Source organism: Erpetoichthys calabaricus, chromosome 2 (assembly GCF_900747795.2).
Source record: "Erpetoichthys calabaricus chromosome 2, fErpCal1.3, whole genome shotgun sequence".
Classification (NCBI taxonomy): Eukaryota; Metazoa; Chordata; class Cladistia; order Polypteriformes; family Polypteridae; genus Erpetoichthys; species Erpetoichthys calabaricus.
Window position 1 is genome coordinate 145,761,548 of NC_041395.2, and position 144,179 is coordinate 145,905,726.

A 144,179-nucleotide genomic window follows, 5' to 3' on the forward strand; every position below is an offset into this window, starting at 1 on the left:
TCTTGGAAATTACTAATAGTGTGTCTCGATGAAATTAAAAATCACTTAATTGCTTCATTGCACAGGTTATCAAGGTCACTGTTAAAATAGCGATCTATATTGTGATGTTACACTTCCCTGCAGAAAAAGTACCAAACCAAACAATCAAAAAGTTTATTAACAACATGAAGGCAGTAGGGAAAGACAGATGAGTGAGGAAAATGTGTAATGTAATGACCTAAAGAGGCAGGAACAAAGCCCCGTCATCTGGGTCTGGTCTGCTTGGTGGGATGGCTGCCTCACTCACAAGCATCAGCTCAGACACCACGCACCTCTAATGCTGCCTGTTTTGGAGGCACTGTGTTTCTTGGGACAAGGGGCGACTTTCTACACTGCGGAGGCACATCTGGACTCAGACTTCCACAGCTGCCCTTGCATCCTAGAGCCCCTCCAAATGAATCAGTGCCCACCAATGGACGGCGCCCCAACACCTTCCAGGTCTGGTAATCCTCTGATTCCGTTTTTTATATATATATATAAAATTTACCATCATGGAAACATAAGGAGTACAACAAACCTCAAATAACTATACAGTAAGCCTGCATTAAAAATAACATACAGTCTATTACTGTGATATCACTTCCTAATTCTTCTCGACTTCCTGCCTCTTCTTACAATGGCACTGCTTTGACATGACAGCTTACTTCCTTACTAGCATGGGGGCACAGATGTTTATTGGCTCCTCACAGTTGTAAGGACCTGTGCTTGGTGCTTGCCATGGTAATTTTCCATGGAAATGATACATATATGATATTAGAAATAAAATAGGATAAACTTTGGTGGGATGTGCTATTGAACCTCGGCAAACCCCGTTTAAGCAAGTTAAATGATCTACCCAACTTACATAGAATAATTTCTCAACTGAAACCCTCCATTTACGACCTTGACCAGTACCAATGGGCTTTTTCAAAGAAATCTCCGATGTGCTAATTGATAGTGTACTTGACATAGTGAACTCATTAGATGCGGAGGTCTTCCCTGACTGTCTAAAGACTGCAGTTCTTAAACTCCTGCTCAAAAAAATCTCAACTTCTCTGTCTTTGACAAATTTAGACCAATTTCTAACCTGCCTTTCTTAAGTAAAAGGCAGTTATTAAGCAGCTAAATGATTATTTGAATAAACATTCTATTCTTGATAGGCTTCAGTCAGGTTTTAGAACAAATCATAGTACAGAAACTGTTCTGGTTAAAGTAGTAAATGATTTGTTGAACAGAGACTATAAATCTGTTCTTGTTCTCTTGACACCACAGTATTCTTAGAAATCATCTTTGGCAATGGGTGGGCAAATAAGACAGCATCTTAAATAGGTTTCAGCCTTACTTTAACAAGTGGAAACTTCTTTTTAGTTATTTATATACTTCTTTTTAGTGGTGATTGTATCTCAGAGACACATATCGTATATGGCGTACTACAAGGATCTATTCTGGGCCTGCTGCTTTTTTTCAATCTACATGTTTCCATTAGGTCAAATTATCTCAAAGCACAATGTGAACTATTACAGCTATGCAGATGACACACTTTTATTTATCGATAGCACCTGATGACCCTGACGCACTTACTATTTTGTTGACATTTGCAAAAAAAAAAAAAAACTGTAATTTGGCCAAATGTCTGTGTAGAACTATATTTTAAACCCCACAAGCCTGAGAAAGAGTCCAGATTACCTTAACCAGTATTTCAGCTCAAGTACCAAAGAGCTGTGCTCACTGAACATTTTGTTCCCCACAAGCCTCACTAGCGGCCAGTTCTTGGCTCTTTAGTTCACTGGTGCCCCTTCCACTACTTAATTGCATCTGATGTTAGCAAGGTCTACAAATGCCTGGTTTGGATTAAGCAGTTAATGAAAATGTCATGTTATACATGTTGGTACTGTTTTGTATCATGTCTAAGGTTATTAGTGATATAGATAAGGCTTTTATTTCATGATCTGTTTAATCTTCATTTTAGTGGACTGTTGAAAAGGTTCTGATAATGTTTTGGAAACAAATTTATTTTTGCAGAATAATTGCCATCAATACAGAGAGGAAGGGGGGGGGGGAGGGGGTTGGGGGGGGGGGGGTGTCAGTTAAGTATGAGAACTGTTGCCACAATGATTCAGAAAAAAATGCTTAGCCTAACTATAATACAGTCATATAGCAAACTGCTTATTCTCTTTCACTTAATTTTCAAGAGACTTTACTACAACACTCCTATAAAAATATGAATTTCCTGCATATGTTTTTGAAGTAAATAGCACTAAAACATCAGTTTAGTTTTTGTTACTTAGAATAATATGCCCAGTATTTATACCTAGTCTGAGATTCTGCAGGGCAAGAACTGTGCATTTCTAAAACTTGGCTAACAGTAACAGTCTGGACTGCAATTATAACATCAGAAGAGAATACCTATAGCAAAAGTAAAAAGATTTTGTTGACTAAAACCCAGGGCAAACAAATTATTCAGCTGAAGCAAACGTGACAAAATGCTTCCAAAGTGCCATTATTTATAAGAAAAAAATGTTCTGAACTCTTGATTAAACTCCCAGCCCACAATGTTCACTTTCTTTCTTTGTCTTACCTACCCCCCCAAAAGTCCTTCATAACCACTCCTCCCACCCAAACAAACAGGCAACAAGGAATTTATTAAATTGTAATGGAAACCTTTTAATATAGATTCATTTGCATAGATACAATAATTAAAACGGAATTTATGTATTGATCCACATTTAACAACAAATATAGGCTTCACAAACAGGACAGAAAACATACATAAATATTTACAAAACAGATCATTACAAAAATGCAAGGCAATCAAAACATCCTAATACAAAAGACAAATAAATATAGAAAAAGTTAATAAAATCCAAATCAGTGATTTTTTTTTTTTTTTTTTTAAATCAGGACTACATCATGCATTAATGTTTCAACATTAACAATAACAGATATTTAACCTTAATGGTTACGTCACCTAAATGATTAAATGTACAACAAAAACAAAATAAACAAAAGAAGCTTTATAAAAGCCAAAAGATGTCAGTTTATTATTAAGTAATCTTTTGGAAGGAGGACCAGTAGCTAAAAATAAGTCTCTTCCAAATAAACATACAATTGATTGGATTTTTAAATTTTTTTTTATTTTCTTCAGTTCCTTACAGCGTTTGCATTGAATCTGAATGCTACACACAGTGACAGTATGAAGTGTTTGTCAACACTTAAGATAATTAATAAAAAAGGAACCAGTAACAGTAAAAAAAAAAAAAAAAAAATAATAATAATCCTTCCATTTGTGACAAGATAAAAAAAAAAAAATTTAGTAATATATTAATAAAATGTTAGAATTTACAAACAGTACCTTAATATTTAGTTTAGTGTTTAGTGTTTACGGGAAGAAAAAATATCTGTATAATTTGTCAGAAATGTTTTTCATTCTTAAATCAGGTGAGTTGTTGATCGACTGAAGGTAGAGTAACGCCTCTCAAACAAGGAAGGCAGGCTGACCAGGGAAGGGGACTGGAATGCCTAAAACAAAGTAACATGACAGAAATTAGAATAAAATATTTATAAAGTGTGGTTTTTTGCATGAGGTTCACATTTTTCCTATGTGTTTAATTAAATTTTCACTTTTAGTGCTACTTTTAATGCTTAATAAAATCAATGTGTGTTATGGTGGATTGCTCATCCTTTCATTACCTCAAAGACATCTGTGGCACTAATCACACTGGAAATGTTTGATTAGTACTACTGATGCAGCACTAATTTCCACATTATCCCTTTACAGTCCGTGCACATATCCTTTAGGAAAAATGTCTGGGTTTCAACATTTTAAAAAGACAGTTGAAAATACACCAGTGAGCCTCTTCATGATCCTGGTGTAACTGTTTTCATAGTTACCTTCAGAAAGAATATGGAGTGACAAACAACTTCATTTGTCTGCAATGGAAACTACAGAAGAATTATTCAAGTTTACAACTTGCTAAACCCCAACACCAATCATAAAATGCACAAATGTACTCTTATCAGTATGTGATGTCAGGACCAACAATATGCTATGAAAACCTGTTGAGCATCTCAAGCCTCAGGAAATTTGTGGGCTGACATGACACTGAGTTTTTTTTTTTTTTTTTTTTTTTTTAGAAATGTACACTTCTACATTGTTTACTTTTTGCATGTTTTACAAGGAAAGTTATTTCTTAAAGGGTAAATTCAGTATTCCTAAAGTTTGCCACATTTTTACGACAATCATGACGACATACATTCACTTTCCCCAGAAACTTGCACTGTCAAGTGGAGCGATATTTATTGTTTTTAGAGTGCAGGTAGAGTTCTCATGTAAACAGCAACATGCATAAAAGATGCTCTAGAGACAAGAACTTTTTTTTAAAATATATTTGATGATGCAATATTTCTAAGCATTTAAATATATAGATATAAATATATACTGTATATACGTTTATAGATATATAGGTACACACATATACATACATATATATATATATATATATATATATATATATATATATATATACACATACATACATACATACACACACTAGCCATGGTAGTTTAATCAATGTGACACAACCCCAGTCTGACAAAGTGATCAAGGTGGCGTGATATTTTCCTCCTCCATTTCACCAAGGGTACCCCATTCCCCCTGCTTTTCTACTCGTGCTCGACTCACAAAGAGGGAAAACATTTTAGTGCAAATGACTGGTGAAAAAGATACCTTTAATTTCAAAATTACCAATTTATTTCTTAAGTACCACCCGAATTTTAAAAATTCATCAACTGCAGAATTCAGAACGTAAAAAGCTACAACCAGGTGTGAAATACAGTATTGTTACTACTTGTAATGTGTAAAGTGTTTAACACATACAGCAAAAATCACAATTTTAAGTATATCCAGATTACAGCACTCATCCAGAGAGCTACCTGTACACCTCCAAGTTTGTGCCCACACTGACACTCTAACAAGCAAGAGCACTTTAGAGAAGCAGCAGAACATGCTCATGCGCAAACTGTGTGGCAAGCTCTTTAAGTGTGCACACTTCATGCTCACAAAAGGTTATGGGAACTTTTAACAGGTGCTGTGCAAAAATTCAAGTACATGACTGGTACAAATATTTTAAAAGTTAGTACTATAGAGAAACAAAATCTTTCATATTTTTGCTAATGCTCACTTACTTAAACCAAACTTTCATTAAAGCATTTGAATTTTGCTATAGACGTCCAAGCATCACTTACTTCTATAACCTCTTTTTCACAATACACATCCAGTACAGGCTCTCTCGCCTCACTCATAATCCTCTCTAGGGAATGCACATGTGGTGTGAAAATCTGCAATTTTCTCTCTATATTTCCATTATATTTTGCTCAAGCCAAACTAGATGAATTTAAATACAGGACACCTGTATGGACACTTTTAACATCAAAGCATCCTGTTTTCCTGAATTGTACAAGTAACAATCACAGTAGCACCTGGTTAAATGAAGCAGAAATCCAGGAGATGCTTCAAACAGTGGGACTAAGCATTACTAAATTGGTTTACAGCCTGGGAAAGGAAGACATGCAGATGATTCAAGTTGTATCCAATTACTTTACAACCTGTGAACAGAAGGAGATGCAGTGGGACTAGAAACTGCCAACCCAGTTTATAGCTTAGGGCGGGAAAACATTTGGGAAATGGATGTACTCATACAGATTAAAGAGTGTGATATATGGCCGGCAGTGTATCCCGGCCAATACACCCACGCCACTAGGTGGAGTCCTCCCTGCAACATGGAGGTGCCCCGAATTCCTGCAGGGCATCATGGACATTGGAGTTTTCCTTCACAGCCCTGCTGGATACCGTGGGGGCCGCTGCAGGGAGGCACAAGGATTTATATTTTCATTATAGCCCGGAAGTACTACCTCGTCACGAGGATGGAAGAAATGAAGTACTTCCGGGCTGAAGAAAAAGAAGAGTTTTTGATCTGACCCGGAAGTGCTAGGAAGTCACGTGGACTGAGGGACAGAGGCATTTCCGGGTCAAGGACTTTAAAAGGACTATGGGAAACCCCAGCAGACTGAGCTGAGTTGGGAGGGTGTGGAACGGAGCTGCTGGGAGTGGAGGATTGATTAGTGTATTGTTTAGTATTGATTTATTATTGAGTATTGTGGAGTGGAGGTGCTTTGTGCACATTATTATAATAAATTTAGTTTTGGGATTTTAACTGGTGTCTGACATGTGGTCTGAGGGTTCAAGGGGTCGATAGCGCCCCCTATCTGTCACAAGAGTATGAGTAAATTCATCCATCATATTGACAGCCAGCCAATCAGGTGTATGTAACAATGATGTGTTGTGAAAGTCATGTGGAATTTCATAATAAATATGCCTAATCTGAGAGTGACATCAAAAGAGGACGAAGCAGTGATGTCAAGAGGAGAAGACAGAATGACATCAAGAGAGGGCACCAGAAACGTGACCATTTTCATCTGATCGTCAGCTAAAGCATATCATGAACACCTTTGATTGCTGGATCAATGTGCCTTGGGACATTCATCTTTGACATCTTATTTTCTGTAAGCTTTTTCTAAAAGATTATATATATCCAGACTTTAATATCAATCTTATTTTCTATTATTCCTTATTCATACTATTCATGTAATAAATACAACACAGCTTTTAACTTTCTATACTTTGTCATCATATGTCAGAAGTTTGCAAAACGCTCTGATCTGCAAGGTTTATTAAGGCTGAGAATGCAAGCTCCATCCAATAGTAGAGAACAGTACATAAAGTAAGCATTCTTGTTTGATAACTGGCCCATAACCAAGGATGTTGAGCCTTTGTATGTTTAAATATACTCCCAGAGACCAAAGTAATATTTAGGTCTGAGATATATTTAAAACATAGTATGCTGTTCATGCCAATAATAAGTAAGTCTCTTGAAGTGCTAAGAGAGTGACCAGTTGTGTGTTATTCATAAGGGACTTGTGTGGTTAAATGTGCTAGAGATTAACCAGCTATGTACATGTCATTCATAGCGCACTGTTGTGATTAGGGTTTGTGTGTATGTAAATACAGTATCTATGTGGGAGTGTTATAGGTGTGACAGTAGACCAACCTGGTAACGAACCTGATGAGTACACTTATCCCTGAAGAAAATAGTTAAAGGGTAAATAGAGCGAAATATCACACACTGCACAACTCTGCAGAGATTTAATTTTGTCTTTGAAACATGAGCAAAGGTTCGAAATGCACATCACTGACCAAATATGTGCAGCATATGACATCACTGACATTGCAGTATTTCCTGTGCACTCAAATTTTTGAAAAGTTTGAGGTGTTTCAAATATTTTAGAGTTTGACTTGACAGATAAGGGATAGGGATTGTGGGCCTATAATTTTAAATTGTTGTATTTTCTTATACAGTATAAGGCACTTTATAAGAATAACCGGAAATGGGGAATCAGAAATTTTATTAATTCATATTTCACCGTAGCATCAGGGTAAACAGACAAAACTAGCCTATGTATGGCAAAAGAATAATGAGTGATATTAATCATATCCACTGAAAAATATATTCATATGTAATACTCTTGCAACTTGCAAAATGTGATAACTTCCATGTAGTTTCTCGAAACACAGCAGAAACACTGCAGAATTTTAATTTCTATTAGAGATGTCTGTTGTACTTGAAAATATTCTATGTAACTCCCAATAAAACAGGGATTAAAATTTTGCCAAGGTATAGGATTACCAATCACAATCAGTAAAAAGTTCCATAAAGTTAGGTTAAAAATATACAGTGGTGTGAAAAACTATTTGCCCCCTTCCTGATTTCTTATTCTTTTGCATGTTTGTCACACAAAATGTTTCTGATCATCAAACACATTTAACCATTAGTCAAATATAACACAAGTAAACACAAAATGCAGTTTTTAAATGATGGTGTTTATTATTTAGGGAGAAAAAAAATCCAAACCTACATGGCCCTGTGTGAAAAAGTAATTGCCCCCTTGTTAAAAAATAACCTAACTGTGGTGTATCACACCTGAGTTCAATTTCCGTAGCCACCCCCAGGCCTGATTACTGCCACACCTGTTTCAATCAAGAAATCACTTAAATAGGAGCTGCCTGACACAGAGAAGTAGACCAAAAGCACCTCAAAAGCTAGACATCATGCCAAGATCCAAAGAAATTCAGGAACAAATGAGAACAGAAGTAATTGAGATCTATCAGTCTGGTAAAGGTTATAAAGCCATTTCTAAAGCTTTGGGACTCCAGCGAACCACAGTGAGAGCCATTATCCACAAATGGCAAAAACATGGAACAGTGGTGAACCTTCCCAGGAGTGGCCGGCCGACCAAAATTACCCCAAGAGCGCAGAGACGACTCATCCGAGAGGTCACAAAAGACCCCAGGACAACGTCTAAAGAACTGCAGGCCTCACTTGCCTCAATTAAGGTCAGTGTTCACGACTCCACCATAAGAAAGAGACTGGGCAAAAACGGCCTGCATGGCAGATTTCCAAGACGCAAACCACTGTTAAGCAAAAAGAACATTAGGGCTCGTCTCAATTTTGCTAAGAAACATCTCAATGATTGCCAAGACTTTTGGGAAAATACCTTGTGGACTGATGAGACAAAAGTTGAACTTTTTGGAAGGCAAATGTCCCGTTACATCTGGCGTAAAAGGAACACAGCATTTCAGAAAAAGAACATCATACCAACAGTAAAATATGGTGGTGGTAGTGTGATGGTCTGGGGTTGTTTTGCTGCTTCAGGACCTGGAAGGCTTGCTGTGATAGATGGAACCATGAATTCTACTGTCTACCAAAAAATCCTGAAGGAGAATGTCCGGCCATCTGTTCGTCAACTCAAGCTGAAGCGATCTTGGGTGCTGCAACAGGACAATGACCCAAAACACACCAGCAAATCCACCTCTGAATGGCTGAAGAAAAACAAAATGAAGACTTTGGAGTGGCCTAGTCAAAGTCCTGACCTGAATCCAATTGAGATGCTATGGCATGACCTTAAAAAGGCGGTTCATGCTAGAAAACCCTCAAATAAAGCTGAATTACAACAATTTTGCAAAGATGAGTGGGCCAAAATTCCTCCAGAGCACTGTAAAAGACTCATTGCAAGTTATCGCAAACGCTTGATTGCAGTTATTGCTGCTAAGGGTGGCCCAACCAGTTATTAGGTTCAGGGGGCAATTACTTTTTCACACAGGGCCATGTAGGTTTGGATTTTTTTTTCTCCCTAAATAATAAAAACCACCATTTACAAACTGCATTTTGTGTTTACTTGTGTTATATTTGACTAATGGTTAAATGTGTTTGATGATCAGAAACATTTTGTGTGACAAACATGCAAAAGAATAAGAAATCAGGAAGGGGGCAAATAGTTTTTCACACCACTGTATATACATCATATTTTGAGCTTTAAAAACTGTTGGTTTCCCAAATTCCTGCTAAAATTCCAATATGAGTCTTGTTGTGATACAACATATCACAACATATGTTCTATACTGGTACAATGCACAAACAGGTATTAGCTTCAAAATTATATATTTTGCCCTTTAAAACATAGTTGCTTTAGCAGTACAAAAATATTCCAACAATTCCAGAAAGATACACCATTAAAAATAAGCACTTTTAGATGAAGGAGAACACTCATCAGCAAAACTAAAACAAATGTATCTTTGTTTCTATCAGTACATGCAATAACATTATAAAGCAATACTCAAAAGTCTTACACTATTTTCAAAAATTTAAAGCAATTAATGTAAAGTCATGTTGTTAAGACTCATCTATTAAAAAAGATTCACAAAACAGTTAACTAACAGAAATAAGAACACTTTACATTTAAAATGTGCACATTAAACCATCACCTGAAATGCACACTCTTCTCCCTTGTGGCATTAAAACAATACATGCAATATAGTGGGCTCAAAATGGAAGCTATTCTTTCTTTCCAAGAATAATTTTTTACATTTTTTTATACATCAGTGAAGTACCACATTTTCAAAAACTGAACTCCTTTTATAAAGTGTAGAAATTATCTTAATGTAGTACCTTATATCTACTTAAATGTTTTATTTTAACTTGTTTTATATGAAAATGTAACAGCTGCAGGAAAACCTAACATTTTCATTTAAGCAGATAGTGCAGTAGCCTTGAATTGTACTATAAGGCCTGCTGAGGACATGAAATGTTTATTTTCAAAAATCCATTTGAAAATGTTGTGTATTTTATTCTTTATTACCTAGTTCAATAAAACAACGAAAATTAAGGTTCTTTAAAATTCTACCTGATAAATATTCACAAAAAGCAGCAATGCACTGTAGATGAAGAATGAGGCTGGTGCACAAGAAACTGCAATAAAAAAGTGTCAATTTTAGCTGTACTCAATGAAAGAAAGTTAATGTGTAATTTTTGCTCTAACAAATTACACAGATTGGATTTAAATAACAAACAATTTATTAAAATTGTGTTTTCACAGATACTGGAAGTTAGAGAGATTCATGATGTAAAATTTGAATATCACCTACAACATGTACAGAGTTATTATGCATGTTTAAAAGGTCACATTTTAAAATTCTCAAAAGTATTTGTAATCTACATGTAGTATATATAAAATAGAATGCTTTTGTCTGTCTATATATATGTTCCCTATGCAATCCTAAACCCTTGGACCAATCTCTAGGACCATACAGACAAGATAAGCTACCATGAAACATGGGCACACCACACCTCCCCCAGATATAATTCCCGTGACACACAAAAAATATTGTTACTATTTCTTTAATAACTGATAATGATCAAAATTGGAACAAGGGAGTTTTCTGCATTGCAGATGACAAATGTGAATTTGTTTTTATCCAAATCCAAAATGACAGATCCAATATGGCAGACCAAAATGTTTCTACATGAAAAATATAGTTACTGTATTTGGGGTCACTATTTATTTTTTGTTAGAAGCGAAAAGCCAAGCAAAATGACACCTTTTTGTTAGAAGCGAGAACTTTAACTGGCAATGCTAAAGGAGAAGATGCGTCTATTCCATGCATTCCTATGATACCCACTGACAAGCCTTTCAAATTTAAGAGACTACAATATCCAGTGCGACAGTCACTCAAGGCAGCATACATTAACTTTGAAAGGCTTTTTCCATGGTTATCTATATATTGCTTGCTCCAGATTGGGCACACCAAAACATTTATACATTTACACATTGATGGGGAAAACCAAAATACTGTATAACACAAAGCATTAGTTTTGTTAGTTAGCCATATTGCAATAATATATGCATGTATTTAGCACAGAAGAACAAAATGTTTAATTTACAAATTCATACAGTGAAACATCACTTAGAGTATGTTACTGTTTAATTTTCTCATTTCCACAAATGCTGATGTTCTAGACATAAGAAGCCTGGGCAATGCCAGATAGTTTAAGCAAATAATGACAAAAACATTCATTACAAACCCCCTCCTGTAGTTATATTAAAAATTAATTATACTGTACAGAACATTAAAAATACTGGGTACTAATAAAGAAGAATTTCTTGGAAAGAAAGAATTTGCTTACAATTAAGTGCATACAAACAAAAGTGCCAAAGTAAATATATGCTCACATCACGCACTCTCACTACACGAGAGTCTCAGTATTGGACACAAAAGAAGAATGCTGACTGGAAGAAAGGATTTGTGGGCTTGGCTCAGTGGTTGTAGTCACTGGTAGAGCACAAGCCTGAGCTACTGCAGAGGCATTTGAAGAGCAAGATGATCTGCTGCTGCCGACATGTTTATTGGGGCTGAAGGTATTTCTAGCACAAACAGGAACCCGGGGTCTGTGATTTGGGGAACTCCCATCTAAAGAATTTGAGCGCTGAACATTTGCTTGCCTTGTTGTACAATTAAGATTGAATGTAGATGAAGAACGAGAAATCTACATAAAGGTAGGATACAAAAAAAAAAAAAAAACCAGTAACATATATCTGCATTTCTAAAATGCACTTACATCATAATAACCATTGCAATAAAACTGATAGTTATAAGATTAATTGATGTTCAAATCTGAAGAAAATTTCAATCTTCAATGACTTAAACCTTTTGTCTAAAAAGAAAAATTACAAATTCAAACAGTTTTGAAAAAACTTACTATTAGATTAACACTCAAATTACTTCTATTTTTAAACAAGTTACTGAAATTTTGGTTTTAAAATTAATCAAGCCTAGACATATGCAAATATAAATCCTTTCTATAACAGCTATATCTGATTAAGTTCTGGGTTCTAAGGCCACAAATATTGAGAACTCATCTAAGATAAACACTGTAATCCAGTGAGAAAATTAAATTTTGATCCCAAAGTGTCTGTCTGGGGGAAGCAGCAGTTGCTACCATTGGTGCATGACATTTTTATCAATGCTCTTATTTAAACTTTGGAAGCAATGATGTAATTATCTGGAGCAGCACCCTGGCTAATGGGAATGGTAGTCCCACTTCGTCATGTGCACAAGGATGCAGATAAGATTAGAGGGATGAGGTTGCTTGAAATTGACTAGGCCTTAACTTCACTTCTACCGATTACCTTAATTTGCATAAACCAGCATGCCACATTTCTCTATGTAACCGCTTTCAGTGCTGAGTCAAAACAGGGAAAGCAGTCCATTAGAATGTCCATTAATGACAAATATCAACGAAAGTGTGTTGGCTAATTTTCTTTTTTGTATGTCAATACTAAATTTTAATGAAATCTGTCAAAGCATTTTTGAGATTTTGTGGTATTTAGTTTTCTATGGGAGAAGGGGTTACTTTATGGATACCTACTGCCCTAAATATATTATCCTGCCAAATTTCAGTTTCTGCTAAATGTAAGACGGTGTTTTTGTTGATGACTGAGTGAGTAAATTTTGCTTTATTTATAAAAAGAATGTGCAAAAGTATTTTAGACCTTTCTGAGAGAAATTTTGTTTATAAGAAAACGGCTTCAACATCAATGAAATGGTCTGACACTCCTAAACTGATGCGTGTACTTACCATTTCTCAAATAACTTCTCTGCAAGTTTGTTTAATTAAATAATGATTAATTATTAAATAATTACAAAAGTAAACTATATTGTGTGATAATCACTAACCCACATAATATTAAGTTCAGATGCCCAGGAAGTTTGTGTAAAATTAAGTAAATAAATAAACAAACCAGCTTGCAGAAAAGGGGGAAAAAACACCACTGGGAATTAAAGACAGGATCTGTAAAGGTAGGTGTTATAGCCCAAGCATTTGTCTGTGTTTTGTCTGTCTAGATCTACAAAATTCTAGACTTTGGCTACTTTCTATATGATCAGAATTAAGAGACACAAAACAACAAATCAAACAAGAATAGTGACTAACACTTATTCATTAAATTGACAATAATTAAGTGAGAATTTGCCTAACATCTGAACTTGGTCTCATTATTAAATTGATTAAAATGAAAAACCCCAGGATCACGATTAGAGAAAAACAAGTCTTGAAGACTCTGCAAGTGCCAAAACAAATTACTTTAGTAAAAGGCAGCAATAAAAAAAACCTTTAGTTTATGGCACATTGATAAAAAAAAAAATTTAAAATTATATAATACAGTTAACAATGAACATTTTCAGTTAATTAAAAGAGGTAACTAAAAATAGTCAGTTCCCTTACATGAGGATTAAAACAGCTGGTATGTTAGTTTTAAAAAAGCATTATTGACTTTTTTCCTTAATGGATCAAATCTTGTACTCCGATGCTGTCAATGTGGAGTCTTTCAATATGTGTGAAGGTTTTTCTTCCACATTCTCAAAGACAAGCTGGTTAACACTAGAATTACCAAAGCCTACGAAAAAACTTGTAAATCCGTCCCACCTCTCTGTCAGCGTCTTTTGTCTTGTAAATTTGTCGATAAGCAGCAAGCAGCCTGCTATCACATCCCCCCACCGCCACACAGTTTTCTCAGCTCAAGTCTGTTTACCTGTGTGTCAGTTGCTTAGAGTTGTATAGAGTGAGAAGTCAAGCGAAATGTCACCTTTTATAAATACTATATTGTAACTTGGAACACATGCATTTTACAACAATCAATGTAAACACATCATTAAAACTGAAACGTTTGTCATGTTTTAGTAATAAATGACAAAATGTAGTCATGAAGTGTATAATGTGTGAAGCCTGAAGTCCAAATATCAAATAAACACTTTCACAAAAGGTACAAATATAACAGAACAAGTGCGCTTCTATTCAAGAATATAACGTTAGAAAAAGAACCTGCATTAGGGTGTGACATTGACACCCCTTTGATATGACTGCTTTGCTGGCGCAATGGTAACAACTGTTGACTGGTAATCAGAACTTCACGGGTTCGACCCCGGACTACTCCGTTTTGGAAAGTGAGCTGCTCTTATTCTTGCTGAGAAAACTGTGCAGCGGTGGGAGGATGTGATAGCAGGCTGCTTGCTGCTTATCGACACATTTACAAGACAAAAGACACTGATGGAGAGGTGCAAAGGGATTTAAGGTGGGACAGATTTACGAGTTTTTTCGTAGGCTTTAGGTAATTCTAGTGTTAAGTTATCTGGCTTAACTATATCTAGTTCAAGTGTTAGTGGGTAAGTGTGCACCGCAATGAAAAGATGTCTTGCCCAGAACTGTCTCCAAACTTGGGTCAGCCTGCTCTGGAAATGCTCTAGCACTCCAAAACACTGTATTTGATGTTTGTGAATGTTAAATTAATTCAGTTGGATCCACTCTGTCAAAGTATTTCAGAATTATGAAGACCTGAATTAGGTCTTAAAATAGCCATCTTTGTTTTATTTGGAAGAGTACATATATTTCAGACCAAGTAACTGTATGCCAAAAAGTTAGCATAAAAATTGATTATTAAAAAGGTGAATATGATGTTATGTATCTGGATTTTCAGAAAGCTTTTATAAGGTACCACATGATAATTTAATGACTAAAGTAAAGAGTGTGAATACCACAGTACATTGTGCAGATGCCTGCAAAGTGGGCTTACACACCAGGAACAAAAAGTTAAGGTATGAGGAACTCTTTTATAATTGGATGATGATAAAAATGGTGTGCATGTGTGTCTGCACGTGCATATGCATCATTTTATATATTAAAAAAAAACAATTATATAAATAATACAATATATGCACACACAATCTGGATAGAAATACAAACAATGAAACAAAACTAGGTAGAACAGCAGATAATCTAGAAATGACCAAATCATTGGGGATATATCTAAATATAATAAAGCTGTCAGAGATTTATAACAGATTAAATTTAATGTAAGCAAATGTAGGAATTACAAGCAGGAAGTTAAAATGTCTCATTACTCTATAAGATAGGTTTGAGAGTTGAAAAAAAAAATTAAATAAAAAATTAGCTTATGAGAGGCACCTAGGAGTTGCAGTGGACTTGTCACTGTCTACATTTACACCATGTACAAAAGTCACTATGAAGGCTAATAGGATGTTATACTCTACACATTGTGCTATTTAAGTCAGGGAGGGTTAAGATTAAGCTATATAATACAATACTGAGGCCTCATCTGGAATACTGAGTGCAGTTTTGGTCTCAATATTAAAAAGGATAATTCAGTGCTAAAGAAAGTCCAGAGAGGAGTGTGTAGGTTGATTTTAGTTCTGCAAGGTTTGAGCTGCTACTGTATATAAAGAAAGAACGAAGAAATTGAACCTTGTCAGTTTAAGCAAACAGAGACTGACAGATAGCAAGACTGAAGTTTTTAAAATTATTCAAAGAATTAGAACAGTGGATGTTAGTTAATACTTTAAATACTTTGACAAAAACGAAGGAACACAGGTGGAAACCTTTGAAGGGCAGACTAAACCCAAGTTTTTCTTCACACAAAGAACCATAGTATAAAATAGCAAACTGTGTGGTAGAAAGTGGTATAGAGACTTTCAAAAATTGATGTTATTTACAGTAGTTTATTACTCAGGTAGATTATTATTTGCTAAATGATAACAAGAAGAAAATATTTATCTACTGAATAACACATTTAACCATGCATGTGTTAATAAAGTTGCATTTGTAAAAGAGGCAGCTGATTACTGAAGTATGTGCCTTGCTCAAAATGCAGTGCATGAGCAGCTTACATAGCATAACTGTATAGCATAGAGAAATGTATATAGCAATATTTGTTGTCATGCAATAAAGCAAACCTGATGGACCCTCATATTTCAGCAGCTTTACGGTCATTTGAATTAAATAACTTGAAATGCTGAAGAGAGTGGAAGAACAAAAACAGATAGCAAAGCCTGTAAAATACATTTTGCTTTTTGTCCAAAATCTCAGTACCAGTAAAATTCAGAATCTTTCAGAATTCAGCATATTCTATTTTTCATTCAATTGTATGAAAAATAGTACTACACAACTAACAAAATGAGTGAGAAGTAAAGAGGAATAGTTTTGCTATATTGTATACTGGCTGAAGTAATTAATATGAAATGTATTGCACATAAGTATAGCATGAAAGAGGATCATGGAGGAATGAAAAAGGGGTTGGTAAAGGAGCAATTAAAAGTTTACACATAAATGCTCTATTTCGAGGGGAAAAATGGATTAAAAATGTGTTAAAAGGTTTTTAACAGCTTTACAAATGTACTGTGTTTCCACTAAAATTAATATAGATCAACCCTTCAGATATGTTTTGCTTAAAAAGTTAGTTCTAAAATATCCGGAAAAACAAATAACACGTTATTTTTCCTTCAACTGAGTTATGCTAGCTATTTAGGAAATATGCCAAATAGTGAAATTTCTTTACCACTTATTTTTACAACATTAACAATATACTTACCAAGTAACTGTTTAAAAATGTAAATTTAATAAAAAAAAAGTTTTACCCACAAATTACTTACAGCAAGTGAAGAAGTGCTTGCTATACGACCACCTAAACTATGTTCAGAGAATGAAGTTGGGCTTTTGCTGTCAGGAGTACTGCTCATCATGAAAGCTCGTTGTATGACTCGTTTTGGGGTTTTAGTGAAAGAAAAAGCTCTAGTGACCTGTACAAATTAAAAGGAGAAATAAGGTTGGTTTAGGTTAAGTTGATAGAGTAATAGTAGCATCTTGCACTTATCTTTGAATGAAGAACTCCATTATAAATAATAAGAAAAAAAAAACAAAAAAAAACAATGCCATGCAAGGTCAAAAAAGCTGTTGAATAGGATTTACCTTTTTGGAAGTCTTTTTAATAGCTCGTGATGCTCTGCTCAGAGTACTGTCCATATCCTTGGTGTTTACTTGCAATGTATCAGAATCAGCAGATTGTAGAAGGTCTTCCTGTTTCACAGTAAAAAAAAAAAAAAAAAAAAAAAAAATATTAAATTATTTGACTGCTCCAAATTTAATAAAGATGATTATGAATGAGCCAGAGTGCAGTGTATGATGCCATCTAGTGGCAAAGTATTTTTATGTTAATGTGCCAATTTATGTTGAGTGTTTATAATAGAAAAATGACAATATTTACAGAATGTATAGACATGCTTCACTTAAAGGAAAATGCAACTAAAATAGAACTTAAATGAACCTCTGAAAAAAGTTTCCAAATAAACCTTATAATAATCCTATAATGCTGAATCCATATGTTTACATTAAACTTTGAAATGGTTAGGCAAGAATCTTGGCTTTTAAATCTGCCCTCTAGCAAAAATTTAATTCAGGGCACAAGAGAAGCTCCAGGAAAGTTTTTCCTTCAAATTAAACTCTGCTTCTCATTATTATAATAAATGTAGGGCACCAAGGTTTTTACATGTGTGTAAAAATGGTTACCGTTCACTTTTGCTCAAACTCACAAATACAGATATTACATTTTTTCCTAGGATGTAGGAATGATTAAATATTTTCATGCTTCTCAAATGGCAGTCCCTTTAAATATGAATACGGCTTTTCTCATAAACAAGTATACAATACAGGATTTAATATTTGACAGTAAATACACAATAGAGAATTTGATAAGCAGATACAGAAAACTGAAGAAAGTAGCAGCTTTGGTCTTTTTAGACTGCTAAAGCATGAAGAAAGTACAATTGCTACACTTTAACAACCTTTAAACAATCACAAAACTTTAGGTTTTAGTTGCGCAGATTAATGGTATAAGTAATGTAAAAAGATCTAATAGACAAAGGGACTATTAATCATTCAATATTTAAGTACTGCACAATGCAAAGTTTCTGTTATACCAATACATTTTCAGGGAACATTTAAATAAAACTGCAGAGGAAAAAGTCAAAAATACATCAAAATATTCTGAATGCTTTCAGTCTGATATATCTCAAGCTTGCTAATACTTTCAAGGCAAAAACAATAGTGTAATAGTTGACTGAAATATTAGAACACAATATTTCTGTAATCTGCATAATAAAAATGGCTATATACACACTAGGGTTTATCACCATTACAAACATGAAGGAAATTATTACTGACCTAGGAATGTAGTCTATTTGACCATTAAGATTTGAGATGGTAACATTCTCAGCCACAATGAGAGGCCTGTCTTTGCTGTACTACAGCAAGCTCTGAAAATGCCCATCACACTTGCTGATCATTCATATCTTTAAAAACATAAGTTCATATGAATTAAACCAGGCTTTCCCACTACTATAACTCAGGTTTGGGCACCATCCTGCTCAAAAATGTATCCCAGCTGGAGCAGCAAATTGAAAAATTACTAGATTATGTATTTAAAAACATTTTCACTTGGCAAATCTGCATGTTGCTTTAAGGCAAAAAACATTTAAATCTGTTGCAAAATCTGTATACTTCTTGATCAATAGAAGAATATATTAATGGCTTGTTATCCTGTCCACTTGGATCTATCACTATGTACACTTTATACTCACACATACTGTATATGCAGACATGCACACACATGTAGATGTCATAATATCAAAATGGAATGTAAAAAAAAAATCTCTTTTCTGTCTCTTTTCAAATAAAATCATCCTGATTAGGCTGTGAAATTATTAATATAGTTTACTCCATATACAAAAAATAATTGTGCAGCCATTATTAACTATTTAAGATTAAACAAGCAGCAGATGGCCTTAAAGATCCAGCAATTCTAACTCAGGGACTCTGTGTTGATTACCACACTCCTCGAGCCTGTTTTTTTTTTCCCTGAGTATACTGAAGTTATGTACCAAGGATATCGATGTTTCATTCATTGGCAACATTAAATAACCCATGTAAGTGAAAGTGTGCATGCCTTACAGTAGTCCGAGTACCATCCTCGGGTGTTTCATTACTGGAAATGATAAAGTTGCACAGTTGGATTTTAAGCCAATCTTGTATATAAAAATGAAAATTTAAAATAATGTATTATTTGTTATGATAACAAATATTATACTGTATATCTTATTATAAATCTACACACAAGTACAGATTAATTTAGTACACTGCCATTAAAGAGTTTCTAACAGTATTAAATACACTTCTCCATTTCCATGCCTAAAATGTGTAAAGGATGACTTCTTCATCTAAACAAGGTACTTTCCTTGCAAAAAACCCTGAATTGAACTGGACCACATTACTTACTATACTGAAATGGTTCTCAACCTTTTTATTGTGGGGCCACCGCTCTAGCAGTCAACAAGCTAATTAGAATCAACATGTTTATTTGAAAAAGGCACTAAATATTAGGCTTACACACACTTCAAAATTAGTGAGAACAATCCTCCAACCCTGTTTAATTAAAAATGTCCTAAAACCTTTTCTTGAATAACATTCTAAATAAAGTTAGCTTTTCATAAACAAATGTTTACATTAGTAAGCTTTCTTATACTGTCTGGAGTAGATTATACTTGGAAGACAGGCGAGTGACTACTCAATGAAGAGCAATTGCACATTACTCTCGGTAAGATGTGTCTAAAAACCAATGTTGCATGTATCAGTGTCTAGAAATATGAGGAAGGGCAGCAATAGGAGAAGTGCCATCTTTATAACACTAACACCTATTTTGTGTGCAGCTCTCTCCATTTTATGATTTTCTGACTCTTGGATTTGAATTATACTACTTCTTCAATGCCATCTACTCATCACTTCTGAATGTCATATCTCTGGATTGTCTTAAGTTTTATTTCCTCATCACAGTGTGTAAGAAAAACACACAATTAGAAGCAGAGGCCACACGTTGAAAACTCTTACTATATAGTGTAAACATTGAATTTTGGACATAATCATTAAAATTTGATGAACTCCTTGTCCAGTCACCAATCCAAAAGGAAAACTAATGCATACTTTAGGCTGACCAAAGCTTTACCTTCTCCTGCTAATTTATGGTGATAAATACATGTTCAGAAATAACAGTAACACAAAAGTATAAAATCAGACACAAATGCAAATGGATGTTAAAACAGTTTAAGGCAACTGGTTTCATCTACCAGACAAAATCAGCAAGCCTTATCATTAACTAGCAAAATACCCGCGCTTCGCAGCAGAGAAGTAGTGTGTTAAAGAGGTAATGAAAAAAAAAGGAAACATTTTAAAAATAACGTAACATGATTGTCAATGTAATTGTGTTGTCATTGTTATGAGTGTTGCTGTGTTTTATATATATAAAATACACACACACACATATAAACATATATATACATATACATATACACATATATATACATATCTACATATATATATATATATATATATATATATATATATATATATATACATATACACATCCACATATCAACATATATATATATACACATATATACACACACACACGCTTTATGGGTGATGATTGTTTTACTCTTTTTATCTTTATTTTATTGTAGAATCAACTCCTATCTGCGCACAGCAGGGCAGCCGTGGGCGGATGCGTATGGTGTATTCACTCCATGTTATCGTGCATTGCGCTGTCAGTGTTATTTTGATAAAAGAATTTGAACAACATATAAGAAGCGTATAAATTATTAAACAGTAAAACATTAACATTTAAGAAGTAAAGTTACATGAAGTACTACTGCAGTGCCTTCGGGTATACCTCATTTTTTGTTTGCCCATTACATGCTTAAATGTATAAATTTTTTGGTGCACCTACCCGAGAACACGCGACATATAACCGAGCGTGGGAGAAGCATGGATTTTAAACACGCGTTGAGTTCATCTGCTGGTCTCCCTCGTGGAATAACTGGTAATGTTTGACTAAAATCTACAGCGAGTAAAACGACATTACCTCCTATTTTTTTTTTTACGATCTCTGAGATCTTGCTTTTTTCGGTTCAAGGCTTCATAAGCTCTTTTATGTTGTATGGTGTACTTATCCCAAACCATCATCTTTGAATGTTGCAAGACTTTCGCCTTGTATGTAGATCGGGGTAATTACATTCATTGCATTCCTAGTCTGAATCACAATCTGATTGTATGGGTGGTTACCTGGCACTGTAGGGTTGCCACCCGTCGTTTAAAATACGGAATCGTGCCGCGTTTGAGAATGAAATTGCGCGTCCCGTTTTGAATCAATACTGGACGGGATTTATCCCGTATTTTTTTTATCATTTTTTTTTTTAAAGCAGCGTCTCATGCAAATCATCCCACACGCATTTTATGAAGATGCCTCCTTTCCTACTTTGAATTGGGTAATACTTGATGTCATCGTTAGTTTGATTGGTGTTTTTAACTGTCCAGTGAGGAGGGCGTGTCTTTTAAGTCCAGTCTGCAAAGTGTTGGCACTGAGATGTGGCGTCAGCGCCATAGTTGAAGCCCCTAACGTTGCGGTCAGCAAGTCGGCTAACATCCGCCATGTGCCGTCTTTCAGTTGCAAGAAGCAGATCATAGAATGGTTGAAACTGTTGCCCCTAACGTTGCGCCACGGCGTGTGGTTCGTTTATACCTCATGTCTTCTCATTAAACTTTTATCTCGCGAATATGTTATTGCAATCCGCAGCAGGTGCGTTTCTATAAACTTAATTGAAACTTACGTTTTACACCGTGCTTTGTTTCCCTTATGAACATGCTTGTATGCTTAACTCGCTCCGTTCTCAATTGTTTAATTAATTTTTTGCTCTTCGCTGTTTGCGGCTGTTCCTCCATTTCCCCCTACTTCGTTCTTTTATCTCGCGAATATGTTATTGCAATCCTTAACGGGAGCGTTTCAATAAACTGATTGAAAATAGTTTTGCATTTACCTTTTTAGTAAAACGCGAGCTTTTAAGCCCGAGAAATCACCCCGTAAATGCACACGTTTAATTGGACATGTGTTAACATGTATGGTTACACAGTATTAAAAGACAGTGAACAACGTCAGTTACCTTTCTTCCCGCGTTTGATAAAAGGTGAGCTTTTAAGCCTGAGAAATCACCCCGTAAATGCACACGTTTAATTGCACATGTGTTAATATGTATGCTTACACAGTATTAAAAGACAGTCAAAAATTAACGTCATTTACCTTCGTTCCCGCGTGTGACTCGTGCTGTAAATGTCTTCCTTGTTTTTAGTTCACGTGATTACGTAGGAGGCGTGATGACGCGATACGTGACTCCGCCTCCTCCATTACAGTGTATGGACAAAAAATATGTTCCAGTTATGACCATTACGCTTTGAATTTCGAAATTAAACCTGCCTAACTTTTGTAAGTAAGCTGTAAGGAATGAGCCTGCCAAATTTCAGCCTTCCACCTACACGGGAAGTTGGAGAATTAGTGATGAGTGAGTCAGTGAGTGAGTGAGTCAGTCAGTGAGGGCTTTGCCTTTTATTATTATAGATTATTAACATCTAAAAATGTTTTGAGCAAATTTTACATATATATGTGATGGGCGGCCACAGCCATTATGTAGCCAGGATGCCAACTGGATGGAAGGACCAGGGGAGAGAGCACCTGCGAGGCACTACCTCCCCTGGGATGCTAGGGGGCAGCCCACTTGGGCGGCTGTGGCACCATTGTTTCCCGCAGGGCACACTGGGAGCTGGAGTTTGGTGCAGCCCTGTTGGGTTCCGTGGGGGCCGTCAGGGGGTGCTGCAGAGCTAATCATGATGAGCCACCCAGAGCACTCCCAGTTGCTGAATAAAAGAAGCTGTCTCACTCCATTCGAGGAGCCAGAGTCAGGAGGAGGTGAATGAAGCTCACTGAAGAGGAGTGGAGGCGGAAGGACTAGCAAAGAGAAGCGACTGTGTTTACTTTGCAATACTGCTGTGGCCATGTACTGTGCTGTGGGGAGCAGGGAAAGCGCTCCCACCTGTAAAATAAAAGTGTGTGTTGTGTGTGGCAAACTTGTGTCTGCATGTCTGTATATATACACACATATTGTGTATATATATATATATATATATATATATATATATATATATATACACACACACATACATACACACACACACAGTATATAAATATATACACACACACCGAGTATATACATATATATATATATCATGCAAATAAACATGTATTTTTAAAATTTTACCAAAAACTGCAAAGCTTACAGCATCTGCTTTACAAATAGTGTTGGCTACATGCCGACACAGCATTCTGAGCCAGTCTTCTTTCACCGTATCTTCTGTTGCAAGCTGAAAACTAAATAATAGATTGTCCTGTTCTGTCGGAGGGCGCACCACAAGGGCAAAAGCATTATGACAATCTACGAGTAAAACACATTAAACAAATAAATTAACTTTTTTTCAACTCAAGTGTAAAGATAAATACATTATAACTGAACTACCAATATAATAAAATTCGTAAGGTTAAAACGTGCACTTTGGAAAGTAAATAAAAAATAAAAAAAAACAAATAATAAAGCATCAGTAAAATTCTTTCTATGCTTTATGCACTGAAAAAAATAAGGAAACAACATATAAACAAGAAGCCATAATTGTAAAATGTACACACACTTTGAGACAGAGTTACTCTGAAGGCTGAAATGGACTTCACCCAAGTATATACGAGGGGGGACCCAAAAATAACCGGAAATATTTTTAAAACGCATTTAATTTAATTTTCTGTACAAACTACAATTAGTCTCCTTCAAAGTACTCTCCATTGGCGGAAATACACTTATCTAACCGTTTGTTCCATTGTTCGAAACATTTTTTAAATTCATCTGAAGTAATGCCCATTAATGCTCTGGTCGTTTCTTGTTTTACCTCTTCGATGTCAGCAAAAAGCCTTCCTTTCAAGTCTTTTTTCATCCAAGGGAACAAAAACAAATCACACGGAGCTAAATCCGGTGAGTAGGGTGGGTGGTTCAGGGTTGTCATACCGTTTCTTGCCAAAAATTGGCGAATGCTGAGAGCAGTGTGAGATGGAGCGTTGTCATGATGAAAGAACCAATCGCCCGACTCCCACAAATCAGGGCGTTTCCTTCTCACAATGTTGCGCAACCTACTTTTACAAAAAAATTCACTGAACACAAGCACAACCTTCCAGACTGATGGCACTTGGCAGACTGACTTGTGAGGAGTGTAACTAGATCGCCCTAGCGGCCCAACCACGTACTACAAGTACCAATCTAACAACAACAAAATTCCGGTTATTTTTGGGTCCCCCCTCGTATAATAATCTATACATTACAGTACCATGCCTATATTACAGGACCACCTTAAGTTAGCTGAGGTGCTGCTCCATGTGGCAGATGCTTTAAACTACATAAAAGACAAATAAAACTGTAAAAAAAGTACTTTTTTCAGGCAACTGATCTTATACTTTTGCTTCCCTAATATTAGTAATAAACAGACAAAAACTAAGATTTTCAAAATGTCTCTGGTTTCTTGCTCAGATTATTTTGACACTCAAAGCATGATATGACAAAATACATGCAAAATAATTTGACTGCATGGAAGGAACAAATAAAATAAGCTATTTTGGTCTAATTTTAAATACAGTCTTGAACTGAAACATTTTTTTAAAATTATGCTTAGAATTTGCTTCAAGAATTAGCTACCAAAAAAAAGTTTAGGATAAACTTCAATACCTTGAATTTTTAGTATACATTAAACTTGCTAAAAGCGGATTCTATTTGATATTTTAGTTTTCAAAGTTAATCGTTAGCACTTAATTAAATTCTTTAAAGGATTTGTTGTAATTGTCCCCTATTTCATTCACAATATAATTAATATCTTTAAAATAAAAATTTTTATTCATTACATTTTCCTCAAAAAAACTAGAAATGACGTGGCAAAGTTTCCTGTAACGATGAAAGTATATTTATTTATATGCATCACACATCAACAGAAATCTTAAAATGAGGTTGTTAAGGACAAAAAGCAAGTATAATAAAAAAAAACATGCTCAAGTTAGTGGCTTTAGCATCAAGTGTTTCCATTTGCATTTACTTAACTGTCCAAGAGTGACGTTAAGGTAATACGTATTTTCTTAACATAGTACTTAAAGGTTTAAACTCATTCATATTTCTAGTGTTCACTACCTAGAAACTCAAAAATCAGTGACAAGCACTATAACACAATTTAACATGTCTATCCCTTAGACATACCACAGCAAACCCAGACTTTATAGGGAGTCCCACCACCCCACGAGAAATGTCCTCAAAACAATATTTTAGTTCAAATAGCTAATTTTATTTAGATAGATAGATAGATAGATAGACAGATACTTTATTAATCCCAATGGGAAATTCATGAACTAACCTTCAGTTTCCTTGATATTTAGAACTTTCCTAATTTGGGAGAGAGGCATTAGAGTAATATGTTTCAAAGATGCTGGTGGTCGAGTATGTCCATGAGGACTTCGGAAAGTAGTAATAACTTTATGACGCTTTCTGGCAATCTGCAAGTAAGAAAATAGGGAGAGAGAGACGCATCATTTAAATATAAATTTGTACATGCATTATAAAATACAGTGCATCATTATAATAATGTTAATTATGTAGAATTGACCTTGGTGAAGCTTGTACAACTAAACTATCAATTTAAATATACAATACAAGGATCACAGTAACAATTATTCTCTAGCAGTCCACAAGTAACCAATTTAACAGAAACAAACATTTATAAAATAGTTAAGGTCCTCTTTATCCTCTTTACACCTGGTATTAATGGTGTTTTCAGGTCTCCAATTACAATCAGATAAAATTTGGCCACATTATTACCGAGAATCACCCGACTATATCCACATGAAGTAAGAAGCGAATTGCTACAACATTTAACACAAGTGTAAATTCAAACGCACTTTCTATCCACAAACGTCTATCATATAAGATGGTTCAAATTTTACAAGGGAAAAGTGACATCAGATCAAAGTCCATGCACTGGAAAACCATTCTACTGCCAAGTGTTAATGTAATCTGGATAAATTACAATAAGATATATATAATGCCAGATGATAAAAGGTGTCAAGATTATGTTAGCTAAAATATTAGGTTAACAATAAACGGGACAAATTCTTAGTTTTTCAGGGGAGGGTGAACACAAATATTTAATGTACAAATGACTAAATCTGACTCTGCCTTTTAACATAAACAGGAAAACCACAAAATATACCAAAAATAGTGGGAATATCTTTTCACTTTGATTACACAGAAGCTACTTGGCATTTTTGAATCAGAAACATATTTTTAAAATGTTAATCTGATCCTAACACAACACAGTTGTAATCAATAAGTAAACTATACTGATGCTGACAAACTGTGCAAAAATGTATAGTTTGAACTATTATGAATTAGGTGATATGATTCTGGAAAGCATACAATATGAAAATTTGCTTAAAAATACAAATGCAAATTTATTATATTTCAATAATCTCACAATCTAATGATTACCCACCAGGTTTTTACACAAGAAATACAGTATATATTTAAAAAAAAATACTAATGTAAATGTACTGTGTGTAGTTTTTTTCTTCACGCACGGGTGTTAATGTTTATTTCAGCTTGCAAGAAAGGAAAGATGTTGGGAGTGTGTGGGTTTAGCAAGAATTTTGTTTAAATGACCCTTTATCACAAATGACATTTTATATACTACTGTATATAGAAAAAAATAACCACCACCATAATAATTATATAAACAATACACCACAAAACACTTGAAAATTTTTTAATGTTTAAATGTGATGGTGCTAAGAATACAAGTACTATTTGCTAGTGAGGAGAAGAATAATGTGAATGTGTTCCTTGGAGGAGAGGGTCTATCACAAGATGGGATCATAACAAGAGATCTTCTGAACAAAAATGCAAGCAAAAGAGAAAGAATGTACAGATGCTTAAGGCCTAGATGTCAAATGAAAAGGGTGAATAAAACAAATCTGTTTAAATACTGGCGGCAAGAGAGAAAATGGTTTTAGAATTATCCCGTTTAAATGACTTGAAGACTGGAATAAATACACTGCAAATTAATTGAAAACAAACATCAGTCAAAACACCTTGAGACAAAGTAGTAGAATGATCACAAAGTGAAAACTATAGAAAAAAAGGAAGTGATTTGAGCAATGAAAAATGATTTAAGCAAATCCTTGAACAGCAATCTATAAGAAGCAAGAGTCATGAATTTACAAACTGCAGGATAATTTTCATCAGGACTGCAAGCAAAGGATAAATAAAAACTAGATGTAGTGAATGTTAATTGCTGAAAAATGTTTTCTTTTCAGACTGTCAAAACTTCAACTTTTTCATTACTATTAAAGTACCATGCAATAACTTTAAATCATGCATAATAATGAAACATTTGTTGCACCAGAATTGCAATCATTCTGTTACCCAATTCATTATAGGCAACTTAAAAACTTATTATTCGAATAATATCTAATGAAATGAAATACATTTTCTGTAATATTTATAGGCTATTTACAAAAGTAAATAGTGAATAAAAATACAGAAATATCAAATATGAGGGTTTAAATTCCAAGGTAAGAAGTTTTAAGTACAGTGGAACCTTGGTTTGCGAGCATAATTCGTTCCAGAAATGTGCTCGCAGTCCAAAGCACTCATATATCAAAGTGAATTTCCCCATAAGAAATAATGGAAACTCAGATGATTCATTCCACAACACAAAACTATTCATATAAAAATGATTAATACAAAATATAAAGTAAAAATACATAAAACAAATTAACCTGCACTTTACCTCTGAAAAGAATCATGGCTGGTGTGATTGAGTTTCTAAACTGTTGTGGGATTCCACCCAACGGGACAACATGCAGAAGAAACTTCCCAAAGCAATCGCAGTCTCCCAGCACTGCTTGGTTTGTGCTCTGACATGAACTGTCAACTGTGGGACCTTATATAGACAGGTGTGTGCCTTTCCAAATCATGTCCAATCAATTGAATTTACCATAGGTGGACTCCAATTAAGCTGCAGAAACATCTCAAGGATGATCAGGGGAAACATGATGCACCTGAGCTCAATTTTGAGCTTCATGGCAAAGGCTATGAATACTTATGTACATGTGCTTTCTCAATGTTTTTATTTTTAATAAATTTGCAAAAATCTCAAGTAAAGTTTTTTCATGTTGTCATTATGGGGTGTTGTGTGTAGAATTCTGAGGGAAAAAAAAAGAATTTAATCCATTTTGGAATAAGGCTGTAACATAACAATGTGGAAAAAGTGATGCGCTGTGAATACTTTCCTGATGCACTGTAAGTCAACAGCATTCAACTGGATACAAAGTTCTGACTCTGGTGTAAAAGACAGAAATGAAGTCGAGCTGTCTATGTTGAAAGTACTGATTACTGCATTCGGGGTTAATAACAGTGATATGAAAAAGGATATACTGGGAACACACAGCAAAATACATAAGCTGAACCAGGATATAAAAGATCAGGAGGTATGTTTAAGCAATAACTTTGATGTAAAGCTAAAAGAAAATCCATCAAAAATTTTTTGAAAAATACATGAAAATATGAGCAAAACTGAGAATAAAATACTTGGTTCACATGTGGAAGAAGTTAAGCAAACATTACGACTGGCAATGAAGTAGAACAATTAACATCTGCCATCTACGACAAAACAGCAAAAATGTATAATCAGAGTGCTTTGTGATAAATTAGCAGTATTTGAAGATAGGTATAAAAGGAACAATATCAGAATCGAAGGACTTCCTGAAAATTGTGAATGACCAAACTCCGTGAACTTCATAGCCAAATTATTTTCCAAATTAATTAGAAGACTTTAAATTTCATATTGAAATCTAAGCTGCTTATCATATATGTGGATCAAATTCCTCAAAGCCTGACAAACTACGGAATAAAGAAAATTTTATGTCAATCCCCAGACAGGAAGAGGTGATCATAGAAAAAAACTGGCATTTTCATATTTTCCCAGATTTCCCTCCTTCAACAGTTGCTAAATGACTTGAAAGTGACCAAAAATACAAAGTACAGTTGGTGGCAAACATGTTATATTAAAGATAAACCAAACTGCAAGCAGATTCTTCTTTGCATGTTTTCAAGGATGTTGGGACATGTCTTTTTAACTTTTTTCTATTTTTTTGGGAGAACTAAAGATACACAATTGTTCATCGACCATTACTTTCCCTTTAGTTGAAAACAAGAGGCTATATCTGATTTCAGCATTGCGTAAGCACAGTTTGATGCATTAGACAGCAGACAATCTTGGTCTCCAATCGGTAAAATCTCCAGAATAGATCAAGAATATGTCTGGCCTCCAAATGAGACACTTAACAGAAAAAAGACAGGTTCTACAATCAGAACTGAACCTCTTGACAACAAAAGAAACTGAACAACTCATCTTTAAATCACTATTATTATTATGAACATGAGGCAAAGACCAATAAGATATTGGCTCAGCAAATCTACAAGCAGGAAGTTTGCAAAGCAATAACTGAAATTAAAAAACACAACTGGAGATTTCTGTAGAAACAGGATTTTGAAAATTGAAAAGTATGCTCTCAAAATCTCATACATTTGGTAGTGTGACAAGTATGAAAGATTTTTTTTAGTAGCCTGTATTGTAGAGCTTGTTCTGAGAATTCAGTCAATGCAGATGAATTGGGAATTGAAAGAATTGGGAGGAATAGATCTTTGAATACTTATTTTTCTGTCAATCGCATTTCTTATTTTTTACTGTATATATTGTGCATATATTTTCCATAATTCTGTGTCTTAAAAGGTATATGCAATACAGGGGAGGGTCAAAATTATGTTAACATTTGAATGGCGGAAACAATGTATTCACAAAACACATGTGCAAGATGATTTACAGGAATGTCTCAACCTGTTTGCCATCATGTTCAACACATGTACCATATGTGGCACATAAATTGTCCACAAAAATTGTATACAAGTATATACATAGCAGTACCATTAGTGTTAACATAATTTTGACTCACCCTATATATGTTTATTTCTTGTTCAGTTCTTATTTTACTATTTTGCATAGATTAGATATTTTGGAATTACTTCAGCTCATTAAAATTGACTTTATAAAAAGAACACAGCAGAATAATCCATTATTCACCTATGAAACTGGGCCAACAGAAAACCCTAAACTAGATTAAATCTGAAAAGTATAATACATAGATTACACTGTGACATATACCGTAGCCGTGATAAATTTTAATTATATTGTGATATATTTTTGGACATACCACCGACCCCAACACTAATATACACTTAAATATATTTAATATTCGGGTATAAAAGTCCTATCAGATAAAAGGAAAGTAATTTGCCTCGGTTACATTCGTTCATTTAGCTAATCTGCTTTAATAATAATCAAAAGATTTCATCCTTTGGAGCTATAGATTTATCTAATCAACTTGAGTACAAGCATAGATAAATATACAGTGTATTCACAAAATAGATTAAACAAAATGCATATACCTCTAACAGTGAGCAGTCTACAGTTAAAGTAAAATATGAAGGATAAAATGAATTAACCTTTGCATTGAAATATGCATAAACATCAGTTTTCTGATATAGTTATGGTTTGGAATATGTTTATACAAGACTGGGATATAGAGCAGTGAAATCTACAAAATTCAAATATATTTTATACTATTTTAAAATTAATGCAGTATGCTACATGAATATGTAAAGGATTATAATTATATCAGGTAAAGAATGGATGCCAGAAGGCTTAACCATTATTTATAAAAACATTGTCTGGTATAGCAGCATTGCCTGTAACTAATGTGTTAACAGCACAAAGAGTTGAAGTACACCGAGAAGTCACAGTTTTTGGGACCACATACTGACTCGTTAAGCAACTGAGGAAAGCAAAGCAAATTTTCATTAAGGAAAGTAAGAACTGTGCATATTTACTGTGAATTTGTAATGATCTGGGACCAAATTGAACCCATTATAGCATGCTGCTACTCTTTCAGACTTCGGGATTAATTTAGGGTTAGATACATACTAATGCAAATGAGGCATTAATAATTATTTTCTAGAAAAGTATCTTTCCCTGTTGTTTACCACTGTCAAGACTTCGCATTTTCCCTTTGATAAATATTAACACTTCCCTTTTCCTCCAGGATACCTTATGCTACTAAGCATCAAGCATATAGCAAGTAAAACCTGGCACATAGCTGAAAGTGTTTAAACTTGAACTTAAAAGCAGGCATAAATCCTAATTCACAATAGCAAGTTCTATGCAATTCTTACATATAAAAGACAAAAAAACACAATGATTTTACATGCAGTCAAGAATTTCCACTCACATCAAAAGAACTGTACTTTATGTAGGACAGCATATTCCACTGGCCAAAATAGCATTTACATTTATTGTTCCTTTACTGAGAAGCTAGTAATGAATCCATTATTGTTGCACTAGATAGTATGTCATTTTTCTGCGTGGCAATGTGCTAGCAGCTTTTACAGTTTTATTATTATTTAATGAGGGAAGGATGAAAGAATAGGTTTGAGTTTGTACAAAAAATGTGTACAAGATTGTGTCTGTTTTGTACATCAACTTCATACACTTTCAGCATCATAAATATTAATATAAAAACATTATTGGATATGTGTGAATTTTATAACATCTGATGTATAAACCAAAAGATTTACATTTCATATGATACAGGAACATGATTTTCCATGAGAACCTAGAGGTTTTTACCATTAGATTTGCAACACTACCAAGTGACACATTATTTTTAAAATCTGTTTTTCCCAGATCAGGAAAAGTGCTGTTAAGTTTCATTGATTTCCACAAGACGCTATTATTTAAAAAAAATCAAATAATTGGAGAAATAGTTATGCAGTTTGAAATCATAAGTTTTTTTTTTCTTCAACAGTCAAATCATCTTAGTTTTCCTTTATAATGAGTTTACTTTGACTTATAACCATTTATGAATTAGGTTTTCTTAAGAATTGACTTAATACAACAGTCATCCGTCTGTAACTGCTCAAAAATACTAACTTGAGCAATGACCTCTTTTAAAATTACATATGTAGTGTATGTTTAAAAATTTACAATGCAGATAGAGTTTTAAAAAACATCTATTAAAAATGCTACAGGATTACTTCTTTTTCATTAAATCACATTTTTTTTACTGAAATACTTATACATTTGTCAAGACACTGAACATCTGATTTGAACTTTATTATGTTTTAAACTTTTTAAAAGTTCTCATGAATATGATTAAATAAAAATCTTACCTCTAAGCAGTCATTGAACAGAAAGAGTGTTACATTTTCTCCCCGGTCACAGGGCTTATCGCCAAGTGCTACAGTCTCAACTCTATGTACTAGAGTTCGATGAGATGACAGCAGATTGGCCTGTAAGAAATACAAATTAAGACAATTCTAGTCTTATCTAAATATGTACCACTTAATGTGCTGTTTTAAATGCTGCAATAAATTTTTTTCATTTTGCTCTGTTACTTTTAAGTTGGTGTCACAGAAGTGTTGGAGACAACACTAAAATCTCGACTTTGGTATCAATGTCAGCTTTCAGACAATAGTGCAAGTAAACAAATAACAGATAACACCCTCCCCAATTCTCCAGCACCAACTCCAACCTACACGCCTATATAGGTCATGGTTGATCCCCATAATAGCACTCTAAGTCAACTCAAGCTGATGTTCCTCTAAAAGCTCTAGCCCTCAGCCTGGAAAAGCTTGGGTGGGGCTTATGGAGCCTCCAGTGCATCGGAGAGTGGAAGAACTAAGAGCAGTGCACAATATCTTTGAAAACTACCATTTACTTCGGTTTTCGAAAATACAGAAATGTTTTTACTATATCATTTTAAAATTTGAGGTTTTCATTTGGCACAACCCTATACCACAGTACAGGACTCCCCAAGAGTTCTAGTCAAAAAGCACATTAACAGCTGCAGTTTCTGAATCTCATTGCCTCACAGCTTACAATTATAATTCACAAGGGTTGACCAGTTACACAATTCCTTAACTTTTAATCATTGCTCCTGATCCTGTATTACATCCCAAAAGTACCACGTTTCCTCATTTTGACAGGATATCAATATGTTGCACACCACAATTAGACACAGTCTCCTGCTCATTAATTAGCCATGCTGCTTCACAGAACCAATGTCACGGGTTCAAATCCATTTACGGTCATGGTCTGTGTAGAGTCTGCACATTCTTGTTTGTCTTTGTATATTTCACTCTGAGTGTACCAGTGTTCCTCTCTGCAAAGATGGAATGCATGGCAAATGAGAGTTCCCAGTGGTACCAAGACCTGGTGGTGCACAAAAAAAAAAATCTAGATGTATGGCCATATCCGGAAGGAATAAAATGATTATTTTGAAAATGCTGTCACTATATTAAAGAGCAAGTTATAATCTGCCTCAATTTCAAGTTTTGCTCAAACAGACTACTGAATAATGAGCTTTAAACACACTCTATGGCACTATTTTGTTATCTACAGTCATGGCTCTCTCTCTTAGAACACTTTGATCTTAGCAAGAGATGGTGCAGATAAAATACTATCTACAGTTCCTTTTACTCTTAGGTTGCAAGTTGCCTGGTCATTCTAAACTATCATTATACACTTAGATTAACTTGAAAGAAAGTATATGTACTGTCATGGCCGAAATTATCGGCACCCTTGGAATTTTCCCAGAAAATGCACCATTTCTCCCAGAAAATTGTTGCAATTACAAATGTTTTGGTATACACGTCTATTTCCTTTATGTGCATTGGAACAACACAAAAAAACAGAGAAAAAAAGCCAAATATGACTGCACACAAAACTCAAAAACCGGGCTGGACAAAATTATTGGCACCCTCAACTTAATATTTGGTTGCACACGCTTTGGAAAAAATAACTGAAATCAAGCGCTTCCTATAACCATCAACAAGCTTGTTACATCTCTCAACTGGAATTTCCGACCACTCTTCTTCTGCAAACTGCTCAAGGTCTCTCAGATTTGAAGGGCGCCTTCTCCCAACAGCAATTTTGAGATCTCTCCAAAAGTGTTCAATCGGATTTAGATCTGGACTCATTGCTGGCCACTTCAGAACTCTCCAGCACTTTGTCTTCAACCATTTCTGGATGCTTTTAGAGGTATGTTTGGGGTCATTGTCCTGCTGGAACACCCATGACCTCTGACGCAGACCCAGCTTTCTGACACTGGGCCGTACTTTGCGCCCCAATATCTTCTGGTAGTCTTAAGATTTCATGATGCCATGCACACAGTCAAGGCATCCAGTGCCAGAGGCAGCAAAACATCCCCAAATCATCTTAGAACCTCCACCATGTTTGACTGTAGGCACTGTGATCTTTTCTTCGTAGGCCTCATTCCGTTTTTTTGTAAACAGTAGAATGATAAGCTTTACCAAAAAGCTCTACCTTGGTCTCATCTGTCCACAAGACTTTTGCCCAGAAGGATTTTGGCTTCCTCAAGTACATTTTGGCAAACTCCAATCTGGCTTTTTTATGTTTCTGCGTCAGCAGTGGGGTCCTCCTGGCTCTCCTGCCATAGCGTTTCATTTCGTTCAGATGTCGACGGATAGTTCGAACTGACACTGTTGCATCCCGAGTCTGCAGAACAGCTTGAATATATTTTGAAGTTGATTGGGGCTGTTTATCGACCATTCGGACTATCCTTCGTTGCAGTCTTTTATCAATTTTTCTCTTCCTTCCACGTCCAGGGAGATTAGCTACAGTGCCATGTGTTGTGAACTTCTTGATTATGTTGCACACAGTGGACAAAGGAACATGAAGATCTCTGGAGATGGACTTGTAGCCTTGAGATTGTTGATATTTTTCCACAATTTTTGTTCTCAAGTCCTCAGACAATTCTCTGCTCTTCTTTCTGTTCTCCATGCTTAGTGTGGCACACTCAGACACACAACACAAAGGTTGAGTCAACTTTTCTCCATTTTTAACTGGCTTCAGGTGTGATTGCTATATTGCCAGCACCTGTTTCTTGCCACAGGTGAGTTCAAACGTGCATCATATGCTTGAAATAAAACTATTTACCCACAATTTTGAAAAGGTGCCAATAATTTTGTCTGGCCCATTTTTGGAGTACTGAGTGACATGATGTCAGATTTGGCTTTTTTTCTCTGTTTTTTTTGTGTTGTTCCAATGCACATAAAGGAAATAAATGTGTATACCAAAACATTTGTAATTGCAACAATTTTCTGGGAGAAATGGTGCATTTTCTGGGAAAATTCCAGGGGTGCCGATAATTTCGTCCATGACTGTACATATACTTTCTTTCAAGTTAATCAAAGTGTATGATGATAGTTTAGAATGACCAGGCAACTTGCAACCTAAGAGTAAAAGGAACTGTAGATAGTATTTTATCTGCGCCATCTCTTGCTAAGATCAAAGTGTTCTGAGAGAGAGAGAGAAAGAGAGAGACTTCACTTCCGTTAGAAGATCTCCTTTCACCTGGACATTTAAAAAACCGTTGATACATCACCCAGACTGCTTGGATTTAAACAAGCTACCAAGGACAACATCCTCTTTTGATATTGACATTTTATTTGACGTTAATCTCCAGTAATTTACTGACTTAGTGATTATTTTCACAGAATATTGGGATAATCAAGATGAAAAACTCCCCAGTCCTATCCACTTAATTCTTCCAAAATAACATCAAGTCTAGTTTTGAAAGTCCCTAAAGCCCTATGTCTACCACACTACTGGGTAACTTATTCCATATGTCTATGGTTCCCTGTGTCAAGGACTTCCTAATTTTTGTGTGAAATCTACACTTAACAAGTTTCCAACTGTGTCCCCATGTTTTTGATGAACTTTTAAAGTAACAGTTTTGATATACTGTACTAATTCCCTTCAGAATTATAAACACTTCAGTCATGTCTCCTCTTAATCTGTAATCCTGTAAAAGCCTAAATGCAATTCTAAGACTTTTTATCAGCGCTACTATATCCTTTCTTGTAGCCTGGAGACCAAAACTTCACACATTACTCTAGATGTGGCCTCACTAGTGCATTATAAAGCTTGAGCATAACCTCCTTCGACTGGTATTCTACACACTGTGCTACATAATATTCTGGCAGTTGTCAGGGTTGAGCCCACTACTAAATTCTTCTTATAAAGTGGACCTTCGATTTTCAGCCCTCCTAATGTGTATTCAAACCAAATATTTTTACTTACATTAAATTTCATTTGCCACAAATTTGCTCAAGCATGCACTGTATGTTGTCCATGTCATTCTGTAATGATTCAAAAGGATACTAGATTATCTGCCAATCCAGCTATCTTGGTATTATCTGCAAACTTAACCAGCTTGTTACTTAAACTCCTATCCAAATCATTTATGTATCTTAAAAATACCAGCGACCCAGCAATGACTCCTGTGGGACACCACTCTTAACATCAACCAATTCTGACAGGGTTTCTCACACCATAATCCTCTGCTTCATGTGCCTGAGACAATTTTGCACCCATCTAAATATAACACCCTGAACTCCCACCTCTTTTAGTTTGATGCCCAACCTCTCATGTGACACTTTATCAAATGTTTTCTGAAAGATAAATATCATAAACAATAGAATTCCAGCATGTCAGTAAAACATTACCTCCCTCTTCTGAACTGATGTCGACTGTTCAGTAAAATTCCTGCTCTTGCCATGTGATGCTCAACCTCATCTTTAATAATTCCTTCCATTAATTTACCAGTGATGCAGTTAAGATTAATGGCCTATAGTTACATGGATGTACCTGATTGTCCTATTTATATAACAGTATAATATTTGAAATTTTATAGTCTTTCAGAATTTCCCCAGCCTAAAAGTATGCATCAAGGATTTGCATGTGTACTTTCTAACCTCCTTAAGAACTTGATAAATATCTGGTCCTGAGGATTTGTTTGTTTTTAACCTATTTAATCTAAGAAGCACCACTCCCTCTACAACTTCCCAATCACTCAGCACCTCCTTAGTAGTCCCTTTAACCACTTATAGGTTATCCACTTCCTCACATGTGAAGACATCAAGAAAATGAAAGTTCATAGCATCTAATATTTCATTTTTTTAATCCCCCTTTTACAGTTCTTGATGCATTTCCTTGACTGATCTTTTACTACTTAAATACTAAAAGAATCTCTTTGGGTAATTTTTCACCTTATCTGTTATATTCCTCTATAAATGCCTTTTAGCTTCCCAATATACTTTCAATGGTCTCATATTCCCTGCGATCAACATTAGTCTTACATGCCTTACACAGATGGTTTTATGTCTTTCCAGCTTCTTTTTCAAATATATATTAACCACTGCAGTGTTTCGTTTTTTTGTTTTTTTTTTATTTCCTACTAGTTCCAAATTCAGGTATGTACCTGTCCTGCATTACTGTAAAGTAAAACATTTTTAAACCTGTTCTACTGCTCCTCGACTGTCTCCAGATTTAAAAGCTAATCCCAGTCTGTTCTCCTTACATTTTACCAAAACATCTCCTTTACACTTTACTTTGCTCAAAATTTCCCCTAATAAAGTTAAACGTGACTTCTCTTTGAGAACAGAGAATTAAATCGTATTATGGTCACTTGACCTAGTGGTTTAATCACCTCTACACCCTCAAATCTTTCCTGATTATTAAAAATACAAAATCAAGACAGGCCTTCCCCTGTGTTAGTACTTTAACATACTTTATTAAAAAAAAAAAAGATTATATCTAATGTTCATTAACTTGAGACATGCTACAGCAATCCACAATTATACACACACTCGTGAGATTTAAGCAGCCCCGAAAACCAATCGTAGATAACATCTATGTGAGCTCAAAAAGCACAGAGGTTTAATTTAAAATTAAGCAGTCAAGGAAAACAGAAAGAGTGTTACATTTTCTCCCATGTCACAGAGCTTACCTCCTAGTGCTACAATCCCAAATGTATATACTAGAGTTTAGTGAGATGACAGCTGATTTCAAAATGGAAAATGTATCCATTTCAAATTAAATTTACAACATAACAGGGCAGAAAGTGCAAGGGTCTGAACACTTTCTACATCAGTTTCCTACAAGGAACATGACTCAATGCGGCAGCCTTATTGACAAGTCACATATCCCTTTCACTGTCCCAAAAAGAATCTGAAATGGATTATTGGGAGCAAGAGGAATACCATTTTATTTTAATCCAGGTTATCACTGATTTGATTGTCTTCTATACCGGGACATTTGCCATTTGTGGTTTAGCAAGAAAAACACCTTGCATCTTCTTAGGATTTCCTTCTTCTTAACTTTAAAAATAAGCTTTTGTTTTAATATATGGTGGTAGTCAAGATCTTTATTACAGAAAAGAATTTGCTTATATTATAAGAATGTTTATTTCAATTGAGCATTTTCAGGAAGTACTTCTATTAATTAAGAACTAGTGCACAATCTCCTAATTCCCTGAGACTAAATAGGACTGTTATCAACACTAGTCACATTGCACACCTTCCAGTCACTACAAATTATGCATGAGGCATGGTCATGGAAAGAAAAACAAAGCCTTTGAAAGGAGAATTAAGGTAAAAGGATAGCAAATCCTAAATCTTCTACATTGCCATCAAAAATCTATTTTAGAACAGTTATTCAAGAAGCACAGATTATATGCTGTATATTATATAAGGAAATTTAAATATGCTAAGTTCTTGTCTATAAGCCGCGGCTTATCTAAGGAAAAAAGTTGTGAAAATGAAAAAATAGAATATCGGCTTATACTTAAGTCCGGCTTATACATCCATCGCGGGGGTTGCGTTCCAGAGCCACCCGCGAAATAAGAATATCCGCGAAGTAGAAACCATATGTTTATATGGTTATTTTTATATTGTCATGCTTGGGTCACAGATTTGCGCAGAAACACAGGAGGTTGTAGAGAGACAGGAACGTTATTCAAACACTGCAAACAAACATTTGTCTCCTTTTCAAAAGTTTAAACTGTGCTCCATGACAAGACAGAGATGACAGTTCCGTCTCACAATTAAAAGAATGCAAACATATCTTCCTCTTCAAAGGAGTGAAGCAAACAAATCAATATGTCTGTTTGGCTTTTAAGTATGCGAAGCACCGCGGCACAAAGCTGTTGAAGGCGGCAGCTCACACCCCCTCCATCAGGAGCAGACAAAGAGAGAGAGAGGGAGAGTTTGTTTTTCAGTCAAAAATCAATACGTGCCCTTCGAGCTTTTAAGTATGCGAAGCACTGTGCAGCATGTCTTTTCAGGAATCAGCTTTACAAAAGATAGCAACGTGAAGATAATCTTTCAGCATTTTTAGACGAGCGTCCGTATCGTCTAGGTGTGCAAACAGCCCCCCTGCTCAATCCCCATACGTCAGGATCACAGATAGTCAGCGCAAGAGAGACAGAAAAGTAAGCCGGGTAGCTTCTCAGCCATCTGCCAATAGCGTCCCTTGTATGAAATCAACTGGGCAAACCAACTGAGGAAGCATGTACCAGAAATTAAAAGACCCATTGTCCGCAGAAATCCGCGATATATATTTAAATATGCTTACATATAAAATCACAATTTAAATGACCGCTACGCGCTCGTGTTGACTCGGCGACGCCCAGAGCAGAAAGAACGCGCTCCGGCCGCTCCAACCGCGCCATGCGGGGAGTGAGAGAGACGCCAATATCTCACACTCTCTCCCCCCTTAAAGAAATTAAATGGGCGCGAGTGAGACCACTGACCTCCCTCCCTTCTATTAGTTATAGGTTATAGTACGTTCGGCTTATCCATGAGTCCGGCTTATCTATGATACGATTTTATTTTAAAAATTCGTATGATTTTTGGTCTCCGGCTAATACATGAGTCCGGCTTATAGACAAGAACTTAGGGTATTTAAAAAAGACTTACACAAATACTTTTAAAGACCAAGCCCACAAGAAAATTTAGCAATACAGAACTCTGAATGAAAGAGATATACCTAAAACAGGCACATTTGAGACATCAAAATTTGAGACAGATGTCAACACAAGATCAAGGTTTAGCAATGTTTCAAGAAGATCTACATTGATTAATTATACTACACCGCTGAAGGAAATTAAAGATAAAATTATTTAAATTACTGAAAAGAAGAAAATGCAAACGAGCAAAACTCAACTTACAGGACAACCATCTACTTCATAAACCGCATCAAATATCTGTTTTTGACTCTCTGTTTTTCTTTTATCTTCATTGATGTGGCTAAAAGTTCAAACAGAAAATTCAGGCACAAATTCTATTGACCGTGCATGTGATGAAAAAATATATACAATCCTCAAGGCATTTGTCTTGTAAGATTCAGAAAAGAACATTGTAGTTTACCGAAAACATCAGTATTAACACTTAAAAAGCAAGCAAATGCTTGGGTTTTAAAAAAGATTTAAAGAACAAGCCAATTCGGTGCATTATAAGACCCATTTAACACATCTCAAATTTGTTAGTGTGGTGGTTGGGAGACAAACCCATACCACAGTACCACCTTTTAATAAATATTTTCCACAAAAAAAAACAACATGCCATCATTGTTACAAGATGCAATTTTAACAGCCAATAAATGTCTGTAGAATGACCATTAAAAGTGTATTTTACTTAGCAAACAATCACACTAAACACACTTTAAGCTAGCAATTTTAAAACATGTTTGATATGAAGAATTTAAACATTTTAAGAAAACGTTCATTTCTATTTTTCTAGCCCAGTTAAGGGATAAGCTTGGTATTTTTCAAATTCAAGTTATTTCTTCACAATCATGGCCTATAATAATGTGCCACTTGACATTGTATTCTAAAGTGAAGCATTTGTGTTTTTTTTTTTTTTTTTATAAATTTTAAAAATACCTTGTCTTCCTTACTGTTTACAGAGGGGTTGATGGGTGAAAGAAAAAGCCTAAAAACTTATCAATTACAGTACCATCCACTTTGAAGGAGCAAAGATTTAGATTTAAGAAAACATGCCATACGCATTTATGAGTCATCTTTGTAGTAACGAAAGGAAACTAGAAATAATTTTGAAACAGATAATTGGTACTATTTTCTTCAGGTAAGGATGTGTTTCTTACTCATTTGTCTGCTTGCAATGCCAACTTAATACAAAACCTATGGAGGAAGATGCAAGTCAAGTGGCAGCAAAGTTTCATTGCACTTAGTATACATAACTATAAATCTGAACTGAATTGATTACACTGTATTGTATTTTTTTTAACAAAAGTTATTTTTTTTTTTTAAAGGGCCAACTCACCTATTCCATGGCATGTCTTACATAAGCATGGTCAAAGGAAGAGGGGGAAAAAAAAAAAAACCACAACCCACCACACACTCAGTAAATGACAGCAGAATGTACAATATAACAGACTGAAGTGCTACAAAACAATTTTTTTAAATGCATGAGGAGTTCACTCTTGCGGAGGATATAAAAATAAAAACTGAGCTCATCGTTTTTGAATAAGTAAATTTACTGATACTGATGTCAAATCAATCCTTAAATACGTGGGGAGAAAACACAGACTCCATGTAAAAGTTGGCACTGTGAGACAAGAATGACAGTTCACTCTGCCTATGCCAAAACATTTTTACTGAACTTACTAAACTTTAACCTGATTAAACTTAGTTGTGTGTTTTCGTCCCTTTGATGAACTGGTGCCCTGTCTGGGTGTTGTTCCTGCCCTGCATCTGTTGCTTGCTGAGATAAGTTTCAGCTGACCTTCGACCCTACCCTGGATCAGTGGGTTAGGAAATAGATGGATCACTTTTTTATTATAATTATTATTATTGTGCCTTTAGTGGTGAAAAAAGATAAATAGATCAATGAATGGAAGATATTGAGGAAAGCAATTATTAGACAATGCTGAAGTTATTATTATTAGAACTTTATTGATATTTAATAGAACATTATTATTCAGGTGTTTTCCCTTCCTTGCGTTCAATGCCTGCTAGGACAGGCTTTAGCTGTGTCACAATTCTCACTCTCACTGAAGCACACATGCTTTATCAATTTAACTACTGCAGGCAGCATCCTTACAAAGTAAAGGAAAATGCTAACATACAGTGAAAGAATATATGCAATCATGTGACTTTTTTCATTATCATCATCTAGTAGTCTACGGAACTGAGACAGTAATTCACATCTAGGCATCAACATTGAATGTCAATTAAAGCGCTTGGCGAGGACTTTCCGAGGTGAATCCATATGCCTGGCCCTGAAAGATGCTGCAGAGTAAGACGAACTTGGCAAAGTGAAGTCCACACCAGGTCTCCTTTAAAAATGGCCAAATCTAGCAACAGTGGTTTGCTTTTTTTCTTATTAGAATTATATTGATACACTGTTTTGATGTGTGTGTAATCTCAAGGCGTGGATCAATATTCAATAACATTGTTGGCTTGAAAAATGGACGTATTTGGTAAATTTTAAGGCTTCTCATCACACTGGAACTCTGGTATCCCTTCACCTCCATTATAAAACATAACAACAAGCTATTTTTAAAAATGTATAAAATATACTTGCTTTAGAATGTAATTTCAAGTGATCAAAAAAAAAAAAAAAAAGTTTGACTTGAAAGATATTTATCCGTTGAAGGCCAAAACTGAGAACAAAAACCTATTTTACAATAATACAATAAAATACAATGTTAAAATGTGTCTCATGCTTAAATTACATTGTTTAATGTTAATACTCAGTAAACTTTTAGATACCTCAAAAGTAAAAAAAAAAAAAAAAAGAAATTTACTTAAAAAAATAAAAATCCACAAAAATGCTTACGTCATTACTTCTTTAAGGGATTCATTAGCTTTCTCTAAAGTTACTTTATCAGGATTGTCATCCGCAGTATGCTTCTTGATATCTAACAAAAAAAGTAAAGCAGAAATAATGAAACTCCATACCACAATTCAAATCTTATTAACTTGAAAATTTGTGCTACAACATTACATTTATAGTAAAATCTGGATGCAATAAAAAAATTTATATTTTAGAAATAAAAAACAATTACATTACCATTTAGAAGAAGACCAATGCTTGGTAGTCTCTGAACAGGACGTATAAGCAACTCAGCCAAGGTCTGTCGCCCACATTCAGGTTTGGCCTGGTTAATCTAAAATTAGCATCAAGGTTGTTTTAACAATACACTAACAAAAAGCAATATAAAATACTTTAAAAACATAATTAAAATATTTTCAAAGATTTACACTAACAATAAACATGAAAAGAAAGAACAACTATGAAGAGACAGCAGTAATCAAAACAATAAAACCACATTTCCATAGGCATATCAAATCATTATTTTCAATTAATTGCTTGAATGTTTTAGATTCACAGATCTTAAACATTATGAATTTGGTATTAAACAATTTCGTAGACTTGCTCCACTAAATGTTTGCATCAATTATTTTAAAAAGACAGACACTTTATAAATAAGCTAATCAAACATTTAACAAGAATTGAACAGTGATTTTTGTACAAGTATAATTATGTTCCAAGAGCAAGTTATTTTTGTTCAATTTTATTTTTGATTTCTATACTATTTTGATTTAATCTTTTATTTTTAGTTTTGTTTCAGGTAAGTTTTTTGAAGTTTTTGACCACTTCTATTTAAGTTTGGTCACTTATCTCAAGTAGTTTTTATTTTGAGATACTCGTTTTGGCTTAAAGATGAAAATAAAGAAATATTGTCAATTTGTACAGAGGGCTGGCTGTTTACTTAGGGTGCGGTGCACTGAGTATTTTAAACTATTTGTATTAAGTACTTATTACCTTATGAACACAGGTAATTACTAAAACCTAATTTAATAAATACCTATATAGGTACACATTCTTTTTGTATTTGATCTAATGAGGTGATCAATCAGCACCTTTCTGCATAGGCAAAGTTCAGCCGGTGAGAAATATTAACTGTTATGAAATATACTGTAATTAATCAGATTTTTTTTTCATTACAGAACATACTTAAAATATTTAATCTATTTGGGTATATACAATTTATGCATTTATTTACGAAGCTATACTTTATGTAGCAGTAGTAGTAACAACAAATTCTTATTTGCATGTCTGACCAACATTTTTCTAGCCACTTATTACATATAGGCATTAAAATTCATACAGTAGAGAATATAAAGTTGCAAAAAATCACAACTTTGTGTTTGCATCAGACCCTAAAAGCAGAGTTAATTCTGGATATTCAAAACTGACTACTATCCAAAAATGTATGTATTTAACTAAAGAAATGTTTTCTATCTATCCATCCACTCAATGAATCTGCCAACTTAAAGCAGGGTCTGAATTTGTTGCTAAAAGACACAACTGACTTACATATTTTTATTTCATAATATGAGCAGATTACTTTTGTAAATCAAATCTCAGAACTCAATGAATTCTTCCAGAATTCTTATAAAACAGTCTTTATTTTCAAGGAGTCTCTCACGAGTTATTAGACTATGTTCTTGCTTATTCTATGTACTAATCCAGAATTAACCACTGAACTGGGCTGACTGTACCTGCAGAAATTACTCCTAACTGGAGTAGCATCCCACTAACCTTTGTAATGTAGGAGGCACAAGATGGATGAGTGGCCCAGTCAGGAGTCCAGAAGATCCCTTATCCGGACAGGAGGCCCCAAATAAATGGACAGGCATCCCTACCGGACATGGACTTTATACCTTCCCTGGCCATGACAGAAGAAAACAGGGAAGGACTGTCCCTGGGGGAAGTTTATTCCCCCCAGATACTACATAGTAGCAGCCTCCTGTATCAGCACCAATTCAGGAACCAGAAGAAAATGCCGGGAGTTGTACTCCAGCAGCACAGCCCTGCTGGGGTCTATGGGTGCCACAAGGGGACGCTGCAGGGAGATGTGATCTCTAAAATGTGGGACTTCTATATAAACTGGAAGTACAGTAATCCCTCGCTATATCGTGCTTCGCCTTTCGCGGCTTCACTCTATCGCGGATTTTATATGTAAGTATATTTAAATATATATTGTGGATTTTTTGCTGGTTCGCGGATTTCTGCAGACAATGGGTCTTTTAATTTCTGGTACAAGCTTCCTCAGTTGATTTGCCCAGTTGATTTCATACAAGGGATGCTATTGGCAGATGGCGGAGAAGCTACCCAACTTACTTTTCTCTCTCTCTCTCGCTCTGACATTCTCTGCTCCTGACGGAGGGGGTGTGAGCAGGGGGGCTGTTTGCACACCTAGACAATACGGACGCTCGTCTGAAAATGCTACAAGATTACCTTCACGTTGCTCCCTTCCGTGCAGCTGCTTCGTGAAGCGACATGCTGCACGGTGCTTCGCATACTTAAAAGCTTGAAGGGCTTGATTTTTGATTGTTTGTTTTTATCTCTCTCTCTGACATTCTCTGCTCCTGACGGAGGAGGTGTGAGCTGCTGCCTTCATTGCAACTGCTTTATACGGCGGTGCTTCGCATACTTAAAAACCAAACAGCCCTATTGATTTGTTTGCTTTTCTCTCTCTCTCTCTCTGACATTCTCTGCTCCTGACGTGCACTCCTTTGAAGAGGAAGATATGTTTGCATTCTTTTAATTGTGAGACGGAACTGTCATCTCTGTCTTGTCATGGAGCACAGTTTAAACTTTTGAAAAAGAGACAAATGTTTGTTTGCAGTGTTTGAATAAAGTTCCTGTCTCTCTACAACTTCCTGTGTTTCTGTGCAAATCTGTGACCCAAGCATGCCAATATAAAAATAACCATATAAACATATGGTTTCTACTTTGCGGATTTTCACCTTTCGCGGGGGGTTGTGGAACGCAACCCCCGCGATCGAGGAGGGATTACTGTACTTCCTTTGGGCAGTGACACCCGAGTCCTTAATAAAAGAGACTGTACTCGCTTATCCAGGCTAGTCAGAGCTAGGAGGACATGATGTAACACTCGACTGGAGGAGGGCAGAGAAGTGGTGAGAAAAGAGAGTATTGTGAGAAGTGAGAACCTGTTATTTGTGCTTGTGTTTTGCAACTTTAGAAGTAATTGTGATTCATAAACCTTCCATTATTTGAACCCGGCCCAGTTTTTATCACAGTACATTTCAACTAGGTGTCATATGTACTTTCATTGATTTTGTCATGCTTTAGTAGTAATATCAAATAATGGTACTCCGGCTCAAAAACCAAAAAAAAAAAAAAAACAGCAAATATTTAGTGTTTGTCACCTACTTTTCTACAACGAACTACTGTATGTTGGTTTAGAAGCACTGCAAACTGCATATCTGTGTTTATACACTTTTAGTTAACATATTACAAGTCTTACCATTATAGAGATTTGCATCATGTTTCAAATCATTATGAGATGAACCACATGAATATCTGGCAAATGTTACTTTGGTAAGTGCATATGGAGCAGCTCTGTTACCTTTGCAAGTCAACCACAGGATACAGATAAGGTGATTAAAAAACTAATGGGTGGATGGTTCACCAAATAATTCCAGCTCTGTCTAATAGACAGTAATCCCTCGCTATTTCGCGGTTCACTTTTCGCGGATTCACGACTTCGCGGGTTTTTAAATACAAGTGATTGCCCGCCTATTGCGGAAGTTATGTTCCAGACCCATCAGCAACAGGAGAAAATCTGCGATATAGAAAGACCATATAAATAAACATTTTTATAGTTTAAGCCTTAAAATACCCATCCCACATGCTTTAAACACATGTAAACTTATAAAACACACTTTGTTAACACATATATGTGGATGTCGGGCTAAGGATATGAGTAACATCTCACTATTATAAAACATTTTAACTTCATGCAAGACAAGACAGTGAGACAGGAAAATTGGTGATGTACAGGCTTTTAAATTATTGACAGGCAGAGCAACAAGCAGCACAAAGCCAGCACAAAGTCCACTTCTCCTTAGCGCTCATTCAGCTCCCCACCCCCTTGACAATGCGAACTGCGCCTCCGGGGAGGGGGGTTTGAGCGAACGTCCGTTCAGCCCTCACAAAACCACACACACATTCCTCCTCCTTCCGAATGCGCAGAGCGACAAGCAGGCATTTTGGCAGAAGCAGCACAAAGTCCATTTCTGCTCAGCGTGAGTTCAGCTGCCCCCCTTCACAAAGCGAGTGCAGACACATTGACGTCTGATCGCTGCGTGCAGTGTGCAGTGTTGGTCTGCGGTGTTTAAGAATGTAGAAAGTGTTTAAGAGCATAGGACGTGTTTATAAGAGTGTGGGAAAGGTTAACAAGAGAGTGAGAAAGGTTTATAAGAGTGTGGGAAGGGTTTATAAAGCCTTAAAATATGTATAAATAATAAAATAAATATAGGTTGCTACTTCGCGGATTTTCACCTATCGCGGGGGGCTCTGGAACGTAACCCCCGTGATAGGTGAGGGATTACTGTATTTGAGAATGAATGCAAACCCTTTGTTTCTTTATGTGATTACGTATGCATGAGGCTTTATTAAAGATTAATATTGCTATCATTTCTAACTCCCTTATTCAAACGTGTGACACAACAAGTTAAAACAATTGCAGCTCACAGCTGACTAGGGACAACATCACACTCTCGAAGCTGGCATGAATTACTGAACTACGGTATTTCAGTAGTAGTAATTCTGAACTATTTCCTTAATAAGGTAAAAGTGACAATAATCAAAGACATCTACTTGCCCTGAATTTAATAACACACAATCGTAAAATAACAGATGTAGTAAGCAAAATCATGTGCTGACATTTAAGCACCGCTTGACAACAATAAAGCTGGGTTGCAGAAAAGAAAACAATCCAAGAAGTTGAAGTTAAAAAAAAAAACAAAAAAAAAAATACTTGTCACTGATGAACAGAATCTAGCCACCTCTAAAAATAGCCAGCAACAATGTTTATTTATATAGCACATTTTCATACAAATGATGTAGCTCAAAGTGCTTTAGAAGATGAAGAAAAAAGAAAAAAATATAAAAAGAAAATGAGGCAATACTAACTAACAAAGAATAAAGTATGATCCATCAGTGTGTTTATTGGTACACACATAATCAGGTTAAGGTGGAAGCCGCTGTCTCTTAATAATCCACATTTACACCTACAAGTAATCTTTTGGATCTTTAAAGTAATCAAAGGTTCAGTAACATAATCAGCATGCACACTCAGGTTAAATCATTTCAGATGTAGAGAATTAGGAGCAGAAAGTGGTCCAGTGATCATAAAGGGAGTAGGGTCACGGTCTTTCTTATGGTATACAGTACAGTGAAATCCTTTTTAGGTAGCTAGGACCTGGTAGAAACTGTTCAAGCCATTGCAGTGGGAAACAACTGAGATCAGGGTTGTTGTCAGCCACTGTTAAGCTATCTGTGTTCGGCCCTTGAGACTTGTCTTAGCAGTGTTCAGCACGCCTTGTTAAGGATTCCAGGGATAATTTTGCAAGGTGTACATGTATAAGGTTAGTAAGCTCAAGAACAATATTTATGCATTTGTATGATTAAGTTGTCCACCAATAAAAAATAAATAAATAAATAAAAAATCCTATGATGCTAGACTATCTATTGTGGACACTTTCACGATAAAATATATATTTGTAATTACTATCTATCACATTGGGCCCTTACATAATGAGCAAAAATATAATATTTGCAATAATAGATTATACCACTTACTTTAAAATACTTATTTTATTTATGCTGTTCTTTGCATATACAGTAACAAATTTAGTAACCATCACTTTAAAAGAAAAAATTGTATTATTTTTTTGAAGACTGACATTTGTTGTCTACATAGTTACATATTTGTACACTGAAACTGGAAGCGTGACATACAATCAAAAACAAAATCAAAAAATGCATTATTAAATATTGATAAAGTCCATATACTCCATTTCAATTTTCACTTCCAGATGTGAACTTTATCAGAAAATAATTTCCTTAAATCTTGTTACGCTGCATACTGAAAGTTATATTTACTATAAATAAAACTGTAAATGTAAAGTAAATAGGAGGAAAAAAAACAGAATAATATACTGTAAAATAACATACCTTCAAGAAAGCATGGAACCGTGGCTTCTGTTTTTCACACTTGACAATTGTCTCTTTGCTCATTTCAAAGAAATTGACAAAAGGTGGATATGCCTTTATCAAATCCTTGGACTATTGGGGGACAAAAATGGAAAAAAAAAAAAATTTAATTAAGAGTTTGTCTTTTTAATTTTACTTCGGCAAATGAATACTTATGACTTCACTTGTCCTAGATTATTTAAAATTCACGTTATATAATGGCCTGTTTCATAAACAAAGATACATTAATACTTTCTTACATATTTTAGGAAGATTTCACCAATACTTTTATTTTCTGACCAACTCATTAGAAGTTCTTGAAGTTCATTCTATAATAAAAAAAGAAAGTGAAGACTAGTTAGAAGAAAAAAAAACAAATAGAAAAACACAATACAACACAAAACACAAAACTGCTAAAGAAAAAAACTCACATTTTGGTACATTAATGATCAAATTACTATTACTCATTTCTTTGCAATTCAATTTTCTATAAAATCCTGGAATGGCGCCTGCTTAGTTAAAGACTGCAAAACGAATGCAATGGGTAATGATGTCAGCAGAGAAGTTTACTGGTGCCAAGCTGCCTTCTCTTCTGGACTTAAAACACATGCTGCGGTAGAATAGCAAAGACCCCAAGCCATCCTCCACAGTTAACCATTTTAGAAAATCTTAGAGAACCATCCATATCCATATTACTAATCGAGAATGGTAAACCAGATATGGACGCAGGGACCTGCCCGTGGACGCAGGAGACATAGTGTGCAGGCGCCACACAAAGCCCCCCTTCCCCAGAGTGAAACGGGAGAGACTACGAACGTGCGCAGGCGCCACACAAAGCCACCCCCCCCCCCCCCCCCCCCCCCCCCCAGAGCGAAACGGGAGAGACTACGAACCGTCTGACATGCCGCAAGCAGGATAAAGCGAGGTCAGAAATAAAAGACAGAGTAGGAAACAAAGTAAAACGTCATAAAGAGGTTAAAGAACGGGGCCAAACACATGGAGAGCAGGTTACAGATGATGAAAACTGGAATACAACAACTTCAAAAAAACCTAGGCACGAAACACATGCACAGCAAGATACAGAATATAAAGGCAGAAAAAACGACAGTTAAACGTCCACACCACACAGCGGAGGCAGACCCGGAAGGTGTAGACGCCTACATCGCGCGTCGGAAGGCGCGGGAAAGTACGAAAGGCAAAGGCGCCTACACAGCATGGTAAAACCCGACATAATACAGAAGGCGCAGGCGTTGCCGCCATATTGTGAGTGGCACTAATGCGTAGTGAAGGCGCAGACGTCACCGCCATATTGTGCGTGACACTACTGCGCAGTGAAGTTAGGAGTAATGTGCTGCTTGGGATCGTACAAAACGCCGAACGCAACCCACCGTCTGAAACTGCGAAGGCAAAGCAGGCACGGGTTCAAACCGAACGAGCTCGACTGACGGATATACGCCTACAACGCGCGTCTCAAACCGCAGAAGCAGGGCAAGCACGGGTTCAAAACAACGCAAGCTCTTACAACGTGCGTCTGAAACTATGGCTGCCCAGCGGGCACAGGTTGAAAACGCCGGGGGTAGGCGAGCGAAGCGAGCAGGGGACGAAGCCCCCTTGTTAGAACTAACTAGCAGATTCAGACATGGGTTTTTATGAACAGACAATAAGGTAACTGAGCAGTCATTTACATTATACAGTTTACTTTTAAAGGCGGATCTGAACAGACTTTTCAGCATATCTGGTAGCCTAGAGTGATGGTGACAGCAAAATTATCTTACCAAAGCAGCCTCATAAACATATAAGCTTAGCTTAGTTCGCTGAAATAAACTGAATAGCCTAGAAATCTTTAAACAATGAAACATGATTCATGCATGGTAGTGAGCAATGGAGTATGGTATTTGCCAAATATTAATGCTAGTTTTAATGTAATCTTGTTTGGAAGACACTGTATTTTGATCATGCACAAAAATCAGTCTTTAGCAATACATTCTAGCCAAAAGTTAGAGTCAACCTTTCATGTTGATAGTTTAACTTTGTTGTGTTTCCTATGCAAATTTACCTGGAGTTTTTTTTTTTAATATTATTATGCTATTGTTGAGCTGTGTTTATATTATGAAAAATGAAGCACCAGAAACACAAGCAAAAAAAAAAAAAAAAAAAATGTACATCAAAATTTTTATTATTACAAATTCTGCATAAATATTTCCTAGAAATAAAAAATGAAAAATACAAATTCCAATGTAGCCTACAGTGTCTTTCAATGAGTGTTATTATTAATGTTGTCTATTTTTCCCCTTGCACCCCAATGTTTATGATATCAGTCCAATTTAAGAGGTGCATGCTTCTGACCCTGTAAATATACTTTCTGATTTTTAAAAAGTGTCATCTTTAAAACTGCCTAAGACAGACATCAACTTTTAAACTTTCCTTCAGTGCAATTTGGCAAATATGTCAACCTGGAAATTAAAAAAAAAAAAAAAAAACTGAAAATGTTTTTTGTACATCTTAGTATATAAAACATGACCAAATAAACTACATTAAAAATGGCCTTTCTAAGTAAAAAATTTTAAACACAGTCAGTCTATCTTAAAATATGCTTACCATGCTTAAAGGAAGTAGTAAACAACATTTCATTTATGCATTAAACTATTTTCACAAGCTATGAAACAAAATTGTATATTACCTTTATTCTAGTGTGTACATCAAATATGTCTGGAATGCTGCCAAATATTGTCTTTATTTCTTCTGGTGCAAGTATTGGTCCACCAAGCTGCCCTTCCTTCTCTAATGGATCTTTAAATAACTATAACATAAATACAATTAAAACATTTACAAAAAAAGGTAAGTTTTAACAAACATTCTAAACAGTATATTATAATATACAGTAAACAATCATATTTTTAAATGAGTTCTTAATTTTTTGAAGAGCGAATTGAACTGAAAAACCTACAAAATTCATTTTGTGCAAATAAAAGTGTTGCACAATTTCTTGTGTAGCAGAATCTTGGTGGGAGACATTTTTTTTATTTGCATTAAACAAACTGAGTAACAGAACTTTATTAAAAAACAAATCACATATTACCATGCAAGTCAAAAAGTGTTGAACAGCAATTCCATTTATCAATTTTAAAATACACAACCTTCATAGAATACTGATCTGTTGTAACTATTACATTTTTAACTACAAATAGGTCCACACAACTTTCACAAAGAACAGACACTGTATTACATGTTAACTGTAATTAAATAATTAGAAGGTACAATGTTACATACTTAGAATACAAGCAAGTCGTGGGCATTACTTCCAATGTTCACAATTTTAAACAAGAAAATTAAATTGCACTGTACCCGTCAATGTTTTATTGCAGGAAATGAACAGTGTAACATCTAATTTTATTTACTTTTGCAAGTTCAAAAATCAAATATTAAGAAATCAAAATTAAATTTTGGAACACTACATTTTCCCTTACTCAAATGAAAGAACAGAAAGTTTTATAATAGAAACATACTAGAAATATACATGTTTTCAGGCTAAAATTAAATTGCAATGGAAGGTTTGCACTGTTCTAAAATGGTTATACACAGACCTGGTTGTAAAACCTGTAACTCCAGGAATTGAATTTGACTGTGTAAAAGTAAAACAAAATCATTGCTGATAAACCAGATCTTTGGTGCATTTTGCAAATGTGAGAGTGTTTCTGTACATGTTTTTTTTATTTCTTATTGCCTACCATTTGTCATTTCCTTTAAAAACACACATCCAAATGTCCTTCCCTTTGGTACATAAAGTGTATCTTAATGAGACAGACAGGCAATGACATTACATGGCAGCACACAGAACAGATAAAAGCTTTTTAAAGGAAATCAGCATGTTTATAGTCACATAAAAGACTGATAAAGGTTCAATAACCCACTAATTAGAAAAATCAATAATATTATGAGGTTTCTTCTGCGAAAGTTTCACGTAACCCCAATTTGTGCAACATCGGTTTCATTTGTTTACTTCAATGACAAGTACACCTCTGCATGAATAATATATCAGTGAAAAGATAAGGAGGCAGCAGAAGCGAAGCTTTCATGTATTCACTACCACAAGAGCATACACAAAAAAAAAAAAAAAACAATGCTTGGCAAACTACAATTACAGAGCAGAAGCAATTTACTTAACACGGGAAAGGTTCTAAATATCCACAGCAAAATTACATAAACCTAATAAAAACACATAACTGTATGAACTCAGACACATGGCCTATTTTAAATTGCTGACCCCTTACAAAAAATGACATTGAAGCTCACTCCATTAAACCAGGGTAATAGCACAGTTATGCACTATTTATACAACTCCAGGCAGGGCGACTACATTTTAAACACAGATATAAATGAGGTTACATTATATTTATATTATACCAGTCCAGAAGCCACAGTCAGTATTACCAAAATGACTTTAAACTACTTCAGACTAGAATGTGGTATTTTACAAGGATGTCCTCTAACACCATTGCTTTTTGCAACTGCCATTGAAACATTGGCCATTCATTATTGAAATACATTAGAGGTAAATGAATTTAAAGGACTCTAACAAAAAATATACCTATACACAGATGAAATGAATTGTACATACCAGACCCAAAAAAATTAGTCCTTAATGCACTAGCAGAATTTCAAAAGATATCGGGACTATAAATCAATTTAAATAAAAAGTATGCCTTTTCCAGTGAACCCTCCAGCACACTACTACTACTACACTACACTAGACATCCATCATTCATTTTATCAGTTTAAATATCTAGGGATAAACCTCACAAGTAAATAAAAGATCTTTTTCGACACAATATTGCTATCGGCATGAAGAAAAAAAAAAAAAAAGATGTGAAAAGATGGTGTACAATCCATCTCACATTAGTAGGACAAATCCATACTGTCAAGATGAACATCCTTCTCAAGCTTCTTTTTTGATTTCAAAGTACCCCTATATACACTAACAAATCATTCTTTAAGAACTAGACTCAGTTTTTTTATCTGGAATTCGAGACATCCATACATTCAAAGGACAACTCTACATAGACCCAAATAAGGTGGCATGGCACACCTATCTGTTTTATTACTGGGCTGCAAATATACAAACTACAAAGACCTGAAAATTGACACAAATTGATAAATATACACAATTCTGGTCTACAATGGGGATTAAATATTGCTGTACTTCTTTGTATGTTCCGCTTTGTGCCCCAGTAAATACTTATCGTCATCAGTATACCAATAATCCAATTGTGCATCAATCACTTGTAATATGAAAACAATGCAGGATGCACTTCAAGGCAAAGAAGCTTTTATATGTTGCTCTTCTACATGATATCACCATTTTCAATCGTCCTAAATCTACATATTACTTAATCTCTGACAATCACCTGGGATTAAAACACTTAGAGGACTGTAAAAAGACAATGTTTTTGCATCTTAAGATCAATTATGCTTCAAATTTAACTTCTCAACAACATTTTTGAACTACTTTCAAAACAGAAATTTTGCTAAAAGAAACCTACACAATTTTTCATACCTCCCACCCATTTCTATTCGTGAAGAAATACTGATCAGTCTTGAAGCATCTCAACAGTATATAAAACCATCTCAAAGTCTATTTCTTTCAAAGTTCCTAAGGTATGGTGGGAAAAGGATTGTTGAATTATTATCTCAGAAAAAAGTGAGGCAGCCATGCATAGAATGAACTCTAGCTCTATATGCGCAAAACATTCAATAATTCAACTTGCTATTCTGCCCTATATAATGGGCAGAGGAATTTTCAAATGTTTTGCATGCCTACCTTTTGTTTTGATGACCGGTTGCTTCATATTCAGCCCTTCGTTCATTATTCTGGCACAAGTGTAACTAGCCTCTCATTGAAATTCACATTCATCCCCATAGCAGCGTTGTGTACTTAGAAATATTTTCCCGCGCTTTTCTCCACCTCTGACATTTTTGCTGTGACCCCTTTGCACCCGGTGAGGGATATAAACCAGCCTTTATGCAGCTCAGGGAAATGCAAGAGGAGCCCATACCAACACATATATTAATGGCACACATGCTCAATAATAAAAAAAAAAAAATGCCCTTTTGCATCTGTTACAATAGAATATTTTAAAGTTTCAATGGTTTCACTCGACACTGGCAAACTAAGTATAAATGATAATCAGCTAACCTATTTTTGGTCGCATTTGTGTTCATTTTAGTTGCAGTCTGGGGCAATGGTGGGACCAGGGGCTGGGCCATATGGAGGTTGCTTCTGGGTCGCATGTGGTCCATGGACCACCATTTGAATAGGTCTGTTCTAAGGTTTTCCAGGACCCAAACTAACCCTAAAATGCTTAACAAATGTACATGTAAAATAGACTCATTTGGCTCTTAAGCTAAAAAGTCAATTGCTTACTAAGCAACAAGGGCAAATTCTTTATTTGTTCTTTCTGCAATGAAAAATCTGAGCTGCTGTACTAAACAAAAGCTCACTCACCTTGCACTCTCAGACACAGAGAGTCTGTTTTAATTACAGGACAAAATGAAAAGGTTTCAACTCATTCTCTTTTCATGTCTGCCAAAGATATGCCTTTCTCTTCTTACACTCTGCCGTTCCTCTCCTTACAAAGAATGTTTCCCTTTACTCAATTTATTACTTCACTTTCTTTAATCTAAAAGACAGCATTTCAGCCCAATTCTCTCCAAAAGTCTGACTGTCTATTTTCTGTTTAAAGGAAGTCTGGCAATAAAATGACATGTGTGATTTCTAAAGCAATGTAACATTTCGCTTGAAGGAGCACAACAACTAAATAACCACAAAGTTTGGAAAAGCAGGTTATGAAAAATAAGTAGTTTTTTGAGGAAATTAATCTAATTTACTGATCACCGATCCAGTTATTTGGGGTGAAAAACTGTCCGCTCATAACCAAGTCAATCAATTGGAGCATCACTATTTGAAACCATTTACAATTAAAATTAGAGTCTTGTTATTTAATAGTTTTCTTTGATAGTGCAGCAATAATCTTTACTCCTTAGTTAAGAGAAACACAAGCTCCTGCCTCACTGGGTCACATGTTCTGGGCCTGCACCAAATTAACATCATTTTGGACCAACATTTTTAAGTGCCTTTCAGACAGCCTTGGGGTCACAATCCCTCCTAACCCACTAACAGCTCTGTTCGGTGTTCTTCCAGATGGACTTGAAGTGGAGAAGGTCAAGCAAACGGTGATTGCATTCACTACACTCTTGGCATGCAGACTTATTCTGTTAAATTGGAAGTATCCTAACTCTCCTCTGATAAATCAGTGGGAAACTGATGTTTTATATTATTTGAAATTGGAAAAAATCAAATTCTCAGTTAGAGGATCTGTACAAAATCTTTTAAAATCCTGGCAGGATCTGATCAGTATTATTTTAGAATAAGAGAAATAACTATTACCGCATTTAATTCCCTTCTCCATCTCTTATTTACATATATATTTATTTCTCCCTTTCTTTTGCTTATTGTTGTCTTATTAAAAAGCCCTAAGCAATTCTCCTTTAGCTAAGCTCTCCTTCTCAGGGGTGGGGTTTGATTTGTCTTCAATTTTGTTTGGTTATAAATAGATCTATTTGTATGGAATGATTACAATAAAAATTAAAAAAAAGAAAAACATTATAATTCTGCACCTTTACAAAGCAGTAAGACTTTTTTTAATGGAAATATAATGAAAATGCTAAATAAACTCACTTTTTAGCCAATATATTTAAATTTTTGCTGTGTGGATAACCAATTTGTTTAGTCCTTGATTTTTCTTATGACAAATGACAAAGGTTAACTTAAAAAAGTTAACCTTTTCTAAAATTTATATTGGGCAAATTTACATTGTGTTAATACAGGGTGCATACCTGTAAAACTGTTGTGAGAATGTCCACATAGTTGCTCTCTGTCTGGAACAGCTCTTTTGCAACCTGCCATCTGGCAGACTGTTTCTGTGTTATGGAAACTGAACTTTTAGAAGGCCTAGCAGATGATCGAGGGGTATCAGCTGAAATAGAAAATTAAATTAAAACAGCTTAAACACTTGTTTTCTCCAAAATGTATTATTGTTTTAAGCAAAATTTCTTTCAGTTATTTTGAAGTTAACTTGGAAAATCACATAATTAGAATCATTAATGTTTAAAAATTCATGTATTACGTTTTTATCAATGGACTGAAATTTTTAAATAAAAAATGCATCTCTTATACAACCACACAGCTCTTCACCATTTCTCATTACATTCCTTTCTGTATTTTTAAAAACGATAACAAAACAACAAAGTTCTTAAAAGTACAACTTTAAACCATAGTTGCCATGCAAACATAATTCTGATTTTAGACCCCCGATAAACACACTATTAAGACAAATATTATATACTGTACAACTTGTTCTATCATCCAAGCATACCTGATCATCATAAAGGAAAACTGAGTACCAAAAGTAAATTTATTTATAACTTAAAGTCTAAAACTATAGAAAAGTATTTTAAATAACTATTAGGAGCCCCTCTGCCTCCCCTCTCAATACACTTTCAATCCAAATATAAATACCTTACAAAAGTTACTATACATTGGGAAAAATGATAAAGTAACGCGACAGTTTGTGTTAGCTAGAGAAAAATGCTCCAGTTTACATTAACAAAAGGAAATGTTTATGTGAATAAAATTTCTTACATATGCATATACAAATACAGGCTGATCATCGCTAATTTGAAATGCCTGGGACCAGAAAAATTTGGATATATTTTCAATTTTGGAAAATTGGCACCTTTCTAAATCACCCGCCTGAATTTCTACAATCTATGGACTTTAAACCCCTGAGCAGAAGGGAACTAAAAATTAATGATTAATTTGTACATTCTAATGAACGCAAAGAAAAAAAAAAAACAGAAGGGACAGAACAGGAGACACAAACTGCAGCTATTGGCTTCACACATTTGAAAAGTGCTTCGCTCTGCTATGATGTCTTTCTGTCATTTTAACTACTGCATCACTATATGGCATTACAACAGCAAACACAGTTTAGATAAACATTGTAGTCTATGTGTATACCGCATATTAAAGCATGGCAGCTATATTCTGGCAGAGCACGTTTGTCTTTCCAATTAGTCAATAATGTTAACTTAGTTTAGTTATTTGTTGAGAAGTGCAGTCAGAAGGTGCAAGCTGTGTGGCCTCGTTCATGGTTCTGCTGTTGCTATTAGGCACATTTACTGATTTGGGTTTTTTTGAATACTGAAATCTGCACCTCCTGTTGCATTTTGCTATAAACCCATTTAACAGACATCCTGTTTGCCTTATTTAAATGAGGTGTGCAACACTGTTTACTTCAAATGCATATTTTACAATTCATATTTTCAGAAACATACCTACCGATTTATTCTACCTTCCATTAACTCCTACAGCTGTCATAGTATGTGAAAAACAGCAGTTTTCATTTCGGATCAATTGGGATTAGGAATGCTCAACCTGTATTTGCTTTAATAATTTAAAAACTGATCTGTCAAACATCCCTAAAATTTCATTTGCTTAGCAAAGTTAAAAAAGTGTACTGGTTGTGGCACTACCATGGAAAAACTCCTGGAATATTAGATCTAAAATTTCATTTTGCTTAGCAAAGTTAACAAAGTGTACTGGTTGTGGCACTACCATGGAAAAACTCCTGGAATATTAGATCTAACCTTCCCATTCTGATAATACATGTTACATGAAGCCAGACAAGATTATCATCTGATAAATTCCTTGGTTAGCGATTAAATATTGACAAAGATTAGAGCATTCAGTCTGGAAATATTACTAAACAGAAGTACCTCCACCAGCTTTTGCAGACTCTGGTGTATTTGAAATATCCAACAGAGATCCCATTGACAAAGAGTGTTCAGCAGATGGCCTTTTCCGTGGAGGAAAGGGAGAAATTTCAGTTTCCTTCGTTAACTGGGCAAGAGTGTCCCGTAGACGTCGCTTCTTACGATTGCTATTAGGTGTGTTCAATGATAACAGAGAAACAGATTTCTTCAAAGTTGGACTTTCTTGCTACATAAGTTAAAAAAAAAAAGTAATCCATTTTAGAAAGCATGTAATAAAAGGAAAAGATTAGTTCATCATCGAATTCCCATCTCTTTATTCAGTTGTGAAATAAAGTTTAAGTTTATTATATGCAGAGCTGAGAATTTTCAGAAAGTGAACACGATCTTTCACATCTAGGCCAAGTATAATTTTTAACTTGGAATGTCTGACGAACAAACCCAGAAAAGTATTACTCAAGAGTAATATTTAATGGCTGAGTCAAATCAATTTAAATTTCTAATGTCAGAAACTCATGGTGCTTTAATTTTCCTTCCTTGTTTCCTCCATTTTTCACATATGTCCCAACTTTGAAGCTTCCTGTGTGAAATTAAACTTTAAGAACTCCCATTAAACAGACTTAATTTCAACATTGTTTTTTTATGTGAGTGATCACATTTGTAATTGCTGACGCTTGTGCACAGTTTCAGAGTTTGACATTTACTTAGGCTGTTACTTACTATATACCGGTGATTCCCAACGTGGGGCGCAATTTGATTTTTTTAGGAGGGCAACTCGAGAATTTAGGTACATTAAACAACTTATAAAATGAAAAAACAAATTCACTGTTAAAAATTATTTATTTTTTACAGAGAGACATTTATATATTTATATAAACATAGAAGGGATGGTGAAGAACCCTTTAATTTATGATTTTATAACCAGCTTGGGTTTTTCTACTTAGAAATCGTTTTTACCATTAAAATAATGTGAATTGTAACAATGATTATAAAATTTTAGAATATAAAAAACATAAAATGATCAAAATATTACAGAAAAAGCTGTCACTAAAGTTATTTTATATCCATATTACTAAACGATACTAAATGGTAAACCGGATATGGACGCAGGGACTTGCCCGTGGACGCAAAAGACATAGTGCGCAAGTGCCCCCCCCCCCCCCGAGTGAAACGGGAGAGACTACGCACGTGCGCAGGCGCCACACAAAGCGGCAAACACCAGAGCAAAACGGGAGAGACTACGAACCGTCAGAGTAGGAAACAAAGTAAAACATCATAAAGAGGTTAAAGAACAGGGACAAACACATTCACAGCAGGTTACAGAACAAAGCCCCCCTGCCCAGAGTAAAACGAGAAAGACTACGAACCGTCTGACATGCCACAAGCAGGATAAAGCGAGGTCAGAAATAAAACACAGAGTAGGAAACAAAGTAAAACTTTATAAAGGGATTAAAGAACGGGGACGAACACATGGAAAGCGGGTTACAGATGATGAAAACTGGAATGCAACAGCTTCAAAAAAACACATGCACACCGAGATACAGAATATAAAGGCAGAAACAACGACAGTTAAACGTCCACACCACACAGCGGAGGCGGACCCGGAAGGTGCAGGCGCCTAAATCGTGTGTCGGAAGGCGCGGTAAAGTACAAAAGGCAAAGGTGCCTACACAGCATGGTAAAAACCGACATAATACGGAAGGCGCAGGCGTCGCCGCCATATTGTGAGTGGCACTAATGCGTGGTGAAAGCGCAGGAGGAGACATAGTAAAACAAGAGGAGTCAACGCCCCGCCCAGAGTGAAACGGGACACACTACGGAGTCCACAAAGGTTCATACATCAAACCCGAGATGGTACGGACACGCGTCTGAAACCTGAACGTGGACGCCTACAACGCGCATCTCAAACTGCGTAGGCAAAGCAGGCATGGATTGAACACGACAGCTCGAGTGACCGAGATACAAACACGCGCCTGCCTGGATATAATTAATGAACGCAGGCACCTACAACGTGCGTCTGAAATGCCGCAGACCAGGCAGGCACTGCTCCAAAAACAAAGAGCTCGACTAAACGAGATTCGAAGTGAAACGGGAAACAATACAGAGTCCGCAGTGCTCCACAATGCACCGCATAATAGTTCGGAAAGAGCTTCGTAGTAACAGTGGGGAGACCCAGAGTGACACGGGCGAACGCTCCGTATTAAACATACGTCATCCTCACACGTCCAAACTATACAGCATACATGAATCACATTACAGTGATGCATTATTAACAGTACGATAAACATCACAGTATCGCAAACAACTGAAAATTATTAGTCGAAAAAGGGAAAATATATTCACCACGGACCAAGTGTCATTGAAACAAAAGCAGAATAAAGCGAGATCAGAAATGAAAGACAGAGTAGAAAGCAAAGTAAAACGTCATAAACAGGTTAAAACGAGGGGGCCAAACACATGGACAGCAGGATACAGATTATGAAGACCGGAATTCAAAAGCTTCAAAAACAAAAGCTCGACTGACCGAGATACAAACTGAAACGGGAAACACTACACGGTCCGCAGTAGTCCACAATGCACCGCATAATAGTACGGACGGAAAAACGCCGGGGGTAGGCGAGCGAAGCGAGCAGGGGGCAGAGCCCCCTTGTTTATGAATATCACGTCTCTTAATATACGTTTTCAAAACTGTATTTGCTGTATTTTCATATTACTTCATATTATATTAATGTTTTAAACAATTTCTTAGTGATTTCTTTGTCAGTACTTTAACTATCCTTTCCCTCTTTTGTTTCCATGTTCTTTAGAAGCTCGTTTAAACCAAATTAATGACATTATGTGCTTCCTCCACATGAGTACGAATGCACTTTTTGAATAGGTAATAATAAGAATAAGGTATATGTTACAGTGGGGGACATCATGATTATAGAGAGGCCTAGGTGGGTTATGGCCAAAAAAAAGTTTGGGAACCACTGCTGTATATCTAATAAATTTAACTGTAAGACAGCATTACATTATTGAATATACCATTCAAATATGACATGTGTGATTTTGCTTAGGAGTTATACTAATGAGCATTAGTTTGTGCCTTCAAAAACCAAATGAATGACACAAGTTCAGTGCTTGCAGATTCATACTGTAAGTATACTCTCTTTTGCTTGTCCTGCTAACTGCGGGCTTCAGTAATTACATGTGGACATCTGTAGAAGTGCTTATCACAATCAGAAAATGCAAAGCTCTGTTCACAGATCTGGGCTGTATAAGACACTATTTAAAGTGATTAATTTTGCATGTTCGGCTTTTCGTAATAATGCACAATAATACGTTAAAGAATTACATCTTATTTGATCAGTAATGTTATTTCACTCTCAAAAATGTGCAAATCTGTTACAAAAACATTCTATAATGGGGTAAAGTGTCAATCAGGGGAGTCTGTGCATTTTTGTTTTCTATTTAAATAACAAATACGATTACTGCCCTCACATGCGAAATTCTCCTGCACAAACACAAAAGCATTTTTCAGACATGACTTCTGCCATTATCTTTTCAGCGCATGTGTAGGCAGTGTTGTGGCATCACAACTATGAACGATTTTTATATAAAGTTTTTACTCATGCTTTTCCCTGTATTTTTGTGTTTTCCAAAGTAACTGGTCTACCTGTCGTCACGCATGAGTGCAGTACTGACTTCACTGGTACTACTAATACTGTAAAAAAGCTGGTACTATTATGGTTTTTGGAACTTTGGTACCAAATTGGTACCAGAATATCTGTTCTTGGGACATCCCCACTCTAGACAATATTAGGTTTCTGAAATCTGGTGGAACATCATTATAGGAACTTCTAGGCATGTAATGATTAGGGCCAAAAGCAGTGTAGGTTAGCAACTTGTGTAATGGTAACAGTATACAACAAAAACTAGGTGGGACAGAAAAAAGGGACTTACAAAAACAAAAAAAGGTATCAGAATTACATCATCAAAAATGCAGAGGGCTCAGTTACATAAAACTTGATCATTTATGTATATCATAGGTTTCACTGCATTAAAAACATCAAAATTCAGCAGTACCAGAACACAAAAACTGTAAATGGTCTTAAAAAGTCACATACCTTTTCATAGAAGTACATTGATTCACCTGCTCTAGCATCCATCTGTATACTACCCCAGAACCACTATAAAATAAACATATATTGATTAAATATTTTTCTTAAAAAAAAAAGAAAAAAAAAAAGAAAACAAAACTACAATGTTTTAATGAAAAATGCATGAAAAAACACTAAGACAGTTCATTAGTACTACTGTTTTCCTTAGTATATACAATACAATAAAAATTAAACATATTATGGGAATGTTTTAAAAAGTCATTTACTGTACCTCTTGTTTAACAACATACAACTTTTTGGGTACTTGAAATGGTAGCTCCTTTATGTTATTTTCTTCAACAACTAAGTGAGTGCATCTTTCATCTCCTACTTCCAAATATTTCCCACCTTTTAAAATATCAGAAAACAAAAATCAGTATCAGTTATTCAGCGCCTCGAGTCAGCTTCCGCTCAGGAATATAAATAATCAGGACAGAAACATTGCAGATCATAAACAACTGAAGGAAAAATATAATGTAAACTAGTAGGATGAAATAAAGCTCAAGTAAATTAAAATTTTAATGCAACATAAACCAGAAAAACTGATTGCTTTACAACTTCATTCACAGTTGACAATTTATGAAGAAATAAAATTTAAGCAGAACAAAAAATAATCGCATATACCCTGCATTTCTGTCATTTCCTCCATGTTTTTTTTATCTTCTTCAGAAAACCCAAGAAAGCTTAGTATACAGTCTTGGAAAGGAGGCACTTTAAAATCTGTCCGAAACCGTTCATCAGCAGCACAAAAATTTCTGCAGGATAAAAGCAAACCAAATTATAGCATCACTAATTTGAAATGCCAGGTGTATTAACATCTTATTAGGTGTCAAAAACTAATATATTTAAGAGAAAAGTTAAAATATAAATCAGGATTACTGTATTCATTTTCTGTCATTTTGACAGAAACGAAAGAAATGAGCAAGCTTTGGAATTCCTTAAATAATAATTTTACTATCGAATTAATAAATAATGAATATAGCAAATATCTGTTCAACAGATTAAATAAGCAGACTCTACAGCTTACTTATTTTAGTATAACTTTTAACCAGTACGCTTTTTCTTTTTCTTACTGCAGATACTTACACTTCATTTCTTTTCTCCCATGCCTTATATATCCAGTCTGCTTTCAGAATGGGAATTCCCATGCACACAGCAAGCTATAAATATTTTAATGAAAACAAATCATGAAAAGCAATTTTTAATATTAGGTGACCATTTTCAGGTTTATTTGTAAAAGTAAATATTTACAAAAGACTAAAATATTTCCATCCATCCATTTTCCAACCCGCTGAATCTGAACACAGGGTCACGGGGGCCTGCTGGAGCCAATCCCAGCCAACACAGGGCACAAGGCAGGAACCAATCCTGGGCAGGGTGCCAACCCACCGCAGGACTAAAATATTTGACTATTTTAATTATAAAAAAAGAATCCCACAATATTTACTATTAACATTTCAATGAAAGTATCTCTTTTAAGGCATACAGTGATCCCTCGCTATATCGCGCTTCGCCTTTCGCAGCTTCACTCTATCGCGGATTTTATATGTAAGCATATTTAAATATATATCGCGGATTTTTTGCTGGTTCGCGGATTTCTGCGGACAATGGGTCTTTTAATTTCTGGTACATGCCTCCTCAGTTGGTTTGCCCAGTTGATTTCATACAAGGGACGCTACTGGCAGATGGCTGAGAAGCTACCCAACTTATTTTTCTCTCTCTCTCTCTCTTGCGCTGACATTCTCTGATCCTGACGTAGAGGGATTGAGCAGGGGGGCTGTTCGCACACCTAGACGATACGGACGCTCGTCTAAAAATGCTGAAAGATTATCTTCATGTTGCTCCCTTCTGTGCAGCTGCTTCGTGAAGCGACATGCTGCATGGTGCTTCGCATACTTAAAAGCTCGAAGGGCACGTATTGATTTTTGATTGTTTGTTTTTCTCTGTCTCTCTCTCTCTGCTCCTGACGGAGGGGATGTGAGCTGCTGCCTTCAACAGCTTTGTGCTGCGGTGCTTCGCATACTTAAAAGCCAAACAGCCCTATTGATTTGTTTGCATTTCTCTCTCTTTCTGACATTCTCTGCTCCTGACGCGCACTCCTTTGAAGAGGAAGATATGTTTGCATTCTTTTAATTGTGAGACAGAACTGTCATCTCTGTCTTGTCATGGAGCACAGTTTAAACTTTTGAAAAAGAGACAAATGTTTGTTTGCAGTGTTTGAATAAAGTTCCTGTCTCTTTACAACCTCCTGTGTTTCTGTGCAAATCTGTGACCCAAGCATGACAATATAAAAATAACCATATAAACATATGGTTTCTACTTTGTGGATTTTCACCTTTCGCGGGGGGTTCTGGAACGCAACCCCCGCGATGGAGGAAGGATTACTGTATATCTGTAAAAGGCTACTTAGATAATTCGTTAAATTGCAATTTAAGCTTTTGGAAAACCTACAGAAAACGGCAAAACACAGGATTTATGACACATTTAAAAATTAATTGAATTTAGTTTTTTTGTTAAGTTTGACTTGATTGAGTGGAATGTTACGCTTTAAATAAATTCAATGAAAGTTATAAAAAAAAAAATTGCAGATTAATTAGATAAGAACTTTTTTCTACTTCACAACTGAATAATGGATTATAGCATTACAGTGAACAGTTTCAAAAGCATATACCATAGGTTTGAATTACTGTTGATCCAAGGAAATCACCACGGGAAATGTATAAGTGATATAACTGAATATAAATTGGAATAGTATCTTTGGCAGAAAAAAACAACTAATGGAAAAAATGTTAATATAATATATGCATTTAGATGATACAACTGACAAATGTGCTGATTAGTGTTGATTGGCAAAATTCAGCAAATCATTTATCAAAGTGAATATGATGTATTCACCGGTAAACTTATTTGCTGAATTTTTTTCCTAAAAATTTGCCCTGCAGTCAGCTTAGGTGAACATTTCCCCCCCAGTGTCCCATGATGCTTTGTGAGAAAACACATGTGACCCTGTGAAATAATAACAATGACAAAAGATTTATTACTGCTTACAAGGCGTTTATATCCTCTGCATGGTATAAAAAAAACATTGCAAAGCATCTACACAGAGGTCAGGAAAAAAAAGCTAGTTTGTACATATTTCTTGTATTTTTTCTGTGATTATCTTTCCAAATGCATCTTATGTTGTTTGAGGCACAGTGGTGCAATGGTTAGCTCTGTTGCCTCACAGCTCAGATCACATTTTTGGCCACAATATTCAGTCCAACAGCACAGATGTTTCCCTAGCTCTCAGGGACACTTAAAACACCATTTTAAACAGCATTTAGTGGGTTTTGACGAAGTTCGTATTTCTGCTAGTTCACTAAACTCACAGTGAAGTGAACTCCACAGGGTTTACACATTACTAGTGCCCACGTAACCATGTATTCCCCATTCTGACTTAATCTTCAAGAAAAAGTTTCCTTCTAAATGTTAATATAGGAAAAGACTCTTGCAAAATGTTTATAAATGTCAACAAACAAAAGAGATACAAAAAAAGCAGTGTTTCAATTGTGAAACTCAAGACATCAAACCCCTTTCCTAAAAATATATACTGCTCAAAAAAATTAAAGGAACACTTTTTAATTAGAGTATAGCATCAAGTCAATGAAACTTCTGGGATATTGATCTGCTCAGTTAAGTAGCGGAGGGGGTTGTTAATCAGTTTCAGATGTTTTGGTGATAATGAAATTAACAACAGGTGCACTAGAGGGGCAACAATGAGATGACCCCCAAAACAGGTGGAGGTCACTGACATTTTTCCCTCCTCATCTTTTCTGACTGTTTAACTAGTTTTGCATTTTGCTACAGTCAGTGTCACTACTGGTATCATGAGGCGATACCTACAGAGGTTGCACAGGTAGTTCAACTTCTCCAGGACGGCACATCAATATGTGCCATTGCCAGATGGTTTGCTGTGTCTCCTAGCACAGTCTCAAAAGGCAGTTACTCTAGGAGAGCGGGACAGGGCCGTTGAACATCCATAACCCATCAACAGGACCGGTATCTGCTCCTTTGGACAAGGAAGAACAGGATGAGCACTGCCTGAGCCCTACAAAATGACATCCAGCAGGCCACTGGTGTGAATGTCTCTGACCAAACAATCAGAAACAGACTTCATGAGGGTGGCCTGAGGGCCCGACGTCCACTAGTGGGCCCTGTGCTCACTGCCCGGCACCGTTGAGCTCGATTGGCATTTGCCATATAATACCAGAATTGTCAGGTCCACCACTGACGTCCTGTGCTTTTCACAGCTGATAGCAGGCTCACCCTTAGCACAAGTGACATACGTGAAAGGGTCTGGAGAAGCCATGGAGAACATTATGCTGCCTGTGGTGGGTCAGTGATGGTCTGAGGAGGCATATCCATGGAGGGACACAAAGACCTGTACAGACTAGACAACACCACCTTGACTGCCATTATGTATTGGTTTGAAATCCTTGGACCCATTGTCAGACCCTGTGCTGGTGCAGTGGGTCCTGGGTTCCTCCTGGTGCACGACAATGCTCGGCCTCATGTGGCAAAAGTATGCAGGCAGTTCCTGAAGGATGAAGGAATTGATACCATTGACTGGCCCCCACGCTCGCCTGACCTAAATCCAATAGAACACCTCTGGAACATTATGTTTCGATCCATCCGATACCGCCAGGTTGCACCTCAGACTGTCCAGGAGCTCAGTGATGCCCTGGTCCAGATCTGGGTGGAGATCCCCCAGGACACCATCCTTCATCTCATTAGGAGCATGCCCCGATGTTGTCAGGCATGCATACAAGCATGTGGGGGCCATACAAACTACTGAATACAATTTTAAGTTGCTACAATGAAATTTCGGCAAAATGGACTAGCCTGCCGCATCATTTTTTCGCTTTGATTTTCGGGGTGTCTTTGAATTCAGCCATCTGTAGGTTGATAATCTTCATTTCCATCAAATGATGTGGCATCCCTTCGTTCCTAACACATTACCCAGTCCATATCAGTACAGATATCAAGCAGGATTTTTTTCCCCATTGAGATCTGATGCGTTTTCAAAGTGTTCCTTTAATTTTTTTGAGCAGCTTATTTCACCTAAATAGTTTTGTAATGACAACTGAGCTTCTAGCAAGCTTAACAGCTTTTCAAACCAGCAATCTTAAAATTACAATCCAGACTTTGGTATTACATAATTGCCTTTCATAGTACTTATGTGAAATATGAAAATTATAAATACTCAATTGAAAACAAATGTTTTTTGTAGAGTATCTCATTCAGATGTTAATTCACTTACAAATTATAATCTATACTGCGCCTTTTAATATTTCAAGTATGCTGTTATAGGAGAAAATGAATAAATCTTACATAATACATTTGCAAATAATTCCCTCTATTTCCCCTTTAGAAGAAAATACAACTGTACCAGTACAGTTTAAAACTACCTAAAGTAATTAACAAAGAACTTGATCAACATGCCCTTATGAAATTCCAGAAATTTAAAAGCAGTTGCTTGGAATAGACTAGTACAGAATAAGGATGGGGACAGGATAGTACAGGTTTACACTCACCCTAAACTTCTCTCCATGGGTTGAATAAGATATAAGATGAGTCACTTTGGAACTGAAATCTCTACGAATAGTGCCGCCCATATGGTGAACCAAATTAACAAGTTTTACCTATAATGAAATTTGAAAGAAAAAAAAAACAGTTACAAACACAAAAAAGTTATTGAGTATTATCTTCCATTGTAGAGTTTAAAGGAAGTAGACCCTACATCAGGCATGCGCAACCTTTCCGCTATTGACGGCCGCACTACAGACTTTTTACTTTAATAACGGCCGCACTACAGACTTTTTACTTTAATAACGGCCGCCAGTAAGTCCAAGTAAACTTAATAATGTTTTATGATTTATGTAAAAATTTACAGATTACACATTAAAACAGAGTATGATATATCTGACAATATTCAATTTACTGGTCTACATATGTAAAAAAATGTCTACGAAACGTCATATAGGACAAAAAACCTTTACAGCAATTGTTTCAGGAAGTTTGGAAAACATCGCCATTAATGGCTTCCTTGCTCTTGCATGTTTGCAGACAGACTTGCAAAGTCAGGGGACTCGCTGGAGACCATTAGCCGTATTCCAGACTCTAGATTGCTGTCTACCAATCGGGTTCGGTACTTGTTTTTCAGATATTTCATTCTGGAAAACGCTGCTTCGCACAAATAAGTGCTTCCGAAAAGAACGAGAATGTTCCTGGCCAGTTCTCGTAGTTGTGGGTATTCTACTGCTGATTTCCACGATGAATATATAAAGGGCAACATTTTGGTCAACATACCGACCCGGCTAAGGAAGGTTCTGCGGTGTTTGAGATTCTACACTTGCAGGAGTCTAGAGACCCCAGAGTCCAAATCGGCTTTCGGCGTCACCATACCGACCCGGCCGACAAAGATTCCGCGGCGTTGAGACCCCTTACTCGCTGGAGTCCAGAGACCCTACACCTGCACGGCCGCCATTACGTACACTTTAATATACACGTCCACGGCCGCCAAAGTCCTTGCCCACGGCCGCATGCGGCCGTACGGCCGCAGGTTGCGCACAGCTGCCCTACATTATCAACCATGAAGCACAAGACAGGAACCAGGGCTAGTTGGAAAGTAATTGATGAACAGGTGCAAATCCTTGCAATTACTCAAGGGATCTAGTTTTGAGTTGTCAGTTAATCTAATATGCACATCTTTGATAAAGGGGAAAAAATAATGAGAAAAATAACATGAATATGCAAGCCTCAAGCAGATGCCAACTGAGATGGGTATCTGAATCCAAAATGTGAGTAGAAGTACAGAAAAGACAATTTCAAACAAGTGGCAATCTGTTTGAACAGTTTCATTTGAGTTAATGAATGTCCCTGTGGTGAGCCCACCCAAACACTGGACCACATTCTCCGTGAATGTTCCCGAGGCCCTACAAGCACCGATGAAGATCTTAAGGATGCTAATGATGCCGCTCTGACCTGGATATGGCAATGGCATGATATGATATGATATGATGATTTCAGTTAATGCTGTATATGCAATTAACTATCAAGTATGGGCTATTAAAATGTTCACAGTTCAAAGTAATTTAATGTCCAAAAATATACACACAACTTCATCTTTCTTTCTGAATCCCGTGAAACACAGCACCAAGTTGAGCATATTTGTACAATATAGTGGTCGTGAAGAAAAAGGAAGAGGCTGAAAAAGAAAAAAAAATGTTTAATTAATATGTTAATTAATATGATAAAGTACCAGTACATATACAATAATTAAACATACCTCTTCTCTCATTGCACACTGGAGAACAATTGGTGGTCCAATAATTCTATTATCATTTTTATACAAATAAGTAAATTCTGGACAATGAAAATCTTCCAGCACAAAAACCGTTTCAAACTCTGTGTTTTCTCCATCTCCAAAATCTTGTACATTATCAACTTTCCTAAATGGAACCTTGATATCCTAAATAAAAAAACATTTAAAATGTTAGCATACTAATATAAAAATATGCTACCTTAATACAGAAGAATAGCCAGGTTACAACTGACAGTGAGATTTATAGGCTAAAAGAGCTGCAAACCGTTGTTTTATTCAGTTGAGTTACTAGACTTAACTTCATTTTAGAGAAAACTGAATACTATAAATTCAATCAAATCATTCTTTGGTTTGCAGTGTTAGATGCTGTAAAATACCAGACACATAACTACAATAACATTCGACAATAGACAGTATTTTAAACAAATTTAAATGTAAAATATACTGTACAGTACAGAAACAAAAGTGAAATATTAAAATTAGTACCCAAGTGATAACCTAACATAAAACTCCAATAGTGAAAAATGACAGCCCATTAGTCAACATACAAAAAGTGTTACAAAATCAAACCATATAAAATCATGCAGAATTGGTGCCAAGGTACAATTAAGCATGCACAATCTAAGTTACTTAACATACCATATTTATTATAGTTTTTATTAACTTTTCACCCGACTTGCTGCCAGGTTCAGCACCTTTAATCCTTACAACTGGAACTTCCATTATTTTAATTCCCTGCAGAAGCAAGCATCAATTAACATCAAAGCTCAATGTAAATAATAGCAAGCAGCTTTTTATATATAACAGTAGATAGATAGATATAGATACTCGTATATATACACACACAATTCTATGCTTCTAAAATAGTTTATTTTTTTTTATTTTTTTTTTACAGTAAAGTATGGATCAATATGATAAAACACAAAAATGAAGTATTTCAAGTCCGGTATAATTTCACCTCTCCCTCTGATAATCAAATATGCATACATTTGCTTTGTGAGACTGTGCTTGGAAACTTCATATTATTAAATATTTCCATTTTATCATTCCTAATATATAAAAAAAAAAAGATTATAAAGCATTTGAGTAAACCATCATTTCTATTTTATCTTCCTTGTGTACATCACTCAATTATAACTCTTTATTACTCAAGTGATGACCTGATAAACTCTCTTATAGGCTACTGAGGTTTCATACAAGTAAAAAAGTCAAATGAAAAAATGCTACATTTTTGTTAAGCTTTAATCTGTGGCCTCTATAAAGACAGGGATTTAAAACAGATTCAAGCTATAAGGGGTGTAAAATACTGCCCTTTTCCATCAGTTTCATAAGATTACATTAAACAATGTAGAAAGGGATGAACAAGAACTGAGGTTGAAAAAGTCAATACCATAGTTCAGATGAGTTGCAGTTTCAACATAATCCGTAAACCATAAATAACTTACAGAAATTTCATTGCACATTTTCATACAAAACATGCAGCTCAAAGTCCTTTACAACTAAAAATGCAAAAATGCTAAAATCCTGATACTGAAAGGTACCGAAGCATCTAAAAGGTTAATGGAGTTCCACCATGCTTACTTAAAAGAATACTCCTTCCGTCCATAGAAGAAAAATAAATAAATAAATAAATAAATAATCTCACATTACATGTGTGGCATAATTCATGTCAGTTACCCAGTCATATGCTCAAAGTGTGCAAAATGCACGTTTCTGCCAAAATATTGTGAAATAGTTACTTCCACAATTATCGGAGCAAATCAAACAGAAAACCTAAAACCTCATGGGAAAGACTCTTTGAACTGAAGATCTGCCTTTCCCCCTTATTCGTTGGTCAAGAGTCCTGTCAATTTGCATTATGCTCATTGTGAGCATACAACTGGCAAACTAACATGTAGATAATATGACACGAGTAACATGAGATTTTTTTTCTCTTACATATCTTCCATGAATGTGTAGCCCTCTCATCGTTGCCCCAATGCAAAAAGAACTCAGGAACTCTGCTCTTTTATAGCACAGGACATTTAGCAAAAAATGGCCTAAATACTGGCATCTGCTAAAAAATGCACCCTGGAGTGCAAAAGAATCTAAGTATTCCTCCCCCAAAAAAGTTTACACATTAATGAAGTGTGCCACAACTTCAGCACATCCTTCTCATGTAAAATGTAACTTCATCAATAAACCGAACAAAACAGACTTGTCATTCATTATTTATTCCATTCTTGTACTGAACTTTACCATAACCACTTAATTAAGAAGACGTAAATTAAATAAGACTGTATAAATACATTCACCATCTTACATATTAACGTCTATTCGTGGAAGTGTGTGTGTCTGTCCGGCCTGGAAGTGAGAAGTGTAGTTGGGGTAAGGGCTCCACCTCTGAGGAAACAGAAAAGTCACTCAGCTGCCAATAACATAAGTGGGGCCAACACATCAGCAAAATGAAACCTCAGAAGAAAGACAAAGTCACTTAAAATCGGCAAAACAGTATCCCTTTTACTTTTCTTCCCACTGCTAATGCGCAAGTGATGCGAGCACGTCAGCAAAACGAATCGTCCTAGGAGAGAGATGCCCAGAGTAGTTCCTTTCAATTACCGGACATCTCTACATTTCAGGGTTTTTTTTTTCTGACAATTTTAATAGTTTCTAGGAACCCAGGCTTTTTACAGCACAGGCTTACACAGCTAGTATTATATAATAATAAAGTGACTGGAGTCTTTGAAGTCTTTGGTAGCTACATATCCTTGGCACATGTTGGAACTCGAATGAAATGACAAAAAAATTGTTTTATTTAGCTTTATTGTTGACAACAAGCTGTAAGTAGACCAAGCAAATACAGAGGCACTTTTCCTTGCAGTGCTTTAAATTCCACAAACCCCAGTAGCCAGACATGAACCCGTTTAAGAAGTCTTCTCTTTTTTGACTATAAGAGTGCATACCAAATACCACTTATTTATCAAGGATACCAATAGCTCATAACAATGGCAAATCACAAATCTGTCTTCAAACTGGTTCACCAGAACACTCAAACTAATGCGTCCTTCTGCAGTGCTGTTTCAGTCGTCTTTTTCCTTAAACATTTATTATTCTCGTTCTTTTACATTTACCATAAACACAGAAAAATAAAATAATGCACATCACCTCTAAACAGCTGCAAGTCTTACATCTTCCTTATTTCCTCTCCTACTCTTTATCTCTTTCCCTTTCACACTTTTCCTTTCTGCCTTACCAAACAACCAATCCTAAGCATAACTGCCAAGAACAACAAAAATGGATCTACTAATAAACATTTACCCCCATTTAAACAGTAAATCAATTTCCTTGGAACTGATGCAAATATACGACTTGCCTATTGCTGGAATACAGCAACTAAAAATTGAAAGTACCAAAACAGGTACACAGTTTGTGAATAGGTGTGATGCACTATAAAAATGCATACTATTCGCTTATGTTCTGGTAAAGAAATCTCCATGAGTCATTCAAACAACAGTCCTTGATAAAGTTTGAACTTATAAAGGCAATTTTAGACATTGTGGTTGCAGATGGAGATTTTTTCATTCAAAATTACTACTTCCTTTCATTACTAGCTCATTAATGTTAGGTTTTAGACAGAATTATCATTATAAGTTGTTAGCCAAAATTAGTTTAATTCATTGTTCCTAGCACTATAACTTGTTTGTCAAATTCAGAGATTACCACAGTGGCTTTATTAATTAATAACAAAAAACTCCTTTAGTATTTGTGTCATAGTTGATTGAGATAACTGGTTAATCAATCTATTTTTAGTCTAAATTGGAATTTAATATTTAAACAGGGCTCCTATAAGAAAACCATTTTTGACTTCAGTTCATGATTGAGACCAAAAATTATGATTCATCCATATCTTTTTGTTTTCTTAGAATGTATGCTCCTTGATAAGAACAATGTGCAACTTTTTAAAACTATTGTAAGTTAAAAAAAAATGTGTTATTTCAATTATTTAAATTTTATAATCACTACTACTTAAATAGAGTCAACTGCAGGTACCAAGCACAGCACAAAACAGGGCTTCTTCCTCTACATGTACTTTTTTCCTGCTTGAATCAACTCACCAATCAGCTTGAACAGCACAGCACTCCAGGTAATATACCTCAAGGATAAACTCTTTTGACATACAGTTCTGATACAGGTTCATAGAAGGGTTGGGCAACATGTTGTATTTTCAATTCTATTCGAAATTTAAGGAAAATCAATATTCAGAAGTCAATACCACAATGTTGAGCACCTTGATTTTACAGAACTACTTAACATTAAATAAAATCTACAAAGTCTTCAGTGCTCTTTCTAAGTGTGACTGTGTAAACTCCGTCGAAGCTGCCTGGCAGTGATGCATATGGGAAAAATGGAATCCATATTACTAACCGAAGGTTGTAAACCGGATGGGCGCAGGGCGCATCGAGACGCACGCGCACTGCAACGAGCCCGCCCATAGCTACCGACACAGCCACAGAAAACACAGAAATGAGAACGTTGTAAACCGGATGTCACAAATCGCCCGCCTACCAGTGTGATCGCTTTGAAGACCCATATAGATTTTACATAACGGTTAATTGGCACACGCACGATGACCCGCTAGACTAGATGTACCAGACTCGACCGTTTGCTTAGGCTGTACAAATCCGAGCCCATAGCTAACGACACAGCCACAGAGACAACAAGACCGAAACGATTCAGCGCATATTTGAATCACATTACAGTACAGTAATCCCTCCTCCATCGCGGGGGTTGCGTTCCAGAGCCACCCGCGAAATAGGAAAATCCGCGAAGTAGAAACCATATGTTTATATGGTTATTTTTAGAATGTCATGCTTGGGTCACAGATTTGCTCAGAAACACAGGAGGTTGTAGAGAGTCAGGAACGTTATTCAAACACTGCAAACAAACATTTGTCTCTTTTTCAAAAGTTTAAACTGTGCTCCATGACAAGACAGAGATGACAGTTCTGTCTCACAATTAAAAGAATGCAAACATATCTTCCTTTTCAAAGGAGTGCACGTCAGGAGACAGAGAACAAAGCAAGCAGTCAAAAAAAAATCAATAGGGCTTTTTGGCTTTTAAGTATGCGAAGCACCGCCGGTACAAAGCTGTTGAAGGCGGCAGCTCACACCCCCTCTGTCAGGAGCAGGAAGAGACAGAGATAACCACAGAAAAATAAAGTCAAAAATCAATACGTGCCCTTTGAGCTTTTAAGTATGCGAAGCACCGTGCAGCATGTCCTTCAGGAAGCAGCTGCACACAGCCCCCCTGCTCACACCCCCCTACGTCAGCGCAAGAGAGAGAGAAAGAGAGAGAAAGTAAGCTGGGTAGCTTCTCAGCCATCTGCCAATAGCGTCCTTTGTATGAAATCAACTGGGCAAACCAACTGAGGAAGCATGTACCAGAAATTAAAAAACCCATTGTCCGCAGAAACCCGCGAAGCAGCGAAAAATCCGCGATATATATTTAAATATGCTTACATATAAAATCCGCGATGGAGTGAAGCCGCGAAAGGCGAAGCGCGATATAGCGAGGGATCACTGTATTACAGTACGGAATCCACAATGAAAGCACTCAACTAAATACACACACAAGCTACAACCTGTACACTAAACCTAATGTAGCCCTCCATGCCCGGAAGACGCCGCTGTAGTACAACTATGTTTGTTTAATTAAATGAAACATTAACCATGGCTACAACCTGTACACTAAACCTGAGGTACAGCGTGCACGCCAGAGTGTACAGCCGCCCGAGCGCGACCACCCACACCACTGCATATACCACGTTCGTTTAGTAATGTAGCTCTCCATGCCCGGAACCGCCGCCGTGGCCACTTCAGCACGCAAATCCGCCGCCGTCAGCAAACAACTTTTCGCTGACGGCACAGCCATAGAAAAACAAACGCGCGCCTGCATGGCTGAAAACAATAAACGAAGGCGCCTACAACTGAGTCACAGCTCCAAAAAGAAACCGTTTAGTCCAAATATGTTTATTTAATTAAATGAACTGTCCCAGGACGCACCCACCCTCCATGATATTTCATCCCTCCAAGTATCAGATGGAACTGAAAGTGATTGCCATTCTTGGATTTGCGATTCTTTCGAGAATCGGGGGCTTGCTGGTGTGGATCAGAAAAGGAAGTGCTTAGACATGTAGTGTTAGTTCTGCTGTTTGCAAATTGTTTAGTTTTTTTTTTTCATTTTATTAAAAGCAACATTTCATACACATAACACAAGTTTTATTTTTTTTTTTTTAAAAAAAAAGTTTGAAACAAATCAACCCCCACCCCTGAGAAAGAGGGCTAGGCCAGCAGTGTAAAACTTTATGCTAGTTCAGATAAGTGAATAGATAAATTAATAAATGAATAAAGATAAATGGAGTAAATGAGGGGAGAGAACCGGATTCCTCAATTAAAATGCTTATTTTAAAATGTTATTGATTAGATCCTGCCAGGTTTTTAAAAAGTTTTGTACAGATCCTCTAAGTGCGAATTTGATTTTTTCCAGCTTCAAACAGTATATAACATCAGTTACCCACTGACTTAGAATAGGTGAGTTAGGATTCTTTCAATTGAGCAAGATAAGTCTGCATGCCAGTAGTGTAACAAATGCAATTATAGTTTGTTTGTTTGTCCTTCTCCACTTTAAGCCTATCTGGAAGTACCCCAAACACAGCTGTTAGTGGATTAGGAGGAATTGTGACACCAAGGCTGTCTGAAAGGCATTCAAGATTTTGGTCCAAAATTATGTTCATTTGGTGCAGGCTCAAAACATGTGGGCCCAGTGAGGCCACAACTTGATTGCAGCGTTCGCGGGTTGGATCTTGCCCTGGAAACATTTTGGACAATGAGAGAGATGCGCTCGATATATAATTTTGAGTTGAATAATTCTATGCTTTGTGCATATGGAGCTTGAGTGAATTATGTGCAATGCTACTTTCCACTCCTTTTCTGAAATGTTGAGTAAGAGATCCTTTTCTCACTTTTCTCTTGGATCTTTGAAAGGGAGGGACTGTAAAATAGTTTTATATATTACGGAAATGCTGTCTGAGTCCTTGAGATTGAGCAATATTTTTTCCGGCATAGAGGTAGGTGGGAGGTGAGGAAAACTGGGCAGGTTCTGTTTAACAAAGTTTGAATTTGAAGGTAATGAAAGAAAAGAGTTCCTGGAAAGTTAAATTTGGAGTGTAATTGTTCGTAGGATGCAAAGACGTTGTTGGATGACAATTCAAAGTAGTACAATGTCTGAAAATGAAACACCTCACTGCATATAAAGAGACCTTCTGAACACTTGGTACTCCTGCAACATGAAACGTTCCATTAAGATGTTTTGTATGTGAGAAGTATTCATTGTCCATGTATGGAATAAATTGTTTTACCAGGCAAATAATTTTTATTTTTCTGCAGAAGGTTAACTGAGCTTCCTAATTACAAAAAAGGATATTCAAGGCAGCATATTCATTCTGTATTAATCTGTTACAATTATTAGAGGAAAATACATAACATATTTACTTTGTGAAAAGAGGTTAATTGAACATAGGCTTTAAGATTGTGACACATGAGGTTTCCGCAGACTACAGTGACCTGGAAGCAGAAGACCGGAACGTGCAAGTTGCTTTGAACAAGATAAAGGACTAAAGTGAAGGAGCCTGCATAGCTTCATTCCTCATTGCCTGGGAAGGGGTGTTACAATATCAATTACTGAAATAAAATCAATTTTATAATGTTATGTTTTAACAGGGATGGTGAGTTAATACTTATCTGGTCCTTGGAACTGAAAGTGAAAGTAAAGTTTTGGGTAGTCGAAATGGCTCTGCGTCCACCAAAATATCACAGCCCTCCTGAGAACTTCACGTTAAACCCTTGCAAATTATTCTCTGGCATCAGCCATGTAAAGTATCTGTCTATACCTTACAGAAAGAAAAATTCAAGAACCCGATAAAGTAAGGAGACCAGAGATCGAATCCTGGGTCCTCCCTGTGAGGAGCTTGCATGTTCTCCCCATGTCTGCTCCGGTTTCCTCACACAGTCCGGGCAAAGCAGTTCACTGGGGCCCCTACCTACACAACCACTCAGCAAGTCACAACATACTGTACATAGATTAGCATGGGACTCCCGGGAAAACTGCACAGCATGCCCATGCATTAAGACAGCCCTGGCATTGTGACTTCAAATCTTACAAAACATATTGAGGAACATTAGGTATATATTCTGCATTTCTAAGTCCTTTAATTCGATACAGGTTGTTGTGCAAATTCTTGAAAGTTATCACATATACAGTATATGGACATAAAGTTCAGAAATATCAAGTCTTTAAGTCATTATGTTCAATGCTTTAATGTACCAGCGGAGAAAAAAAATTATCCTTGATAACCTAAGTATTGCTAAATTAAAAGAAGAAAATTTTATTAAGCATAACACCAAAGGAAGGTTAAAAAAGTAAGCAAATTACGCATCTTACCTGCAGTGCTTTGTGCAGTTCCTCATTATTCTCCGCATTTCCAACCAGAAGAACCCTTGTTTCAATTTGTGGCACCCCATCTATAATTAGGTTAAGAAGAATCAAATGCATCAACATTTGCAAAAATATCTTCATCCAACCTTGTCTTTTTTTTGCATTATAAAAAGCATCTTGCCATTGTAGACAAATAGCCAGATAAGAAATTCCTGGGACTCACAGGAAACTCAAAAATATACTCCATGAAAGAATTCTAAGCCTGGACACGCTAGCGGACATTCAACTAAGTGCATCAATAGGGGGTTTTTATGACAGAATTCAGTCACCAATAAATGTAATGCTACGTTAGCTGGTCTAAATCTGATTTCAGGACTTGCTTCATTCATAATTTATCATGTAAATAAAACAAATTGAGCCTGTAAGGATGGAAATTCCATTTAGTTTATCTTTATAAATCATACTTTCAAACAGAGTATTCAGTATAGAGTACATTAAGACATATTTGAATAAAATACAAAAATTACACACTACATCCAAATGGAACTGGACGAATTACATATTTTATTTACATATCTCATACAGCTTAACTTAAGGAAAAATACCACTGCTCTAAAAACTCAAAAATGAATAAAACACTACCATTACACTATTGTTGGGAGATAATCTGCATTAAGTTTATTACTAAACCGTGTTTTATAAATGTTCTGTGAGTGTAATCGATCAGCTGTGAGTTCTAATCTTTTTAAATTTTAGATTCTCACAGGATATCTGAGGTGAGTTTTACAAAAGCAGCACAATGCTAAGAAAGCTGCAAATATCTTAAGATCAACTGTTAATTTAAAAGGGTTTCCAGAAACGTATAACTAAATTAACACATTGAATTCTTTGTAAACTTTATTCCCCTGCATAAACAGGCAGTGGCCACCAAAAAGGGAACATTAAATTCACTTCACAACAGTACTTTTAACATTTAGAATACTAAGATTTATACTTGAGATAAAATAATTTTCATGCTTTGTTGTATTTAGTAATCAGCTTATGATATGTTATCTTTTACTCTATATTAAATTTTTATTAGTGATGTTGCATGAACAAATACCTTATTACAAACAAAAATCAGAAAATGCATTTTATTTTATTTTATTTTTTAAACAGTATAGGAAATCTTGAGCAAAAGTTGGTACCACATTCATGTTTGACTACAAGTGAAAAAAATACACAAGAAAATTCGACAGACAAGAGAAGACCATTCAGTCCATCAAGTTTGTTTGTTTAGCTAATAGCTAAGCTGTCCCATTACCTCATTCAGATACAGAAGTGTTGGAGGTTTCTGTTCCAACTGAATTTCATATTCTAATTTTCATAATTCAGCTTTAATATTAAAGAATTCAGCTGGACCTACTTTCTTAATGCCTTTGAGAATTTTGAAGGCCTGGATGGGTCCCCATGCAGTGTCCTTTCCTCAAGACTAAACGGGTTTCATTTTCTGAGTCTGTTGGAGTAGGACATGTCCTGTAATTCTGCTCTGCTTTGCAGAGCTTCAAGTGCTGCTATGTCTTTCATGCATCATGGTGACCAGAAGGGCACATAATTAATTGGGAATACATGCAAACAGTCAGGGACATTACATATGTTAATGGTCAACAGAAGTGATGCTACAGCACTGCAAAACGTAACACTTGCCTAAAAGAGAAATCTGCAGAAGCATGAAATGTGAAAAGCATCTGCAGCTGCTGAGAGGCAATTACAGAGTGCTATAGCAGAGATTGCTACACGATTTATAAAACACAGCACTATTTGTGGAATTTTGATGATGTTATTTGCATGAAGATTATTAATAATCACTCAAGACTGACCTAAAAACACAATCTCAGTGATTATCTTTCTACCACATCCTCAACAGCAGTAGCTTGATATACAGTATGCTATAAACATACTGTACATTGTTAATTGATTTGTGCTTCTTCATTTTGTTTCATCAGGGCTTAGCTTTATCACAATGTATCCTCAGTATTTTTTTAACATGCGTGCATATGAAACTCTATAGAAATTGCACAATGTCAAGTATTAATTGTTAGTGCAAACTTGGCCTTGGCACTCTGGTGGACAAACTTTTTCCAGAAAAAAATTAAAGACTTTGCTCTGATAAAAATGTAAGATCTTTTCTGCTTTATCATCACATGCACAGAATGCAATCACACTCCTATTTGGACCACAAACCCACTCTAGCAGTGCAACTCTTGCTCTGTAAGTTATGTAAAAATAAAACAATATAGAGTATAAAATGTGAATAGTAGCCTGTGCCTTAATTACCCCTTCTGTTGTGCAGAATTCACATTTGAAAATGTTTTACCTTTGAAACAGATGTTCACGTTTAACAGATTGTGAAAAACCAGTTGAAACTATGGGTCTGACTAATAAAAACTAAAGGAACAAAAGCATCAAAACTGTAAGCACTAGAAAGACCAGCACCCTGATTTAACCCAAAAAATTAATTTCAAATTGTGTTAAGGCTATATTAACTAGTATTATAATGTGCAGTCAAAGTGTTTTTATGCAGAAATATACTGTATATATTTTTTTCTTTACCAGTATTAAAGGCAATGAGTCTACCACTTAAGAGTTATACAAAATTACTTTCACAGAACAAAACTTTTCTCCGATTTTTACTTTATCAGAGTACGATACACCACTTTAAATACACATAGCTTAATAATTATGACTACTACATGGCAAGAGCAAAAACCAAGGCAATCAGATTGGGGAAATACTAAGTAAAATAAATGGCAAACAAAATCACATTTTTGTTATATAAACTCAGTCCCATATTATAATTATAAAATATTCATCTCTTGGCAAAAATATACGGCATATTTTTTTAAACAAGTTTAGGCCAACATACTGTACCATAGCTAAGGATGCACAATAATGACAAAATAATTGATAATTCGTGCCTTTGATATTATAATTGTACTTATTAATTTCAAGTAACAGTACAATGAAATATGCACCTTGTCTTGCCAACTTCATATACTGTTTTTTCTTTACACACAATGATGCAGAACCCCCACTTTTTAGAGAACCACTTAAAAATTGTTAATGTGAAATTGTTAAATGCTATAACAGTTGAAAAATTAAATGTTCGGGATTTGGGTTTTTTCTTTTTTGCAATAAATGTATATCACACTTACAAAATTTGTCTCACTGTTTTTAATACAGCAAATTACAGATGCACAAATATTCATAAAATAAAATGCAAGTATATTACTTTAATAAATGTCACTATCACTTACCATTCAAAAATGTAAAAAGCAAAAGCGTTAAAAATGGAAATGTTAAATTGGGGTTCAACTGTATTAAGTAAACAAATGTTGCATGTTTATACAAAAGCAGACAATAAAATCTCACAGTAATGCAATACTAAGACAATAATGTAAGATTAAGTTAATTTAAACACAATCTAATTGTTCTGTTATACATGTATGAAAATTGATATACTGCAAGCTCAAGAAGTCTTTATATACAGACTGTTACATGCAGCTATCAGACAGTATCTGAGCAGTTGTGTCCCCATTCTTGAGGAAAGAATTGTGATGAAAGATGCCTCATTTAAGTATCTGCTTTTCAGTGTATATTCCTCATATACATAATCAACTGTTATGTTCAGGTTTTTTTGGAGGGCCAATATCAATCACCAAAAACCATGTTACTAGATTGGCCAATTCAGATTCCAAATTTTTTTTTCTTTAGCTCTTTAAAAAAGACTTTACATTAAGCTCCTGTATAATCAGAGGCAAAGAAGCCTTATGTTCTATATTAAAGTGTTAACTCTGGTATTTTTATAATTAACCTATAGATCACAGGTTACCTAATATATATATATTTTTTTTTTTATCTAGCAAAATGAAATTCTGTAGGCTTACTATTAACTGACCATAAAAAGTCCTTTAAAATACATATTTTATTAATTAAAAAGTATGTACTGTATTATGGATAAATATTTTCTCTACATATGGCATTAAAGAAAATAAAATGCTTCTCACAATTACAGGGGGTCATATTTTTTAATTTCTTCTGTAATGTACTTAAGTGAAACAAAGCTTAATTTAAAAAAATTTTAACCATAAAGTTAACAAAAAATATATTTTTTCCACATACTGATTAAAATAATTGATATTCAGTTAATTGATAATCACTTCCTAAATGTACATATACTGTACATGCACTTATAGGTTTGAATCATTTTTAATTATTAATTGCAACACAGCTATTGCTACTAAAACATACATTTACTATATATACAGGGTTTTTACATTTTTTTCAGCATACCAGCTGAGGTGCAATTATAAAACTGGATTTTCAGTTTAATTATGTAGTACTTACTTATTACCAAAACTTAGACTGTATGACACACACAAATAATAAACATAGTACAACCCCTATAAAATACAAGTCTATTAAATGTTCATAAGATGTTTATTAAGAAGATACAAGGTAATATGCCTAACAGGTTTACATGTAAAATAGTCAAATTTTGCTATAAAGCTACCAAGCCTATTGTTTTCTAAATGAAAATGTGAGTTTCTATATTTGACACAAGCATTCTTACCATCCAAACTCAGATAAACAGTGTTCAATTAAAAGGACAAAGTACAAAGACCTGATTTCATTAAATTAGTTTTTTCTTGCCCTTGTCTAATTGTACAGGACAACTCCTTATACTCCTTTTTCTCATTTTATTACTCCACTTTCTTTAATGTACAGGCTTATATCCCAACCCTCTCTCTGGTTAAGTTTGGTCTCCATTTACAGAAGTCTGCATCAAAAAAAAAAAATCTGCATTAGCTCAGCTAACGTAATATCTTGCATAAAGAAGGACCACAACTAACCGTAAAGCTTAAAAACAAAGATGCTGCAGAATTTTTTATTTATTTTTTTTACAACTTTGGCCAATTTACCAATAGCCAATTATGTCTATTGTTGATACTGTAGATTGGGGCTGAGATTAGAGCATCAATATCAAGAAAGCTTTCATTGTTCTACTCAACCATAAATTGGTCATAATTTCATAAAGCTCTACTTGTTTCAGATCTTTTACGGTTTATATTTGACATCTGGAACAAGGTAATGGTTAACTGCGTCGTGGACCTAATAATACTGGACCTTGGTGCTGCTTGCTTAACTTTTATGGACTCTTCACCTGGACTTTGCAGTTCAATTTTAAATGGTTATATAAATGTTCATGCAATACAAAAACAAAAAATTAAAAAAAAAAAAAAATTCTCTTCATGTTGGTGTGTAAACACCAGGAGCCTCATGCATAATGCTGTGCATAGAACTCAGACTAAAATATGGTGTATGGACAAAAGTGGAAATGTATATACACACACAAAAAAAAATTTCAGATGCACGAAACCGTACATAAGTCAACTTCCATGCACTTCAGCTCCATAAATCCAGGTTGGCATGAAAAGTAGCGCACGTGCCTGCCGCTCCACCCTGACTCCTCCCAGAATTTCACATATTTTAATATGCAAATCAATACAAATATCTTCCCTGTTCAGTGTTTGGTTAAAAGACAATAGCAAAAGCATATGGGGGGAAAAAAAGAATTTTAGTGAATGTGAAATTGAGGCAAGGAAAAACTTATTATTTGTTAGCTTAAGCAGTGGTATAAACAACAAAAGGAACTTGATCGAGTAATGCAGAGTGGCGGAGAAACTCGAAAGTTCAAGTTCAGGAAGTCGCACAGTGCCCAAAATTAAAAAAAGAAGTGGTCAGATATCAGAGTCAATGTGAAAAGGCGAGTCGCAGCCCAACATCTGAGTGTCTTACGGAAGTGTATTAGGGTAAACAGAAAAGAAAAAAAAATATGGACACAGTAGAAAAAAAAAAAGGTTGCAATGTCCACTCGTAATTTATTTTGTCATTAAAGTAGAATGTCGTAAATTTAATCTTAAAATCAATGTTAAATTTACTAGAGTTTCTGAGATCCCATCGTAACTAAAGTAGCATGTTAAATGCTTCATAGTGTATGTGCTCTGTGTGTGTGAATCACTATGTGCTTCTTAAACAGGCTTTCTCTTATGCTGACAGGACACAGAATACATTACATTCATGATATTACAGCTCTCTGAACAATTTAAATACTAAAGTGTATACTTGATATTTTCATGTTGAAATGAATTAAAGAATGCATGTATTAAACATGGAGGCACGGTGGCGCAGTGGTAGTGATGAGCTGGCACCCTGTCCACAGATTGTTCCTGCCTCCCGCAAGATGCTTGCTGGGACGTGTGTGACCCTCGTTGCAATAATTTAATGCAGCAGTACTGTCTCTTTCAAAACTATCAACCTCCAATTACTGTCCTTCCTTTTCTTTCTCCATGTAACCAATCGCCACACATAAGCTTTTTAATAAATGTCATACCATTTGTAAGCTTAGAACACCAATTCTTCATAGCTTTTAAGGAACATTGAAATATCTTCATAGTACATGTTTAACACTAGAATCCCTGAAGCATACGAAAAAAGTCGTAATCCCGGGCCACCTTAAATTCCTTCGCACCTCCTCATCAGTGTCTGTCTTGCAAATGTGTCGATCACAGCCTGCTATCGCATCCCCCCACCGACGCAGCTCAATTCAAATCAGATGTTGAAGGTTATCTAGCAGTGATGTGTTTGGAATTGTATAGGGTATATATCGTTATTTGGGATTGATACATTTCATGTGTGTTCCGTGTCTAACTGTGTATCTGACTAAATGTAGGATGAAAGGAAACGCAAGGCAACAAATGTTGAACACATAACTAAAACAGAAAATTTTTCATCTTACTGTAATAATGATAAAATGCTGACATGAAGTGTATAACGTGTGAAGACTGAACTCCAAATATCAAATAAACACTCCCACAAAAGGTATAACAAAACAAGTGCGCTTTTATTCAAGAATATACCCGGAGAAAAAAAAAATCATTCAATTTACATGTTGCTGTCAATGAGTAAAAAACCAAGCCCAAATATCAGCAGACTTGTCTATTTGGCTGGTGCAGAGGTAAAAACTGCTGTCTTGCAATCAAGAAGTTGCGAGTTTGAGTCCAGGTTATTCCTGTTTTCTGTAGTGAGCTGCTGTTATATAACAACATACATTTGATTTCAGTCTGTAACACCCGGTATAAATCTTTGCTACATGTACAGTAAAAGAAATTGCTGAAGGGATAGAATCAGACACACAAATGCTGGTGAATCATTTCTTCTTGGTATCTTGTCATTTTTTTTTTTTTTTTAATTATGTTCTAGAATAAAAGCAGACTTGCTTTGTTATACCTTTACGAAAGTGTTTACTTTATATACAATTTCGAACTCCTCACCGCCAGAAAACCTTCAGCATCTGAGTTGACTTGAGCTGCGTCGGTGGGGGGATGAGTGAGCAGGCTGCCTGCTGCCGGTGTGATCGACACATTCGCAAGACAAAGACACTGACGAGGAGGTGCGAAGGAATTTAAGGTGGCTCAGGATTCTGACATTTTTCGTAGGCTTCAGGTAGGGATGGGAATCGAAAACCGGTTCTTGTTGAAAAACGGTTCCCACTGTTTCAATTCCTTGGAATTGTTTGCCATTTTTGCAAACGATTCCCCTATCGATTCCAGTCGCCTCGAATGACGTCACCACGTTGCGTAGCGTCATTTACCCAGCAGGAAACATGGCGCCTAAGCGGCACAAACGGTCAAAAGTTTGGTTATACTTTACGAGAAAGGATGACAACAGGGCAACTTGCAATACTTGCAAAGTAGATATTTCATCAAAGGGACACTACGAATATGCAAAAGCATTTGCTCACAAAACACGCGATAACCTTAAATGAATGTCGTATTTTTGATCCGCTCCGGACTAGTGAATCTCAACCCAGCAGCAGCGGTAACATTTGCACGTCCTCTCCCGTTAATACGGCAGGTAACTAATCAACTAACATTGCATATTATGTTAGCGCGATTTGCCTTATTACAAAACCTGCTATTACTGTGCATTGCATTTAGATGACCATGACGAGAGAGACAGTCAGAGTCTGGCTGTCTCAGATGCTGGCAGTTCTCGCTGCAGTCTACCGGTAGCTTCTCCTTTAACAGAGGCGGGGAAAAGTAAAATGACACAGGCCAGGATAGACGAATGTCACCGAGCAGTGACTACGTTTGTGGTAAAAGGCTTGCACCCATTTGCCACAGTAGATGCCCCCGATTTTCGGTAAGTGAATGTGTTTAATTGTAGGCTAAGTCAGGGAATGTCAAAGTTGCATGTTCTCTCTGTTTCCATTTATATATCTGTTAGAGAAATGACAAAGACTCTGAACCCTAAGTACAAAGCCCCAAACAGAGACAGTTTAACCAACCACTTGATCCCTGTTTGGTATGCGGTCGAAAAGGCAAATCTGATTTCTGAGCTGAAACATGTGTTGAAGGCAGCCGTCACTGCAGATGGATGGACAAGTTTTAGTCAAGATCATTACCTCACAGTAACGCTGCATTATGTCAGGAATGGCCAGGCTCAAGAAAAAGTCCTCAAAACCAAACCAGTGTACCAGGCACAGACAGGGACAGCTGTAGCAGAGGAGATTGATGAGATCTTGGAGGAGTATGGTATCAAAGACAAGGTTGTGGCAGCCACTGTTGATATTGCGGCCAACATAGATGTAGCTGTCAAAATAGTTGATGGTTGCAGAATTGAACAGTGCACAGTTCCATTGGACTTGAGTTGATTGTATTTGTTGCTGGCTGATGTAGTTTTATTTTTGAGTGCTCAGCTCATATATACTTTTAAAAAGGAGATTGTAAATGTTACTGGACATTCTTGTGTAATTGCCACAGAATAATTTATGTTAGACTTTGTTATTGCTACAGAAGAATATTTATTTTATTATTATTTTACATTTACAAATTTTTTTCTGGGGACCCCGTGGCACCCCATCGAGGAGCCGTAGGCTGTGGATCTCTTAAGATCTTACTGTTGGGTTGGTAAGGTCATGCTACTCCTAAATTTCTATCTTGTTCAAAGATAGGATATAAAACAAAGTTCTAAGCTAATCGACCTGTCTGTTCTCCTTTTTTAAAAATAAGAATCGATAGGAGAATCGATAAAGAATCGAATTGTTAAACAGAATCGAAATTGGAATCGGAATCGTGAAAATCTTATCAATTCCCATCCCTAGCTTCAGGCATTCTAGTGTTAATTACTCCATCCATCCACCTACCTATCCATCCAGTCCCAGTAAGCACACAGCGCGAGGCCGGACCAATCCATGGAAGGGACGCCAGCTCATCGCTACCATTGCGCCACCATGCCCCCACTTTTAATTATTAACAATATACATAATTTAAATTAAATTAAAAATGTATCTGTATAATGTAATATACATACTTTAATGCATTTCACCTTAAAAATGATATCAAGAGCTTCAAGAAGATAACTTTTGGAAATCTAAATCAACATAGAAGCCAGTCATCATCATGTGTAAATACACTCTCTCTTCTATTGAATCAAATTCCTTTATTGTTATTGTATGGTACAATAAGATTCAATATGCAAATCCTCCGAAAATTTACTTTCCTATAAAATAATAAAAACAATAATACGATAAAATACAATGAAAAATATACAATATGAAAGCATAAGTACAATACACATGTACATAAAGTGCAAATAGTGCAATTGGTTCATAAAGTAGCTCAGGTTGTGCAATATTACAAGTTTACAGTGAGGTAATTGTAATTCTAAGTACAAACAGTTGTACTGGGAGCACTTGTTGGACTGATACTGTGCATTTATAGCTCTTGGGAAGAAACTGTTTCTGAACCTCAAGGTTCGTAGAGGAAAGGCTCAGAAGCGTTTGCCAAACTGAACTTCTCCCAATAGACTGAGCTCATGCCTGAGGCATCATGTGCTATAAATGTTCTTCAGGGTAGATGCTGAATCCCGATAATCATGTGCACTCTCGACACAGCCCACCATTGTGCTTTCCGATCAAGTGCTGTAGAGCTGCGATTCCACACACAGTTTGCAATGGATTAAAATACTCTGAGTAGTGCACTGAGTGTAACAATGTTAAGCAGCTATGGTATTTTTAATAGTTGGGCCATTCCGTGGACCATTATATTGTTACAGGTTAATTACAATCAAATGCCTTAAACTAATAAACGATATGCTGCTAATTTCAGTGTATTTGATAAATCCATGTCAGGGATGTGAATCTAAAAAAGAAAGAGAAACCACACAGTAACAGTAGCACTGCTTTGACATTGGGTGTTGCCAGTTTGCAAAAATGAGTAGAAACTTGCGTATGCACAGGGTAAGGCTGGCATGGGAATGTGCCTGGCTTTATGCCAACTTTAGTTATTATACATCTCGAAGTTGGCGTGGCAATGGGCGTACGCAACATTTTTGTGCATACGCACCATTTACACACGAGGCCCCAGATGATCTACGTTCAACACTACTTATACAGTCATCCCTCACCTATCGCGGGGGTTACGTTCCAGAGCCCGCTGCGATAGGTGAAAATCCGCGAAGTAGCGACCTATATTTATTTTATTATTTACAGTAATCCCTCCTCCATCGCGGGGGTTGCGTTCCAGAGCCACCCGCGAAATAAGAAAACCCGCGAAGTAGAAACCATATGTTTATATGGTTATTTTTATATTGTCATGCTTGGGTCACAGATTTGCGCAGAAACACAGGAGGTTGTAGAGAGACAGGAACGTTATTCAAACACTGCAAACAAACATTTGTCTCTTTTTCAAAAGTTTATAAACTGTGCTCCATGACAAGACAGAGATGACAGTTCCATCTCACAATTAAAAGAATGCAAACATATCTTCCTCTTCAAAGGAGTGCGCGTCAGGAGCACAGAATGTCACATAGATAGAGAAAAGCAAACAAATCAATAGGGCTGTTTGGCTTTTAAGTATGCGAAGCACCGCGGCACAAAGCTGTTGAAGGCGGCAGCTCACACCCCCTCCGTCAGGAGCAGGGAGAGAGAGAGAGAGATAGAGAGAGACAGAGTTTGTTTTTCAATCAAAAATCAATACGTGCCCTTCGAGCTTTTAAGTATGCGAAGCACCGTGCAGCATGTCGTTTCAGGAAGCAGCTGCACAAAAGATAGCAACGTGAAGATAATCTTTCAGCATTTTTAGGTATCGTCTAGGTGTGCGAACAGCTCCCCTGCTCAATCCCCCTACGTCAGGATCAGAGAAAGTCAGCGCAAGAGAGAGAGAAAAGTAAGCTGGGTAGCTTCTCAGCCATCTGCCAATAGCGTCCCTTGTATGAAATCAACTGGGCAAACCAACTGAGGAAGCATGTACCAGAAGTTAAAAGACCCATTGTCCGCAGAAATCCGCGAACCAGCAAAAAATCCGTGATATATATTTAAATATGCTTACATATAAAATCTGCGATGGAGTGAAGCCGCGAAAGGCGAAGCGCGATATAGCGAGGGATCACTGTATAGATATTTTAAGGCTTTATAAACCCTTTCCACACTCTTATAAACCTTTCTCACTCTCTTGTTAACCTTTCCCACACTCTTATAAACACTTCCTATGCTCTTAAACACTTTCTACATTCTTAAACACCGCAGACCAACACTGCACACTGCACGCAGCGATCAGACGTTGATGTGTCTGCACTCGCTTTGTGAAGGGGGGCAGCTGAACTCACGCTGAGCAGAAATGGACTTTGTGCTGCTTCTGCCAAAATGCCTGCTTGTCGCTCTGCGCGTTCAGAAGGAGGAGGAGGAGTGGGGGTTCTGTGAGGGCTGAACGCAAGTTTGCTCAAACCCCCCCTCCCCGGAGGCGCAGACTGCTCCTGCCACTTCGCATTGTCAAGGGGGTGGGGAGCTGAATGAACGCTAAGGAGAAGTGGACTTTGTGCTGGCTTTGTGCTGCTTGTCGCTCTGCGTGTCAATAATTTTAAAGCCTTGTATTTTCCTGTCTCACTGTCTTGTCTTGCGTGAAGTTGAAATGTTTTATAATAGTGAGATGTTACTCATATCCTTAGCCCAACATCCACATATCATATGTGTTAAAACAAAGTGTGTTTTATAAGTTTACATGTGTTTAAAGCATGTGGGATGGGTATTTTAAGGCTTAAACTATAAAAATGTTTATTTATATGGTCTTTCTATATCGCGGATTTTCTCCTGTTGCTGATGGGTCTGGAACATAACTTCCGCAATAGGCGGGCAATCACTTGTATTTAAAAACCCGCGAAGTCGTGAATCTGCGAAAAGTGAACCGCGAAGTAGCGAGGGATTACTGTACTTCTCAACTTTTTGGAAGCAGCTTCAAAAAGAAATATATCCATACTTTTTAAAATATGTTATTTGGGATGAGACTCCTAAAAATGCATTCAGCATGTTGTTGGTCCTATTAAGTAATTGCACATGGATCTACCAGCGCACAAGTGAATGTGTATCTTGATTAAAACACTTATTTGCTGTTTGGAGTAGTTCATAACTGGGAAAGCTTGGTCCCTGACAGTGCTAAACAGAATGCAGTAATCTTTAATTTCCACAGTATATCGAGACAGTCGTAATTGTAATTGCAATTAATCATACAGCCAACATAAGAAAACTTTTTTGGTTACCTTCAATGTCTTCAGCTGACCCAAGAAATAAATGTTCCTTAGAGGTCTCTGCAAGTCTTGAGTCAATAACAGAGGAGTCAACAAGAAGACTCTGAGCATTTGATACAGTGCTAATGTTTGCCATTTTCAACAGCCTTTTTCCTGCCTAGTAAAAGAAAGACAAAAAATTAAGACATTAAATTGGCCTTGTACATCCCACATAAACTAAAGATATTATGGATTTATATGCAGTAAAAAGTGGATTTTAGTTTCATTAAATAAGTTCAAACCACTCACAATAACAGCTAATAAACACAGTATACTAACAGACCAACAGCTTTACAATATATTTTTTCAAATTAAAGTGTAAAAAGTAATTTTTCTTTGCTTATCTCTGGTAAAATACAATAAACTCTGAATGTTTACCTCATCCTCTCAAAAGATGTATAAATTAACAGAAATACAAATAATAACCCCCCCCCCCATATACAGTACAATAGGTTTAGATAACACACAACAGGAAAGATGACAGCCTCATTAAATATCACAAAATATCTTAATTATATGCAAGATTTGTGTTTGGTTTCCAACTGAAAATGCAAACTAAATTAAACAAGTGTAATAAGAGTGGCTGAGGGCTAAGGCATTGAACTGAAAACCATAAACCTGCTAGATCAATCCATGCATTTCAAACCTTGAATACATTGTGTTAATTAATCCTAAATATGATTCTAAATCTCTATTTGCAAACCCCCATTGGGTAATATTTATAAATAAAAACAGACTTATTGAATTACACAGCATGCCAAAAAAGACACTGCAGTGTCAAAGCAATTGGAATCTTATTATATAGCTCGTATATTTTGCTTGGTCCAATTTAAGGTCATAAAAAAATTAAAAAATAGGATATACAAAAGGGAGAACTTACACATTGCACAAAGACAGTGACCTGGTCAAGATTGGGATACACTCCTACAGAACAGCACAGCTAACCAAAATGTATTATTACCACAATTTAGGTAGTGTGGCACAGTGGTTACAACTTTGGACCTCAAACCCTAAGAATGATGTGGGATTAAATCCTGCTACTGACACTGTGTGACCATGAGCAAGTCACTTCACCTGCCAGTACTCCATATTGGAAGAACTAAAAGAAATAACTATTTGTATCTCAGATGTTGTAAGCTACGATGGATAAAAGCAACAGCCAAGTATTAATAATAATAACCAATGAATATCGCACCCACACTCCATTAAAACAGTTTAAATATTCAAATATATTCTTGAAAGGTAAATGGAACAATAATGATATATTCCTCATTTTAAGTTCTATGTGACCATTTTGCAACCTTAGGGTACAACTTTTAATTTCACCGACACATTAAAATCTCAGTTTTTTTTATTTAATTTGAAAGCAATAGTGTGTGATGAATTTAAGTTACTTACTAATGGAAAAAACAGAAAATCTAACAGGTGCACTATACTTTTTCCTTGGATTTAAGTATATTTCATATATACACACATATGGAAAATATTTTAAAAGCTTTTAGGATATTTAAATAAAAAAAAAATAATTCACAGTAGTTGGAAAAAATGTCGTGTGCAGCTGCTGTTGACATCATATATCGTCAAAAGTCTCTCCAGAAGGCTAATATTGGGGGGGGGGCACCTTGGTTTTAAAACATGATTTAAAGGACAATCATGCTTGTTTATTTAATATGTCAATACATTATTAATACTGGGAGATCTGTATTATTAAATAAAAATGCAATAAACGTGCATTGAGCCATCTTAACTACAGGCAGAATAAAACGAGCAGTGTCTTATAGAAATTCGCAAAACCAAAAAGAACAGATGAGCGTAGAATCGGCTTTAGGTAAGGTGCCGTCAATTGACAGGAGCGAATGAAAAACTGAAATTAACTAAGACAGGACAGAAAAGAAATGTCTTGAAGTATCAAACAGTCATATCTTGGAAAAGACAAAAGGAAAAAATGTTACTTAGTTTCAAAGTTCGCGAAACAGACAATGTAAGACGACTCCATTCAGGAAACTGTGCAAGCTTTTTAACTCCGGCAGTATGACGGAAAATATGGGAAATGCTTTTTTTAACTCGATTAAACACACGAATTGAAAAGAACAAAAAAGTAATATAATAAATTAACGCGTATTAATTGGCTATCTTCCGTTATGTACACAAATTAAAGCTGCCGAGATAATAGTTTTGCCACACTCACTCACCTATCTCAACGTAACAGAACACAATGAGCAGGTCACAGGCCGGGATCCACCAAAAAGGAACAAGAAGACAACAACAACGCTGGTACAAAACAAACAGCTATATACAGGAATGATATGCTCAAATAAGTGTTTTCTCCTTAGAAAAATATATCTAATAATTTACATTTCAAAAGAAAATCCCAAAGTCTTTTACAACAAATACCGTTCTCTCAGTCACAACAAATTCAAAATGCGCACCGAAGACAGGAACGCAATCACCGATTGGACAAGCTACGGGAACGCCTACAGGAAGTGACGTCAGTCGGAGCTGATTGGCTGGTGCTTTCAAACTTGAAAGGGATGAAGTTCACATCATACTAGTGATGGGACTAGGGTCGAGCGTTAAAGGGATAGGTTGGATTTAAGCGCCGGTGATATTTGTTTAGGTTGGCAGTGCCATTCTCTGAATTGTACAGCGTATGATTGCATGGTAGTAGTTTCACCGGTACGAAAACAGAATAACCTGTAAATCGGATACCTAAGAGAAACGGAATAACAACACCGTGTCATACTTGCTGAAACTGTAGTTTGGCAAGTACAGTATTTAATTAAACGCCATCCTTGAACCTATTGCGTGCTGCAGTTAGATCAGTCTCCCACAGGGTGCCTATATTTGCACAGCAACAAGCTACACAGCCGCTTCCTGAATAAAACAATGCAGATTTGAATTGCAAAAGTCCTACCAAAATAGCCCTTTTACTTTGGAGGAAACAAAAAAAAAAAAAAGAAACATTATGTTTAACATGACCACACACGATGTGAGAGAGGTATGTAACTACCCATTTGGCCACGGAGTAGTATTTAAAATTGGCATGAAGTAATTCAGTTATTGTAATAAAAAATAACCTTATAACATCTGCCCATAACTTTAAAACAAAATTAAGGTGGGAATTGCTAGGGTGGATTGAAGTGGGCAATTGAAAGATAGTGATAAGGATCACATGTAGTCAGGTCCAAATTGGCAGGCGGGATTTGTTTACCTTTTTTACAGTTTTATTAGTTTGTGTACCTAATTTCACTTTCAGCCTCTTTGGGTTTATTCTAGATTTGGGTGAAATTCACAAATGCTCTCTGTTATAAGCATATTTGTTTCTCAAAGGCATTGCCTCAGAATAATATAAAAAGAAAATATAGAATTGGCCTCAACAATAATCCATAACGGATACATCAGATTTTTTGTAATACAGTAAATTTGAATATATTCAAAAAATGTTGTCATTGCTTTGTTATTCTAAGTTAAAAAATGTAAATAATTTTAGCATAAGACTATAACGTAACAAAATGTATGAAAAGGTAAGAGGTTTGAGTACTACGCATCTTTGGTTGGTGTAATGTTGTATGGCACCCACAAGAGGGCAACACTGTGCAAAGAAACAAAACGGAATAAGCATAGAGAAAGACGATTGTAATGGCTTGAATGTCTGATGAACAAAGACAGAAAGACAGATAAAGAAAGAGGGACATAAGGCCTAACAACAAAAATGAATCTTTAAAGAAATCCGGCAAGAACAGCTGATTTTATTTTGGACTGTTCAGAATCCTTTCATTTCATGTCAGGTTATTTGGAGTTTTGTTGCATTTTACCTAAACATTACCCTTTTGCCAGCTACTTAAATATTTTTGGTCACTGCATTTTATTACAAGTGAAATCAGATCCGAGATAGGGTAGTGTCTTGATAGCAAGTAACAAAAGCTGAAATGTCAATTTGGGTGTGTAGACATTTGCCATCCCACTGCATGCCATCAACAAGTGTGAGATTTGTATTACTTATTGCAATATTTTATTGCTAGAACATTTTGTTTAAAAATTACATGAATCACAAAGTTTAATCTAATTATATAAATATATTTAATACAGTATATATTATTTTTTATATTTACAAGAAAACGTTTATTTTTATGTGTTTAGGATGCAGACATTTAACATAAATGGCATATTACTTCAATTCTTTGTCATTATTTAGCTCACATTTGAGTTCATGATTCTTCTTTAGGCCCTGTGATAGACTGGTGCCCTGTCCAGGGTTTGTTTCTTGCCTTGCACAGTATGCTTGCTGGGATAGGATTCAGCCCAAATGAGACCCTGGTCTGGACTAGGAGGGTTAGGAAATGACATGACATGATTCTTTTTTTGAGGGAGTGTGGTGGCACAATGGTCTGCTGCTTCACAGACCCAGGGCATCCTGGGTTCAAATACATACCATATACCTCGGCATTGTCTGCATATTAATACACTTCCACTCATACCCAGTCTTCACATTTTTGGGATGTAGGAGGAAAATGGAGTAGCTGACAGATGGTGAGCAGGCCACCTATTTCTTTGTGAGGTAGCAGTTCTAAAATTCACACTGCTAGATGTTATTTCTTGAATGCATTTTAAAAACCTTTATTTGTAAAATTCAGTTCATCCACATAAAGTAAAGCATATGAAGACTTACTTGGTTTGTGCATGACTTCACATACACCACACCTCCACACAATGTCTTTCTCTTCACAACACATTCATCTTCCTCTCATTCTATGACACTCCACACATTTCCATCCAATGTCCTTCTAGTCACATGATGCATTTCACTGCCATTTTTTGCACTTCAATTATTTTATTTTATTTTTTTTACAATGCCACATGACCAGAATTGCAGAAAGTACTCCAGGGGCTGTTTCTCTAACACTATGGTTATGTTCACATTACAAGCCTCATTGTTCAGATCTAATTTGCCTATCTTCCACATTCCTTCTCATTCATAAGTACAAGTGATCTTTATCTAACTGTAATTTGAATTAATCTGTCCTCCAAAATGTCATGCATGTGCACATTGATACATTTGTGCAGAAGTCATCTGTGCCACCAACAACAAAAAAACAACATATTTGTGAGAAGACCCATGGTATCAAAACTGACAAAATGGATTCACTAGCAGCTAGTGTATGCATTACATCTTGCTCTGGAGGGTGGCAAACAGTTCATCAGCTCTATATGATTAAGTCGAGAAGGTGAAAAAAAGCCAGACAGCTAGCTTTTGCTGTTTTCTCAGCAATTGCTGGCACTTCTGCGCCACGAGATGTGTGGATATAAGTAAAATCCAGCAATGGTGGGACAGTGACAGTCATCACAGCAGTATCTCTCCTCCATTGTTGTTTTGTCACGCTGTTGGTGCTGGCCAATGATGACAGCACTCAGCTCAAGCATATAGGCAAAAAACCACATGAATTCTGATGTAACTATTCTCATTCATGACATACGGCCACAAATTGGATACATATCTATTCTAGGACCACATATGAAAGTGACCAATTGAAAAGATTGGCTTTCTGTGTAACATTGAGGCAACAAATCAGATTTAAGTCACTTTAGTCTGGTAATGGGAACACAGCCCAAGATCAGTCCATTCATGGATCAGGTTCAATGCTGGGAAATGCACGTGAAAAGGTCATTCCACTTGCAATGCCATCTCAGAGTTACAATGATGACAAAATAACAAGTAGAACAAGCAAAACACAAAAATAATTTTATACTTAGCTTTGTGGGAGATAGCCGGCTGTTCATCCCGGCCAATACCCCCAGGCCGCTAGATGGAGCTCTCCCTGTAGCATGGGAGTGCCCCGAAGACCAGCAGGGAATCATGGACAATGGAGTTTTTATTCCCGACCCTGCTGGACACCGTGGGGCCCACCAGAGGACGCTGCAGGGAGGCTCAAAGACTTATATGTGCCCTATAACCTGGAAGTGCATCATGATCACATGACCGGAAGGAATGACGTGCTTCTTTGTTGAAGAAAAGGACTTTTTTTTATCTGACCCGGAAGTGATGAGGACTTATGGATTGTTGGGCTGGAACCACTTCCGGGTCAGGGGATATAAAAGGACTCTGGGAAAGCCCAGACGCTGAGCTGAGCTGGGAGGAAGGTTGGCTAAGTGTATGGGAGAGGAGGATTGGTGTTGGATTATTTGATTATTGATTATTGATTATTGTATGTGTAGTGTGGAGTGGAGGGTGCTTATTGCACATTATTATTATAAAAATAAAAAGTCTTGGACTTTTACCTGGTGTTTGGCGTGGTACCTGAGGATTCAAGGGAGCTCTAGCGCCCCCTACTGTTACATCTTGTATTCAAATTTTTTTCAGCGTGCAATCCAGGACACCTCCACTGAATATCGGCAGGGTCAATTTTGCTGTAGCAGCCAGGACACTCTCTCTCTCTCTCTATCCCTCTATCTGTGCTCTAAGTGCAGTGGCTGTAATCTTGCCCTGGTGATGTCAGACCATGCAGAAATATCTAGAAGGTGGAAGGTGCCATAATTGAAAAGTCACCAGCTTAAGCAGGTCAGTGCTCCTGTTTAAGATGATATTTTTTTGGGACAACAGGCCAATCGAACTTGAACTAGGAGCTCCCACCACACCACTTCTCCTTAAACCCAAGTGGTGATATCAGGAAGCAAACAACTTTCTGAGCTTTTCTATTGGCCAGAAATACAATATTTTCTCACAGACTGATATGGCAAAATAATAAAAACAAACAAAAGATAAGGATGTATAATAAAAAGAAAGGCAAGGTTATATAATAACAAGGAAAAATATATATTGTATGTGAAAGAGTAATATTTCATAAGCATGCTATTTATATGAGTTATTGAATATACACATCACAAATATTATTGATATTTTCAGATGTCTACTTCACACTATATACTTTCAAAACAACATTTCTAAATTTGTATTCACCTTTACAATATAATGTAGCACTGGCCTTTTTTACATACTTCTACTCCTGGCCTGGGGGATTAGGATGTTGCATAAATATAAGTCAGGGGTCTTCAGTTGCATTCTTGGAGGGCTACATGTTTTCATTCCAGCCATTCTGTAATCAGAAGCCAGGCCTAACATGTAATACATCTTGGTGTTTAATTATATGGCTTTTTAGTGTTATCATTCTTCCAAGACTAGATTGTAGATTTTTCATTTTCTGAGAACATTATCCATATGTTTTGTGGTCTGGAACAGATTTCTACCTTTTGGCCCTTCCCATCTGTTTAATTTATTTCACAACATTGCATTAATTTAGATACTTCATCAGAGTGATGGCAAATTTGGAACAGTGACTCGAAACCTTCAAAACCTTTCTAACACTTTGGTCTCAAAGCACTGCTCCAAAGTCCGTATCAAACTAGAAATGTCGCATGAACTGTGCTGAAAAGGTGGGCTTCATGACATCACCACCACTTTCAAAACATTTCATTTGTCCTTTCAACAAGTCAAGTCAAGTCACATTGGGGAGCATGCACTGGTACAGTGCATTGCCGCACCCACTACACAACGAAACAACTCGGGATCCTGGTTTGCAACCCCCCAGGCAGACACGCAGACCAGTCCCACCCTCCCGGAAATGACCGTCTATCTGCCGCAGCCAGGTGTTACGTGGGCAACCCCTTGGCCTGGTCCAGCCACTCGGGTTCCCAACAATGAGGATCTTCCGAGCCGGATCACCCTCAGGGAAACGTGCTACATGGCCATAGTGCCGTAACTGACGCTCCCTCACAATGCGGGTAATGTGCCTCATTCGGGACTCCATGAGCAACCACTCATTCAACACAAAGTCAAACCAACGGTACCCAAGGATTTTCCGGAGAGACACAGTACCAAAGGAGTCCAGTCTTCGTCTCAGGTCACTGGATAGCGTCCATGTCTCGCAACCATATAGCAAGACAGGAAGCACCAGGACTCTAAAGACTTGGACCTTCGTCCTTTTGCATAGATATCGGGAGCACCACACACCCCTTTCCAGCAACCTCATGGCCCCCCATGCTCTCCCAATCCGTCTATTGACTTCACAGGAAGAGTCACCAGAGACATGAATGTCACTGCCAAGGTAAGTAAACCTCTCAACAAGGTCAACACTCTCTCTGCAAACAGACACACTGCTTATGGCTGTGCCCAAGAGGTCATTAAAGTCCTGGATCTTGGTTTTTATCCAGGACACTCGCAAGCCCAGACACTCAGACTCCTCACTCAATCTCTCGAGCACCCCGATCAGAGCCTCCATTGACTCCGTGAAGATCAAAGCATCGTCAGCAAAGTCAAGATCCATGAACCTTTCTTCACCAACAGATGCCCCACAGCCACTGGACCCCACGACCTTGTCCAACATCCAGTCCATACAAGCATTGAACAGAGTAGGAGCAAGAACACACCCCTGACGAACCCCAGAATCAACTGGGAAAAACACAGAGGTCCTGCCTCCACTCTGCACAGCACTCACAGTACCAGTGTACAAGCTGGCCATGATATCCAGCAACCTCGAGGGGATCCTGCGAATCCTCAGGATGTTCCACAGGGCAGCCCAATCAACTGAGTCGAACTCTTTACGAAAATCGACAAAGGCTGCAAAGAAGCTCTGCCGATATTCGTGTTTGTGCTCCATGAGAACCCTCAGTGCCAGGATGCTGTCGATGGTAGACTTCTTAGGCATAAAACCAGACTGTTACGGTCGTGGTAGGTGAGCAAGTGATCACGGATCCTATTGAGGACGACCCTAGCAAGGACCTTACCCGGCACCGAGAGCAGTGTTATCCCCGTGTAGTTGCCGCAATCCAAGTGATCACCCTTCCCTTTCCAGATAGGAATGACAAGTCCCGTTTTCCAGTCAGTTGGGATGAATGCCAGTCTCCCAAAAGGAAGCAAAGATTGCTTGCAATGCCAGGAGGACAGCCTTACCACCAGCCTGGAGAAGTTCACTCCGGATACCACAGATCCCTGCAGCCTTTCCCCCCCTCAGCTGGTTCACCATCTGTGCAATCTCGGTGAGATTGAGTGGTTCACAGCTAATTGGAGGATCAGCCTCAAGAACTGTGGACCCAGAGATATCCAATGTCCTAGCCGGAGAATCAGCTTTGAACAACTGCTCAAAGTAGCCAGCCCAGCGGGTCACAACTGCAGTGTCATCCGTAAGGACCATTCCATCAGCTTCACTGAATGCGACTCTCCGTGGAACAGATTCAGATGTGCGTAATGCTTCGATTCCTCTGTAAGCAGGACGTGGGTCGCTAGACCACAGATGGTGTGTCACTTGCTCACAGATTCCTCTAACAAACACCTCTTTATCTTCCCTCAGAGCCCTTTTAACACTGACAAAAAATTGAATGAAAGCTGATGAGCTTCAATCAGAATATTTTAACCTCAAAATAACACTTAAATAGTCTTAAAGTCACAAAAGTAAAAGTAACAAATTTACATTTCATTTCCTTGTGCTGTTAAATGGCTCCAGCTCACATGACACAATTTGCAACATCATAAAAGCCTGTGTAAACTGAAAAGTCGGTCTTCTTAACATGAATATTTCCCACACTGCACACAAGCACTTCCTACAAACCAGAACACTTTCAAGCATACTATAAACTACCAAAAGACACACTGATGTATATACAGCATGTGCTGTGTATACACAGACAATCAGCTGTAGCTACAGAAGAAAAGGTCAGTGATATGGTGTTCATAAGTACAGATGCAAGAGAAACACAGCCATCAAGGTACTTTTCATTCCTGAGCTATCCACACCTGTCACGCCTACTGTGAAGAGAAAAGATTCTAAATCAATAGTCTTCAGCCACAATGACTCATTTGAACATAACTTCAATTGGTACACAGGTTGAGCTATGATAACAGGAAACTCAAAAGGAGATTGGTGGGTTGTGGTTCATAGATGAGAACCTGGTTATCACATTCATCACCCTAAATTCTGCTTTTGCACAACTCAGACCTCCTTCTGCATGAAACACTTGTAAAACAAGAGACAACAAACAGAGAAAGAGTAGGGGATCCACCCCGTATATTGTGTACAACAGCTCAAGAAAACGAAATAGCTCCAGAGTAGTGTCTGGGTCAATGTCCAAATCGGGACAGGGTGGTAAGGGAAGGTGGTTGGCTTTTATAGTTGTAGGAGAAGAAGAAGGGTTCAAGCCGGAAATTAAGTCAGAAAGAGAGCATCGTTAGGAAGGGAATGCAGGAACTGGTCATGGATTAAGCTGGCTTCTGTTCAAGTGGTCTGTAAAAGAGGGAGAAGAGAGGTTAGTACACTTCGTCAATCCCTGCCTTTGTGTTTTGCCGTCTGTTAAGTCCTTAGCATGCCTCCCAAGCACATGCATGTGACACGCTGTTCTCTCCTTATATCTAATCATTTGTCCTCCGATGAAGATATCTAAGGTGTCAATAGATAATAAATAGAAAGTACTTTGCTACCTGCACTCTTAAAAATAATGGTTATTTAATGACAATTTATGGTTCTTTTCTTGGTTGTGTGGTTCATTGTAGAGCCATTGTTTGCATCATTTCATTTTGGGAAGGATTCTTTGTGTATGAAGTTGGTTTTTAGTGCTTTGAAAAAGTCCTAATATGTAGAAAAAAACAAATCTTTAACGTATGGTAGGCTACCTAGCAGGACACTAACAGATTGGGAAAACCTGAACTTAGCCTGTGTTATGGTATGCAGCAAGAGTCCTTTTAAAATCATGAGCCTTTTATATTTCACAAATCTGTCACCGTCTATTTGTGGCTATTTACTGTATGGAGCAGGTTATGGATCTAAACGAATGAAGGTTCTTTGTAGAACTTTTATGTGGATGGGTCTTTGGGAACCAAAAATGGTTCTTCTACACCAGGGGTCCTCAATCACAGTCCTGGAGGGCCACAGTGGCTGCAGGTTTTTGTTCTAACCCGGTTGCTTAATTAGGAAGCGATTCATGCCGATAATTTAATTTCATGGCTTGTTAGTGCTTTAACTCTGCTATGTCAGGTAATTCTCATATCCTGGATTTTCTTCCCCTTTCTAAGGATATCATCCAAATGATTTGAAGTCTAAACTGGAGGATTAATTCTCAGTCCTTCACTTTTTTCTCTTCACTTTCCTTCCAAGTATTTAATTAAACCCAATAGTGTGTGATAAATACACACAGGTGTAAATGGTAACAAGCTAAATGGAGAAATGCTGGGGGGTATTTTTCGTACGTGGATTACTCGTTTAGCCGGATGCGATTGTTGATGATTTGGCCTGATCCTGGATCTGTCGGTTTTTCGAAACTCTTGCTGGAAGTGTTGTCATAGCAACACATCCTAATCCTCAAACCGGAGCAGGTTTGTTCGATGTAAACAAAGATTAGCTCACACACTTAATCAGCGTCCGTGCGTGGAATTCATTCAGTCATGGCTTCACTGTTCATGAATGAGCGACCAATTAATATCGGTAAGTAAATTATAAGAAGAGAATTTCATATAGAGAGGGGTTTGCGCGATCGGCAAGATCCTTTATTGCTCCCGGAGGAAATTCTTTTCGAAAGATACCGCTTTAGCTGAGGGGGAATATTGTACCTCAAAAATTTATTAGGACCTTTTATTCGAAGTCAAACTTGGCGAAGTCGGGCTCTCACAACCACACAGACAGTATGCATTGCTTTGAGGTTTTTTGCAAGCGGCACTTTTTTTATATACTATAGGCGATGCAGAAAATCTATCTAAAAGTACAGTTTGCCAGGCAATTCGTAAAGTCTGTTTGGCTCTGAAATATTTCCTTCGGGTTTTCATAGTGTTTCCTGGACACCTGCGTGTGCAGACAATAAAAGAGGCATTTCATGCCATTGCAGGTAGGTAATACACAGGCTAAAACACCCACAGTTCCATGAAGAATCTCACAATCAGCCTAACATTCTCCTAACATGGCCATGTAGATTTCCAAATGTGATTGGGGTACATGGAACTGATCAGAGTGGAGTTTGATCAAACATTATTTTGAAAATGTACCTCTCCTCCTGATGAATAATCAGACACAGTGTCTTCATCAAATATTCGACCTTGGTCAATATATCGTTGGTCAGACACAGGTTCTAGGGATATGACATTCCCTGCAACTGACTGAGGACAAATATATGCAATGACCATCCTTTACCTGAAATGAAGTGACCACTGCATCCTGCCACTGGTTCTGAGGAGGAGCTTCCCCCTGGAATGCCCTCTGAAACAGGGCGATGGGCATTTTGCTGGAGAGCCAACTCTTCTGCAGGGGTTAGGTCTGGACCGCTTGGACCTCCACCTGTTTTTTGCTTGTCTGCCTCCTTATTAGCTTTAAAATTAATGTTTTTTATATTATATATGATTCTTTATGTCAACAATTCTTTAAATAGTTATATACCAATGTTTACCAGTTTGAAGTATATTCTTGTACTTCACTTTAACCTGTTCCCATGTTCTCCTTGTGCTCACGTTTGATCTGGAATTATGACATTAAATAATAATTAATCAGACACATAGGAAATGAAACGCTGCTTTCAGTAAGTACAATGCACACACGTTTAATTCGTCGGCCACTTTTTGCCAGCCGTATTTTCTGGTTTGGGCTGCTTTACCCCTTGTGCATATTTAATCTTGAAATTCTTCATGTCCTTCGAATAAAAGGTCTTGCTCCGCTTGTGTGAGAAAAAAAAAATGCGCCCGTTCTTTCATCATTTTGTTACAGCCTATCAAAGACTTGCTGATCATATTTTCTAGACTCAATATATATGGGCTTTTCAATCAGCGCGGGCGCGCACATTCATCTTGTATGATTAGATCCAGCTCGACTAATCTAATACATGGCTGCGTTTGAAAAACCGACTTATCTGGATGAGTTTCACTGGCATTAACTCATCCAAGATGAGGCATCTGATCTCTGATGATTTAAGCGTCGTACGGAAAATACCCCCCTGCTCTCTTTTGTCATATGCATGTTATTGATAATTAAGAGCAATTAAAACCTAGAATATAGCTGATTAAGACTAAAATAAGCAATAAGGGTTCAAAATCTTAACGAGCGAGACAACTGAAGTGAAGCAGAAGTGTTACTTGAGCAGTAAGTGCTTCTTATTAAGCAATTGGGTTGGAGAAAAACCTGCAGCCACTGCGGCCCTCCAGGACCATGACTAAGGACCTCTGCTCTTCACCATCGCTCTGAAGAGCCACTTTGGCTCCTTTATTTTAAAGAGTGTGCTTCTCTTTTATCTTCAGATATATACTGTACATGCTGTATACTCTAGATATAGACTAGATAAATATAGGTGTACAAACTTAATAGTACATCATTGAACAACAGCTCAAGAGAATGTGTTAGCTTCAAAACAATGTTTTTTGATTACTTTGTGCCAGTAGATGTTATCAAATATAAGGGCGTATTCAGCTGCCTTAACCTGACACAGACAGGCAAAGACAGAATGTTTTCACACACAACACTCGTTTAATTATCTTTCCCTGTTGGAAGAACTCCACTTTGTTCCCAGCTTACAATACAAATCTGTCCTTACAATTCAAAGCACAACAAGGTCGTCTTATTATTCTTCTTCTTCTTCTTCTTCTTCTTGCTTTCCCCTCCACTCCCTTTCAGGTACGTTGCGTCTTCTGCCTCCCGACTCCCGCTTCCCTTCAGTAGCGGCTAGCGTCCTTTTAACAGGTCCTGGGAGTGTCTGAGATGATTCATTAGCATCATTTGGAATTACACCCAGGTGTGATGGAAGCACACTGCTGGACTCTTCAGCTGCCCCTGGTGGCTGCCAGGGGAACCAACAAGGCTGCATGGAAGCCTTACTTCCAATCTGCACTGGCGGAACCTGTGGTGACACCACTGTCAAGGAGAGCTGTCTTCCAGTATCCCAAGGGAGGTAACGCCGCACAGGTGCTCTCTCCTCAGGTCCTTCCATCCTGCTGGCATCCTGGGCAAACACCCGGGTTTGACCATCACAATGTCTCTGTGAAGTACTGTTTTGAATGTTCTGAAAGACTGAACCTTTTTTCAAAAAAAATGTTTCAGTTGATTCAATCTCTCGAACATTCCATTTCTGCCATCACTGCTTATGAAAGCATGCTAGCTGGAGAGCTGGTGTTTCCTTTGTCATTTGCACTTCATTATTAAGATTTATTAAGTGGTGTCTGATTAAGAAAACAGGCCACAATTCAAAAGCTTAATGCAAGCTGTTCAAGACTAAAATGGGAAATTAAGGATTCTAGATCATAACAAAAGAGTTAACTAAAACTAAGCCCCAAAAAATAATCATATTGATTCAGTATTAAATGAATGGGTTCTAATTAAGAAATTCTTGTTTGGCTGACCCCTTTATTTTACCAACTGGAGCACAGGCAGGTGAAGTGACTTGATCACTGTAGCTCTCTTCACAACCACACAGACACAGGTTGGTTCTTTGAAACTGGCGTTTATTGCTTGGGCTTGTCTTACTCACACCGTCAAGCCTCTACATGGTGAGTAATCAGTACAAAATACATTAGCGAATACACAGTAACTTTCATGCACACACGATGAAATACAAAACACATGAAACAAAAGACGTTTTACAAATAAAATACCTCGTGGGCTGCTCGTCATGAAAAGAGGTCCTTAAATCTTTGAGTCAGTTTGATTGTCTGCTTTAGCTTCAGACATCTATAGTTTTAACTTTAAATGCAACATAGCAGAGCCTTGTTAGAGACATCCGCCCATCTGTGGTCCATGGGGGAGATCTTTCTCATGTTCTCTCGATAACTCACGAGACACATTCATTTACATACATATTATCTTAAAGCTGTGGTGGGCTGGCGCCCTGCCTGTGGTTTGTTTCCTGCCTTGCGCCCTGTGCTGGCTAGGATTGGCTCCAGCAGACCCCCGTGACCCTGTAGTTAGGATATAGCGGGCTGGATAATGGATGGATGGATTATCTTAAAGTCACCTAACAATAACAAACGAATTGTAACATGTAAATTTACCATAGACATCACGTTTTATTATTTATGAAGTTACTGTATGTAACCCATCATAAATCAATTATCTGCATCATGAAATTCACATTAAATATTGTTCAACAACATTTACAATCACAGTGTCAGTACTAACGGGATTTGAACCCCTCCAACCTCAAGGTCTGAAGTGCTAGGTCCAACACTAACTGGTTAAAGTGAAAAGCTACAGCTGCTGCCACCCTCCAAGATGTAACTGAGGAGCCCTGGAGTCAGATATTAAATTAAACTTTTACATAAAGCTCAGACTATTGGTCATTTTTAAGAAGGCAACATAATTACTTAAACCTGATGTTCAATCAAAAATATGGACTGACATCAAATGAAAAAAGAAAAACATTCCCCCCACTGCTTTCTCCAGGACTATCATAGGCAAACACCATTTTAGAGTAGCAATGCTTTGAACCCTTTTTCGGCACTCTATTAAATCATTTTTGGACGAGTTTAGCATTTCATCATGTACAGTACATATTTATCGTATGTAAGAGAAACCAAAGCCTAAAACTCTGAAGTGACCAATAGAATAATTGACTTAGTGATTCGTGGGCTATGTGCCTCCAGGTGTCCTTGAAGAGACCTCCTGTCATCAAGTCTCTAAGCAAGGATTTGTGGGAATCAGGCATCAAGGCTCAGCAATGCATTTATCTGCTGATATGGATAGAAAACAGTTTGACTCACCGTGCTGCTTTTGCGCTGTTTGGGGAAAAGTCTTTGGTCTCAGTGCTCCTTGATCTGGTAGAATTTGTAATTAATAGCTGAAATCCAAATTATTCATTCCAAACATGAACTTCAAAAAAAAAAAAACTTTGCCTCTTAAAGTGTGTACATTAAAAGAAGATGAGACACATAAAGCATATTAATCAGCACTGAGGCTCACTGGTGCTACTGAGTCAGCATGTTAAGAAGCTGAACATCTAATGCAATGTAAATGTGTGTATTTAAGGAATCCTGTTGGGCAAAGTCACTATCTTTGACTTGTGAAAGAAAAAATCATTGATCAGAAATGTATGGCATCTTATTGTTGCCCTGTGACATTAAAAAAGGACCGCAGACACTCGCTTGATGAAGCAAAGTGAAAAGACACCCTTGTAATCAGCAGACAATTGAGCTGAAGCCCATCCGCTGAAGGGCGTCCCATTCTGACCTTTCAGACTAATTATCCCTTTGTATGTGCGGCATCCACGGGGCAGACTGACAGCTCCACATTAGCTGCCTTTTTTCTTTCAAACTTCTCTTTTCATAATGACAGCAAGAAGAAGATCAATTGCACCTTTAAAAAAATATTTGCTGATATTAGAATTGTAGTTTAAAGAATTAAAAAAAACCCTCCAGCTTAACATACATCCTGAGGATATAAGCACTATGATTTTTACCAGAATTTGATATTATTTGACAGCTTCTTATTTCTATCAAAAGCTCGCAAGGGCAGAATTCTAATATGATTTCTAAATGTAATCGGTAGGAAAATAGTTTTATGCTGGTTATGGCATCAGTTAGTCAATCCAACTCCACTGTCATAGTGAAAACTGTTCAATGTCAGTCAGTCATTTTCCAAATCCGCTATATCCTAACACAGGGTCATGGGGGTCCGCTGGAGTCAATCCCAGCCAGCACAGGGCTCAAGGCAGGAACAAATCCCTCGGCAGGGCACCAGCCCACCACATGGCACACACACCAAGGACAATTTTAGGATCGCCAATACACCTAACCTGCACCCGGAGGAAACCCAGGCAGACATGGGAAGAACATGCAAACTCCACGCAGGGAGGACCTGGGAAACGAACCCAGGTCTCCTTACTGTGAGGCAGCAGCGCTACCACTGTGCCGCCTAACCGTTCAATGTGCTCTTTTTAAATAAATAAGTAGTACTGGCCAACCCGCGGCGTAGCATACGCTGCATTATTATGTATTGATGGGCGAACACTTCCTGAAAGACATAGTTGTCCAAATGGGGTGGGTTTGAGGATACGACTGTAGGTGAATGAAAAGATGGAACTCTGGAGAGGGCAGCATACAATTGTCCGTGACTGAAAACTGGAGGACCGCCATCGTGCCTCCACCTCCCAGAGTGAGGGACGGGGCTGGACGGCGCTCAGGCACGGAACGGGGGGAAAGGGGAAGGTCGCCCGTTCCGTCCCGCCATTCTAGTCTGCTGATTTCTTAGTCATCTCTTAGTCATCGTTCAGTATGCACTGTCTGCTCATATGCCCGCCCCCAACTCCTCACCTGAGTCTCTTTCGTCTGTGTACAGTCCACATGCACCTGTAAGTCACGTTGACTTTTCATTTTTCAAACACCGCCTCAGTCGCTTTTGTTTCAGCTACAGTCCACATGTGCCTCTGAGCCACGTTGACTTTTAATTGTTCTTTGTGGTTCCGGCTGCTTTTCTATATATAATCCACCAAGTCACCCAACCATGGTAGTAGCGACGGGGGGGTGTGTACAAAGGGCAGGGACTTAGTGCGAGCGTATGACCCGCACTTATGGGAATTCCTCGTTTGTGGGGAACAATTGCAAGCCCCGGTCTCCATCACGAATGGGGTTCAACGGCTTACCCACGCCTCTCGGCGCCGGGTAGACACACATTGATCCATTCAGTCTAGCGCGCGTGCAGCACCGGACATCTAAGGGCATCACAGACCTGTTATTGCTCAATCTCACGTGGCAGAAAGCTACTCGTCCCTTGTCACAAACTCGAGACAAAGTCATATAAAGGTTTGGGGCAGCCACCCGTATAATTTGGTTTCCTGGATGCAAAGTTGCTTTCTGAGTATTACAGCACTGATGTGCACAAAACCGAGTCCAAACAGAATTAAAGGAATAGGGAAAAGGTGGAGGCTTTAAAGGGGAAGACAGGAAGTGAAGTCAAAGGGGTCAGGCTCTTGTAGGTCTTCTGCCATTGGTGCGAGCCCGCACGTGACATCACAGGGGCTGGAGCCGGCAAGGTCTTCTTCTTCCATTGGCTCGGTCCCAGAAATGATGTCAAGAGGACCAGGTGGAATCTCATGTGAATGGTCTGCAAGCAAAGGAGAAAAAGAGTCAGTGCACTCTGCCACATCCCGGTATGTCTTGGAACTGTCCCTACTCAAGCCCTTTAGCTGCCTAACATGCGCACGTGTGTGACACCCTCTAAGAAGTTGGACACCGACCGCTTGGGGGTCGTGTAACTATTTAGCAGGAGGGAGTCTCGTTTGTTATCGGAATTAACCAGACAAATCGCTCCACCAACTAAGAACGGCCATGCACCACCACCCACAGAATCGAGAAAGAGCTATCAATCTGTCAATCCTCTCCGTGTCCGGGCCAGGTGAGGTTTCTCGTATTGAGTCAAATTACACGAAAGGCTCCACACCTGGTGGTGCCCTTCCGTCAATTCCTTTAAGTTTCAGCTTTGCACCCTTACTCCCCCCAGAACCCAAAGACTTTGATTACCCGGTTGGCTGCCCGTTTATGGTCGGAACTACGACGGTATGTGATCGTCTTCGAAATGCTTTCACTCTCGCTCGAATTGTTGGTGGGTGGGGCTCTGTGAGTTGGCGGGCATCTTGCTTGCCATGGACTTAGTGAATTCTTAGAGTTGGTGGGTGTGGCTCTGTGAGTTGTCGTCGTATCCCATGGTCTTAGAGTTGGTGGGCGGGTCTCTGTGAGTTGGCTGGCGTGGCTATGTCGTGCGTATCCCATGGTTGTCTTGCGTGCCCTGTCGGCTTAGTGATTTATATATATAGATAATTCAATTCACTTTCACAAACTGCTTATCTTATAGTCATAAGCAGAAAGAAATTAAACAATGCAAACGTAACAGGTTCTGGTGACCATTAATGTCTAGACATGCATGCATCTAATAGTGCCACTTTCTGTTGCTTCATGGACCGAATTGGACAGTGAATTGTCTCTGGATTGCACAATGGTTATGTCATCAGGCCATCTGCATAAAGTTCCCCTGGCACTGCCTCACACCATCTGAGATTAATTTATTGTATACTACGTGCTTTATTTTGAGGATGTTTGCTCTGAACTTTCATTTTTGGGTTACCTTTTCTAGCTTTGGCACTTCTCTCTTTGATCCCTGGTTTTGACCATTTTCTCCCAGTCTTTTTTCATAATTTTGTGCTTTTTCTGAAGTCAGGACATTTCTGTTGTGCTCTTTCTTGTTCTGTGGGCTTAGTTTTACATTAAGTTATGGTGCATTCCAAGTGATTCTCTTCTCACATGACACTATATAATCAAAACTCCCACGAGCCTCTGGGAGAGCATGACAGCTGACATCATAATGTGCAATGATATTTTACACCACGACTGGATAAACTAAACCAGATTTTTGCTATTGCTTTTGTTTCTGTACTTAATGGCTTTTTGACTAGGCTTTCTGATTTTTGGTTAGTGATTAGAAGTGATAAAAGATTGGCCAGACTTTTTAATATTCAAACCTGGCTCGTTTATTTGACTTTGTCTCCATTTCCTAGTCCTTTCATAAAACCCTTTTTCGTATTTCACTGAGATAGAACACTCTTCTGGCTTCTGTAGGACCACTGCAGTGAAGTAGAGAGGTCTTTAATAAATGGAAGCATATGATGGGGAAGGCACCGCAATTAGTTGGTTATGTACAAATTTTAAAAATCAAACATGAAAGTGCTCTCTGTCCTATGGCCAAGGTAATGCACAAATTAAACTTGTGTTTGCTTGGGAAAGCATCATGGCGGGGAGCTGCAGCGTTTGACTACAAGGATCAAACATCAGTTTGATCTTCTAAAGTGCAAAATCATAAGGAAGGTAAAAGTTTGCAATAAATATTTAATGCAAATGTATGTTCATTAATACTTTTCATATGAATGCTTTAAATGAAGTGTTTTACTGCTGTTTTTAACAATAATACTGATTTTTAACTTACACTGAATATAATTCACTTCATTATTTCTGTATGGTTACATCTGTGCATTACTAGTATTAAACAAGGTCTTGCTAAATGACACAAATTAAGAAATTTTAAGAAAAACTGCACCAGGAAAGCTTCAAAGCTGTAATACTGATGCTAGAAAAATACCTTATTGAACCAGAGGACAAGCAAAATGTGTGCAGACAGATGCATTGACCAAGATGAGCAATTTTGAAAATATACACTTCAATTGCATATAGTACTGTATATACAGTAACAATGAATCACACAGGATTTAATTTGGCTTTTCGGATACTGATCAACAGAAAAAAAAACTGTCAAAGTGAAAGCAGATTTCCCAAAAATGTTCTAAATTAAATTATAAATATATATGATGGGGTGCACACTAAGCTACAGTATATGCCATGCCTCCTGTATGTTACTGTATATCAGCACACGGTGTGACACTGAGCTGTAGGGCATGCATCATTTCACCTGTCAGATGGAAATACATCTGATAAAGCAGCAATGAAGGTGGAGGAGCAGGTGCCCAGAGCTTTATTGGTACCCTACAGGGACTGAGGGCAGATAATTCTACAACTCTTTGATGGCCAGTGTGGTTTTCTATACTGGGCTGGTAACATTACTTCAGGAGAGGCCCACCAAATCAATAAGCTAATTCAAAGGGTGAGCCCAGTTATAGGACACAGTCTGGACCCCCTGGTGGACAAACTGAAGGAGTGAGTTAAAACAAAACTGAGTGTTATTATGAACAATGCTGCACATCCCCTCTCTGAAACACTAATTCTGAGGACACTCAGCCAGTGACTTATTCACTAGAAGAAACGCTACTGGGGCTCCTTTATACCAACAGCAATACACTCACATAATGCCTCATTGTGAATGGGCCTGCCAAGTCAGAAGTTTTTTGTCGTTGTAATTTTCCTCATTTTTAGTCATGCTGGTGTATGTTCAGACTATCATATGTATGCATATATATCTATTTATCTGTTCATTTACAGAGCTTCTGTAAAAAGCCAAATTTTCTCCTGGGAGCAAATAAATAAAGATCAAAAGAGAAGTGCCTCAGACTCTTTCCTCCATCAAACTTGTAGTCTCTGAGCAGGATATGGGTGGGTATATGTCTATCCTGGGTTGACACCCTCTCTTTACACCACAACGTGGCCACCAGCAAGCCAAAGAAATCCCTTCACACAGCAAATGATTCGAATGTTGGTGCCAGTAAATTGTCTGCCAAGTGGTGTGTATTCTTGGACCCTTGATTTTTATTCCAGGGCCAGTGTGACATGACAATCCCAGAAGTAATGTACCAGAGACAATGTCTGTGTTTATTAAAAGCTCCTGTTGTGCACTGAGGTCCAGAGGGTCAGCCTGAGAACCCCCTCGCCCCCCCCGATCAGGTCCTTGTGTCTGTTGGTGAGCCTGTGATAGGCCACATTCTATTCAAGCAAATTCCAGTATGGTCCAGAGTGAGGTCTCCAACAGTCTTTGGCTCCGACGAGCCTGTGGATGGACTTTGATATCCACAGGTCTGCCTTAATTTCCCGTAGGTGTTGTTCCTTAGTAATATAGAACCAGCTGCACAGTTAGAATCCATCCCAGCTGAACTTTCTCCACAAAGTAAATCAGGACATGACATTCCTTAGCAAAGCACAATAGCAGGGCACCTCAGCATCTTGCACTTTATTATCCTCTCCATTCTGTCTATAAAAGTGTCTAATATTATGCTCAGCAGTGCATGAGTAAAAGTGGCTGAAGATTAAAAAATCCCAGGAAAGTCTCCAATATCTCAGAAGTCACTTGCATTTTTCACTCCTTGGTTAGACTTCCCCATACAGAAGGCCTTAACTACGTGACCAAAAGAAAGCTTGCAGCAGATACAATCGTGTGTGTTGCTAAATAACTGCAGCATGCCTTACGTACGTATAACATAAAAAATGCAATGTTGTTTCTCTTTGATGTCACCTGTAAGTGGAGTTTGGCTTTCAACTCCAGTCCCTGGACTTCTAGTTGTCACAAACCTGAGAGGACTCTGCCATGCAGCACCAGCACTATGCCACCACAGTAAGGCCTACAGGTGTTCCATAAGCTGGCCCAAAGCCCAACTTCACACCATCTCTTGTCCCAATGACCCCAATGAATAATGAATACATAAAACGAAAAAAAGAATTGCATCTTTTTCCAAATACTCAGAGAATGAGGACATGATATGCCAGTTAAGATACCTAATGAAACTGGTGAAGCATGGGTATAACCAGCTGCTCTGAAAAGGTGGCTACAAAGGCAGAAACCATGAAAGCATTTAAATGACCAAGGTCACTAAAATTAAAAGCCCAAGATATGAACTTTTAATTTACTTCAGCCCATCCTTATAATAACAATGGCTTGAAATAATGTTGGGCTGGCACAGAGTAGGGCTTTGCAGATTTTTTTTTCCATGTGTACATGCGTTTATCTCCCACGTTCCAAAAACATGCAAATTAGTTTAAGTGTCCAGTGTAGACTGACCCGCTGTGGGACTGTGTAAATTAGCATCCATTGACCATAGCAACCTCCCAAAAATTACTGCAACAGACCATACCCCACTAAGGTCCTCCTTCTGGCCATCTGCCCAATGTGCCTGTTTTTTCCCTCCACTTTATTATAGGTGCAGGCAGTGCCAGTGCTAGGTTATTTTGCATTATAGGCCAAGCTTATCAGTGCACCAACTGACTGTTTGGTAGCTAACCTGTGCAGCTGGGTCCCGTCCCCCACCCCCCTTATGATCTGCACCCTAGGCTAATGCCCAATTTGCCTTAATGGCGGTGCCGGCCCTGGGTACGGGACAGGGTTTATATCGAGGATGACACAGAGAGACAAAAGACCAAGCAGAAAATTACTTATGTGAATGAGGTTGTCCTCATTTTCCAAACTGAAAATACAACTCTATTCTTCTCACTGAGAAAGGTTAGAAAATAGGAAAACATTTTACTTTGCAGACTTTTCTGTACTTTTATTTTACATTTGTAGCCCTCATTCTTCTTGCATGTGGCCTCCACATTCCTTTCACAATTCACAATATTTACACGGACCGTCCCTTAAATTTTCTGTAGCTTTCTTTGCAACGGTTTCTTTTCTTGTTCCTGGTCCTGCTCTTCCCTGTACTTAAGGCATGCCTTTTGCTATCCCACAGGTGACTTTCCTTTTTCTTCAAACAAACAGTTTAGCATGCAGAGCACGCCAGCCATCTTCTTCGCTCTGCTATAACTACTCGTCTCTGGAGTGAGACACCTGTAGAGGAGTCTCTACCACCAAGTGTGCTCTGATAGCCCAGAGAATGGTATGATGGACCCTGGCCCCAGATAAGGCATGATGAGTAATAGGGAGCACACCTTGTGCGGTCCATGCTGAAGCAGGGCAAAAAATACAAAAGAGCTGTTGGCTGGGAACAGGCTTTAACTTTGTCCTGTGCTTCCTTACACTGTTTCAGTTCTGCTGTTTCTGTTTTAAGTGCTGAAATAAACTGGATGCCACTTTAAACTATTATCGCCTTTTTGCAAATGTCACATTTTACTTTAGTTTCACTGCTTACTTTATGGGAAGAGTCACCAGAGGCATGAATGTCACTGCTGAGGTAAGTAAACCTCTCGATGAGGTCGACACTCTCTCCACAGAAAAGACTCCCTGGTGATTGCTGTGCTCAAGAGCTCACTAAATGCCTGGATCTTGGTTTTTATCACTTGCAACCCCAGACACTCAGACTCCATGCTCAGTCTCTCCATTGACTCCGTGAAGATCACAGCATCGTCGACAAAGTCAAGATCAATGAATCTTTAGAGTCCTGGTGCTTCCTGTCTTGCTATATGTTTGCGAGACATGGATGCTATCCAGTGACCTGAGACAAGGACTGGACTCCTTGGGTACTGTGTCTCTTCGGAGTATCCTTGGGTACCGCTGGTTTGACTTTGTGTTGAATGAACGATTACTTACAGAATCCTGGATGAAGCACATTACCTGCATTGTGAGGGAGCATCAGTTATGGTACTATGGCCATGCGGCACAGATCCGGCTTGCAGGATCTTCATTGTTGAGGACCTGTGTGGCCAGGCCAAGGAGACACCCACGTAACACCTGGCTGTGGCAGATAGATGGGCACTTCCAGAGAATGGGATTGGACCGTGTGTCTGCCTTGGGGGTTGCCAGTCAGGATCCTGAGCTGTTTCGTCGTGTGGTAGATGCAGCAATGTGCTGTAGCAGTGCATGCTCCCCAACCTGACCTGAGTTTGCTCGACATCCGATCATTCATATTCCCCATAGGGACATAGTACCTATTAACAAGCCCACTTCTGCTTCTTTTTTTTTTTTTTTTAATTTTATTGTAATCATTCTGTACAAATAGGTCAATTTTTACAAAAAATAGGATTGAAAACAAATCAAACCCCACCCCTGAGAAGGAGAGCATGGCCAAAGGAGTAATACTTAAAGCTTGTAAACATACCTAAATTGTTGAGTTTAATAGGGCAATAAAGATAAATGGAGAAGAAAAAGAAATGCGGAGATAATTCTTATTCTAAAATATTATTGATTAGACCCTGCCAGGTTTTGAAAAAGTTCTGTACAGATCCACTAAGTGAGAATTTGATTTTTTCCAATTTCAAATAATAAAAAACATCGGTTTGCCACTGACTTATAAGAGGAGAGTTAGGATTCTTCCAGTTTAGCAAAATAAGATTGCGTGCCAATAGTGTAGTAAATGCAATCACAGTTTGCTTGTCCTTCTCCACTTCAAATCTATCTGGAAGAACACCAAACACAGCTGTTAATGGGTTAGGAGGGATTGTGACACCAAGGCTGTCTGAAAGGCACTTAAAAATTTTGGTCCAAAATGATGTTAGTTTGGTGCAGGCCCAAAATATGTGACCCAGTGAGGCAGGAGCTTGGCTGCAGCATTCGCAGGTTGGATCTTGCCCTGGAAATATTTTGGACAGTTTTAAGCGAGACAGATGTGCTCAATATATAATTTTGAGTTGAATAATTGTATGCTTTGCGCATATGGAGCTCGAGTGAATTCTCTGTATTGCTACTTTCCACTCCTTTTCTGATATATTAATTAAGAGATCTTTTTTCCATTGTCCTCTTGGAACTTTGAAAAGAAGTGACTCTAATAAAATTTTATATACTACAGAAATGGTGTCTCAAGTCCTCAAAACTGAGCAGTATTTTTTCCAGCATGGTGGAGGGAATGAGGTGAGGAAAATCGTGCAGGTTCTGTTTAACAAAGTTTCTAATTTGAAGATAGTGAAAGAAATGTGTAGCTGGAAGTTTAAATTTGGAATGTAATTGTTCAAAGAATGCAAAGATATTGAGCAATTTAATCCCAAATCTTTTACAGATATTAAAAACTGCATATGTTTGCAAGGGTTGAAAGAGGTGGTTCTCTCGCAGAGGTGTCACAGATAAAAGATTCTCCATCTTAAAATGCTTTCTAAATTGGTTCCATGTTCTGAGTGAATGAAACACAATTGGGTTATTAGTATATTGGCGATAACTTGCATTTATTGGGGCGCAGAGCAGGGAATATAAAGAAGTACTGCAGGATTTTACTTCTATTGCGGACCAAGCCTGTGTATGTTCATCTATTTGTGTCCAGGTTTTTATAGCTTGCTTCTATCTGGGGCAAATGTACATCTTTACGATAAGACCATCTTGCAGCTTCCTCTTGCCTTGAAATATTCTTCTTTTTCACATGGATGAAGTTCAGTGGGTAAACCTTTGGCAATTCAATGAATACCTTTCCTTCAATTCCACGGACTTTAACTCTGATCAGACAGAACATTTTGGTATTTTCTGTTTTTTTGTTTCTACTGTGCTGTATGAATCGGAGTTCTACTTCCTTGGGCCACTGCTTTTGCAAAGAACAAAAAAAAAAGGTCTGAATTAACATAAGTCTCCTAATGTAATGATTTACTTCATGAGGTAGAAGTACACAAGAAGAGTTGTCTCAAATATTTGAAATATCAAAATGGGCGCTTTAATTTAAATGTCAGAAGTCTAAATAGTGTTGATTATAATAGATTTGTAATTTTTATCCTCCGATAGAGGTCCTGTGACACCCTGTGTAGTGGCAAGGTTGGCACCAGACTATATAATGGGCGTCTTGTAGTTCGGAACCAAACGGGATCAGACTTGAGAGAATTCAGACATGGAGACACAGACACAAAAAGTAGTATTTGCCAAAAACAAAAGTGTGTTTCATTTACAGGTGCACAAAAACAAAAAACTAATGTCCCAATCAAAAATCGTGAATGATATTTACAGTGAATTTTGCCAGTCCCAAAATGAAAAATAAAGACAAAAATGTATAAAGTATACACATCTAAAGAAAGGAAACAATCATGAAGAAACTACACAAAACAAAGTCCACAGAATACAAATAAATATTCACAAGAAGAAAAAAAAGTGTATATACAAGAAAAACAAATAGTGCACCACAAACCCAAACTATAACATTCCTCCACCAAAAAAATGCTACAACTAGAAGATACCTATATTTCTATACAAAAAGAAATATTTACAAATCAGGCACAAGCCGCTGCTTGGTAATCCATATTACTAACCGAGAATAAACCGGATATGGATGCAGGGACACGGCGATGGGACCATGAGACGTACTGCGCAGGCGCGCGTCTCATAAACCTGCAAGCGAAGTTGTATCCACCGCAAACGAAGGAGTCACGGCCCAAGAATAAAAGAGCTCAACTAACGTGAATGAGAAATGAAGCAACAACGCGCCCATAGCTAACGACTAACGACACAGCCACACACAAAAGAGGATTCCGCGCTGCACCCCAGAGTCAAACGAGAGAGGCTACGGAGGCCCCACAGGTCCACAAAGATACTACGAAAGGCGCAGGCGTCACCGCCATATTGTGGGTGGCACTACTGCGGAGTGAAGGCGCAGGCGTCACCGCCATATTGTGAGTGGCACTACTGCGGAGTGAAGTTAGGAATAATGTGCTGCTTGGGATTGTACAAACCGCTGAACGCTTTACACCAAATTCAAACACAATACAGCTCAACGATACAAACACGAGCCCACCTGGATAAGATCAATGAACGCAGGCGCCTACAACGCGCGTCTGAAACTGTGGAAGCAAAACAGGCACGGGTTCAAAACGAACGACCTCGACTGATGGATATACAAACACAAGCCCGCCTGGATAAAATCAATGAATGCAGGCGCCTACAACGCACGTCTGAAATGCCGCGGGCAAAGCGGGCACGGCTCCAAAACGAACGAGCTCGACTAATGTATTTCAGGATACCCAACGCCGGGGGTAGGCGAGCGAAGCGAGCAGGGGGTGGAGCCTCCTTGTACTAAAAGAAATCACTATACTTACCCCGCTGTCTACTCTACACCACTAAAAGACAAACCCTGAAGGAAGTGCCTGTTATAATTGAGTTCGAAATCTTCTACCAATCCAGCGACACGCTGCTCTCTTACACCAATCGCGGCTGACGCAGGTGCATTCTGCACAGGTGCTACACTCAGTCCCTGCAAGGCAGCTGTTCAGTAGGCGACTGGCCTCATGCGTGCATCACGATACGTTCTATGAAAGTTACTTTTTCTTTGCAACCTTAACTTGGAACTTTCTCTTGGGGATCCCCTTCTCAGACTAACACATGCCTGCACGAAGTTAACTAAACTAAGTCGCCCCGCACTTTTGTCTTTATTCACAGCAGGGCTAGGGAGACTCTCGCCTTTATGACGGGGCAGGCCTGACGTGGAGATGCCAGCAGAAACCCTCCCCCCGAGACAAGCCGTGCTCCCCTGTGAAATGCTTTGTCTGTCCAATGAAAACTCTGGAGAAGAATAACATTTGACTTTCAAAACTGAGCTGCTTTTCAATCGGCCCATTTGAATTTGCGGCGTATCTGTCAGTGTCACTAGACAGGCACCGTGCTGCTCACAGTTCACTTCACCGCACATTTTGCAGCACGTTTTGAACCCCATATAACATTAAGGAAAACAAATTGTGGATTGCAGGGGGTGCTTGGCTCCCTCCACCTAACAAAGCAAGTCCAGCACAATACAGCACTTTGTCTCCTTTCTTCCTCTGTCCGACTCCAATCTTTGTCCAGCAAGCTTTGTTCTCTAGCTCCTGGAATGGTGGCAGTGGGCTCCTATTATCCTGCACCCGAGAGTATTTCTGGTGGTTTGGAAGCACTTCTGGATGAGACGGAAGCCCGACAAAGTAGGGCTCCGCAGTCCCTGCAGCGCCCCCTAACAACACCCACTGAACCCAACAGGGCTGTGCCGAACTCCAACTCCCATAAAGCCCTGTGGGAATCTGAGGCTCCGCTGCAACCTAGTGGGGCTGCCATCTAGTGCTGTGGTGGAGATAATGTGCCTGTTCTCTAATCTGCTCTCTCCTTTATGAAGGTGTTCCGGCCAGGTAGGGGTCCTGGCTGCCCACCACAAAATGTAAAGACTTCAAGAAAAAAACAAAAAAACTTGCTGCTGCATCAATTTTTTTGCTGAGTGGGCACCTCAGGAGAAGTGGGTGGTTTATTGTTTTACATGCTATTTCCATATATATATATATATATTCCATTAAGATAATATTAATGACAGACGACTTACATTGCATTGTATTAAATTGGTCAATTTATTATTTTCTATATTTTACATGGTATGATTTACAGTTTATGAAAATTTTACTGTAATATCACACAACTAAACTAGAAATCCTTATTAATATTTCATGTTAATATGCGCAGCTGATAATTTGAATATCACAACAAAAACTAGAAAATTGTTCTCATATAGGAAAACTAATTGTGCAATCATCTGTTCCTATTTTAAAACATCCCCATATACATTAACAAAGCTTTTTTTTAATAAATAAGATTCAATCATAACCACATTTATTTGGAATTTGAAAAACCCACGCATTCAAAAGATGACCCTACAATGACCTAAATCAGAAGGCGTCATGGCTCTGCCTAATTTTCAGTTTTATTACTGGGCAGCAAACATACAAGCTATGAAAACCTGGACACAAACAGACAAACACACACAAGCTTGGTCTGCAATAGAAGTGAAATCCTGCAATACCTCTTTATATTCTTTGCTTTGTACCCCAATAAATACAAGGTATCATCAATACACTAACAAACTCAGTTGTCCTTCCTTCACTCGGAATATGGAACCAATGTAGGAAGCACTTCAAGTTACAGAATATTTTATCGGTGGCACCTCTACATGATAACCTTCCACCCTCTCAAACTTGCACAGTTTTTAATGTTTGGAATATACAGTATATGGGATTAAATCATTTAGAGATTTGTATATAAATAATGTCTATGTATCCTATGAACAATCCAAATTTAGTCTCCCATCAACAATTTTTCCACTAGCTCCAAATTAGAAACTTTGCTAAACAAAATCCACCCAATTTTCCTCACCTCCCACCTATTTCTATTCCAGAAAAGATATTGATCAGTCTTGAGGATTCAGACAGCATTTCTATAATTTATAAAATATTTTAAAGTCCCTTCCATTTAAAGATCCCAGAGTACAGTGGGAAAAGGATCTCTTACTCAACATTCCAGAAATGGAGTGGTAGGCAGCCATGCACAGAATTCACTTGAGCTCCATATGTGCAAAGCATTCAATTATTCAACCTAAAATACTTTTATCGAGCACATCTGTCTTGCTTGAAACTGTCCAAAATGTTTCCAGGGCAAGATTCAACCTGCGAACGCTGCAATCGAGCTCCAGGTTCAGTAGGCCACATGTTTTGGGCCTGCACCAAATTAACATCATTCTGGACCAAAATCTTGAAATGCCTTCCAGACAGCCTTGGTGTCACAACCCCTCCTAATCCATTAACAGCTGTGTTTGGTGTTCTTCCAGATGGGCTTAAAGTGGAGAAGGACAAACAAACTGTGATCGCCTTTACTACACTACTGGCACACAGACATGTTTTGCTCAACTGGAAGAATCCTAACTCACCTATTCTAAGTCAGTGGGTAACTGATGTTATATACTGTTTGAAATTGGAAAAAAAACAAATTATCACTTAGAGGATCTGTACAGAACTTTTTTTAAACCTGGCTGGATCTAATCAATAATATTTTAGAATAAGTAGTTATATTGGGAAGAAAGACTCCTTTCCGTCAAGCTACTTTCAAAATCTTTACTCTAGCTGTTGGCCTTTCTCATTTTCTCATGGGTCGGGGTTAAATTGACTTGACTTGATTGTATGGAATGTGTGGAAAGCCAGCCCCCCGATACAGACAGACAGTAGAATGTCCAAAAGCACACTCCTTTATTATGTTAAGCACCACAATGCCTTATCCCAACAACTCTTCTTTCTCTTTCTTGGACCTCCACTCCCCTCCTCACAAACTCCGTCTCCTTCCTCCCAACTCTGGCTCGTCTACTGGAGGGAGGCGGCCCCTTTTATAATGGCCTGGATGAGCTCCAGGTGCTCTGTCTGACGACACTTCCTGGTGTGGCAGAAGTGTCAGGAGAGCACCCGGAAGCACCCTGGGTGTCCCTGGGATTTCTTCCGGCAGCACTTCCTGGTATGGCGGAAGTGCTGCCATCCAGGCGCCCCCTGGCAGTGGCCACGTCCTCCCATAGGGATGGGCTTCCCAGCTCCGTTCCAGTGGCCCCCAAGCACACCCGGGCAGCTGCCCTCTCGTGGCCCAGGGGAGGTATTGTCCCTCTCGTGGACCATCCAGGCGTCCTGGCTGGGTAGGGTCTCCAGCCGTCTGGCACAAATGGTATATGTTTTTAATAAATTCAATAAAATTACAAAAATTATACAATCACATAAGTTTTTTTCTTTCTAGATTTGACCAGACAAGTACTTGACAAGACTCTTTATGTTTATTATTATTTTTTTTTTGCCGTTTTCCTTTTTCAGTATAACATAGGTGATCAAAGTGTCTTTTATCAATCGGAGTTTGCTGACAGATGTTTCATCTGTTGCTATTTTGTAAAACCAAAGTACATGCATTACAAATTTCAGGTGAGCCTGAAATGGGCGTAAATACTTGAACAGAATTTATTTTATACGGTTTCAGTTACAAGAAGCAATGCACGCATCCAAACTTACCCATAGATCCACCTCATTCTGAGCTTTGCTGCCTTCCGTCAACAACACACATGGATCCATCTTGTTCAGAACTTTAATTTTGACCTCCCTACTACTATTATGTTTCATGAAGGTACTCCCCATAACACTTTTTTCATTTATTAGGCAACAAATATAATATTATTCATACAATTTCACAGAAGACTGGCCCAAATGCCAGAGCAAATTCCCTGTTAATTTCTATTCAGCATTGTGCATCCATCTGACTTGTTAACCCAATTTTCAGTGGTGTAGAACAAAATTATGGGCCCCTCCTCAATAAGAAAAAAAGCATTTACAATAGAACCCTGATTTATCACTCTCATATTTAGCATTTTCACACGTCATGTTTTTGGTATGCTGTTGCCGACATAAAAAAGCTCTTGTCTTAAGAAGCATGAGCCTTTTAATGTTATGTTCACACAGCAGCTAAAAGTAAGTCTATCCTGATTTTTGCCACTTGTTTTTTTTTTTTTTTTTTAATGGACTGTTCAGATAAATTTTGCAAATAATCCAAATATGTCTATCTTAGATGTGCCCTGCATGTACAAAATGAAAAAAAAAATTGCTATAGAGATGCAAACTAAACGATGCTGCTCTACTTCAGATCGGTCATTAACAAGAGTAGTATAAACACTTTCTTTTACTCCATTGTGTTTCTTTGCTAATCATCCTTCTCTAAAAAAAAGTGGATTGACAATTTACAGCATTTAAAATTTTTTCTTTCCATCGGTAGCTAGAAAGACACTACATGGGTGTTCTCCTATATTTCAAACTCATTTGCCTCTAACTGAAGTCAGAAATTATTCCAACAAATGTTTAGAGTCTAAATTAAACCAGCATCATGACTGGCCAATTTGTTCCTCTTCGGAGGAAACTGCTATGACATCAACACATATAAAAATGAAACATTCTGAGCCCCCACTGTTGTTATTCAATACTGCATATGGTTATTTGCACCTGGGTCTGGGGTTGTCAGGTTGCTGGACACATCATTATTTCATGGTCATCTGCAGTGGGAAGAGGTGGGTAAGGAGTACAAGCAGAAGAATTTATGCAGATTTTCTCGCATTCACACTTCTGCTGCTTGTAACATCACGTGACGTGACACACCAGTATTTTTCTGTTTAGTTTAGCGTGAACATGCACAAAATAATTTTGTGGGGGCTGCAGGGGCATCCACTATGCCAGCATACAGTTTGTTCATGCAAAATTCCCAGCTTCATGTTTGAGCTAGATAAGATGTTCAGGGTTTTAGCAGGGCGATGCTAAAAGTAGTCTTTGTATGGCTATAAGTTGGTTCAAGAACATTAAACACAAAAGCTACACATTAAATAATACAAAAGGGGAAAGTAGAGAGATATAGAACTCTACCAAGGGCAAAACAGATACATAATTCCTTTCACTACAATGACCAAAATCTTGGTTCAGATGTTATGGAGAAAGGCAGTGGATTGGGATGCCCCTATACCAGATGATATCCTATCAGAATAGCAGGAATGGAGGGAAGAGCATCCTAACCTTTGGAACATAACTATTCTCCACTCTTCCGATCCTGAATGTGACAGGTCCCCATTGGCAACTGAGCTGCATTTCTTCTGTGGTGGTTCTGAAAGGACATATGACTTTGGGATATCTTCAGATAAAAGAGAGCAATCCGGTTCATGTGGCATTCATCATGGCAATATCCAAAGTGGTACCAAAGAACAGGTATGTATGACCCATCTTGAACTCAGCTTGCCAAAATGCTGAATAATGAGCTCACACTGAATATCACTCCATCATAGTCAGATTCAACCACAGTGCTGCACTGGACTCTGTCTGAATCATGGCAGTACAAGATGGTTGTAGGCACACGAGTCAGTGAGATACAGGACGTGGTTGGAGCTAAGAACTAGAGACATGTTGATTGAGACAGTAATCCTGCTGACAATATTACCAGAGGCAAAACCCTTCTGAGCTTACCTCAGGCTAGGAGATGGAGTCATGGGTCCAGCATTCCTGTATCAGTCTCAGTGGCCCATTTGCCCTACAGTGAAGATTGAGGAATCAGAGGAGCTCTGTAAGTGCACAGTCTGTGGTAATGTATCAGTTAGCTACACTCCTGTACTTGACTGAACTAATTGCAAATCATGAGATGACCTTATTATGGTCACATATCGAGCCTTACACAGGGCAGCAGCTACACCCACGTCTGCAGAGGAATACATAGAAACAGAAGTTGCTGTCCTCTGTGTAGATCACAGTGTTAAAGCTTCCCTGAATAAATCAACGCACTGAGGGCTATTAAATCTATCTAAAGAGGCAGTTCCTGCTGTTCTACTAACTTAAGACTAGGAGAGTTGCCTTTTACATGGGGGCCTCAACACAGTATTCACAGAACTAAGAAGATCCTACTGGGTACTTAGAGGTCACCAGGCTGTAAAGAAACACCAAAGAAGTTGTGGGGAGTGTAGGAAGTAGTGCAGTAAGCTGGTCATTCTTAAAATGGATGACCTGCCCTCAGCTTGACTACAAAGTCACCATCCTCATCCTCAACAGTTTTGGCCCATGCACAATGAAAATTGGCAGAAGACACAAAAAAGGTGGGTATAGTGTTCAAATGCCTTACTGTAAGGTGTGTCCTGCATCTGGACCCGCTATGCAGTATGGATATTGAAGCCTTTATGGTTGTAGTCATATGAAAAGATGAGGAAAGCCTTATGAATTCCTTTATGATTAGGGTGCTAATTTTGGATGAGGTGATCAGGAGCTTCAGGAGGCCTTTGCAGTGTAGGAGAGGGAATTTAGTTTAGTTAAGTCTTCTCTACAAGTTGTTCTCAAGGACAGTGTTGTATCAGAGCAGGTTCTGATGACTGCGCTAATCAAGGTGGAGGGTATTCTCAAATCAAAGTCACTGCAGTATATGTCATTGGACATAGGAGACCCGGACCCCATCCCTCCAAACTTGCTGTTGATGGGATGCATCTCTCCCTCAAGCCATGTATAGGTCCAGTGAATGTCTGGGATGCAAACACTGGACATAGGTAAGTCATTGAAAAATCACTTTTGGAGTCAGTTTCTTCACTCTTATTTGACAAATCTCCAAATCCGACAGAACTCTAACCTGGACCCGTAAGGGTGAACAGGTAGTCCTAATAGCAGACCCTTAACTACCTAGAGCTCAGTAGCCTGTTGGACGGATCATCAAGTTTTTACCAAGCAATGTTGGCAGGATAAGAGCTGCAGAAGTGGACATAAGAGGGAATATGAACATCTGTCCTGTGACTTCACTGACTGAACGGTTTAAAATGCCTGAAGTTTAGAACATAATTGCTGGTAATTCAGCAGGGACCTTTGGGGATTGCAAATTTAATGTGCACATTTTTAGTCCAACAGTGCAAAATCAGAAGTGGTGTGGTGCTGAGGCATTGCCTGCTGCAGAGCAGCACTTGGGTCCCATTTCTCTTGCATGAAGGACCTTTTGCGAGCTGAGCACCAGGGTGTGTACCCAAGGTGGTCAAACCAAGTATGTTTGTTCCATCTACCACTGGAGCACACTGGCTTCAGAGCATCTGGTCAGCAGTTAGACTCGGATGAGAGTTTTACAGGGAATAAGGCTAATCATTTTTTGTATTGATGAAGATTTCTGTTATTTTATTTAAATGAATGCTTATACTTTAACTCCATTTTAGTATGTGACGCTCACAGCAAGCTCATTCTTTTATATTATATTTTAGTGTTGTCCTCTCTTGTAACATTTCAAAACAGTCTATGGTATCTGTAAAATGTCATATCTCCTGTTTTTTTTTTTTCAGCCTTATTTTATATGCAGTTTATCATATGTTTTAATCAGTTTTTCACAGAATGTCATTTTGCTTATATATTTACTTACATCCAGGATGTAGTAGAAAGCTTCAGGACCTGATGCATAAGAGTAGCAAATTTAATTTAAAACCAGAAAAACCTTGTGTTTCCTGCAAACACCTAGGAAAGCACTGTTAATAATAAGTTTGGCAAGATGAATGTGAGTGGAAGGGCCCACAATGGAGCCTTGGAACGTACCTAGCCAAGTAAACCTAAAGTAAGTCCATAATCTGGAATACACACCTCTTTTAATTAGGTTTAAATAGTCTTGAAATGTTCCAAATACATTTTTGTAGTGCCTTGATTCCATTCTGCTCCTTTGTATTTATCCTTAAAGTAGAACTGGTAGGCCAGCTAGGGAGGCAAGAGGCATTGGGAAGAAGTGGCACTCAATTTGAAGAGTGTTGGTTGAGGATGGTGTTGATGAAGGGCTGCCAAACACTGAAAAATGTCTCAAGAGTTTGCTATTGAGTGAATAAAATGTATTTTTTCTAACTTTAAATTGTACAGCACATCTTATTCACAAGTTAGGTAAGGATTCTTGCAGTTCATCAAGATGAGATGCCCCTCAAGTATTTTTTTTTATCTAGTTGAGTCAATTTCATGCTGGTTTTAGTTAAGTATTTTCTTGTGTTGTTGGCTTGGTGATCTCCATTTGTTTCCTAGGATCTGATTAGGTCACAACATGTTGGTGTCTAAGGTCTGTGGTCATACGAGTCCGTGTGTGACCAAACATGCCTGGAAGCATGGAAAGGTATCAGCAATTTTTATCTTTTTTTACACATTCCTTTTCCTTACCTTTTAACAGCAAACATCTTTGTTTGGGCTTTGGCAAGTTGCATTTTTACTCCTTTTTTATCTGTTTTTGTCTAGTTTTCTGCTTCTTTTACTGCAACAGTTTGGCTTTTGCAACTTGTTAGATACTACATGATACCTACACATGCTGATCATGTAGGGATAGATAAGTGAACTAAACCTTTCGACATTTTGGTTTAGAGCAATTCTACAAGCTTTTGATGGCATGATCTAAGAACAGATCTAAAATGTGCAAGCGAGGGTGACTAGCATTCAAAGGCATTTCTCCGGTGTTCTAATCATGGGATAATTTCTGATGATGTCTGCTCAACATACTAGGACTGACCAGCGTCTGGTGCAGATTGAGAAATAGCGTATTCCAAACTCCATTATAATTCACAATCTGTAAATCTGATCGCGAGGCCCTGTCCCTGATGTTTCAAGTTACAGTAATGGAAGAAATCAGTAAGGGCAATTACTTTTTCATGTGACTGTAAGTTTTTGACACTGCTTTAAGGTCTTCATCCAAAATTTAGTATTAGATAAAGGACACCTAAGTGAACATTAACAAAATTATCTTGCATTAAATAAATAGCTAATTAGAGTCATCTGGTTGGCCACAGCCAATCTTGATTACAGCCATCCCTGCTCACTGTAATCCTCACTTATTTTAACTGTTGCCATCTGAGACAAGTTACCGTTGTAAAGACTGAACAACCTATGGAAATTCCATAAGCGTTCAGAAGAAAAGTTGTTATTTGTAATTCTGGAAAGGGCTATAATCCCATTTCTAAGAATCTGTGATTCATACAAACCACAGTGACAGCCATCAGCTCCAAATGAAAAGCACCTGGAACAGTATTAGCTAGGTGTTGGCAAGCATGTCAAAATTACTTCACACAGCATAAGATAATCCAGAAAGTCATAAAGGATCCTATAAAAACATCCAAGGAAGTAAAGACTTTGTCTCATGAAAGCTCAGACAGTGGGCACAAATGGGCTTCCTTAGAGAAAGCCAAGGCATAGACTAGTACTGAACAAGAAGAACATAAATACTCATCTTTCTTTTATCAGGAAGCACCTGGGTGATCTCCAAGCCTTCTGGGGAAAAGTTCTATGGAATGCTGAGACAAATGTGGAACATTTTGAAAGATAAAGTTCACATTATGTATGGCACAAAGCAAATACAGACCTTCATGGTAAGAACATCGTATCAAAAGGCAAACCTGGTAAAGGTGGTGTGGGAATACTTTGCTGCCTCAGGACCTGGATGACTTGCCAAAATTGAAGAAACCATGCATTTGGCTCTGCATTAGAAAATTTTTATAGAAGGTAATGTCATCCATCCATAAACTAAAACTGAACTATAGTAGGGGTCAAAACAGGAAGACAATGATCCAAAACACAAATCAAATCCAAAAAAGTTCTGAAAATTAAGGTTTTGGATTAGTCTAGTTAAAGTCTAACCCAGCACCCAATAGAAATGCTGCATGAGGACCTGAAATAAGCACTTGATGCTCAAAAGCCTACCAGTACATCTGCGTTAAAGCAGTCCTTCACAACATACTGATATTGAAGTGCTTTGTCATGCAAGCTGTTATTAAGTGTGAGAAGCAATTTGTATTTCATTCAATAATTAAAATAGCTTGCACACTCAGGTGGCCTTTATCTAACATTACATTTTGATTGAAAACCTGAAAACATTCCACATGAAAAATTTCAGAGATACAGGAAATCTGTAGAAGTTACATACCTTTTTTTTTTTTTTTTTTTTACAACACTCTATATAAACGTGATGTTAAGGACATAAAGCTGTACTTTGGATATGATCCTTAATCAGTGGTGAGAGTTGTACTTCTGTAGAAGAAGAAAGAATAAAGGTTAGAAAAGTGATATGTGTAGCACTGTAGGCATGGGTGACCAGAGCAGAGCATCCAATGAGGAAAAAACGCCAGGACTTCAGTTTGTGGTAAGGCAATTCCTATAGTAGTTGTGCCTTATTTTACAAAAGGGAATTTTGATATCTGCTTGATATAAGGGTGATAAACATCTAATGTTCATCTAGATTTCTTACAATTTTGAGCGTTTTCAGCTGATTTTGATAATCACTTTGATTTTGACAACATTATTTTCTACGAGTGAGATGTAGAAACCAACATCCTTAAATTAAGACAAAAATGTTTCAAATTGACCCTTTTTCACTTTTTATATTTTAGTGTCTTATAGACAACTAGCAATTTTAATTTATTTTAGCTGTCAGATAATTGTTATTGAATCATTGGATATAAACTAAGAAATATACAAAACATTTATTTTAGGTAAAGAAAAGAACAAAACATTGATATTTGTAGATATAGATTTTAATTATCAGTATCTTGAAAAGCATGTACATATGTGTTCCAATTACACTTTTTATAAAAAGGAGTCTGCTTTGCAGTATTTAATATGTTTTAAAGAATAATTTAGCATTTGCAGTAAGCATTCTTATGGGACATTAAAAAAGAACAGTGGTAAAACTTTTCTAAATGTTTTGTTTTTCTTATGTTTTTGAGATAAGGCAGTAAAAAACTGAATTTAAATTTCCTGTTTATTGTAGTACTGCTTTGATATTAAACTAGTATAAAAGTTGGTAAGTTCAGAATAAAGCAGTGTGTGTGTATCTTCTTCAACAGAATGACTAGAGTCACATAGAATTCAAGAATAAAATAATACTTAAAACATTTTGGATGAAGTTATTTACCAGTCATGTTGAAATAATAAAACACTGAAACAAAAGCATACAAATGTCATTGTTATACTGATTCCTTTATCTCAATGAGTAATAACCAAATAACTAATTGGCTGAAATAGGTATGCTGCCTGTTTATGTATCAAAATATGAACTTGAAAATAAACTCTGGCCTACTCTTTACTTCCCTGATTAGGTTTAAATAAATAAATAGATATATGCAAGCAGAGCCAGAGTTAAATTTTAAACCAAGTACAGTCACAAAGATCGAAGACTTTGCTATAGTAGTCATAATATGTGTCTTTTCTTCTGAAAACCTTTTTTAAGAATATTTTCCTTATGAAAATGAATTCAATGAAGATATTTCCAAAATTGTGAACACATTTACATTTCTCAAAGATGGAAGTCTTAAGGGTTCCTTTTGGTTTCCAGATATTGCAGGATATGAATACCATGGCTTAAGATGCCTACAAACATAAACATTGTTCCCTCTGTCTGAAAATCAATAAAAGCCATATCAAATTATAATATGTAGTTGAACATTGGAAATGTGAGCTCTGCAAATAAACACAGTTAATGTTTCAGATTCAAAGTGTTTTTGGAGTTATTGCAATTTTAGCAATTCTCCAGAAACCAAAGGATGCACAATGAGAGTTACAGTACTTAATCATTAAAGTGTATGGTTTTACATTTATTTTCCAGTCTGTACATATTGTTTAAAAATGCAAATAACAAAAAAAAAATCACATTGTACTATAATTATCAGTCTGCTTCACAATGTACAATTTCAAGTCTCTAATACTGTACAACAAGTAAAAATAATGAAATGCAACAGCAAGCCATGATCTGCTATTCATTATTTTGTATTATCCCCTTTTTGTTTTTTAAATCTAATGATTAGAGTTCTTCAGCATCTATTTAATTGATTCAGAAGAAAGCTGCAAAACTCAGTATCATTCTGAAGTTGGAGACTAAAGCAGTTTTCTGAAGTTCTTCTCTTTCATCTGTCAGATAATACTGGTACAGCCTTATTATGGTGTCTGAAAACCAGGATCCTAAGAGACAGAATAAAATGCACTGATACAGTGCTAAGAAAAAGAATAAAGCACCACTTCACTCAGCCCACATTGTCTCTCTGAATTGCTGGCAAGTACTCAAAATATACCATCAAACAGTTACCTTAAAGTGGGTGAGCAAATGAAGTTCATCAGGACATGGTACTGCTTATATCCTACATTAGCTTTCATAAAATTAATACCAGCCTCCAAGCCTCCCATGCCTGTGTAGCAGATCTGTTAAAACACACAGAAACTGCAGAAGCTGAAATTACTTCAGGGTTGTTAAATTTTTCTTGAGCCAGCCTCTTCATCAAATTCTATTCTGTGCATGCGGCCATCCTTTTCTTCTGAAAGTGCTAAAGCAGCATTACATATATCACTGTAAAAATCTGGAAAAAAAACACAGATGTAAATTTTGCTGAAAAAATACAAGCAAGGGTCAAAATGCTATAAATTGGAGTGTGTTAACTATGTTAACTTACATTGTTAAAATAATTGGTCCCTGTGATGTATTAATCTTAAACATACTACTTCATTCCATTTAATTAACACCACAGTAAATATGATTACTTTCCATTCTACTATGCTGTTGACAATAATTGTAATTTCATATTCTCCTTCACATATTGTCAGCAAACTAACAGATTAAAAAAGTCAAATTTTGCACAGCTTTTAATTCAACAGCAGAATAAGTTTATTACCATGGCCAGGGTCAGAGTGTGGGGTGAGGAGATCAGGCAGTAGTATGTAAGTTATTATTTCTTTTATTATTACAAAATAATAAGAAAAATAGCAATTAAGTGTGAACCTAAAGGATTACATACATATACAATGTGCTATTTATATGGTACGTTTAAAAACTGTGAGAAATATTCAGCCATTAAAAGTTTCAAATTTCATACTATGTCATACAATATAGTTTGAAATGCCTAGCCTCACTATCTTCTTAAAAGTAAAAGGTGCCACAGCAGTTCTTTAGTGGAATGCCATAAGAGAACCATTTCTGGTTCTGAAAACAACCATCCACATGAAGCTTCCAGAAAGAACCTTATTTATTTAGATCTGTAAAATGCTCCATAAATAGCCATGAATAGCTGATAACAAATTTAAGAAATACCAACAGGTTCATCACTTTAAAAAGGACTCATGCTGCTTACAATAGCACAGGCTACGTTCAAGTGTTCTTGATCTGTTAGCATCCTGATAGGGGGCCAATTGTGCGTTACAGATTTTCAAAGCCCAGAAAACCAACTTCATATGTAGAGAGCCCTTTTCCAGTATAAAATTGTACTTTATCAAGCAATCATTTCGGGAAGAACCACATAACTCAGTAGAGTGCCTTTTAGGAGTCAATAAGAGTGCGTAAGGGTCCAAGAATCGCAACAGTGCATGCACATTTCAAAGCTACATATCAGTACATGGTACTGGCATTCATTTTCCTGATTTTTCAGTACTGCATTGTATATACTGCATCTGTCATTTTGTAAAGTTTTATAAATTTATAGAATCTGATTAAAGTGTTAGTCACATGCACAATGTCTGTTAAAATTCATCAGATGTGTTTAGTTTAGAAAGTGCACTTTTTAGCTTGCAGGACAGGTTGAATCTGCCAAGGTATTTAGAGAAGCAGACAGGAGGAATGACGCAGCCAGGTCTTGTTTCGCATTCAATTTCATATTATACACTTTTATTATTTTAATGCCTATTCTGTGTGTTTTATTGTTTTAGAGACAATCTTTTTGCTTTCTAATTTTTCCAAATATATTATAGTGACTAATGGTAGGAGGGACTGGCACAGAGACATCAGTAATTGTTAACGGTTGTTATACTGTATGTGATGCTGAAGATTCAATTTTGTTGCCTCCATTTTCTAGCTATATGGCCACAGGAGACATGCTATTTCCAAGCAGTGCAGTCCCCAGCCATGAAGTCTTCAATAATAGGCATAGTCCTAGCCCCTTTTTATTGTCACTCATCTGTTATGACTATGTCCCTTCTCACCGGCACTATTAGTTTAATATTTTTTGCTTGATGTTCTGAAGACGCACTGTATGGAAACATGTTGATTTAGTGTATTGTCTCATGTTTAGTAAGATTTTACTAGGGGGCAATAAAAAATATGCTTTGCCTCAGATAGATTACTTGAACGTGCCAGACCTGGACATGGCCTCAATTCAGTCAGTGAGTTTTGTTTTCAATTAATAAACAAAGGACAGAAATTAACATGTGATGATCATATAAACTCAGACAATGGAAATTAAAATTTTAGAAAAATAATTCTGGAACTGAAGAAATCTGCTTCTTCTGGATGATAGTGACAATTAAAATGTTCACACTGCACCAAAGGTGGGATAGCTACTCAAAAGAAAGTAATCCATTAAAAACGACTTTTCTCAAATTTTACCAGTGTTACTATACTCACTACTTCCTGGAAAAAGTAACTACACTACTAATTACTTTACTTTTACATTCCTCTTTAAATCCATGAAAATATAAACCAAATTGGGAAGTACAAGGATAACACCCAAATGTACTTTCAGTATTTGAAAATATCGATAATAGAATATGTAAATTCAGTGGTTAAATAAGTAAAAGATATTACTTAAACATTAGCAGTGTGCTATTCTAAACATGTGAACCAGGTAGCAGATGCTTTTAATTCACAAAAAGAATTCTTAATAAAAAATATGAATAATTAAAAATAAAATGACTTAACCACTCAAATTCTTGCAAACATGTTGTCAAACAGTAAACAGTAAGATTATCACTCAGGTGGTGGCCAGCACCTGCAGCATTTATTGTGTGACAAAATAAATACACTCTTGGCTATGTCTCTCCTGTCTTGGTGTTCTGCACACTATAAAAAGGTAATAATACATTAATAAAATAAAAATACTTTGTTAGTGAATGTAAGATGGTTAGTTAAGATTTAACTACAGTAAATTTACTTGTACACAGACTTCCATTTTGGCTGGAACATTCAGGAGAGTTGACAAAAATTATGAAAATACAGTAGGGACAAGAACCAACACTATACGATACGTGCCACTTATGGTGTTTTTGTTCGATTGGACATCAAAGACTTTTTTCCTCTGTAAATCTAGCTCCTTATTTATTTATTTATTTATTGATCAAGAGGCTGTATATTACAATGAACAAAAATATGTAGCTGCAATTAATTATTATTATTACTAATTATAATAGTTGTCAAATACACACCATCTTCCTTAAACTAGAATTGAATTATCTCCATTGATCATACTCCTTTTATGTATTGTGAAATTGAAAAGGTTTTATCTTTCATACTAAAGCTCAGGATCTTCATTTCTTGATAAAGACAAAGTTCACCTCAATACAATGCAAGAGTAAGATGAACTATTTTGAAATGCTGCTAAATATACTTCTCTGGTACAGATGAGACCACTTTGTAAAATTCAACATACAGTGATACCTTGAGATACGAGTTTAATTCATTCTGTGACCGAGCTCGTAAGTCAAAATGCTCCTATCTCAAATTAATTTTCCCCATTGAAATTAATTGAAATGAGATTAATTCGTGCCAACCCCCAAAAAACCACCCCAATTTTTTGTTAAATGTTTTCAACATAAGAAAAATGTATTTATAATGAACAAATATTGTATACAAACAAAATAAAACCTAATACATAAAAGAGAATCTCAAGAAATAAACAGATGTTGGCGAAGCCGATTAGCGTATTGTAATGTTTTTTTCTTTCACTTTTGCTTAACTTAATTTTCTTCTTCACTAGTTTTTTTTCTTTTTTGCCACGCTTTCGTCACTTTCATTCTCAAGGCGTTTCAATAGAAACCTATCCAAGGAGCTTTGTTTAGTCCTCCCCTTTAGAAAGTTTCTGAAATGAGTTAGGCAAGTGTCATTAAATAGCGCCACTGCACGATCAGTTGCAACTTTTTCAGGGTTTCTTTTCAATAAAGTCAAGTGTTAGGCAAATGTCATTAAATAGCGCCGCTGCACGATCAGTTGCAATTTTTTCAGGATGTTTCTTTTCAATAAAGTCAAGTGTTAGGCAAGTGTCATTAAATAGCGCCGCTGCACGATCAGTTGCAATTTTTTCAGGGTTTCTTTTCAATAAAGTCAAGTGTTAGGCAAGTGTCATTAAATAGCGCCGCTGCATGATCAATTGCAATTTTTTCAGGATGTTTCTTTTAAATAAAGTCAAGCGTTAGGCAAGTGTCATAAATAGTGCTGCTGCACGATTAATTGCAATTTTTTCAGGGTGTTTCTTTTCTTTAAAGTTCGAAACTTTTTCCCACATTGCAAACACTTCCTTTATCTCACTTTATGAGGTAACCTCCTCCGCCTCTGCCTCCTCCGTGATACCGATCTCCTGCAGAACCTCCGTATGTTGCCGCGTCTGTAGTTCTGTCAACTCATCCGTCGTCAGTTCCTTGGAATGTGCAGTGACGAGCTCTTTGATGGCTAATATTTTGAATTTTGGCTCGTAACTCAAGGCAAAAAAATCGACCTAGTGATGGCTCGTATCTCAAAAAACTCGTATGTTGGGGCACTCGTATCTCAAGGTACTACTGTACTCTATATCTGTGTGAAAATAATGTGCATATTAGAATCAGACTGGGGATGTAGATTGGATAGTTAAACTTGTCTCCTTAAATGTTATGTAAAATGGAATGCCTACCTTGCAAGACATTTATGACATTTACATACTTTTATTTAAAACATGTTTCTAAGCAAATAGTAACAAAAATGAACTGTAATCCATAACTATAACAGTACCCCATTACTGGAAAATGTAATCAGATTACAGTAATACATTACTTTGTACTCCGTTATCCACAACTCTACTGGTGGTAGATTAACACTAGAATCCCTGAAGCCAAGAAAAAACTCGAAATCCCGGCCCACCTTAAATTCCTTCGTACTCCTCCATCAGCGTCTTTTGTTTTATAAATGTGGTGATCAGCATAAGCAGCCTGCTATTCCATCCCCCCCACTGCCACAGGAAGGGTTAAAAAGTTCTCCCAGCTCATATCTTGTTTTTCTGGGAGTGATGTGGCTGGAGCTGTATACAGAGTAAATAATATATTGTTATTTAGAACACATGCATTTCATGTGTGTTCCGTGTCTACAATGAACACTATAAATGTAGGACGACAGGAAATGCAAAAAATGTTGAACACACACCTAAAACACTAACATTTTTCATGTTGTAGTACTAATGCCAAATTTTTTGGCATAAAGTATATAATGTGTTAAGACGAAAGTACAAATATCAAATAAACAATTTCACAAAAGGTACACGTATAACAAAACAAATGCACTTTTATTCAAAAATATAACTACAGAAAAATAAATCAGGTTAGGGTATGACACTGACACGGCCGCTTGGGTGGTGCAGCGGTAAGAACTGGTGACTGCTGAGTCATTACCAAGAGGTTGTGGGTTCTAGCCTGGCTGCTTCCCAGAATTAACGTTTTGAGTAGTGAGCTGCTCTTATTTACTACTATACAATAAAAACATACATTTGATTTGAGTCTGTAACAGCCGGTGTAAATCTATAGTACTTGTAAAGGTTAGCTTTTTTTTTTTTAATTCAGTTTTATTCTCTCAGTCACGTGCATGCTCCCCACGATCTGACACTGTTGTTTCCAAATAAAGACATGCTATAGCAGAGGTGAACTCAGATGAGGATGAGGGTTCTACATCGTCCACTCACACATAAGAACAACGCAGCTGCACTAGGCATAAAGGCGAAAGTTGGCACCGTTTGGATGTAGCAAGAGGTTGGGCGTCATCCTGCCAGTGAATCTGCCCCACGCATGTCCTTCAAAGAAACAGTGGTGTCAGTGTCGTACCCTAACCAGATTTCTTTTTCTTCGGTTATATTTTTGATTAAAAGTGCACTTGTTTTGTTATACGTATACCTTTTGTTAATGTGTTTATTTGATATTTGGACTTGGACAGTGTTCACACATTATACACTTTATGTCAAAAATTTGTCGTTAGTACTAGAACATGAAAAAAGGTAGTGTTTTAGGTGTGTATTCTACATTTTTTGCATTTCTTGTCATCCTACATTTATATAGCTCATTGTAGACACAGAACACACATGAAATGCACATGTTCCAAATAACGATATACTGTATTATTTACCCTATACAATTCCAGGCACCTCACATGCAGGTAAAGACTTGAGCTGGGAGAACTTTGTGCACGACAAGCTGCATCGGTGGGGCGATGGGATAGCAGGCTGCTTGCGCTGATCGAGACATTTAAAAAACAAAAGATGCTGATGGAGAGGTGCGAAGGAATTTAAGGTGGGCAGAGATTATGAATTTTTTCGTAGGCTACAGGGATTCTAGTGTTAAGCTACTCTTCACTATATTAAAAAAAACAGTATGGTCTGCAGTTTGGTATTTTAAATACGGCAATCAGATTCATTTGTGTCTTAATTGTGTGTCAATTAAGAGAGATACATAGCCGAATGCAGAAAATTATTGTAATAACTTACAATATACCCTTTTCCAGATAAAACTGGAAAATACATGTATGTTACACTGTTCACCTAAATAATTTACATGTTTGTAAAATGTCTAATTTCTGAAAAATAATCCATTGCATCATTTTGAAATGTAGGAAATGTTTGGTTACTACAAATAAAATAATTACTAATTATACAAGTATAAAAATATTGCAAAAATGTTACCTAACTGCTTTTACTGCACATATATGCTGGATCGTTTGATGCAAGAATTATTTGTTCAAATTGGTGCAAAGGAATTTTTTTTATATTCTGCCTGAAACCTGCTGTAAATATTTTCATTATAATGATAATAGTAAAATAAAAGAAAAGTTTACTTGGATAATTTTTTTATTATATTGTGTTAACTATATAAATATGTTAACAGCTTATACCAGAATTAATGCTTATGGGATCTCCTCCCATGGAATGCAGTACACTGGCTGGGACCAACCCTGTCTTCTGAGTTATAATGTCCTTGACTATCCTAAAACATGAAAAAATAACAAAGATCTGCATTAATCAAAATTTAATTTGTGTATTAAGTTGGCATATTTTAATTAGGTATTACTAAGGCAGATAAGACAATAAGAAATGTAATTAAAGTAGTAACTACCTATTACCTCACTCATGTTTTATTCAAACTACATTTCAGTCTGAGAAGCAAAGCTGCCTGTTAGACATGACAAATTATAGAAAGACTATAAAGGGAATTTACTTCATAAACTTTTCCCTAAGACTATTAAATAAACATTTTCACAGAAGTGACCGCTGACCATCTACGATAGAGAATATAATCAGAAGAGCAAAGAGAAGAGGAAACCACTCCCTCACAAAATCTGCATTTACATCTGTGGACAATGTCTTAGTTCCAGCTAGTGATCCTACCGTAACAGACATACTCGCAGCATCTTTGGCAAGAAAGAGACCATACCACTATGTTAGTTGTCAGAAGTTCTTTTAGTAGTATACAGATTTTCAACAATTCAGTGTCGCAGATATCCTTTAATAAACAGGGACATGACTGGTTCCCACAGATTATTTTCCCAAAACACTAAATCTGTTAGCTTATACTAATATCACTATGTAGCCCCAGGTAGATATTACCTCCATTGTTGGGCTAACAAAAATGTTTATAATGCACACGCTGTTTACCTTTGTAGAATCTTATCTCTAAACCTGTACCTCTAAGGCTTTGTTACCTATTGCTTACTTCTATCTCTAAATCATGGTTTCTTAATAACCTAATAACAACTTAAAATTTGAATTTATTTCTGTCCTGTGGAAGCCTGGAAATGTAATCATGATTATTTTACTTTTTATTTATCTTGCCTGCTTTTGGTTTAATTCTCTTTCTCTGCTCCTTTTCTTTCTCTTCCATCATTTTAGATTATTTGAGCATGTCTCTTGTGAAATTAACCTTCATCTGTTCTCAGACTTGACATTCATCTTGAAGTTCACTAAATTTATTTGCATACTGTGCACTGCCATAGATAAAACTGTAAGCATCAATGACTTTAAAATCCATATCAACTGTCATTTCAGCTGCTCTTTTGTCACATTTTACAACCTCTTCAACTTTTCCTGACTCACTCACTTAGTTTAATATGACACTCATGCTGTTGGCCAAACTTCAGATTTCCTTATTTCTCTGAAAAGTGCCCTATTTAACTCACAATACATATTGCTTTTAAGTTGTATTTATTTCTGTGTGCTTTCAAAAGAATCTAATGTTCTGTGAAAGGTGCGATATAATGTAATATTTGGTTGATTTGTTGATGCAGTGTTGTAAGAAGGATATGAGTAATGGACTTGTTAAATAAAATTAGTACCCTAAAAATAGAGATGAGAAACTTGCAAGAAACCTGCAAGCAACTTTGATACAGGACTGCTTAGTTAAGTAATGTTAATCATTAATGCATTTTACATCAGATTCCTGCAACATATCATGTCAATTATCACCTTCTTTTATCTGTCAGTAGATGTTTGCTTCCTTTTATTCAATATACCATTAGTCTGTGATGTTCTCCCTGGTGCATCCAAGATCTTCTGCTGAGGTTACAGTGATACACCAGCATGTCCTCTCTGCCTAAGAAGAGGATCCCTAGAGCACATCCCCAGTTGTTTCCCAAATGCCCTGGTAGTGGGCTATTATCACCTGGCAACACAACTATGAGATGAAAGGGACAGCATAAGCCATCTACAATTGAATCATCCAGAGCAGACTGCATCACCCAGCAAAACAGGAAACTGCCTTTCTCAAGGTAAGGAAGGAGCAACTTCAGTTCTCTTATCCCACTGCAATGATAACATTTAGCCTAGATAAACTGATGATGTCTTAAACAGCAAAACAGGCAGTTCTGCTGAAATTCATGATTCCCTGGGAAAACCGTATGGAGGAGATATATGGAGAAAGGTGACCATATATGAAGAACTGGTAGGTGAGAGCCACAGACTGTAGTGGCATGCAAAGTGTCTACCAAAAGAGATAGACTCCTTGCCATTACAGGACAGCACAACCAGAAAGCCATAAGGAATATCACAGAGACTACAATGAGATCCTAAAGATGGATGTGGATCAAGCAGAGGAAATAAATAGATGACATGTGCTGTTTGGTCTTAAATTGAGGCCTGATCAATCCCAGTTGGGTTTCCTGGGTGAAAGTGCATGATTGAGGTCTTTTGACAAACACCCTGTTACCCCTGGCCCAATCACGGATGACGTGATCATGAGCTCTGTACAGCAGGTATCCTTTTGCCACTTCGTGTCTCTGCCGCTCACATTGGGGGTGGGGGGCTGAACACATGCTAAGAAGAAGTGGTTGGATTATCTGCGGGCTTGCTGCTGCTGACGAGCTGCGTGTTCTACTTGTCATTGTTTTAAGAGCTGGGAGCACATGAAGTGTGTCTGCCAAAAGCATTCCAACAACTGCTAGCTTAGATGTCCATGAACTTGTTTTAAATGTTGTCTCACTGCCTTGTCTCGCGAGGTGTCAAATTGTCTTCTGTGAAGATCATGTCTCGTCTCCCTCCAAAGATTTTTTTTTTTATATAATAGAGAGATTTAGATGAGTTTACACATTACACCTGCATGTTGTACAATAATTTCTGATAAAGGTGAGTTCAGCTACACTACAATGTTTACACCTTACATAATGGATGTATAGTATGCATTAAACAAGCACCTAAATGCAGATGTCTGTTACCTAAATGTTCTATAAACATAAGTCACATCACACTTAACAACTCACTAAACAATTTTAAACCACCATATTCAAGTTCTAGTGTCACAGGCATCTTCAAGCCTAGTCCTGTCACATCTGGTACAAGGCAGGAACCAATCCTGGTAAGGACATTAGTCTAAAACAAAGAACATTCGCACAACTGCACTTTGTCAAATCAGGCCATTTTAGTCAGCCTAACTTGCTTGTCTTCTCCACATTTTTTCCCCAATTTATTTATGACTTTATTTAAAGAAAATAACTATGGTGAGTCAGAACAAATCTCAGCTGCACCAAGAATGCAATGAACCATAAGACTTGAAAGGCAAGTAGTGACTGCATCTAACTATAAAAGCATTTGCAAAGAATCTGGTTCACAATGAGACAAAACACTTTAATGTTATACGGAGAAACAGAATTACATTTCCTTACTAAAATATCAAAACAAGGATTTCTTGTGAAATATGAACATAAGTGTTTTCAACAAATGTCCTGTCCTCTGCTTAAAAGCAGTGGTAATGTGCATTGCTTTTGGTGCAATTAATTGTCACGTAAAACTCCGCTAACTGGAGAAAAAATATGATAAAGTGGCAATCACAAATGACCGTCAAACATCTTTTATTTTTCTGACAAATTTCAGACCTCTGCAATCCTGACTAAGGAAAGACAATGGAGGAATGAACAAAAAGGTGGAACACTACAAAAAGCAAGTGGGACTAAAACCTTAGGTACATAGACCTTACAAATACAACAGACAAAGCTTTATGCACTTAAGAGTTGATAGGCGATGTATGTTCTGTAAAGAAAAACACAGCTCCTGAGATAGACAGCAGATCCTATAAACTGTAATAATTATTACAGCTGTCTTCAGGAAGTCCCACTGTTGGCTTTCATATACTAAAAATTTGCAAAAAACATATTCAAAGCAAATCATTACAAGGTTACTGAAAAGCCTTATTCAGGGGAAGAAGCTTAAAATACAAAAACGGCATATATGCCACATAAAACCTATCCTTGCCAAAAAAAAAAAAAAACCTGCCAAAGGACAACGTTTAAACTCCGAGACCAACTGGAAATATATCCCATGGCCTAATGAAACCAACATTGACATTTTAGGTCTCAACATTGAGTGCTGTGTTCGACAGTACTTAAACTAAGCATATCATCATAAGAACAGAATCTATATGGAGAAGCATGGCTGTGTGTGTTCCTCTCTGAATAAGAAAATCCCATTAAACCTGTTTGCATTGCTGTCATTCCCTATTAAAAGCAATCTGGAGATAATGAATTTGTGTGGAAATGTATGAATTTATATACATTTGTTGTTGTTAGGGGCTAATACACTGCAAGAAGACTCTATGGAGTTTTTTTTTTCACTTTGAATGCTACAAAGTATTTGTGTTCAACAGCTGAAGTATTTTATATATATATATATATATATATATATATATATATATATATATATATATATATAAATATATATATATATATGGTTGAAATAGTTTTACTGTCAAATAATGCAAAGAGTACGTGACACCCTAATTCTGGGCTCATCAGGCGTACACACTCACTGCATCCTCTCTCGGGAATTGAACCTCAAACGTCAGCGCCAGAGGCGAAGCCCCTAACGCTGCGCTACGGCGTGTGGTTCGTTCATTTGACAGCATGTAGATCGGGGTAATTACATTCATGGCATTTGTAGTCTGAATCACAATCTGATTGTATGGGTGGTTACCTACCAGGTAACGCTTGTGGTTGGTCACCAACCACAAGCGTTACCTGGTAGGTAACCACCCATACAATCAGATTGTGATTCAGACTACGAATGCCATGATATATATATATATATATATATATATATATATATATATATATATATATATATATACATATACATATACATATACATATACATATAGACATTCAATATTGCACCATACTAAAAACTGTGAATCATTTTGTAGCTATTTTAATACTTTTGCAAGGGTGAAGACTAGTTTTGTCCTCAACAAATTTTAGTGATAAAATCCTATGGAAAGATGTGGTTTAAATTGTATAATATACTGTATTGCATAACACTGTGGGTTGGCTGTCACCCCAGCATCTATGATTACAGGTTGTAAAGCAAACAAAACTTTTCATATGAAGAGGTATGGTGCACAGTGGCCAGTATTGTTGCCTCATGGCTCCAGTGTTCGGGGTTTAAAATCTTGACTCAGGTAACTACGTATATTCTGCCAATGTCGGTATGGGTTTTAGTCCAAGTACAATGGTTTTCCTCTTGCTTTCCATTATGTTAGGTTTTGACACTTAATTTGCACAGAGTGAGTAACTGTACAAAGAATTAGAATCTTGTCATGGGATGGTTCTTCCATTAAATGATGCTTAGCTAGGTGCTGGCTCTCTGCAACCTTGAAGCAGATATGTGGTTTAGGAAGTGGATGAGTATAGCAAGATATTTTCATAAGAAAAACTATGTTTATATTTATTTCTGTTAAGCATTGTCTTTATGTAACATATTAATAAGATAATGTAAATAATTTGAACAAATTTTTATTTAGTTGTGTCTTAGCTTTTATATCAGCATAACTCAGGACATATGTGTAACTCACTAATTTTTTTTGGGGGGGGGGGGGGTACTTTTATTATGGTCTCTGATAAGTCAAATTAAAGGCTTACAGTTTACCGGTTTTAAAAAAATACACTACAAAAATACAAAAGTGCAGTAACCCCTGCTACTCTGAGATGGATTAAACAGGTCTGAGAATGTTTATTATAATATTTGCATGCCTGCATAAGCTCTACCTTTGGTTTTATATCATGATCAGATAATGAGTGATATAATTCATAAATAAATCTCTCTCTATATATATAATTTATATATAACTTTCTGAGTATGTATCACTGTGTACAAATGTAAGTTGAAGAAAAATGAAAAGGTGTGGATACTCATTCTTCAGACAAAAACAAAATCTAGCTTACAATGGAAAAATCTTGACCCTTGATAAAGTTGGATCTTCTTTATAATATTGAGCGTAAGCCCCTTACATAGTATAATGATTAAAGAGAAAAAAGAGACCGGGCCCTCACTTGGGAGGACAAGAAGGAGAAAGAGTGGATGGACCAATACCTAGAAGTGTCCATTAATCACTGATTTGGGTCATCCATGTTACCGGTGGACATTCCTTAAAACCAACAAACTAATTAAACATCTT

The 144,179-nt window shown here is 37.1% G+C and overlaps 2 protein-coding genes across 11 annotated transcripts in view; both read right to left on the bottom strand.

The window, feature by feature from the left end:
- Positions 1–2,657: 2,657 nt before the first annotated feature.
- Positions 2,658–94,214, bottom strand: ect2 (epithelial cell transforming 2). Of its 4 annotated transcripts, XM_028794591.2 has the most exons (26): positions 93,940–94,214; positions 91,721–91,865; positions 79,091–79,170; positions 71,252–71,347; positions 70,577–70,759; positions 70,406–70,495; positions 68,823–68,930; positions 64,336–64,409; positions 63,874–64,004; positions 63,482–63,597; positions 63,217–63,279; positions 59,114–59,336; positions 57,173–57,312; positions 51,960–52,079; positions 49,540–49,608; positions 49,262–49,372; positions 43,280–43,376; positions 43,046–43,127; positions 40,414–40,492; positions 32,552–32,671; positions 25,626–25,764; positions 23,469–23,623; positions 17,226–17,333; positions 16,910–17,056; positions 11,641–11,954; positions 3,455–3,537 (listed from the first exon to the last, which is right to left on the bottom strand). In XM_028794591.2, the coding sequence occupies exons 2-25, from the start codon at positions 91,842–91,844 to the stop codon at positions 11,655–11,657; spliced, it is 2,955 nt and encodes a 984-aa protein (XP_028650424.1). In that variant the 5' UTR covers positions 91,845–91,865; positions 93,940–94,214; the 3' UTR covers positions 3,455–3,537; positions 11,641–11,654. The 4 variants fall into 4 exon arrangements, with proteins under 4 accessions (XP_028650425.1, XP_028650426.1, XP_028650424.1 ...); XM_028794592.2 differs by lacking the exon at positions 11,641–11,954 and having other exon boundaries at positions 2,658–3,537; XM_051923924.1 differs by lacking the exon at positions 71,252–71,347.
- Positions 94,215–129,785: 35,571 nt separating this feature from the next.
- mcf2l2 (MCF.2 cell line derived transforming sequence-like 2) overlaps positions 129,786–144,179 on the bottom strand; it is a 399,475-nt gene continuing 385,081 nt past the window's right edge. For 4 of the 7 annotated variants that reach the window (XM_051923915.1, XM_028794598.2, XM_028794596.2 and 1 more), the window contains 2 exons: positions 138,139–138,230; positions 129,787–131,614 (listed from right to left, as the gene is read on the bottom strand). In XM_051923915.1, the coding sequence (XP_051779875.1) occupies positions 131,508–131,614; positions 138,139–138,230 (199 nt within the window). In that variant the 3' untranslated portion in view covers positions 129,787–131,507. Of the gene's footprint in view, positions 131,615–138,138; positions 138,231–144,179 lie in introns of all 7 variants that reach the window. The other 3 variants (XM_028794595.2, XM_051923916.1, XM_028794597.2) reach the window with 2 other exon arrangements.

Coding starts and splice junctions, on each gene's coding strand:
- ect2 (XM_028794591.2), bottom strand. CDS start 91,844: ATGGCAAACATTAGCACTGTATCAAATGCTCAGAGTCTTCTTGTTGAC. Junction 79,171..91,720: donor GTCAGCTGAAGACATTGAAG/GTAACCAAAAAA, acceptor ACCTAATTATAG/ATGGGGTGCCACAAATTGAA. Junction 52,080..57,172: donor TTCTCACAACAGTTTTACAG/GTATGCACCCTG, acceptor TTTATGTTATAG/TTATTTAAAGATCCATTAGA.